The sequence below is a fragment of the Carcharodon carcharias genome, chromosome 25 (genome assembly GCF_017639515.1).
Source record: "Carcharodon carcharias isolate sCarCar2 chromosome 25, sCarCar2.pri, whole genome shotgun sequence".
Lineage (NCBI taxonomy): Eukaryota > Metazoa > Chordata > Chondrichthyes > Lamniformes > Lamnidae > Carcharodon > Carcharodon carcharias.
Window position 1 is genome coordinate 8,961,484 of NC_054491.1, and position 144,179 is coordinate 9,105,662.

Here is a 144,179-nt window from a genome sequence, read left to right on the forward strand (position 1 = left end):
ACCTTTTAAAACGTACAGCAGCTGATTTATCTTTTACAGAAATGGAGCACATCATAGCATTCATTTAGGTGACACTTACGATCAGTCTTGTGCAGAACAGTTTTGAAAGCTGTAAACCATGCTCTTTTTCAATTCGGAACACTCTAGGAGAAGTCAGGGGTTCCTTTTTAGCCAAGCAGTCCTGATATCACATTCGCTTTCCTTGTTTAGTACAGGAGCACCTAAGCCTCTCTCTGTACTAAGAGACAACAAAGTCACAGAGCCAATCTTCATCCTTCTGCATCATTGGCACATGGTTGAGTCAAGTTCCAAAGGCAAGGAGGTGATGATGATACTATTAATGATACATTTCAGTGCCTTTTGGTGTCACACTTTGTGACAGAAGTTACTTTTTCATTCCAAAATGGGATTGTTGATTAACCCAATGCTTTCCAGAGTTTTAACATTCTGCTTTAATTTTGATTTGAAAAAAGCATGGATTTGTTGGCAATTGATTTCACCTGACTTGTAATGACTCACATTCAGTGAACATAAACATAGTATGTCACATAATTAGTGATAAGTAGGAACTTTAAAAGACATGAATGTAAAAAGACAATTATGTATCATGTTTTCATCATTTTTTCCATTTTGAACTTTTTCTTGTGTTTTACCATTTCCCACTTTTCAGATATTCTGTCTAACCACTTTGGATATTTTTCACAAACATGGGGCTGAATTTTGCCGTCGGTGAGCAGGGGGGGCGGGGCTCGCTCGCCGACATGTAAAATGACGCGGGATGACATTGGGCGGAACCCCCGACGTCACTCCGCCCCACTTAAATTTTCAGGAAGGCGGGGGTGCAGCAAAATCAGCTGCGGGCCCGCTGACCTGTCAGTGGCCAATTGAGGCCATTGACAGGATCAGTTAAACAATTAAAGGACCTGCCCGTCCAAACTTAAGGCTGGCGGGCAGGCCAGGAGCCCCGGCGGGGAATAGAAAAAACACGAAAGCTCATCCACCAGCGGGATGAGGTTTCAAGTAGGGATTTAAAAAGTTTAATAAAGTTTTAGTGTAATTTATGAATATTGTCACATGGGGGGACATGTTAAGGATTTTTTTTCTTCTATTTTTAACGTTTTTAAAACTGTCAGTGATCTCCCCGAGGCTGCACTTAGCCTCAGGGAGATGTGCACTCTTTCGTGCGCATTTGCAAAAGAGCGCAGTCTCGCTTTTGGGGAATCTCCCCCACCCCTGTCCGCACAGGAAACGCATAGCGATTCCCGGCGGGTGTCACATTGGGCAGGCCTTAATTGGCCCGCCCACTTAAAATGGCGGCGGGGCCTGCTTCTCCGGGAGGGACCGGCTCCCCGCCCGCTGGAGATTGGGTCGGGACTGCCTGCCCAGCAGGCAGAAAATTCTACCCATGATCTTTCCTGCTCTTTAGTCTGGCTCGAGTCCAATTTGGGTTTGAATGTTTAAAGATTTTGGAGCATTTCTTTGTTCATTTGAGTGTTTCTCTAACCAAGATCCATCAGTATAAATTTCTCCCATTAAAAGTAAGGGTAACGCAATGTGATACTTAAAATGCACAGTGACAAGTTCTCAGGTATTAAATGTCAAACTATTCCATTTCATCATGTTTGACACTTACACAGAAACATATGCAGATAACTATATTGATAGAAACCCCACATCAGTCAAAGCAACTCAATAAAGTGAACAGAAAGATCATTCTGGCACCCACAAGGCATATAAAAGGGCATTAAATGCTGATTAACCCACATGTTATTTATATCCATTATATTCAGTTCTATTGAATACCAGTTGCCTCACAATAAACTAATGTTATCCCAGCCAGTGATTTATTTGTATGCTCATTTCTAAGACATCTCTATGGGAAGATTTCAAGGCCCTGCCTTTCTGTGTCTCCCTTTGGCAGGTGCGGTGAGCTATTTAAATCTCCATTTAGTTCGGCAGGACCGTAATATCCCACCGGGCTGGAGGAGCCTTAAAATCCTCACCCCTGAGTATTTCTGAGGTATTCTAACGAAAGGAAAATGTGAGTTTTTCCATTTGAAAGATAAAACATCAGGAGAAATAGTGAATATGTGGAACACACTCACAACAGAAGTACTTGAGACTATGTTGTTTACTTCCTTCAAAAAGCATTTGGGCAAATACTCGATCAGCAACAGGATTGGTGGTCCTGAAGATAAGTAACATTGGAATGATCAAGTATTTTATTATTTTTATGGTTATTTTCCCAGTGTTAGCCCAGAAATACCAGATTAGTTGCGTTCATTTTCATAATTTGCCAATGTGGAATTTGAACTGATGAACTCCGAGCTCCTGATCCATTAACTACTATACGATGGACAGGAACAACTGAGGATTCATACAATAATTTGTGAATGGCATTTTGCTTGATTGCTTGATTGATATTAGAGAATATGAGAATATTTATGCAGAACATTCCCTCATAGGTTGGTTAGAACTCAGAATAGAATAATTTTCCATGGCTTGTGAAACAATTGGCTTAATGGGCTCAATATCTTTATCTCGCTCCAGGGTTATATGTTTAGGCCAACATAGAAATAGGAGGAACAATGATTGAAAAAGCTATGAGATACATTTCATTGTCATAAATATATTTTAAATCAAAGGTTAAATCAATCTGTATTTGATCTGAATGGCACAAACATATAAAGTGTAAGGCTTACAAGATAAAGATCAAAGTAAACTGATAGAGGTTATTGCCAATTTGTATTCTTTAAAGCTCTGTGCAATATTTCAATGCTTCAAAATTGAATCTAAATGAAAGTGATTGGCTACAGCACCCAAGTTCTGGAAGAAGAACCCGCTTCAGCCAACACATTTTCCAGAGCTGTCGAGATTCCTGTGCTTAACTCGCATTCAAAGCCAAATATGGCTAGGATTTCACAAACCCTTGAAAATTTACAAGATATCACATTGTGTTCCCTAATTCTTCAAAATTGTTGTCATATTTTCAGGAAAACATCAGTACAGAATAAGAGCAGCACAAGCCAGCAAAGAATAATAGCAAACTAAGTCATCAAAGGAAAATTGTGGGCCAGCAAAGAATAAGATCCAAAGATTTGAAAAAAATCGATGAAGTTTTAAATATTATATGGTGCCTTTTTCTTCTCTCTCCTAATATGGTCATAATTATTTTTCAGCTTAACTCTCCGTTTTACACACGGGGGTAAAATTTTTCACTTGGCGGGCAGTGCCCGACCGACTGAGCGTAAAATGACTCACGATGACATCAGGCGAGTGTCCCAACATCATCGCGCATTCACGGGATATTTCAGTTGGTGGGTGCGCACCGAAGTTGGCAGCGCGCCCGCCAACAATTAAAAGGCCTATTAAGGCCATTAAAAAGTTAAATAAAATGCATTTTTCGCTGCTCATCCAATCTTACTGTTGGCAGGCAGAGAAAATGCCAAACAGCCTTTGCCTTTTTTTGGAAACCTTATCCACAGGCAGGATGAGGCTTTCAAAAGCAAAGAAAAATAAAAAAAAACCTTTATTTTTCATTAATAACAAGTTCCTGCTCATGTGACAGAGTCACATGAGGGGACATGTTTCATTGCATTTTTATTTTTTTAATTACTTTTTTCCATATGTCTTCATCTCCCTGAGGCAGCTCTCTGCCTCAGGAAGATTATGTAGCGTGCACTCGCACGCGTGCGCCAAGGTCACACTCGCCTGGCTCCCACTCTTCTTCCCACCCGCACAGTCAACGCTGGGCGCTGCTACTTGCATCTCACACTGGGCGGGCTTTAATTGGCTCGCCCACGTAAAATTGCCTTCTGGGCCCAATTGCGGGCGGCCTGCATGCCAAGGGCAAAGTCCTGCCCATGATTTAAATCTCTTCACATTTTTGTTTGGTGCGCTGCTACTTATGTGTGAGAAAAGAAGACGGCTGTAAAACTCCTCCAGTATTAGAATGATGTAGGTGTGCCAAAGAGCATTATGTAAGTGATCCTTTTAAAAAAGCCAATCACAAGATCTGTTATAAAAACAAGCTGTTTCTAAGGGGCCACAATTTTACTGGGACGAGGCTGTAAAATGCTGCAAGCCATTTTAAATTTCATTGACTTTGGTGGGACTGTAATACCCCGCTGTTGTAAAATTCCACCCTAAGAAACCTCGTGCAAAGTTCCAGACAAAATAAGGTTTGCCATTATAACAATTCACTATATGAGGATCGTCAAATATTTCTGGGGCGCAATGTACTTTTCACATCCAATCGTATGCTGACAGTACCACAGGCAATCATTACTGCTAAACAAATATTAATATAAACACAGCCTGCATCATGCATCACGAATTGTGCCCTCAGAGCACTGCTTCATTATTCCTAGAATAATTGCCCTTTTTTGATTGCCATTGGTATTATATGAAGACCTTGAAATGGAGCCTGACAAAAGATCAGTGGAGCAGACTACTAAGTGTGCCAGGGTGCCTAAACTTTAGGACTAATGGATCTGCCTGCATTAAAATCTTGAAAAGTGAATTTTGTGTTTGTTTTAAATGCTACTAATGAATTTGTTAACCCATCTCCCCGACTTTTGGTGATGGAGGAGGGGTCCTCCTCTGAAGGTGTGTCTCAAGGCTCAATGTAAAAGGATGGCAGATTTATAAACATTTGATGCATAACACCTTCCCGCTTATCGCTAACTTGATAAAGATACCGGACTCGGCTTTAGACCTTTCTGTGTTACTTTTTCTGCTACAAGGCATTCACTAAAGAGGGTATCAGAGCCATTTGTAGCCTGTATCTTGGAGAATGTGGCCTACTTCTGCTCCTATTTCATATGTTAGATGTATAATAAGAATGAAAAGTCAGAGGCAGTGAGATAGAATGGTGCGTCAGCATGGAAAAAGCTGGCATGAGAAAAGAATTAGGAGTACTTGGAATTTAAAACAGAATTTAAAGCAGTTCATTCTCTGCACTGCACTGAGGTGTCAATCTAGGTTGAGCTGAACTCTTGCTACACCCACAATCTTCTGACTTGGAGCTAGCAAAGATACCATTGAACTAAGCTAGCAATTCATCCAACAGGTTTCACAGTGACTAACAGATTGACTAACAAATGCAGATTGATGCATGAAATTTCCTTTTTAAGTTCCGTCATCTCAAATGTGGATATTGTTGATTTAAGAAAGCTTTTAAGAATGAATCCAGATAAACAGAATCTCCAGTATCAGGTGAAAATCGTGGGCAAAATGTCTAGCTCGGTGGGGCTGGCGCGTGCCCGACACACTCGAACGTAAAACGATGCTCATTGACATCAGACAAGCGTCACGAAGTCAACACACAGTCCAATGATATTTCGATGGCGGGTGTGCACTGGAGTGCCTGTTAAGACCATTATAAAGATAATTGTATAAAATTTTTCACTGCCCGTCCAACCTTACGTTCAGCGGGCAGGTGAAAAGGCCAAGCGGCCTTTGCCCTTTTTAGGAAACCTCATTGATGGGCAGGATGAGGTTTCCAAAAACAAATAAAAGTAAAATAAAACATTTAAAATTTAATTAATAACATGCCCCTGCTCATGGGACAGAGTCATAGGAGGGGACATGTTTTATTACATTTTTCATTTCTTTGCTCATTTTTTTTTAACGCTTTTCAGCTCCCTGAGGCAAATCGCTTCGCTCGCCCTCCACCCCCGCACACACACACAGGCGAGCGAGGCAATTTGCCTCAGGGAGATGAAAAGCGTTAAAAAAAAATGAGTAAAGAAATGAAAAATGTAATAAAACATGTCCCCTCCTGTGACTCTGTCCTGCCTTTACTTACCTGTGGCCTGGGACTCTGGTCGGTGCCATTTCAGCAGCAGCACCCAACTTCCTGGTGGCACTGCAAAAGAGCTGCCAGTCTCTAAATGGCTGGCAGCTCTTGGCAGTCAGGATATCTGCTCCTGGGATCCTTGATCCTGGAGAAGGCCTGCCACTGGCCACTTAGATGTCCGAGAGGCATTTAATATTGGTGGGGCTTCCTGGAGGAGGCCAAGTAGGTCTCTTGCTGGCCGTCCAGCTCGAGTCTCCTGATGCCTCCATAAAATCTCTCTCCCATTTCTCTCTTCAGGTTCTCTCCTATCAATCCATAATCCCTCTCTGGCCTCGTCTCATCCACAAGATCCTCCTCTGCTCCCTCTCATTCCCATTGAGCTGCTGACACTCAACTTTCTTCTCTGAGCATATATTGGCTGACAAAGTAAATGTTTCCTTCAGGTACTGTTCCCTCCTGTTCAAAATAATTGTCATCTTAGCCTGCTTGAGAAGCCCATCCTTGACCCCATGTCCTTGCAAAGCACTGTCCTACCCCTAATATATATTTCTTCTCCAAAATCTCCCTCTTTGACTCTCTCCAATTGGATTTCTGTTTCTGCCCGAGCAACATTACAAGCAAAGTCAAAAATACTATCCTCTCTAAACTACGACTATGACCTTTTTTTGCTCCTCATCCTCCTCTCCGCAGCTTTTGACCACAACATCTCCCTTCAACACTGTCCTATGTTGTCCTGATCAGTGAGACTCTCCTCTCTTATCTGTCTGGTCATTGCCATAGCACCTCTGACAATCGTTTGTATTCCACTTCCTGCAAACATTACCTCTAGAGTTCCTCAAAGATCTACTGTAATTCCAGTTACTCTTCCTCATCTTCTTCCTTCCCATTGGTGACACTGTCCACATATATGGGGCCAAGCTGACCAAACCCATATCTATCTGTGTGTCACCCACCTCTCTCGACCCACGCACTGCTTTTGTGTCAGCCGACTGCTTGTCTGGCATCCAGTCACAGTGAGGCTCAATTTCCTTAAACTATTTGTAAGACCAAAGCTACCATCTTTCGCCTCCGTCACCAACTCTGCACTCTTTCCAAACACCTCAAATTTAAAATATTCTTTCCTGTGTTTCAATCCCTTAGTGACATTGTCCTTCCCTGTGTATTTCTATCTTCATGCTGTGCATATCACCTCCCATTAAGCTCCCTGTTCCTCTGACTATGGCCATTTCGTATTATCCTCCCTTCATCCACAATTGGTTGCTGTGACTTCAGCCATCTCGATCTCATGCTGTGGAATTCCATCCCTAAATATCTCTGTCCATCCAGCTCCCTTTCTTCCTTTAAGGCTTTCCTGATAGCACATCTCTTCAATCAGACTTTTGCTCACCTCCAAATATCTCTTTCTTTGGCTCAGCAGTCAGTTTTTTTCATTTGCTTCTATGAAGTTCCTTGAGACCTTAATCTATTATCAAAGGAAATGTATTGCTGTTGGTCGATCCATCAATGTGTCCTTACAATTGGTAGGCACTGACACTATAGGAGCTGATCCCTTTGCATCTCAGTGAAACTCTGCCTTCCTCATTAACACCATTACTGAGAACATATCAGAACTGCACAGGTAATGAATGATTCCAGTTTTGGCACTTACCACAAAGGTGAAGGGTGGGAGTTTTGACTCTACAGTAACATTGGATTTTTCCATATCTATTAGCTCACTCTCTCAAGCATACAATGAATGAGAGTTTGGTGAGTTCAGTTACCCATTTGAAAGATTCTGCATCGTTAAAAATCATTAACTTGCGTTTCTATGCCTGAAAGGTTGAAATCAAAAACCTCATGTTTCAGGTGGCCTTAGGATTAGTCATAATGGCAAGAAATTTGACCTCGGATCTCCAACTTCCACTGACAATCTGACTCACTTGACCCTCTGATTCCATCTTCTGAACCTTCTGACTTCCTCCCAACCCTCTGACTCACCCCAATCCCTGACACCCACCGACCCTCTGACTTCTCCCAACCCTCTGACTCTCCCAACCCCCTGACTACCTCCAAAACTCTGACTACCTCCAATCCTCTGACTACCCCAGCCCTCTGACTCACCCCCGTCCCTCTGACACCCCAGGACCTCCTGAATCCACTCCAACCTCTGACAACCCCAACCTCTGACACCCCAACCCTCTGACTCCCCCTCGACCCTCTGATTCACTTCTGACCCTCTGACTTAACCCTAACTCACTGAACCACCCCCGACCTTCTGACTCCAGCCCCCAACCTTATGACTTCCCTGAGACCGTCCAACCCCCTCCCACAACTCTCTAACTCTCACCCGATCCTTTGCCTCATCAAGACCCTCCAACTCTCCCCAACCCTCTGACTCACCCCCATGTTCTGACTCATGACTGACCTACTGGCTCACCCCCAACCCTCCGACTCCCCCCAAGGCTGCCCCTCAACCCTCTTTTTCACCCCAACCTTCGACTTCCCCGACCATCTGCTTCCACTCCACTGACTCTCTGACTTCTTCACAACCCTGACTCCCCCCGGCTCTCTGACGACCACCCCCAATTCTCCAACCACCCCTGAGCCTCTGACTCCCCCGACCCTCCGATTCCATCTGGACCCTTCAACTTCCCCCAACTCTCCAACTCCCCACCCCCTCTTGACCTGATACGACCTCCCCACCCTACCACCCTGCCATCCTTCCTACCCTACCACTCTATCACCTACCCAGACACCTACAACCCTACCCAGCCTGCCACATACCACCCTTCCACCCACCACCCTGCCACCCTATCCATCCTGCCACCGACCACCTTGCCACCCAACCCACCCGGCACCCTACCACTCTGCCACCATACCCACACTACCCACTTACCTCACTCAGGCTCAATCACTAACACAATGAAAAGCTATTTAAATGTCCTAACCAAAATCCTTACCAAAATATGATAGCGAGTGTTGTATCAACAGGGTGTGGCTTGGCTTCCCCTAATGGTTCTGCACCATGAGGAAGGACTCTTAGAAATGGAGCATTTCTGAAGAGGCTCAGTCAGAAGTCCCACTAGAAACGTAGAGCTCCAGCGTTGTTTAAAAATTATAGGAGCAGAGTGGCAATCAGGCGGTGATTGCTGCTCCCCAGACCATTCGCCCCATTTTAAACTTAATTGATCTTAATCAAATTGTTTCGAAAGGAAGAATTCACCACTTCTGGCTCTGTAAACATTTCGGTTTCTAGCTCCTGGGAATTCTGTGCATGCACGTATTTAGGAATGTGCAGAGTTCTCTTCTAAATAGGTGACTTAAAGTTACACTGGAGCTGGTGGTGTCACAGCAGTAGCAGGTGTTTGGAGATTGGCCAAGCAGGGCTCTGTGTACGTTGTCTGGCTGGATCCTCTCGTCCAGTTACTGTTGTGAGACAGTAGCTGCAGTGTAGGTTCACCCTTGGATCTATCCAAACAAAGACCATTTCTGACTGATCGCTACAACAATTTGTATATACCAGTAGTATCTTATCAATCATGGGGCTGGATTTACTGGGCATCCTATTCCCCACACCCACCACCACTATCACCTCCCCCCAACTACAAAGTCAATCAACTGACTTGTCACAAGACTATCAAATTTTTCATAATAGTACTGTAGTATATTGTAAGGCAGGCTTATGTGGCTGTGTCTGGCAAATTTAATTTAATTAGAGTTGGATAGACTGCAAGGTTGAAATTATCAGAATTGTTAGTTGTAAAAAGAATATTTGAAGTGCTAATGAGTGAACTAGGTTAAAAGTCTCAGCAGATAGGGTGTGAATGAAATTTGCCTTTTAATTTAAGTAGAGAGGTGTTTGGTTTCCAAGAAAACAAGATAAAGTTTTACAACTGACAGGATAAATAGAGCAAAGCTATTACGTTTATTTTTCCCAAAAGGAAAAGGCCATGTTGACAACATGAAAGATTTTATATCATGGGAAAAGTAAATTCCAAAGCCATATGGGAACAATGGGATTTACAGATTAAAGAGAGAAATATATTTAAAAAAGGATGGAAGGCTGTGAAGGGTTGGTCGTGTAAGATCTAAAAGATACACTGTGTGAAACAGACTTGGAAAACAGCCTCGAGCCACTTTGCAGAAATCTGCTGTTCCTGTAACCAAAGTTGTGATAAAAGCCTTTGGAATTCCACTGTCGAGTGGGTTCATGTGGTAACCTTGCTGGATACCTCTCTAAATTTAAAATCTATTTTGGACGGTTGCCTTAAAGGAGGTATGTAGTTGGAAGTCGGGTTAATAAGGGATTTTGGGATTTATTATAATAGTAAGTGACTGTAATCTTGTGTATGTGTTTTATTCCTTTCTTTTGTTAATAAATATTTTAATTTAATTGTTAAAACCTCTAAAGGTGTTAGTAGACTCATTATTTATGAATTCAGTGCGCAAACCTTCTCGTAATACACATATCTTGCAAAAACGTTGTGATAGCATGACCAAGTTTCCCTTGTGGATTTAGTCAGCCTGGCAAATACCCCCTGCTGTATCACAACAGCCTACCCATCAAAACCTGATGGCCCCACAGCCATTTTATGCTGAGAGCAGCCTTAATTGGTTCAGAGTTGGACTTCCGACCCCACCTGGGAGGATGTTAGAGCTGCCAGGTAATCTGATTTGAGGTAGCTCTGCAGTTCCAGTAGTGACAAGATCGAGTGGCGGCCACTGCTAGGACTAGAGGGTGTCCCCAAGGATGAAGAGGTGATGGGGCCTGGACTTAAAGTTAAGTCTGGTATTTTGGCTGGCAGAGTCTAACAAGGGGCGTTGATGGGGTGCTGGGGACAAATTTGAGAGGTCAGGAGGGGAGGATTAAAAGGGGGTACAAACTTGTGGGGTTGCCTCTGATCATCCCCCCCAAAGGAGGTAACCCCTTCCTGCCCAACAGCAACCCACACAGTGAAAGCTGCCCGGCTGTCTTCCTTGCCACACCTAAAATAGTGGAGGAGGCAGAATGAGGGCCTTCAGTGGCCATTAATTGGACACATGTGGGCCTCAAGGGGTCTAAGGGGAGGCAGCTGCCTGCCTTCTCTACCCACAATAATATGGGAAACAGGTCGGGGGGGTGTGCAGGAAGGGGTTGGGAGGGCCACACACTTTATTTCATGAGTCCTCCTACCTTCAAATATGCTGATGGTGGGACGGGGGGGGGTGGGGGGGATGCTGGGGGGTGGGGGGTGCCTTAAAATCAGCCCACAATTCTCTTTTTAAGTTTACATTGCCATGGCACTGTACAAAAGTGCATCTCTGGCTGTTTGGATTCCCATTTTCAAAATGGTGGCCTTGACATGTCGGGAAGAGAACAGGCCTATAAAACCAATTAAAAAAATAACTTGCTAGATAAACATAAAAAACAAGATTCAAATAAAGCGGAGAACTGAAAATACCCGAAATTGAAACATGAAATGCTGGAAAGACTCAGCAGGTCAGGCAGCCTCTGTGGAGAGTGAACGGTCAAGTTATTTTCTTTTTTTAGGTAGGTGACCTTTCATCAGATTCTGATAAAAGGCTGCTGAGCTGAAAGGTTAACAAGGGACACGGGGAGCAGGCAAGAAACCCAAGACCAGTCATGTTTAAACTGAAAGGCAGAGGGGCTGGCCGGCTGTGAGGCCTCCGGCTCTTATTTCTTATGTTCTTTCCTTCTCTCTGTCCACAGCTACTACCAGGCTTACTGAATGGCCCCTGCGTTTTCAGTTTTTGCTACAAGTTAAGCAGAGTCTGCACAGTTAGGAGGAAAATCATGTTGCAGATCAAAATCATGAACCAGTTCTGTATAGACATAAGAAAACTGTCCATTTTAATCAATTTTGGAAAGGTGGCGTGTGGAACTTTTTTTTGACAAATATTATGAAGGCCTAAAACAATTGAAATTTGAAACATAATTTGAAGTACAATTTTAATCATCACATTACCAAATTAATTTAAGTCAATAAATGTCAGAAAGGTACAGGAACCCTCGAGTGTACATTGTCAATTCTTGTTATTGAGAGTCAAATATGTTATTTTCTCCAAGCAAAGGGGTTGAAAGGTTAAATATGTGAAGTATTGTAAAGCAACATCATTTGCTAATTGAAAGAGTCTGTTGGGCCTCCTGAGCCCCCAATACTCTCCAATCAGCTGGTTTTTGATGTATCATTTCCTAATGCTTCTTATTATTTACTTTTTTCTAAAACAAAATCATTTAAGCTCTGTTTTGAGTTCCCGAATATTTACACAAGTGATAAAATATCACTGCTATGCCCAAACGATGAGCTCAGTAATGATGCAAGTAATCGGAGAGTAGTTTGGGAAAAAGATGCACAGTTTTCCCCATATTGAAGTTCAGCGACTTTAACTCTTGAAGTACAGACACATGCACCCTTGCAACACTTCAAGAATAGAGCATGATGAGCCAGTCTGTTTTTGTTGCTGCAATTCTATAATGGGATTTGTGTTTTAGCGTGAGACTTATGGGTACCGGGATCTTCATTTTGACACCATCAAAGTGACAATGGATCATTTCTAGACCTGCTGGTCGGAATTCTAACATTTCCTCTCCACAGATGCTGCCAGACCTGCTGAGTTTTTCCAGGTATTTTTATTTTTGTTTTGAATTTCCTGCATTTGCAGTTTTTTGCTTTTATTTCAGGCACAGCTGCTCATGTTTGACTTCAGGCCAAACACATCTCATTGAAGCTGAAGTGATTCTGTCAATGCTCATCCACAATCATAACATTCATACTTTTAAGAAGTAGATATTCTCCCATTGTTTCCTCAATTCTATTTCCTGTTTCTGAGCATTGGGAGAGCATGCTGCATTTTGTGAGGGTTTCTCCAAGGGCAATGACCAAACTGCCCTCTGTTTCTACCCACAGGTAACTTCACCCTGGAGTTAGAGTATTTATACTACTTCCTTCTTCTACACTCTAAGGAAACTGGGATCTTTACATTGCATTGGTGAATGTTGAGAAGATTTGACACATTTTTTTAAAACTCATTTATGTTATGTGGGCATCGCTGGCTAGGCCAGCATTTATTGCCCATCACTAAATGCCTTTGAGAAGTTGGTGGTGAGCTGCCTTCTTGAAACACTGCACTCCATGTGGTGTAGATACACCCTCAGTGCTGTTAGGGAAGGAGTTCCAGGATTTTGACCCAGCGACAGTGAAAGAACGGCGATATATTTCCAAGTCAGGATGGTAAGTGGCTCGGAGGGGAACTTTCAGATGGTGATGTTCCCATGTGTCTGCTGCCCTTGTCCTTCCAGGTGGTAGTGGCCATGGGTTTGGAAGGTGCTGTTGAAGGAGCCTTTGTGCTCATATGTTCAAATTATGAAGCACTTAGATGAGCTAAAAAGAGAAAAGTTATTTCCACCAGTTAGTGAGTCAGTAGCTAGAGACCATATGTTTAATAATATTATTCAAGAAGTAAGGGGCAAGATTAGGAAACTGTCATAAAAGGCATGATGACCTTTTTATTCTTTTTATTCTTTAAAATTCTATGATTTTAGAATAGTACGGCACAGAAGAAGATCACTTTGCCATTAAGTCTTCACTGGCCCTTGCAAAGGGTAGTCCAGTTAGTCCCACTCACCCACTCTTTCCCCATATCTCTGCGATGTTTTCTACTTCGTCTTTATCTAATTCTCTTTTGAAAGTTGCTATTGAATCTCTTTCCAGCATTCTATCACACAATACAAACCAAATCTTAACTATGCATTGCATTAACCAGTCCTCATGTTCTTTTGCCAATCACTTTAAATCTGTGCCCTCTAGTTATCAGCTTTTCAGCTATAGGAAACAGTTTAGTTGTATTTACTGAATCTAAATCCTTCATGATTTTAAAAACCTCCAGCAAATCTCCTCTTAACCTTCCTTCTTCTAAGAAAAAGTCAACTGAATTTTCTCCAGTCTGTTGTCCTCAGAACAATTCCAGTAATCTCGTTTGTACCCTCTCAAAAACTTGCATCCTTCCTAAAGGGTGGTGTCCAGGATTGAACACAATACTCCAGCTGAGGCCAAACTAGTGTTTTATGTTGGTTTAGCAAAACTTCCTGGCTTTTGGCCTCTATGCCTCGGCAGGATCCAATATACTTTACTAGCTACTTTGTCAACCTGTCCTGCGACCTTTAAGATTTGTGCATAAACAACAACAGGTCTCCCTGTTCTTGCACTCCCTTTAAAATTGTTCCATTTAGCTTGTACTGACCTTCCTCGTTGTACCTATCAACATGTATCACATGGTTATGAAGAATGGGTGCAAAACAGTCATCACTGATAAACTGTTTTGGATTATTAAACCAATTGAATTGTTTGTTCTATGCCAGTTATTGTCAGGTGCTAAATTTCTGCTGTACTTTTATAAATATGTATTCCACTTAATATTAACGATAACTGCAACTATATACAGTTACTGGTAAATGCTCACTTTGAACTAAGATCCAGTAGCTTCTGATCTCCTAAACTCCAGTAATGCAGAAACAGCATTGTTGAATATGAATTGTGAGGAGTATGAAATGTACATTTAAGAAGCCAGCAGTTGAAAATCCATGGAATAAACCAAATGATATTCTTCAAAGGATGATCAAGCTAAAACAGACTTTAGCTAGAGTGAAGCAAATTTGAAACAGATTCAAAACATGGTTGATGGGTATCAAAGAACCCATTTGAGGAAAAGTAAATGGTAACAGCTGAATGAAAAATCACAATGGAATGTTAAAACTCATTACTCACTTCCTTTTTATTTCATTAATTTATTAAGTAAATATAGCACGGTGCTCCAGTTACTTTTTGTGCTCGCATTTTAAAACATGTTTCAATTTTATCTTCCGAAATGGTTTTATGGGATACTTTTAGAACAACTCTCATTTTCATTAATGTACCTTTTCCCAACAATTCTCCCAGAAGTACATTTAAAGGAAAACAACAGATTTTATACAAGAACAGTTAATCAAATTTCATGCAGTGTTGATTACTTATTTCATTTATTTAAAGATCAGACTGTGTCGTTTGAACAAAAGATCAAAGTGGTACGCTCCCACTGACTTAATCAATAGTGACCTTCAGCATTTAAAAGGCTTGGCATGTCTACGTAAACAAACTTAATTCAGTTAGGTAATGAGTCCAGATATGGTAGCTGTCTTTGTATTTCTGCAGACTGGTTTGTGTAGCTTTTTCTGGGTTGGAACAAATTCTAACTATTGCCTAAATAATGCAAAATATAGGCAACTGTACTTATGTATAACGCATGGTTAGGCTTGACTCACATTAATAGAATGAATAGGAATAAAATACACCTTTAAAAAAACCTAAGGGGCAGAAATTTTCACTCAGTGGGCGGGCGCACGCCTGACCCACTCGAGCATGAAGTGACGTGTGTTGACTCTGCCAAGCGTGCCAATGTCAACACGCAGTTGTGCAATAGTTCGGTCGGCAGCACGCCCGCCAACAATCAAAAGGCCTGTTAAGGCCATTAAATAATCAGTTAACCTAAAGTTAATTTTCAGTTAGCCTAAATTTTTCACTGCCCGTCCAACCTAATTGTTGGCAGACAGGCGAAAAGGTTTTTTTTGGAAACCTCATCCACGGGATGAGGTGTCCAAAAGCAAATAAAAATAAAATATAAGTTTTACAATTGAATTAATAACATATCCCTGCTCATGTGACATGTTTTATTATGTTTTTATTTTCTTAAATTTTTTTTTAAGCAGCACTTCTTCCTCCTGAGGCCTCAGCGAGATTAGGAAGCGCTCACTAGCACGCATGCGCAAAGTTAGTGCTCGGCCCGCTTGCACACCTCCCCCTGCCCGTGAACGCTACCTCTCGCTTTTCATGCCGGGCAGGCCTTAATTGGCCCACCAGTGTGAAATCGCGACCCAGTGCTGATCACGGGCGGTGGTCGACTTCCCAACTGCCCACACCTGCCCCTGCCAAGCCCACATGTCAAGGGCAAAATTCTGCCCAAGGAGTTGATGCAGGAGATGGAAATCTTCCAAATTCTCGTTGAGGGTGACAATACAATATAAAGCACTAATACAGTGAATTCTGCAAGACCAGACAGGTTTATTTTACCATCAGAAAACAAACTTTTGTTTATTGCCCCTATAGGAACTACAGAATACAAGATGTTCTTACAAAGGATAATAATTGATCATTTGTGGACATTTGTATCTATGTTAATTTACTATTTTAAAATATTTTTCAATTGTTACATAACATTACTTTAAATAAAGATATTCATCTTGAATCCAATGAGATTGTCCCAAAGCTTACTGTAACTTTAATGGAAGATCAAGGAAAACCTTGGAGAATCAGCATAAGTGGCCATTTGTAGCCATTCCACTGATCTTCTACTGCAGAAGCTCTGTGATAAATCCAGGCGATTAGGTTCTTTAGTCTGTAAACCTTTAGTCTATGTGGTTATATTCACCATTTCAAAAAGAATTTTACAGTGTAGTCAAAAAGCAGCATCGTGCAAAAGGGCAATTAAGGTAAAAGAATGCAGACAACATGGAGTTTTCAAAAAAACCACTCACAGCAATTACTTTTAGATCAAACAGAAGAAAAATCTATAATAAATGAAATAATTATTGCAACCCTTGTTAAAAATCTTTCTTTATTATAATAATAATTTTTCTCCCAGTCCCTGTAGAAACTCCAGTAACATAAAGACTGCAAAGCCTCCTTAATAACCACTATTCCATTGGCCTGTGTTTAAAAAGCATTTTTTTGTAACCTTAACCACAGAATACCTCTGAAGAACTTTGCTGCTCACATCAATTTCTTCCATTATATTACCTACACAACACAAAAATCAAAACAAGTTTTCAATTGCATATTTCTTATCTGTCCAGTGATGTACATTAATTGCAAAAACCAAAAATACCTGGAAAAACTCAGCAGGTCTGGCAACATCTGTGGAAAGGAACACAGTTAACGTTTCGAGTCCACATGACTCTTCAACAGAACCTAAGGAAAACTCTACTCCTTTCCACAGATGCTGCCAGACCTGCTGAGATTTTCCAGGTATTTTTGTTTTTGTTTTCGATTTCCAGCATCTGCAGTCTTTTGCTTTTATGTACATTAATTGCGTTGCTGGCATTAGATGGTCCAATCACACTGCAGTTTTTGTGGATGTTTCAGAAGGATGGCCATTCATACGCTTCATTTGCACCATTTTCGACTCTATTTCAGCTGTAAACACCCATGAGCAAAACTTTATTTTTCTCCAATTCCCTTATATCTACTTATCTCTACAAAAATTGTACAAAAGCTGTTATTTTCTGTCCTGTTATTTTGCATGTATCTCATTTCAGTAGTGATACCTTAATTACTTAAGTTTACACTTAATAATTGGTAAATTGGAGAAATTGGGGCTGTTCTTAGAGAAGAGAAGATTGAGAGGAGATTTGATAGAGGCTTTTAAAATCATAAGAGGCCTGAACACAGTGGATAAGGAAAAACTATATTCCCTTTGGCGGAGGGGTTGAGAACCAGAGTACACCAGGTATAAGGTGATTAGCAAAAGAACCAGAGACAACATGAAGAAAATTGTTTTTAGGCAGTGGGTGGCTAGAATCTGGAATGCACAACCTGCCAATATGATGGTGGCAGATTCAATCATGGTTTTCAAGAGGGATTTGGATAATTATCTGAAGAGAAAAAAAAAATTGCAGGACTACAGGGAAAAGGCAGGGGGTTAGTGAGACTAGCTGAGTTGCTCTTGCAGAGAGCTGACATGGACACCACGAGCAAAATTACCTCCTCTGTGCTTTAACCATTCTATGATTCTAAGTTTCTGTGATTCATTAAAAGCTACAAATCAGATCTTAGCATTAAAGAATCTCAAAACATCATTTTTTCTTTGGTCACCAATCTTTACAGCCAGCCAACTGCAAATAATAAGATTTGCATTATAATAAAGATATAAAAATCACATTTCACCATAATCTGATCAAAATTGTATTTTGTTTATTCAGCCTCTCTCGAAAGCTTAGCACTGTATTTTATATTGTTGCCAGATATGTCATTCTATAAGCTGAAGGAAGCTAACAAATATGCCTGTATATTCAGTTCTCAAGGTGCCACAACCTGAGACAGTGCAGTGTAGGATATCTCTTAATGTGTATCATTGGGCCTGAACTTCCTCGGAATGGCAATCAGTGTCAGGCTGGCACTCCATGCCCAACTATTACATCAAATCTTTTCAATGCTATCTCGCCCAATGTTCCAACTCAGGCTGGGCAAAATCCAGTCAGTACAGCACGTCCTCAAGGCCCAGCGTCAAAGTGCAGGAGAGTCGAATGGAAGGAGGTCACGTCCCCTTTATGCAGCACTAGCTGCCATAAACCAGGTAAGTTTAAAGGTGCATTGAAATTGAAGGTACTTTACAGGCCAGGGAGAAGGTAAGTGTCTAAGTGGGAAGGGTGGGGGGGTGGGGTGGGGGTGGGTGGTGGCGGCGGGGTGGGGGGGGGCGGGTGGTGCGATGGTATTGGAGGTTTGGCGATGAGTTTGGGGGGGTATGGAATGGAAGTTGCAAGGGGGCACGCAGGTTGGGGCGGTAGGTGTCAGGAGCTTCAGGGGATGGAGGGAGCCAGGGGTAAAGGCCTGGGTTGCGGGGGGGGTCCTCATGTTCATTTGGGCCTGCACTGGAGGGTGGGTGTCAGGCCTTGGGGCGAAGTAGGGGAGGACCTTGGGGTTAGAGGGGGTTAGGGTGCCTCTGGCGGAAGGGTGTTGGGCCATGGGTCGGGTCAGGTTGTGTCGGGCCTGTGCAGGGGAGGTGGGAGGGAGGTTGATAAGCCTCGTGGTTGATGTAGGAGGGTGTTGGGGCCACCAAGGGGGAGGTGTCCTATGTGGTTGAGGGGAGTACCGGTGGGGGAGGGGTGGGGTAATGGGAGACAATCCAATGGCGGAGGGGAGTGGTAGTCAGAGACTCCTGGGCGGTCGGGTGATGGGGGAGACCAGTGGGTGGGGTAGTTGGGGGAAGAGGGAGATCCCTGAGGGGTTGGGGGTGGGGGGGGTGTCCAATTGGGGGGGGCTGCTAGTCAGGGGTTGGTGGGGAGTCCCCTGGGGGGGTTGGGGCGTCCCATGGGGGTCGGTCTGGGTCTATACAATTGGTACCCAGAAGTTCAAAGTGTTAAATCTAACTTTTCCTGGGTAACTATTGGTGTAACCAAGTCAGAACCATCTGAATTTTGCAATTTAAATTGCATTTTCAGATGGTTCTCAGGGCAGGGCAATTGCCCAGGGGAAGTTTCCACTCCTGGGAAATTGCCATGTAAACCTTACCTGTGAACATCCGACGGGGATTCCCCAGTGCATCTTTGGGGATTCCCCCCCCCCCCACCGCCGCCCAATTGTCTGACACTGGGGAGTTCTTAGCGTAACAACTCAACAGTATCTCACACTGCAGGCTACGCGAGTAATTATGTATTTCTTTTTACCAAATGATTCCAAAAGAAGCTGGAGCATGGATTTCGGAACCTCTTTTCAGGTCAGATCCGGAAGAAGCTGTTTTCAACTAATTCTTGAAATCAACCAGAGGCTGAGGGAGGACGACAGAGAGAAAGAAAATTGTACAGCACCTTACTTTCATTCTTTTTGGAATATTCTTGGTGGTAACAAACCTCTCTCCAAATTCTTTCATTGGGGTCAAACAGCTCTCTTCAACTCCAGAAACCAACAATACACCCCCACCCCAAACTGACCTCTGGGAAAAGTTGAGAGAGGCTGTCTAAGTGGGAGACAATGGGCCCGATTTTAACTCATTTAAAACACACTCACTTACATAGAGTTAAAATTGGACCCAAACCAAGGAATTTTATTGGAATGAACTTCATATGGTGGAACACAGTTAAACAATCTGTGCATTACTTATTGTCCATGTAAAGAATAAAGAGCGTTATCTTAAGACAAAATGCAGTCCTGAAACCTGAGAGCATCAGGCCTTAAGTACATTAACTATAATAGCCCCATAAATATTACTTCTCGATGTTCAGCAGAAACATAACACGCTGCAGTTAAAAATTATCTTCTGAAGCTTAAAGGTTTATTTTCTAAACACTTTGATGAACTTTGAGAAAAGTGATCTTTTGAGTGTGCTGTGCTAGCATGATGCTCTGATCCATACCACAGTCTCACAGGGCAGAATTTTACATTTGGCATATGGGGGCTGAGCCCGACATGATGGGAAGTAAAATGATGCGTGATGACATCGGTCGTATGTTGCCATGTTTCGTCCGGCGGGCGCACGCCAGTGTCAGCTGTGCGCCCGCCGATAATTGAAAGGCCTATTAAGGCCATTAACAAACTAATTAATTTCACATTTACGCTGCCCATCCAGCCTCATGGTGGGGGTGGGGGGGGGGGGGTGTTGGTGGGGAGACAGGCGAAAAGGCCAAGCGGCCTTTACGTTTTTTAGGAAACCTCATCCACGAGCGGGATGAGGTTTCCTAAAGCTATGACAACTTGAATGAAAACTGTCTTTGAAAAATGAAAACATGTCCCATCTCATGTGACACAGTCAAATGAGGAGCCATGTTTCATTAAATTTTTACTGTATTTTTTAACAATTGCTTCAAATGCGCGTGCCTCAGGGAGATTGAAGCGCTCTTTTGCGCGCATGCGTGAAACAGCACTGGACCCGGCTCTCCCTCCTAACCCCGCCCGCACAGGTAGCAGCGTTTCCGCTCACATTCCCCGCTGGGAATTGGCGGTGCGGAGCCGATTGCGGGTGGTGGCCAGCTCCACGATCACCCCTGCCCGCTCCCGCTGACCTCACCCAACCCAGTGAAAATTCCTGGCCATGGTTACGTGTCATGGATGTAAACAGAGGGTGGAACTTTGCCGGTGGGATTTTCTGGTCCCGCTGAAGTCAATGGAATTTTGGATAGCTCGCGCATTTTCAGACCCCGGCACTGCCATGACAGGGTTGTAAAATTCCAGCCAGAGAATTCGTTTCAGCTCAGGTAAGATCTGTGCAAACTAATAGAGCTAAAATACCTTTTAAAAGCAATGGTCTGATGAGAAATATAATGTTCACTTTTGTATGGGTTTCAATTTTTATTCAACAAAAATGAGCAGTGAGGTAAATAGCTCAATTTTTAAAGAAATGCTACAAGTAAGAATTAATGATGACCTGTTCTCAGTTGAGACTGGCTGACAGCCTGGAGAGAAAAAAGAACCTTCAATTATTCTGCCTAGCTATTTGTTCAGCATTGGAAATGCTAAAATATCTGCAAGAAAGTACATTTATGCTACAGGATCTTAATAAGATGACACTTCCAATTATATGTGACTTGCAAATTGTCTTTCAGAATTCCTCAATCTGTTTAGGAGCCTGTGCGGTTTTTCAACTTGATATCTTACATAGTAATTTGGTTTGCGATGCTACTTAAAAGTTTGCTAGAAAGTATCTTGGATTTGGCAATGTCTTTTAGCACGTAAGTGTATCCTGTCAAAGACCACACATTAATTAAGGTTTTTTTGGGAAAAGTAATTTAGTTTTGCTGAAAGGTAAAAGCTGCAGGGATTTAAAAGTAAATGTAACTGAATCACACTATCAATCAAATTGGTTACAAGGAAAACTAACCTAAGATGGGAAACTATTGCTTTGCTTGCTCTTTGCTTCAATTGCTTCAGATGCTGTTCTCCTGCTTCTTGATCCCACTTCAGGGCATCCTCCGCTGCCATGATATTTGCCAGGGGCATCCTTTCTATATGGGCGGAATTTTATCGCCCTGTCGTGGCGTGGGAGGGGCTGGAAATTCCCGCGAGCTGTTCACAGGCCCATCCACTGCAGCGGGAGCGGAAAGTCCTGCCAGCGGGAGGGACCATAAAATTCCGTGCTGTGTTTGTAGGAAAATGACTTCATCATGGATTGTCAGCTCCTCCTGTACCCAATCATCATTTAAGTAACTGCTGCTTGTGCAGGAAAAGGTGGGCCTTGCTGGCATCATTCACCCTTAACCCTTGGCAGGAAAAAGATACCTTCTGAAGACAAATGAGCACAAAATGCTTTGATCAGAAATGAAGTAGTGGGGAGACATGGGGCAGAATTTTCTGCCTGTTGGGTGGGCCGTGTGGGAGTGGGTGCTGGGGGGAGCGGGCTGATCGAGTCCGTGCTGCCATTTTATGTGGGTGGGCCAATTAAGGCCCACCCAGTGTGAACCGCGGCTCCCGAGGACAGCGGGAGTGGGCAGGTGGTGGACGGACTGCTATGACCGCCGGGTCCAATGGAGACCCGGCGGCCTGTTTAAAGGGGCTCCTGCAGCCTTGCAAAGGCTGTGAATCACGGCCAGTGGAAGGGCTCCCCAGAGTGCTGCTGGTGGGCAGGCCGGGCAGGAGGGTAGGGCAGGGGGGCGCTGTACCCCTCGTTTCTCAGATGATCGCCTTGCTGCCCTCCTCGAGGCGGGAGGTCCTTGTTCCCAGGGACGGGAAGAGGAGGCCCCCCCCCACCCCCGGCCACATGATCAAACTTGCCTGGGAGGAGGTGGCAAAGGTAGTGAGATCCCACGATGCGGTGTGACGCACCTGGATCCAGTTCCGCAAGTGTTTTAATGACCTTATCCACTCTGGAAGCATGACTACCGTGTTGGCATTGGTCATTTACCCCGGCAGGTCGGCTTTCCTTCCTGGTCACCCACCCCCAAACTCTGAGCGTGGTGACTGCATTGAATCATTGACAGGCACGTGCCCTTCGCTGGGTGGGCCAGCAGATGTTGCCCATGCCTATGTCACCCTGAGACGGTGGTGATGAGATGGGTTGTGCACCCGCAGCATGTGGTACAGTGACACCCACATTGCTGTTTTGGGGGCAACCTGGAGGATCTGCACCTAGGCACAGTGCTGGAACCGCAAAACATGTCAAAGTCAGGGTGCTGACCTGCTGGGAGGGGAGCTTCCAGGTTGCAGGGCACCGATCCATCTGCTGCCCTTTGTGTTCCACATGCTTGCGAGGTTGTACCGTGTGGTGCCAAATGTGATGTGGGCAGCATTTGGCCGAGGTGGGTGGACAGGCCTGGCATCTTTGTGTGTGTGTGCAGCAGCTGCAGGGTGAGGAGGCACTGGAGCCCCTCAATGTTCCAGTTTGGTTTGGGTGGGACGGCAGCGAAGAGATTCCAGGTACAAGTTGCACTAATCAATGCTCTTTTCTCCTTTTCAGGAGAAGAATGCTCATAACGACGCCTAGCAGCTGAGGACTGGCGGAGGGCCGGCCCAGGTTCAAGCAGGAGGTCCTAGATCTGGAGCGGGGACATGTGCCCAGGTCCACTGGTGTCGGTGAGGCTGGGGTGCCTCGGGCAGCTGTGTTAGACCAGCACTGAGGTCACCATTAGTGTCCCAGCAGCAATGGCAATGCTGGATGTTCAGTGATTGAAGTTTGCAACATGGCTTGACCATTGCTTGTGGAAGGGTGAACGCATAATAATCTGGGGGACAGGGATTGCACATTGACATTGTCTCCATGTTAACTAATCAAATGTCCTTGTTCTTCCTTTCAGCATCAGCGGATCAGGGCTGGGAGGAGGAGGCACAGGGGCCTCTCTTACACTTGAGGGTCTGAAGTCTCTGACCCACCAGCAGCATACCATCTCTGCCAGGCAGGCACCAGCGCAGATATTAGCACCTTGGTGGGAATTAAATCATTGGCTAGTGTCCCGGGACACAGTGGTGAGGGCACTTCACAGTCGCTGGAGGAGCTGGTGGAGACAGAGAGTGCCCATGGCACCAGCAGTCAGAGGACTGCAGGGAACCAGGCATATGCTCAGTCAATGGCTGATGATGGAGACATCCATGAAGCAGCAAACACTGGAAGTCCAGCAGGGTGTGTGGGAAGATCTGGCGGAGATACATGAGGCTATGCTCAGCTTGGTCTCCGTGGTGAAGGAGTCCACACAGACCATCGCCAATGCAATGACCCTCATGTCCGAGCGCCAAGCTTTTTCCATCGAGAGAGTGGCGACTCTCGTGGAGAGGATCCTCCAGGGGACCAATCAGGGCTTCCCGGGGATGCTCTCGGACCAGCAAGCCCTCACATCGGCATTGAACTCAGCTGGTCAGTGCCAGTGTGGGAGATGGTCTGGGCACCAAATTTCCCAGCTCAGTGCCCATCCATCTACAGTGAGCAGGGAGGTCCGAAGCCACCTCACGTCAGCGCAACAGCTGCCTATCGTCTCTGTGGGCTCCTCTCAGGGCGCTCCGGATAAGGGCAGCAGCCTCTCCGCCCCTCTAGCAGTGAACATTGCATCCGATGAGGCTGCGACGACTGGGGAGATGCCAACTGTGGCACTAGCCGCTCCCTCCCAGCTGGGGCCAGCACAGGCTCCATGGGCCAGAGGACGACCGCTAAGGTCGTCGAGGCCAACAGGACAGCAGAGTCAGCAGCTGTCTCAGATGCCAGTGCCAGCGAGGGGACAGTAACTACATGTAGCATCCAAAAATGTAAATTTAAGGCACCTTAGGCAGACCATGGGTTTCTCACTGCTGCTTTTGTGTTGTCCCGCAATGAGGTCATGATTAATTGGTGTGATGTTTAGCATCTTTGTCATTTTGTTTCCTTAAGTTCACTTTGTTATATCATTAAATTTAGACATGTGATCAAGGCTGAGGGTGCCTCTTTTCCACTACAGGTGGATAGTTACCCATGATGTTATGATTGGGTTGTGTCATATTGGGCTTTATTGACAAGGCGCTTAGTTAATGTTCCTATCCAGGCAGATTTAGCACTCAGCTATCGAGAATGGAGCCTGCGGCACAGGCTTTTGTTGGAGGACCATCTGTGGTCTTCTAGCTGAAGGTTCATTGAATTAAAGCCTCCCGGGTGTCTCTGCCTCCCTGGAGTAGTCCCGGGTCAGCTTCTACCCCCTCAGCATTTCCCTGTGCGTGCTCATCCTCGGACTCACTGCTGGACTCATCGTGTGCAGCTGCAGCAACTACATCTACATCTTCTTCGTCCACAGCGTCTCCCCTTTCCAGCGCAAGATTGTGGAGAGTGCAGCAAGCAACCACTATCAGTGACACACGATCTGGGGGGTTACTGGAGTGCACCCCCTGAGCGGTCCAGGCATTGGAAGCGCATCTTGAGAAGACCAATGGCTCTCTCCACCACAGCCCTTGTGCAGCCGTGACTCCTATTGTACCGCTGCTCAGCTTCTGTTCTTGGATGGTGGAGAAGCGTCATGAGCCACCTTCTGAGGGGATAGCTCTTGTCACCCAGCAGCCATCCATCCAGCCGAGCTGGATGTAGGTGTCGTGGGAGCTGCCTGCATACCTTGCACAGACTTGCAGAATCTGCATCCTGTGATCACACACTATCTGCATGTTCATGGAGTGGAAGCCTTTCCTGTTGACAAAGGCATTTGACTCACCTGCTGGCGCCTTGATGGCCACATGTGTACAGTCTATAGCACCCTGGACATGGGAGAAGCCAGCAATGACCGCTAAGCCTCTGGCTCACTGTGTCTGGCTGGCCTGGTCCCAGCAGTAGTGGATGAATATCAATGCATGCCTGAACAGAGCATCTGTGACCTGCTTTACACAAGTTTGGACAGCTGATTGGGAGACACCGGAAAGGTCAACCACAGAGCCCTGGAAAGAGCCAGAGGCATAGAAATTGAGGGCAGCTGTGCCCTTTAGAGCCACTGGCATGGGGTGTCCACCCACACAGTTAGCTGAGATCTCAGGACCCATCATCTGACAGATAGAGTTGACTGTCTCCTTTGAGAGACAGAGCCTCCTTTGGCACTGCACCTCAGACATATTGAGGTAGCTGCTTCACTGCCTGTATACCCTGGCAACAGGATAGTGGTGTCTTCTGCTGTCCCTTCTGCCTTGGACTTCCTGTTGGCCCTGAGTCTCCTCCAAAAGGTGGCTTCCCTGGAGGCTGTATGTGGACTCTTGGGTTCTTCCCCCTTCCAGCCCTCCCTTCCTCCTCAGAATGGAGAGCACAACTCCCATTCCCAGGCTAAGGGAAGGCTTCCTGAAACCTTCAGGCCCCAAAAAGGATCTTCACTGTAGAGTGCTGACCTGAAGGTTGAGTCCTGTCCAAGCAGCTGGGATGAGTTTTGAAGTATTTCTGCTCACACAAGCAAGTCTCAGTAACTTTCCAAATTAAATACTTGACTAAGCGCATTCAGGGCCCCACTGACCCCTCTTATCCCGACCGTGGATGAGGTTATAGAAACGTGTCCTACCCGCCTGCCCATTGCGCCTGTGCGATGACCTGAAGATCACACTGGCCCCAGAAAATCTCCATCAATTGGTGCCTCAAGGGCCTTATGTAGCCCATTAATATATGGCGGGCGCGCATCTGAGACCCATTGTGCACCTGCCCACTGACATCGGGACGCTCACCTGACATCACCGCGCATCATTTTATGTGTTGGGGTGTGGGACCTGCTCCTGCACACCCAACAGGAAAATTCTGCCCATAATGTTTGATTAACTAAGTGAAAATTAGAATGAATTTAATAGACTGATGTCATTTGGATTTGGCTCTTGATTAAGAAATGCCCTTGACAGTTAGGGTGCTGGAAGAGAAGAGGCTCCAGGCTTGTCTGAACAGCTCTATACTGTATTAGACTAACAGTTGTGCTTGCTACCGGGTGATGTAAGTTTTCCATCTTTCAACCAAGGCTTGCAACTCATTTCCCATGAACAAAGACTGTTCCCAATAGAAGAGCAACTAATAACTAATGAAATTTGTCAGCATTGTGGCTTACCAATTCTATTCAAACAATACATCTGGTTAGAGAATGCTTTATCTGCAATGGCCACCAGAATTGTTTATGTGACACACATAGTGGGAGGATATTTTTTCAAGCAAATCAGCACAACCCGAGAAGTATCTGTGTGATTGAGGATACTTTTCAACTCCGATGCCTGGAAGGTAACTTGGCACTGCAGATTCCCCACCTATTGTAAAAAAGTTTGTTCCATTATGTTTACTCTGCTTTCATCCAGCGAATTTCCTATTGGATGAATAATAAATGCCAAACCAGTGTTCCTCACAAAACAATAAAAATATTTTTAAACTTTCAGGCAGGATCAAGTGGATGGGCAATGTTCTTTGCCTGATGGCTGTGAGGATTTAAATGTAATTTGGGTGGTCACAATTTGATTCTGAGTTGTCAGGAGCTGACAATACAGAACTGTCTCTAATTCAGCACATACTGGGACTAATGTGGCAATTTCACCCAGCATGGGTGGTGTGTGAATTGAAAATAAATGACACATTGGTGCAGCAGAGGCTGTTCTTCTGAGGTTTGGGCACATCATTAAGAAAGAAGAGGGGGGCGTCTTTTGTTACTGATGGTGGCACTGGTGGTCAAAACAGAAAATACCAGTTCCTGGCTGTAATAACTCTCAACTCGATGAGCCAAAGGTCACAAGGTGAGAAAAATCAATAACATTTTTATGAATGCTTGCTGTATCTCTGTTTCGTTATTTAACATAGTTAAAGAGCAAGCAGCTTCATAAACAATCCTTTTGGAAAAACTCTGACACTCTTTGAATTAAAGATCAACAAATAAATCACTTGCCTTTTCTGGTTTATTATTTTTACCATAGTCTCATGGTTACAGACAAAATTACAGCAAGGAATAAATGCCCTTCCATGGTTAGCATAACTGCCCCTAATGATTCCATAAATTTAGCCTCATTCAAAATTCTGCACATATTGTAACTCATACTAAGTCCCGTTCACTTCTCAGCTCACTAACCTGCATTAGCAATGTCTTGATGTTAAAATTGTCATCTTTGTTTTGGCCAAATCTCTCCCTATCTCTGTAATCTCTTCCAGTGCCACAACCCTCCTAAGATCTCTGCAAGCTTCCAATCTGGCCTCCTGCATGTCCCTGATTTTAATCACTCCTCCACTACTGGCTGTGCCTTCAACTACTTATGCCCTAAACTGTGGAATTCTTTCCCTAAATCTCTCTGCCTCTATACCATCCTCTCCTCCTTTAAGACTCTCCTCAAAACTTGCTTCTGTGACAAAGCTTTTGTTCATCGGCACTATTTCTTCTTATCTGACTGGGTGTCAAATGTTGTTTTATAATGCCCTTGTGAAGTGCCTAGGTACTATTACATTAAAGGTGTTATATAAAGGCAAGTTGTTGTAGCATCAAAATAGACTTATGTACTATCTTACTAAGACATTTTCTGGAATATTGGCCAGGATCTTATAGCTCCTTCCGCCTGGCAGGATATTATGGTCCTGCCAAACTGAATGGAGATTTAAGTGGCTCGCCACATCTGCTGGGGGGAGACACGCTGCAGTGGGGCCATAAAACCCTGGTCGTTAAATTGCCTCCAGTTTGGCATCTAGCGGGTTGATTCTTTATGAAGAGAGTGCATTTGTTAGATCCGACTCAACCCTGGAGTCCTTTTATTTATTTTTGTGTTTTATTTCTTATGAGAGGAACGACATAACTCTCGACAGAGTGGAGTGTCACAATATAATCTTTTCTTCACAAGAACTAATGATTACTGAGCAAACAGTTGCAATTTACTGATAATCTGTCCACCAGATGCAGGGCTCCTGCTGTTGGTTGCTAAAATAGTGTTTGCCCTCAACATGTGAATTAGATGTTGTTTCAAACTCTATACACTGTATGTTTGCATAAGTCAAGCGCTCACAGAAGTTATAATCAATAAAATTGATGAGCAAACAATGTAATTTATTGCACTGTAAAAGGATGGAGTGAGCATAACACTTCTGTAAGAGAATGTTTCAGGCTTGCATTTCTTAGAGTCATTTCTTCATTCAAAAACCTAACAATGGCTCTCAAAATAAACTGTATTTATTATATCCAGATGCTGTATCTTTTCTGTAATCTATCTTGCAAAGCAACACACCATGGGGATTAATAATAACAACATTAGAAGCAATTAGTTCATTGAGTGCAGTCTTGTGCTAACTATGAATCTCTCTTCAAATGAATATATTGCATTCAGATCTAATAGTCTATAAACAAAAGCAACTGTTATATTTTTCTATGATTACGTGAGACTTGAAGTGCAAATTTGCGGTAAATAAAGTGTTTTGCTGTGCATACAACAAAAATGCCCCCAATTAGTCAGCCACCCAATGATCGCAGAAAATTCTGTTTGAGTGGCAAGGTCAGTGGGCATGGCCTTCATGTGGTATAATTATATAAGGAGAACTTGCATTTCTAGAGTGCCTTTAACATTCTCAGAATGTCCCCAAAGAATTCACAGCCAAAAAATTAAAAAAACAAAATTGTTCTGTAACCATTTTGTCTTCTAGGCATGTAATCGGCATAAAAATAGCAATGAGACAAATTAACAGTCTGTAGGTAAAATATGTGTCCAGAAAAAGCCAAAATGTATAATAGTGAACTAGCCATTGATGACAATGGAACAGAGATTCAGCCATGGTGTAAAATAGACTGCTGATTCATTATCACCCAGTGCCTTTGCTGAAGACAAATTTCAACTCTTTGGGCAAGATCTTTAGGTTGGTGAGTGGGGGAGCGGGACCCGCTCACCAACACGTAAAGTGACGCGGGATGACATTGGGTGGAACTCCCGGCATCACCCTGCGTCATTTCCATTTTCAGGTCAGCGGGGGCGCAGTTGAGTCAGTTGTGAGCCCACCGACCTGTCAACAGCCTATTGAGGCCATTCAAAAAACCAATTTAGGTCATTGACGGGGTTGCCTGTCCAACCTTAGGGTTGGTGGGTAGACCAGGAGCCCTGGCGGGCTTAAAAAAAAGCATGAAACCTCATCCATGGGCGGGATGAGGTTTCATGAGGGTTTTTAAATATTTAAAAAAGGTTTGAGATAAAGTGATGGACACGTTCCAACTCATGTGACAGTGTCTCATGAGGGGACATGTCAGGGAAATTTTTCAAACAATTACCTTCAAAGTTCTGAGCCGAGCTCCCTGAGACAGCACTTAGTCTCAGGGAGATCAGTGTGCTCTTTCATGTGCAAAAGAGCGCATTCTCAGCTGAGGGAAACCCCCCACCCCCACCGCACAGGGAGCACATAGCGCTTCCTAGCGGACATCAAGCTGGGTGTCCTTAATTGGCCTGCCCACTTAAAATGGCGGCACCAATCGGAGGCACACCTGCCCGTGCTTGGTCCTGCACTTCCCCCACCCCCCCCCAACGGGGGTAAAATTCTTCCCCTTGTTTTAGAGGTGCTGGCTGAGGGGTAAGTATTAGCCAGGAAGCCAGAATTCTTTTGCTCTTCTTTGAATTTATTTATTTTTAACTGTTCCTTTAAGGGATGTGGAACTCGTTGGCTAGGCCAGTATTTATTGCTGATCCCTGATTGCCCTTGTTCAGAGAGCATTTTTAAGAGTCAACTGTGGATCTAGAGTCACATGTAGGCTAGACCAGGGTAAGGGCAGCAGATTTCCTTCCCTAAAGGACATTAGTAAACCAGATGGGTTTTTATAGCAATTGGCAATGGTTTCATGGTCATCATCAGACTTTTAATCGCAGATTTTTATTGGATTCAAATTTCACCATCTGCTGTCGTGGGATTCGAAGCCGCGTCCCCAGAGAATTACCCCGGGTCTCTGACTAATAGTCCAGTGATAATGCTACTAAAAGTGTCATGAGCTCCTTTATGTCCACTAAAGAGGCAAAATGGCCTTGATATTACATTTTTCTCCAAAAGACAGAGGAAACATTCAGGCACAGGCGCCTCTGGCTCCAATGTCGTTTGGCAATGCAGCACTCCCTCATTAGTGTAACGTCAACCAAGGTTATGTCTTTAAATCCCTGGACCGGGACTCATAACCTTCGGACTCAGAGATAAAGGTGCTACTATGGGCTAAGCTGACACTGTCTAAGGCTAGGAATGAAGCGAGGCTGTCTCATTTTGAATCACGCTGGATGGGAAGACCAGATTGTTCATCTCTGGTAGGACCCACCCAATTTCTTTGAAATCAGTAGAAATAAACACAGGTAGGTTCTACAATGTGTGGGCAGTCCACTCCATCAGGTTACTGTTCACACAGGGAGATTGTCCTCAAAGACCTTTGGCTGAACGTTTACCCGTCATTTTGGAAAGAGCTGCTGAGTTTTTAACCTAGAAAATGTCAAAGGCATCCAATCTGGGAAATCTCAATTCCTGTCTCTCTCAAGCCAAATCAAATATTGACTCAAGCTTTTCAATTAGAACAGGAAATAGTGTGCAGATGATATACGAACTAAATAATGATTCCAACTTAAATTCTGTTGCACACTATATACAGATCACACCACAAACACAAGGAACATGTATTTCTGGGTGCAGAAGTGCATACAGTTCATACATTTCTGAACACGCTACACACACATTATGCCATGTACAATAGATAATGAGGGCAGAATCTTAACTGGGCCCACGGAGACAGGTGTAAAGGTGGAATTGGTGAAAAATTGGAAATGGAGGCTGATCGGTCTATGAGCCAAACCTTCCTGCCTCTGGGCAATCTTGCCAGGGTTGAGGGGGGCGCAGGTCATTATTGGCAGCGGCTACCCATCTGGTGGCAGTAGTAATCGATAATTACCAATAAGAAGCTAAAGAAGATACAAGGGGGAATTCAACCTGGATCCTCCCGGTGTCAGAGCTGACTCCTCGGAATGCTGAGCCTGGCAGCTCTGTGGGAGTGGCCTCCCAGCGGCAGGTTGGCCAGAGGCTCCACAACCCAAGGATGCACCTGTGTCCAAACGTTTCCCCTGGTTTCGACCCTCAGTTTTAATATTTTAATGTACACTTCCAAGGGTGTTTCTTTTGCTTACCCAAGCAGTGCCCTACCTCTGCCTGTGGGCCTACCGGCATTCCAATACTGCCAACTCTCTGATTGGGCCTGCAGCCTCAGGAACCCACTTACCATCCTTAATTGGTCAGGACCCCTGGATTCAGCCTCTTAATTGCAGGTGGATGCTTGGCCTAAATAGCCAAGTGGTTATGGTACTGGGTTTGTAACCCCAAGATCAAGAATTCAAATCTCACAATGGGAAGCAATGTAACTTCATCTGACTAGGAACAGATGGAAATGTGTTTGTATTTGAAAGAGTTAATTGCAGGTGGGCTGAACAGACAATCAGAGATGGGATCCACCTTTGTCCCAGATGGAAGAATATTTTCAAAGAAGGTAAGGTTCTGCCTTCTGTAAGCAGATTACATTTTTTTTCTAAATCAACTCATGTGTTTGGATCACATATAAAACTCAAATAGCAAATGTATTATTTAGCTCATTATTATTTTGTCCTTTGTTCATTACCACTAGGCCCCAAAGAAACAAATCAGTACTACATGTTGAATGGTAGTTGAAGCATTAATGGAAGCAAAGGCACAGAATGCACACTGAGTGGGGGACTTCAGTGTCCTCAACAAGAAAGGCTTGGTAATACTATGACTAACTGACCTGACCAAGTCCTGAAGGACATGGTTGAAGGTATTGTTGTGGTCATGTTCCTGGACTCGTAATCCAGAGCCCTGGGCTAATAATCCAAAGAATGATTTTAGAATTTGAAATCAATTTAAAATAATCTGACAACAAGCTAGTATCAGTAAAAGTGGCAACAAATCTGTCAGATGGTCATACAAAAACCACTAGTTTATTAATTCCCTCCTAAATTTTCCTTATATGGCCTATACGTGATGCCAATGCTACACCAACATGGTTGACCACGAGTGCCCGCTGAATGGCCTGGTGGTTGTGTCAAACTGCTAAACGCCTTCTCCAGATAGACTGAAGAGGTTCAAGAAGAAGGTGATTGCCACCACTAAAGATGAGTAATAGCTTTGCCAGCAATGCCAAAATCCTGAGCATGAAAAGTAAATACTCACCAAAATCTGTGTGTCGACAAGCAGGTTAATGTTCCACAAGAAGCACTCAGCTCTAAACCTCAACACAGCCTTGATCCAGACATTGATGCAAGAGCTGAATTCAAAAGAAGAGGTGAGAGAAATGGGCCTTAACACCAAGGCAGTATTTGACTGGGTATGGCACCAAGAAGCTCCAGAAATGTCAATGGGAAAACCATCCAGTGACTGGAATCGTATCTGACACGCTGGAATGTGGTTGTGGTCATTGTTGGTCAATTCTCATTCAGCTTATTGTGTCCGTGCTGGGTCTTGGGAGCAATCCAATGCGTCCCATTCTCTTGCTCTACCTCCATAACCCTGTAAGTTTAGTTCCCTCAAGTGTGCATCCAATTTTCTTTTGAAATCATTTATCTTTGTTTCCACTACCTTCATAGGCAGGGGTTTCCAGCTCATTAGCACTCACTTCATAAAAACCTCAGCCTCACATGACCCCCTGATTATGCCCAAACTTTACACCCGTGTCCGCCAGCCCTTGTAGCACCAACTAATGGGAACAGCTTTTCTTTGTCTATCTTAGCTAGACCTGTGTAAATCTTATACACCCCTATCAAATCTCCACTCAATCTCTTTTGTTCCAAGGAGAACAATAACTCCTCTAACCTAACCTTATGGCTAAATGGTCTACTCCCTGGAACCACTCTGGTAAATCTCCTCTGCACCCTGTCAAGGACCCTTACGTCCTTCCTAAAATGTGGTGACCAGCACTGGATGCAATACCTTAGTTGTGACATGACCAGAGCTTTGTGCAGGTTCATCATAACTTCCTCACTTTATATTAATATAGGCAAAGATTATCTCCAACGTGATAAAGCCAAACGCCTTCCCCAGACCTTGAATGACAGCAGCATCGCTCAGCAGCCACAATCAAAATCCGAAACGTGGGCATATGGGGCAGAATTTCTACCTCATTGAGGGGGGCGCGGTGGGCGGGACTGGGAGGGGCCGCAAAACCGAGCCCTGACCGCGATTTCCTACTGGCTGGCCAATTAACCTCAGCGCTGCCGGTCAGTGTGGGGGGGACCTGGAGGACCGTGAGCGCTGAAGTTTGCACGTGTGTGGCAGGGGCAATCAGTGAGAGCTCCACGAAGGCACAGAGCTGCCTCAGGGAGCAGAAGATTTCTGGCACTAAAAATAAAGGGGAGAATTTTCTCCCCGTCGTGGGGTTTGGGTGGGAGCAAGTGAACAGCCAATCACCGCCCGCGATCGGCTGCTGCGCCGCCATTCTGCGCGGCCGGGCCAATTAAGGCCCGTCCAGCGTGACGCGCACCCGGAAGCGCTGTGTGCTCCCTGTGCGGGCGTGGGGGCGGTGTGTGGGGGGTGCGGGGGGTGGGGGTGTGCGGGGTGGGGGAGGGGAGGGGGTGGGTAGTAGACTGAGCCAGGGCCTGGGCATGGATACGAAAGAGCACAGAAAAGTCCCTTGGGGAAAGAGCTGCCTCAAGGAGATTGGTTTGATTTTTAAAATTTTTAATAAAGACAAAAAAAAAATTTTAAGACATGTCCCCTCATGTGACAGTGTCACATGAGCTGGGACATGTCGATGAATTTTATTTAAAAATGTTATTAAACTTTTTGACCAATTTGATTGAATTTTTCGAAGAGGTGATCAGGTGCAAGCGGGGGGTGGGGCCCACTCGCCGAACTCAATATCCTGGTCTAAGACTTTAGAAACCTTCATGAAACCTCATCGCGCCCATGGAGGAGGTTTTATGATAAATACGAAGGCCGCCTGGGCTCTTCGCCTGCCCTTCAGCCTCAAGGTTGGACGGGCAGCTCAGTTAAGCATTTTAATTGATATTTAAATGGCCTTAATAGACCTTTGATAGTTTGGCGGCCTCTGGCGCGCGCCCACCGAATTGAAACTCTGAATGATGCGCGGTGATGTCGGGACACATGCCTGATGTCACTGCGCGTCCTTTTATGCATCAGCGAACGGGGAAAGAATTCAAAAATAAGGGAAACGTATCCCCTCATGTGAGTCTGTCACATGAGCAGGGACATGTTAAAAATTAGTTTTTAAAAATCTTTATTGTTTTTTTAAAATCACTGTTTGAAACCTCATCCCACCTGTGGATGAGGTTTCGCAAAAAAGGCAAAGGCTGCTTGGCCTATTCGCCTGCCCACCAAACCTAAATGTCACTTTAATTAATTAATTCATACGTTCATTAATGGGCTTGATAGCCTTCTTAATTGTCAGCAGGTGCCTCCCGCATTCGCCTGCCAACTGAATTATCACAGGAGTGCCCATGACGCTTGCCTGATGCCATCGTGCCCTGTTTCATGCTCGTGCAAACAAGGAGCATGTTCTTTGTTGGGCCACTAAGGTGGTGATGGAGGGGGAGGGCGAGTGGTTCAACACCTGCCCCTGGCGCAGCACACATCTGCTGCAACGGTTGGCACAGATTTCCGGCCAGGAACACTCAGACCAGCACAATCAGACATACTTTAACGGCTGAATTTTCGGCTCAGTGAGCGGGAACGGGACCCGCCCGGTGAGGCGCAAGATGGTGCAGGGTGATGCCATGTCACCGCGCGTCCTTTCGGTTTTCAGTTCGGCTGAGTCTGCTGCGCACCCACCGAGCTGTCAGAGGCCTATTAAGGCCATTAATGAACTAATTAAGCCTACTGAGAAAGCAGCCCACCCAACCTTAAGGTTTTCGGGCAGGCAAAGAGCCCAGGCGGCCTTCACATTTTTCATGGAACCTCATCCACGGGCGGGATGAGGCTTCATGAGGGTTTATAAATTAAACGAATTTTTTCATTAAAGTTCATTGACATGTCCCAGCTCATGTGACAGTGTCACATGAGGGGACATGTCTTAAATTTTTCTTTTTCTTTACTAAAATTTTTAAAACTTAACACTTATCTCCCTGAGGTGTGAAAGAGATCACCCCCAACTCAGGGAACACCCCACCTCCACCACCCGCACAGGGAGCGCACAGCACTTCTGGGAGCGCATCACGCTGGGCAGGCCAATTAAAACGGCAGCATGGACGCAATCGGGTCTCTGCCTGCCCCTGCACAACCCCTCCCACATGGGGGGAGAATTCTCCCCTAAGAACCCATCAGATGGGCTTTTGATCTGGAAGGAGAGGATCAAATATGTAGTTTTCTGCTACTTCCACGGGCAGGCAAATCAAGGAGCCTTCATGTGACCAAACAGCGCCCCCCCCACCCCCCCAACCCCCCACCGCCCCCACAACCTTTGGAGTGATATAGATCGTGGTGGGCACACCCCTGCACTGTCACTAGGACGTATCCTTCCATGGGTTTCTGCCAACGTAGATCCTTACACAAAGAGGAAAGTTCGAAGAAACACATTGCAAGCGTTGTAAAGAGTGCTAATGTTGCCTTTGTCTTGAATAGACATCATTCCGAACCATGGGGGATGTTTTTCTCCAATGTGGATTTGATTACTTTATTGGTATCACGGCCAATATAAACAAAATTACCATGACAGCAGAAATTGGAGGCTTTTAGTTCACATTTATATCCAATAAAAATGAATGTATGCAGCTGTTCAACCCCAATCTACCTTGAAAAAAAACAACATTTTTGCTCAATTACATTTGATACTTTTTATTCGCAGGCATGTTTCATGTGGCTTATTGATTGGTGCAGTTCAGTATATAAAGTATTATGGTGGAAAGATTATGCTTGTACATTATGATTATACAATAGTAATAGTTCCTGCTCTTACACAGAGATCCAAATAGTAGTTTAAATTTTTAATTGAGAGGACCATTCTTGATTTGATGTTGATTTAATTAAGCTCTCCGAGTCCTTTTGAATTAGTTTTTATTCATGAAGGATACAAAGGGGGAGGGTTTTCCTCTCGTCAGGTGGGTTCATTGGGGGCAGTCGGGAAACTGTCCACCGACTTCGATCAGGGCCGATCTGTGATTTCACGCTGGCGGGACAATTAAGACCCACCCAGCATGAAACGCAAACAGCAGCACTCAGTGCTAATTGTGTTGGGGGAGGGGAGGACGAGCGCTTATTTTGCAAATGCGCGCAGATGTGTACTTGAAAATATCCATGAGGCACAGAGCCGCCTGGGGTGGGTGGGGGGGGGCGGCGGTGGGAGGGTGAACAGTTTTCAAACTAAAAAATCAAGATTTTAAAAATGTTATAAAACATGTCCCATCATGTGGCTCTGTCACATGAGCAGGGACATATTATCAGTTAAATTTTAAAATGTTGATTTTATTTTTATTTGCTGTTGGAAACCTCATCCCGCCCCTGGATGAGGTTTCCTAAAAAGTGCAAAGGTTGCTTGGCCTTTTTGCCTGCCCGCCAACCGTAAGGTTGGACGAGTGGCGAAAAATTTCTCTCAAGCAACTTCTCAATGGCTTCAAGAGGCACGCCCACCGACTGAAATAGCGTGCGAGTGCGCGATGATGTAGGGATACTCGCCCCGATGTCATTGCGCGTCATTTTATGCTCGGTTGGGTCGGGCGCGCGCCCGCCCGCCAAGCTAAACATTCTTCCCATAGAAATGTATCAAAGTTACAACATGGAAACCAGCTGTGCGGTGCAAACCGTCCTTGTCAATGTTTATCCTCCACACAAACAAATAGTTGTGATCATACTAATCCATCCCGTACCCAAATTTCATTCACTTATCTCTAGGGATAGAGAAAATAAACTTGCGTACAAGAATCATTTTGTCTGTAAGAGATTTCCTAGCCAGTGTGAAATATTCCTTTTTCAAACTGATATTTTTTTTTAAAAATCATTATTTTCCAGAATAAGGAAAAACGCAAGGATTGTTTAGATGTGGTTAAGTGTAACTAGTTGTCAAGCAATTGGCGAGGGTCCCGACATCATCCAGGGCTCACGCAATATTTCAGTCGGCGGACGAGCACAAAAGACGGAAGTGCGCCTGCCCACAATTGAGAGGCCAATATGAACAGAGGCAACTGTTGTAAAGGTGCAGTTGGCTCCAATTTTTCATGGTCCGTCCAACCTTACGATTGCCGGATGGATGAATCGGCCAGGCAGACTTTGCATTTTTCATGAAACCTCATCCAAGAACGGGATATTAAATGAAAGAAAAAGAAAAATCCATGGGCAACATTTTTATCATGTGTATGTTCAGGTGACTGACTGGACAATTTTTTCCTGATCTTAAAAACTTTATTTCATGCTTTTCAGGTCTTCAGCTCCCTGAGGCAGATCCCTGCCTTCAGGGAGCTTTCTTTCAGCGCTTGCCTGTGCCCACGCTGACATCAGCGCCCGCTCTCCTCCCGCCCATCCCCCACTCCGGCAACACTGAGTTTTTTAGCCCATGCTTCACGCTGGCTGGCAGCTAATTGACCAGCCAGCGTGAACTCACGGTCAGGGGCCAATTGCGATCACCAGTCGGTTCCCCGGCCAATCCCGGACCTGCCGATTGCGCCCTATCGCCGACCTAAAAGTTCTGCCGGTGGGAACTGCAGTCGAAATGAATGTCGTACAAACAACGCTTCAAGCTGAGGAAATAGCGTGCAATCACATCCACCTTCTTCGAGGCCCATGCTGCATGATTTCCTAGAGAAATGCATCCCAGCCTAATAAAAGAGGGGAACCGGAGCAAACGTACAGCAGAGCTAAATTTCTAACTTTGCTGAGAGCGTCTTTTGTGTGTGACTCTAATGAGAAATGCTGCATGTTTCTTGGCTCAATGACCTACAGCCTGTAATATGAGAAAAAAACAGCAAGTATTGCTCCAAAATGTCAAGTGATATGTTCAGAGAAGATGTTCAAGTAGCTCAGATGGCAGAAAATACTTTTGATAACAAATTTCAAATGCTAGAGTTCATGAAGAATGAATCTATTTGATCTTGGACCATACTAGAAACTCCACACTCTGGGCCTTCATTCTATCCCCTTTCCTACATGTCCAATCAAGCCATAGCTAGAAATGTGCAACTTTAGGGTGACATGAGCTTCAAAATTTACGTCCAGAGCATTGTGAAGACAACTTGTTGCAGCCTTTGAAATATTCTCCATCTCTGTCCCTCCACTGCTGAAACCATCATTTCCCATTTCCAGACCCAATTTCTACAAAACCTTCTTCACCAGCATTCCAAGTCATACATTATGTAAGTTCCAACTGATCCAGAATGTGTCCTGCCCTGCACCCATGACCTTTGCCTTTCTAGTTGGGGAAGTTGCAGGTTCATGTGTTGAGCTAATATATTTTTTTCTGGATTGTATTGAGCTTCTTGATCATTATTGCAGCTGCATGCTTTCAGATACATGGACAGTGCTCCATCACACTCTTAATTGTATGTTAATTAGATTGCTGAGATACACAGATAAAGGGTATCATTTAATTAAGTACTTGGAACACCCCTTTAAGGGGTTTTCAATTAGTTAATTAATTTATTCGTTTAATTGTTACTCAAAAGAGTATAAAGGGAAACTGCGGGGTGACTGTTGGTAGTTGGCAGGCATATTTAATGATGCCTTCTATAAGGTACCCATCTATGAAGTAAAGGGTTTGTGTATAGTTACACACTTCACCATTGGGATCCAATTACCACACACTCCTGAACTTTGCCATGTAGATGGTATAGAGATTTTAGGGGAATGAGGAGGTGAGACACACATCATGTGCATATTTATAACAAAAATAAAAATACCTGGAAAAACTCAGCAGGTCTAGCAGCATCTGCGGAGAGGAACACAGTTAATGTTTCGAGTCTGTATGACTCTGAATATTCATCCCTTGCCATGCCTCTTGTAGCTTCACTGCTTCTGTGCTGATCTAATTGAATTTCTAGTCAATGGCATCCCAAGCTTGTGAGGGACTCGTCAGTGATAATGCATTGAGTGTCAAAGAGAAGTGTTTAGACTCCTTGTTGGAAAGCACATTAGCCTGTGTGGGGCAAATGTTACTTTTCATTTATCAATTCAAAGCTCATATTGTTCAAGCCTTGATACATGTGGGCATGAACTCCTCATTATCTGAGGAATTGCTAACGCTACTGAACACTAATCATCAGCTAACAGCCCCATGTATTATGTTGGAAAGAAGACCATTGAAGCAACCGAAAATAGGGCCTAGCGTTCTGCCCTGAGGGACTCTTCCAGCAATGTCCTGGGGTTGAGATGACTGGCCTCCAAAAATCACACCATCTTCCTTTGTGGTAAGTATGAATGAAGTCACTGGGGAGTTTTCCCTCTGCTCCCAATGCCATTTGGCTTACTAGGGCTCCTTTGGTGCTACACGCTGTCAAATGCTGTCTTGTTTTAAGGGAATCCACGCTCACTTCTGAGGACGAATATCCAGACATGAAGCAAGCTTGTTCTGAAACTCTTGTGCAGTAGATTATATTTTCAAATAGTTTCACAAGAACGATTAACCTTGACGTGAAAGCACTTAATATGATTTCTGAACCATGAATAATCACAGCTAATGCAAATAATTATACATGGAAGCAATATTGTAACAGGAAGTTGATATTCTCAGATTTAACTCCTTGGAAGGTACAAGTCTGGATAAATGGTTTTACATTTTGGAAATGAATAGCAGCATGAAATTCTGCTATGTTAAGTATAGTGCTGCTGGCTTTAGTTAGATTAAATCTCCCCTTTTCAGTCTTGCTCTCAGTTTTAGAGGGACACCTCTACTGTACATGATATTCTTAATTTCCACAGTGGCCATACTTATGGTCTACCTAATTATGGCTGAAGACTTAATATCAACAGTTCCAGATTAGAGATCATTTTGTTCTGTCAGCCCCTTCACTAATAATTAAATGAAATTGTCAACCATATTCCATGATCCATTCCTACCAGCTTTTATCCTTGAGGACTAGGTTTGAAACCAGGTCCAAGGCATGAAAGGGTTATGGGCTAACCCAATATATCACCAAATCCCTTGACATTGTTGCTTTAAAGGATTTGATCATTTTCTCATACAAAAGCAATTGCTTCAGTGTAAACTTGGCATGCCTAAGTCTCATCAAATTAAATCCACACCATTTATTGCAGTAATCACAGACTTCCACTTTCTGCTAATGCTGTTTTGTTAGTGAATAAACTTAATAAAACATGCTCAGATAAGGATAGTGACTATATGGATGTAAAAAGCCTTTTCATTCACTGTATCTTTTACAGTACATTGTATTTAAATTGGAAATAGGAATACAAGCATTATCTCAAAGCAAAATTCCATCAGAGTATCTATGATGCATGGATGAACCCTTTAACACTTGTTAGTGCAGTCAGTCTCAATGTACAGCATACCCAATACAAGTGCAGTTCTTTTGTGAATACCAATTTGCTGAACCTTTCTATTTAACAGCAATGTCATAAAAATGTAGTTGTGGTATTATAAATGTTGTAAAAAAGCTAATCTCCTTTTTAAATGGACACAGGAAGCCTTAAAGATGGCTGCCAAAAATCACGTGACCTTTTACAGCTGCAACGTGGCCAAGCTTCTAGAAGGGTCCAAGTGGATTGCAAATAGACACATTGTTATGGACTTGAGTTTCCAGACGGGTTTCTCATTAGAAATATCTAACTTTATTTACTGGCTGCAGCAGCAGTTATGTGTTCCCATCAAGCTCCACAACCACAAGAAGAACTTCCATTCTTAGGTTCCCCATGTTTGGAACTGATTCATTCACATGTCATGTGATACTATACAACACAATAAGTCTTAAAGCTACAGTCACTACATTCCTTAAAGCGACAATTATTACATTCCTCCTCTTTTGAATTTTTTGCACAGTTTGTATTTACAGGAACAATTATCTTCATGACATTACAAATATTTATACAGGTCTTGGAATTATAATTTCAGTCTCTCAGGTGGTTTCCTGATCCGGGTGGAATGTCGTAACTCCATGACTTTCGAATCTCTTACGGGGTTCATATTATCTGGAGCCGCAGCAACAACGGGCACCTCTTTAGGCACAGATATCAGTGTTATCTACTTCTGCAGACACATCTATAATGTCTGTTTTGGCTAACCAATTTCAACAGGGACCACAGGTTCTACAATGGTTACGGGTGGAACATCATTTTGTTGGGGTATCTCCCTTCTCAAATGATCCACCTGTTTGCAGGTGATCCAGCCCTCCACTTCTATGTGGTACGACAAGTGTCCAATCACAGAAACTATTACACCAGGTAACCAACTTAATCCACCACCGAAGTTTCATATGTATACTACTTCACCAGCAGTAAATTCTCGCTTACATCTATGCAAATCATGAGTCGCTTTTTAATTCCCTTTACTTTTCTCGATTTTTCCATCCAAATTGTGAAGTGCATGGCTTAGTCTCATTCGAAGTTGTCACTTCATAAGTAACTCTGAAGGAATTCAACCTGTAGCCATGTAGGGGGTTCTTCTATAGTGAAACAGGAAAAATGAAAGCTTAGGCTCCAATGATCCTCCTGATAATTTTTTCACCCCGGCTTTAAAAGTCTGTACTACTCTCAGCTAATATGTTAGATGACGGATAATATGGTGCCGTCTTTACATGTTTGATACCATTTAGGCTCACAAATCTTTGAAATTCAGCACAAGTAAATGTAGTACCATTGTCTGAGATGATTTTTTCTGGCAATCCATGTATAGAAAAGTTTTGGCGTAACATTTCTGTAGTTGCACCTGACATTGGCGACCTCACCTCGTATACAGCTAGTCATTTGGAATGTGTATCAATTATTAGTAGGAAGATGGTGTCTAGAAAGGGACCACCTTAACTATGTACAGCCTCACCCACGGCCTACCAGGCCATTCCCACAGGTGTCGTGGGGCCACAACAGGTGACTTCTGTATTTGTTGATATTGTATTCAGTGTTTAACCATCTTCTCGATATCACCTTCCATGCCCGGCCATCAAATATAACTTCACATGATCTTCTTCATTCTTGAGATTCTTGGACGTGAGCTGTGCAACTCTGCTAAGAGTGGTTCCCTTCCTTGTGAAAGAGCAACTACTCATGCACCCCGTAAGATGATACCACCTTGACTGCTCAATTCATTCCTTCGAGTGAAGAATGGCTTCAATTCATCCGGGACTGGTTCTTGGGACCTTCCTTTCAACCCTTGGTCTCTCACTTCAGTTTCTTATCTGCCTTGCACAGACTGGTGAACAATCCAGGAAATTCATCGCTAATATGATCCCTTGGGGAATTGGGGCATGCTCATTGCTCTCCTGCAAAGGAAACTGACTTAGGGCATCAGCATTGGTTATATGCATCCCTGGTCTGTGCACAAAAGTGTATTCACATGTGGATAAAATTAGAGCCTATCTTTGAATTTGTGCAGAAGCTATGCGAGGGATAGCTTTTTCTTCACTGAACAGACCCAAGGGCTGTTTGTGGTCGTCAGAATCGTAAAGTGTTGACCATGTACGTATTGATGGAAATTTTTAACTCTGAAAATAATCGATAATCCTTCTTTCTCGATTTGCGAATACCCATTTATGGCTGTGGAAAGGGTCCTGGATACTCAGCCTATCGGCCTCTCTGAACCATCAACCATCTTGTGCAACAGTACCTTCCCATGCCATAGAGGACGCGTCAGTACCAGTTAGTACCAGTTCCTTTGTCGAGTCATAGTACTAACAAGTTAGAAGAGTGCAAGAGTTGTTTAACTTTCGTGAAGGCTTCTTCATAGGGTGAATTCCAAACCCAACGATGTTTTTTCTTAAATCTTGAGTGTAGAGGGGTTAGGACCATTGTTTATAACTTGGGTAGGAATCGACCATAATAATTAACCATATCTAAGAATGACTTGAGTTCAGAGACATTTTTAGCTGAAGGCGCCTCCTTAATAGCTTTAACTTTTTCTTCTACCGGGTGTAACCCTTGGGCATCCACCCAATGGCCCAAATAAATGACATTGCTTGCTTGAAAAGTACACTTTTTTTTAAGTGCATACCTACTTCCAAAAATTGCTTCAAGACTTCCTCCAAATTAACCAAGTGTTCAGCTTCCGTAAGCCCCATTATTAAGACATTGTCCAGGTAGACCACTACTTGAGGTAGTCCTTGTAGCAAACTTTCCATCTTCCTCTGGAAAAGTGCGCAGGCTGAAGAAACACTGAAGGGCAGACACATGTATTGATGTAACTCTTTGTGGTTCCTGGCCACAAGCTCTCCGGAGGTATCATCCAGTTCCAGCTGCTGGTAAGCGTGACTCATATCCAGCTTAGTAAAGTTGTTCCTCCTGCCAATTTAACATAGAGATCCTTAATCTTGGGGATAGAGTACATGTCCAACTTGGCAGCTTTTTTATTGCTAGCTTATAGTCCCAGTAGATCCAGATAGTCTGATGTGGTTTTAAGGCAAGGACAATAGGTACTGCCCATGCAGAGAACTGAACCGGCTGGATGACCCCTCAACCTCTCTAAGCGGTTCAATTTGGTGTCAGCCTTCTCCCTCGGAGCATATGGCCCCAGCCTTGCCTTAAAGAAATGAGGAGTTGCTTCTGAGTCAACGTAGATGTTAGCCTGTAGGCTTTTGATTCTCCCCAATTCGTCTCGAGAAGCCTTGTCATATTTCTTTAGTAGCTTTGGCAGTCCTCTTACTCATAGCTGGAAAATTTCAGACCAATTTAGTTAAATTTCTTTCAACCAATCATCACCTAGAAGGCACTGGGAGTTTTGCTGTTTGGTGCTTATAATGAACAGGTACTTCACCAGGATAACTTCGTATAAGTTTTCAATTTGGTTGAAGTCTGCTTCAAATTCAATTGTTGAGTACCCTTGTTTAAATATTTGAAGGTGTGCTCCCCCATTAAAGTGGTTGAAGCACCAGTGTTCACTTCCATCATTAAAGGTTTTCCATTTATCTGCAGAGTAACAGTGATTGGCTCTGCCTTCCCTATTTTTACATTAAATAGGAAGTAAATTATGTACTTCGATTAACTTAGTTTGTTGCCTGGGAGTCTGTCTCAATCTTGCTTTACAATGCTTCAGTATGTATGCTCTTTTATGGCAAAAATAGCACTCCACCTCTTTAAAATGACAGGTTTCAGTAGTATGAGTGCTCCACATTGGTAACAATTGATTTTCAGATTTGCTGCTGAGCTGTTTCCTGTATTTTATTTAATTTTTTGGGTACTGGGGACTGTGTCCCACTTCACTACGGAGTCCCAACTTTTTGCAACACACCTGGCTGTCCGTTCCCACCCCAACTGGAAAATGGTGCCATTTTGTGCATCTTATATAGCCTGCGTGTCCAGTTGGTGCTTTCCATCACAAGTGCTATTTTCAATGCTTTTTTAAAATTGAGGTTTACTTCAGCTAATAATTGTCGTTGAAAGGCTTCATTTTGCATATCGCAGATGAAACGATCCCTGAGCATATTGTTTAGGGTCTCCCCAAAATCACAGTGTTCAGTCAGTTGTTTCAATTTTGCCACATATATAGCAATCATCTCCCCTAGGGCTCTTATCCTTGAATTAACTCTGAACCTCTGCATGGTGACTGAGGGATTGGGTTGAAAGTGTCCCTTAACAAGGTCTATCAATTCACTGAAGGTCTTCGAATTGGGGGCGTTCAGGGCCATCAAACATGTGATTAAATTATAAGCTTTACTCCCACAATTGCTTAGGAGAATTGCTCTCCTCTTTTCCTCCCCTGTTATTTTGTTTGCCAGGACATAGAACCAGAGACATTCTACATATTGACACCAACACTCTGTGGATGGTTTGAAAGGGTCAATCCTCCCAAAATGTGGCATATCTAGTGAGTATATCTTCCTTTTCTTCTGTTTGAATGATATACTCAAAGTTTCAGGGTGAGGAACAACACTGGACCTGATTTATTCTTGTTGCCAGTTTGTTATAGACTTGATTTTCCAGAAAGGTTTCTCATTAGAAGTATCAAACTTTATTTACATGCTGCAGCCTCTGTTACATGCTGCCATCAAGCTCTACGACTAGAAGAACACCCACTCTGAGGTTCCCCACGCTTAGAGCCTATTCATGCACACTGTCATGTGATACTATACAACATAATCAGTCTTAAAGCTACAGTCACTATATTCCTTAAAGCTACAATTACTACATAATATCCAGGCGTTTGAAGACATTTGAAATTCAATGCGGATTTCTACAAGGGTAAACAGAAACTCATTGACAATGGCTTCCCTGAATAGCTCTTTCCTATCTCCCCAAACTTGGGAGAACGGGAATCATTCAAGTTAATGGCTGAGGCATTTAAAAGGATAATTAGCTCAGCTAAAAAGACAATGGATGAGATTATGCCGTCCCAGACCGTGGTTAACCCAATACCTAATATGGAAGCATAATTCAACAGTTTGGGAGAGCAGCCATTTTGTGTTTATAAAGAAGGCTGTGAGAAGCCGTTTTGTGTGGCAGTGTGAGGGATAATAGCAGCACACAGCTCTTAGCTAAAACAGCCATGAACCATATGTAGGAGCTGGGCTTCCCTGCTACTGGGAGTTACAGAGTAAGGCACTTAGAAAAATCATCCTGGGGCTGCTGAGAAGAAACTAGGTAATCCAGTGTCGGTACCTGCCGTCTCCATCAAAGGAGCCTTTACTCTCTTCCAGCAGAGATCCACCTATCTAGTCTACCTATGAAGGAAAATGCTGACTTTTCAACTACATAAGCCATCAGAGCTGCTAAGCTGAACCACACGCTTCAACTTCGAAAAGAAGTAATTCAGTTCAATGGGCCTGCAACGATATCTCACAGAGACTGATTTCAAATCTCATCTTTTTCCTTTATCTGCATTTTATTCTTTGTGTCTGTCTTTTAGTTAATGGCTTTATCGCTTTTACTTAAGTAATTAGCAGTAGTTTTGTCATAAACTAACCTTTAGCTTGTTTAAGACTAAAATTTTGCTGCTGGTTATTTTTAAACTGAATCACTTGCAAATTAACAGGGGGTTCCCTTACAAACACACCAAATTCTTACCTCACGAACCATTTGGAAGAAATACCTTTTTACGCAATTATGACAGCAATTACAAGTTGTAAATACATAGCACTATTAAAACTTCCAAAGGAAGTTCACAAGAACATATCAAATACAATTTGACATTAAGCCACATAATGGGATATTAGGTCAAAGTGTTAGGTGTTTAGGAGCACTTTAAAGAGGAAAGAGTTAGTGAGGAGGAAAGATTTAGAAGAGAACTCCAGAGCTTGGGTCTTTGACCGCTGAAGGCTCAGCCACCAATGGTGAAGGAATTAAAATGGAGATGCTGAAGAGGACAAATTAGAGTAGAGATATCTCGGAACGTTGTAGGGCTGGAGGACATTTCAGAGATAGGGAGGGGTTTGAAAAACAAGAGTGCAAATTTTAAAATTGAGGTAAACTGTTTAATCGGGTGCAAAGGTAGGTCGTCAACCATGAAGATGATGGGCAAACGGAACTTGGACATGTGCAGCAGAGTTTTGGATGACTTCAAGTTTACAGTTGGTAGAATATACGCCAGGAGAGCATTGGACTGGTAAAGTCCTGTGGTAACAAGGCACAGTTTCAGCAGCAGATGAGCTGAGGCAGGTTTAGTATAAGGGTCTGGCACATATGGGGTTAATGTGGGACTGAGTACAGTACTGCCCACACCGTGATCTAACAGAGCACATGACCTGCACCCAGAGGCAGTCAAGTGTTGAACAGAGCTGTGGTTATCAGCAAGCATGGAGGCTGCTCCTTGATTGTACCCTTTACTGTATATTTGTAAATAATCCTAAGAATCAATAAAAATTTACAGTTAACCCACATATGAAGACTTCTTCAGACCTATTGAACTGTAACCAACAGCCTACAAAAGCAGGTGCAGAGTTTGGTGACATTAACGAGGTAGAAATAAGCATATTTAGTGATACTGCGGATTTGTGTCGTAGGCTCCTCATGAAGTCAAATAGAACACTGCATTTGCAAATACATTGGTTCGGCCTCATTCTGTTGTACAGAACTCCTGATCCTGATACAACAAGAACATTAAATCTTGGACTAAGGATGAACTTCCAAGCAGTAATTATGGCTCAGTTTATTAAGTCTAGTGGACCTTCTGCACCTTTCCTCCTAAAAAAGTGTTTAATTTACCTTTTGAGGAGCAGTATTGTTATGATTCCAGCTGATGTTACTGCTGGGCAAGCCAGATCTTAGGGTGGAACCCAACTTGATAGATCCTAACTTTTATTTTTTGCTTAGAAACATAGAGAGTGGCTACTGAACAGAGTCACAGGAGTCAGATGATGAACTTTTAACAAAAGAATAAAATATTTATTAAAAGATTAAATATATTACATTACTCCTTCATCCACAACTATATGTTTACCAATATATATGGATTCACAATGATAACACAAATTACAAAAGCTACCTTATACTCTAATGTTCATAGCAAGTGTACAGGCCATATAAACTAATAGGCGACCTGTGGTCAGACTCACCACACTCTGAAACCAAGTGGCAAATGCCACTCCAAACAGATGCTATGGATCTCTCATCAATTCCCCACTCCCAGATGCTTGCCACACCATGAGTGAACTCTACCTTGCACATGGGGTTTCCAATCTCCACTTTCAAAGAACTTACTTTGGAACCCTCCCCCAAACTTATGCTTCCTATCAGATGCCTTCAAGAAAAGTTCCAAATCCAGGGTTTTGAATCTCCTTCCGATATTCCTCTTCCCTGGATCACTACCTAGGTTTGAGCTTTCTTCTATGCACTCTCACTGACCATGCCAACAGAACACTACTGCTTCACGTGCCCATAGTAAAGAGTTACAGACATTCAGCAGTCCCCTTGGATCTTCTGACTTCTTCCAAACTTATATTGCTTTAAACTTGCTTCCTGCAGCTTTCTCCCTTTAAGCTTGGAGCCTTTCTCTGCTCCTCACTCTTAACTTCACTTAATAGAACCTTTTGCAGTTTTATGTCTATGTCCTTTGATTTAACTATTCTCTTGGGATCTTTCCTGTTCCACTCCCTGGTTTTGGGGACTTTCTTCTTTGGTTTTTGGAACCTGCTTCTGCTGGCCACTGCTTCCAACTTTACTTTGGGGCTTGCTATGTGTCCCTCTCTCATGCTATTTCTGTTGACAACTCCTTTCAACCTTGGAGTACACTGACCAACTGCACTCAAACTGAACTGAAACTACTTTTCTGTCTCTGTGGGCCTCCTGTTGCTAGGCAACAGCACAATCGTTTTCTAATTGTGTTTGTTTTATGTTCCTTTCAAGAGTCGTAAAGTCTCATAAGAATGCAGGCGCACAAAGAAAGCTGCTGTCTCCACTCTAAAATGAAACTAAATCCCATTTTCACCTTTTTAACCTACAAATAGAAAAATATACATTAAACTTAAAGATATACCATATTCCTAACACACACAAATATATATATAACTTACTTAAACTATCTCTAGTTCCTAACAGTATACAGCAGTTCCTTTAAATAGACTTGTACGGCATATTGTGTCTACAAAAATTATTTCTCACCTGAATTGAATTTCTAGACAATTACCCTTGTTTCCTTGCAATAATACTTTGACAGCAAACAATACTCAAGTAGGCAGAGCAGCACACGGTGAGAAATATTCCCATGATTTTTAAAAAAAAATTCTCAGGATGTGAGCATCATGGGCAAGACCTTAATTTATTGTCTATTGATACCGGGTTTATTTCCTTGAACATTTGCAGTCCAAGTGGTGAAGGTACTCCCACAAGAATGAATATTCTGTAGTAATAATTTTTAAGGATCAAAATGTTATCAAAACACCCTCAGTCACCTTACGTTGCAAGCTCAGAACTGGCAAAGATCAAATCTCAAGTTTCTCAATGCTAACACACGGTTCTAAGTATTCTGTTATAATTTTTTGTTGAATTGCCTCATTAGTTAAACTGAATTAAAATGGCTTGGGCATTATGACAAGTCTGGCTATGTCTGGGTTACTTAATCTTCACCATAATAAAGTTTAGTGTATCATAAACTAACATGAAAGAGACTTCAAAGAAATCAGCTTTTATGTTTTATGAATTCTAATGCAATTACAAAGAGATTGCTTTTTATTATAATGTAGTATAGTGGCTGTTTTTCTTTCATATGTCTATTTTTGGGTTTCAGTGCAATACCTCCAGACTTGGTTGAAACCATTGCACAGTGACACCCTTTTATAACAAAATCTTGTTTGTTTATGACACAATTTTACTTTTGTCAGCAGCTGGCTGATGGAGTTCCACCTGATGTCAGAGACATTTATTTATTTCTTATTCATTCACAGGATGTGGGCTTCGCTGGCTGGGCCAGCATTTATTGCCCATCCCTAGTTGTCCTTGAGAAGGTGATGGTGAGCTGCCTTCTTGAACTGCTGCTGTCCACAGTGCTGTTAGGAAGGGAGTTCCAGGATTTTGACCCAGTGGCAGTGAAGATAATGGCAATATATTTCAAACTCAGGATGATGAGTGACTTGGAGGGGAACTTCCAGGTGGTGGTGTTCCCATCTATCTGTTGGCCTTGTCCTTCTATATAGTAGTGATTGAGAGTTTGTAAGATGCTGTCTAAGGAGCCTTGGTGAATTCCTACAGTGCATCTTGTAGATGGTACACACTGTTGCTACTGTGCATCGATGGTGAAGGGAGTGAATGTTTGTGGATGTGGTGCCAATCAAGCAGGCTGCTTTGTCCTGGATGGTGTCCAGCTTCTTCAGTGTTGTAGGAACTGCACTCATCCAGGCAAGTGGGGAGTATTCCATCACATTCCTGACTTGTGCATTGCAGATGGTGGACAGGCCTTGAGGAGTCAGGAGGCGAGTTACTTAGCACACGATTCCTAGCCTCTGACCTGCTCTTGTATCCACAGTATTTATATGGCTAGTCCAGTTCAGTTTCTGGTCAATGGTAACCCCCGGGATGTTGATAGTGGGGGATTCAGTGATGGTAATGCCATTGAATGTCAAGGGACGATGGTTGGCTTCTCTCTTGTTGGAGATGGTCATTCCCTGATGCTTGTGTGGCGCGAATGTTACTTACTGCTTGTCAGCCCAAGCCTGGATATTGTCCAGGTCTTGCTGTATTTGGACATGGACTGCTTCACTATCTGAGGAGTCGTGAATGGTACTGAACATTGTGCAATCATCAGTGAACATCCCCACTTCTGACCTTATGATGGAAGGAAGGTCATTGATGAAGCAGTTGAAGGTGGTTGGGCCTAGGACACTACCCTGAGGAACTCCTGCAGTGATGTCCTGGAGCTGAGATGACTGGCCTCCAACAACCACAACCATCTTCCTTTGTGTTAGGTATGACTCCAACCTGTGGAGAGTTTTCCTCCTTATTCCCATTGACTCCAGTTTTGCTAGGGCTCCTTGATGCCACACTCAGTCAAATGCTGCCTTGACGTTAAGGGCAGTCACTCTCACCTCAGCTCTTGAGTTCAGCTCTTTTGTCCATGTTTGAACCAAGGCTGTAATGAGATCAGGTGCTGAGTGGTCTGGCGGAACCCAAACTGGGCATCAGTGAGCTTATTATTGCTAAACAAGTGCCACTTGAGAGCACTGTTGATGACCCCTTCCATTACTTTACCGATGATCAAGAGTAAACTGATGGGGTGGTAATTGACCGGGTTAGATTTGTCCTGCTTTTTGTGTGTAGGGCAGACCTGGACTATTTTCCACATAGCCGGGTAGAAGCCAGTGTTGTAGCTGTACTGGAACAGCTTGGCTAGTGGCTTGGCAAGTCCTGGAGCACAAGTCTTCAGTACTATTCCCAGAATGTTGTCAAGGCCTGTGGCCTTTGCAGTATCCAGTGCCTTCAGCCGTTTCTTGATATCATGTGGAGTGAATTGAATTGGCTGAAGACTGGCACCTATGATGCTGGGGACCTCTGGAGGAGGCTGAGATGGATCATCCACTTGACACTTCTGGCTGAAGATTGTTGTGAATGCTTCAGCCTTATCTTTTGCACTGCTGTGCTGGGCTCCTCCATCATTGAGGATGGGGATATTTGTGGAGCCTCCTCCTCCAGTGAGTTGTTTAATTGTCCACCACCATTTACGACTGGATGTGGCAGGACTGCAGAGCTTAGATTTGATCCGTTGGTTATGGGATCGTTTAGCTCTGTCTATCACTTACTGCTTATGCTGTTTGGCATGCAAGTAGCCCTATTTTATAGCTTCACCAGGTTGACACCTCTTTAGGTATGCCTGGTGCTGCTCCTGGCATGCCCTCCTGCACTCTTCATTGAACCAGGGTTGATCCCCTGATTTGATGGTAATGGTAGAGTGGGGGATATCCCAGGCCCTGAAGTTATAGATTGTATTTGAGTACAATTCTGCTGCTGCTGATGGCCCACAGCGCCTCATGGATACCCAGTCTTGAGTTGCTAGATCTGTTTGAAATCTATCCATTTAGCATGATAGTAGTGTCACACAACATGGTGGATGGTATCCTGAATGTGAAGGTGGGACTTCATGTCCACAATGACGGTGCAGTGGTCACTCCTACTGATACCGTCATGGTCAATGTGGCAGGCAGGTTGGTGAGGATGAGGTCAAGTATGTTTTTCCCTCTTGTTGGTTCCCTCACCACCTGCTGCAGACCCAGTCTAGGAGCTATGTCATTTAGGGGACGGCCAGCTCAGTCAGTAATGGTGCTACCAAGCCACTCTTGGTGATGGACATTGAATTCCCCCATCTAAAGAACATTCTGTGCCCTTGACATCCTCAGTGCTTCCTCCAAGAGATGTTCAACATGGAGGAGCACTGATTCATCAGCTGAGGGAGGGCGGTATGTGGTAATCAGCAGGAGGTTTCCTTGTCCATGTTTGACCTGATGCCATGAGACTTCAAAGGGCCCAGAGTCGATGTTGAGGACTCCCAGGGCAACTCCCTCCCGACTGTATACCACTGTGCCACCACCTCTGCTGGGTCTGCCCTGCCGGTGGGACAGGACATACCCAGGGATGGTGGAGTCTGGGGCATTATCTGTAAAGTACGATTCTGTGAGGATGACTATGTAAGGCTGTTGCTTGTCTAGTTTGTGAGACAGATCTCCCAATTTTGTCACTAGCCCCCAGATGTTAGTAAGGAGGACTTTGCAAGGTCGTCAGGGCTGAGTTTGCCATTGTCGTTGTCGTTTTCGGTGCCTAGGTCGATGCCGGGTGGTCATTCCAGTTTCATTCCTTTTTTGTGACTTTTAGCAGTTTGTTACAATTGAGTGGCTTGCTAGGCCATTTCAGAGGACATTTAAGAGTCAACCACATTGTTGTGGGCCTGGAGTCACATGTAGGCCAGACCAGGTAAGGACGGCAGATTTCCTTCCATCTATTTAGTGGGAGACACAAGGCACTCAGAAAGTCAACTCAGAATCCAAAGACAACCTGTTATTCAAGGTCACTGAAGCAGGAAGGCCCACACATTTTGCTAATTAATTCTAAAGCACTTCAAAAATCATTCAACTTGTGATGCTGGAAGGTTAACTGGAATGGTACAGGTTGCACAAAGGAAAACTGACTTTTCACATTTTATGTTCCCAGATGAAAATCTAATGCATTGAAACTTGACGGTGTGATATTAATGTAAAAAAGCTTAATGTAATCATATAAAATTCTTATGCCAACTATTTTAATGAGGGCAGGGGATTAGTACCCATTTAAACATATGGACTATTGTCTGTTAAATTAGTGGACAAAGGAATTTCATACAATATGGGTGTAATAAACATTCATGCTTTAATGTTGAGATTGTATAATTTTAGTACATTGAATTTTCACTATACAAGTTTATTTGTTTAAACCTGATTTTTTTTTAGAAGAGAATTGCAGTTAATGGGCAGAATCGTCCCAGATTTGCACTAAGTGCAGTAGCAGATGGGAAAAAGAATATTTTACCTGCCAGCTGCAATGGCGGCTTTTCACGCTGCATCATCTCAATCCCGCCTCATTAATCTTGCATTCCTGGGAAACACACAGTTCTGATGGCGGGCGGGGTCTCATTTACCTGCCATACCATCACCTTGCCACTTCTTCACACATATTTAAAGTGCAGCTGTGCACACAGTCCAGCCCAGGAGTACTGCACAGAAGAACTGGCCCCGAAAGGCAAGAAGACCACAGCCCCCGATTTAGTGACAGGTTCCTGGAATGCCTTTTGGATGATGTGGAGGCCCACAGTGATGTCCTCTCCCTCCCTGCTCTAGCCGCAGGGGGTCCAGCAATCTCACCACTCCGGCTTGGTGAAAGATAGCAATATGATCAGTGCCAGTGCTGCACAGGACAGAAAGAGGATGAATGGTCTCATCCATGCTGCTAGGGTAAGGCAACCATCTCATCACTCTAGACTCACACACTCAAGCCCATCACACATTCACTGGCATCTCACTCACTGCCAGCACAAGGGACATCACCACTTACTCTCTCACATCTCCATCTGGCCTCATCTCCTCTGCAGACTGCATTTTCTGCCTCTTGAGGCCACTTGCACAGATCAAGTTGTGCCCACACACAAACCCTGGGATACACCCCTTCCCCAGTACAGCCCACATCCTGCAGCCTCTTTTTGTTTTTTCTGTCATGGGATGTGGGTGTCACAGGCAAGGCCAGCATTTGTTGTCCATCCCTAATTGCCCTTGAACTGAGTGGCTTACAAGGGCATTTCAGAGGGCAGCTAAGAGTCAACACATTGCTGTGGATCTGGTGTCATATGTAGGCCAAATTGATCAGTTAAGGATGGCAGATTTCCTTCCCTAAAGGGCATTAGTGAACCAACTGGGTTTCTAACAACAATTGATGACAGTTTCATGGCCATCATTAAGGAGACTAGCTTTAAATTCTTGATTTATGAACTGAATTCAGATTCCACCTGACTGGTACCATGGTGGGATTTGAACCCATGTCCCCAAAGCATTAGCCTGGGCCTCTGGCTTACTAGTTCAATGACATTACCACTACACCACCATCTCCCCTGAGGTCACTTCTCCCCTTCCTCAAGCAAGACCTAGCCCTGCAGCTGTTGAACAGCTACTCTGGTCTGGTAGGTAGAGACCTGCCCATGAGTCCCCCTAAAAATATTGTGGTGCTGCCTGCGCAGCCAAGCGCTGATGACCTTGAGTGCTGCCCAAAGCAAGGTAGGCAAACAAATCTCAAAGTCCTGAGTGAAGTGCAGCTTGCCAGGTGTGCGTCGCTTATGTACAGATGTGATGATCAGATGAATGGGATCATTCCAGTGTCGTGGGATGATTCCAGTGGGCTGGACTTATAATGATATGTTTATATATTACAATGAAGTCCTCAACGACTGATGACAGGAAATATGATTCTGCCTGCCATTGACGGGCAGAGCAGATGATTGCAAACTGGTTTCATGACGTCGTGAAACCGATTTTTGGCCTTCTCACCATATTGTCCAATTATGCCACCGAACATGCCAACAGGCACGGAAAATTCCGCCCAACGTATTTTTTTTTTGTGGAATCAATAATATTAATTTAACAGTTGTGTGAATAAAGACCGTAATCCAATGATTGAGTTTAACCAAAACATTAACTGAATCCTTGGCTTCAGGGTTAGATCTCACTGCTCATCTGCAACTCAGACCACAGGTTGCCCTTCCCTAACAATGTATCTTAACCCTAAGCACCGAAGAGCACATACTACTCCACCAGCATTACATCATGTTCCACTCAAGTTTCCTTTGATCTTTACGAATCAGTTTGTGTTGTGGACCTGCACTCAAAGAGAACTGGTTTGAGACTGCCTAAAAGCAATTCACATGGGCCACATAGAAAACAGAGAATAAAGGAAGAACTTTCATTCATAAAGCACTTTCACATCCTCAGGACATTCCAAAGCAGCCAATGACATTTCTGCCTACAGTCATCTGAAACAAAGAGCTGACAATGATTTGCCCTCTTTTTGTTTTACATACAGCATAATTAATAAATCGATTGGACTGGACATTGGGTGGAATTTGAAGTTCACCATCCTCCTGCCGGAGGTGGGCTGGGTGGTTAGGGGCGGGAGAACCATATAATCATTTGGGAAGATATGGGGTGGCCAATTAAGTGTTTCGCCCCAGCAACCAGCAGTGGGCATGTGCCATTCCATGTGGGCAAACCACAGTGAGACACTAGTGGGTATGCCTGAAACCTGGTGGGGAGGTGCTCCCTTCTTCTCAGACATCCTGAGCCAAGTAGGGAGACCCACTGGTGGAAATGGAGGGAGCTTGAGAATCCACTCCTCTGCCCTTCAGCAATCTTCCTTGCCGGTGCCTCCTTGACTGGCCCCGGTGATCCCGCCTCACTCAACATGATCCAGGGGCCCTAATGCAGTGGAGTGGGTACTACTCTTAGTTGCTCCGCTGTTACTGGAGAGCTGCCGACATCTGATTAGTTGGCAGCAATCGGACGGGGGAGGGGGTGGGTGTTGATATACCTGTCCTGCACCATGAAGTCTGGTGGGAAATGGGAGCTGGGGTACCGCAACTCTCCAGCTAGTGGACGGGCCCACTGCCATGACATTAAATTCCACCCATTGTTTCTTGTATATATGTAAAATAAATATACAACTTTAAACAAGATGGAAAATATAAAGTGCAGGGAACTGTATTGTTTTCTATCACAAACTCCACTGAGATCAACTTAGCAGAAGAGTGAAATCAAACATAAGCTTTATGTTAACTGAATCATTGGTTTCAGGGCTAGATCTCACTGCTCATCTGCAATTCAGAGCACAGATTACACTTACCCAGCAGCACATCTTAACCCTAAGCCTGGAGGAGCACATCCGACTGAGAAAGGATATTCCCAAGCAGACTGTTAACAGTATTAAAAATGTCCTATTTATTTGAGGTGATTTGGATTGTTTTAATTCACTTTGGGGAGCAAAAAAAACAATTTTGAACACTTTCAGCACAGAACCTTTATATTGCAGGAGATGACGAATGTGGTGATAAAGTAATGCATGGTGTTATTGACTCCTGGTAGGTTCCTTACTGGACCAAATTTCCAGCTGAAGCTGCCCCGATACTGAGAGCTCTAGACAATGGAGGAAGTGGAGAGGAAATGGGGGCTGATCACCAAATCAGCACTGGTAATATCCTGGAAGCAGCTCCACCTTCAACCAGAAAATGTGAGAGAATCAGAGGACAACATAAGTGGAGTCATTATAGGAAGCTCCCCGTCTTCCAAAAATAGCCCACTTACAGTAATCGCTCTGTTTGCAATCTTCTGAGACCACTGAAGATGTAGATCTATTTATGGTTGTGTTCATTTCCAGACTTGTATCTCTGCCTACTGACACAATATCCTGTGTGTGCATTCAGTTTTCTGTCTATAATTGAAGTCCTACGTGGTAATCGCTTTTATTTCCCATTCCTGCCAAAATATGGGAAGGGAGGTAACTGCAATTCATAGGAATGGAATGGGATGGGAAGGTCGTTTGGTATTAGCTTGTAAGAAATAATGGAAGAAACTATTCCCAATCAGACAGTGTGATGTCTTATCTGCACTAACTAAATGTAGAGAAGTGGTGGATCTTGTTCATGAGATAAATCTGACTCCAGGAGCAGTCAAAACATTAACAATTCTTTAGCAAAAGCTCACTATTATGATATCATGGTTAAAACAGCCAGATAAAATGCATAGTGGGAGCCTCTTTAAAATTGCTGTCTTAGCAAAGGGTAAGGTTTATGGTGATATCATCATTTTATAATGCTCACTCTACCAGCCTGGCAGAAGGCCTAACTAATGGAGATTTAAGGCATGGTTTCTGAAAATTTTAAAATGTTTAACATCAGACTCTATAATATTGAAATTTGTTTTCTGAAAAGTTAAATTTTTCCATGTTAGCTTCTAGTTTTTGGAAACTAGAGATAGACATTAGATTAATTATGCAAACAGCCTCAGTTCACAGTGAATTCTTCTTAAAACACTCAAGGAAGTTGGTTAGGATAAGTTGATCAATTCTATGGTCTCATTGGTGAGAACAAAGTGCGACTCAGATAACGCAACAGTCAGTAAGATCATTTTCTGGGCACCATTGATTTGAGAAACTGACCAATTTTAAATGTCAGCTCACATTGTTTTCCTCACATCATGTGATGTTTTTGCAATGCTTGTTTGGATTGCAGAGCTGTACTCAAAACGATTGGGGGAGAATCTCACTGGCTGCTGGGAATATCTATAATATGAAAGAGAAATTGGTCATCATTGTGTCCATTTCCAAATGGGAAACAAGAAATAAAAAAAAAGCAATTTCACAGAGCTTTGCATTGTATGTCAAGGAGGCCTGATAAAGTTTGAAGCCATCTAGACCTTGAATAATTCTTACACAAGGACAGCCACTTAAACCAGATATTATGCTTCTTGCAGATGTTAATAAGGGGCCTAATGCTTATTTTAGTGAGGCCCTGAAAGCAGATTTTAGGAAGTTAGGAAGGAAATTTGTAGTAATTATGGTTTTATTTAGTGTGTAATGTACTATTAAGAATAACACTTGTTAAGGAAGATTACATGATCTGTAGTAACCAATAAGACAGCAGTGCAGGCTACCTCACCAGTCAGTGTAGAGATAAGAGTTTCAGTTGAAAGCACACATGTAGTTGCTGCTGAGTGTATTGTAAATAAACTTAATGTTTCCAACCAAGTGTCCATAGATCAACTTTACTGGCGATGAGGATAAAACAGAATTGAACAGAAGAAATCAAGCCACTGAACTCAGACAAGTTGAGCTGGCATCTGAGAGAAGTCTGGCCAATAGTGAAGCGAAAAAGAAGGCCCAGATTAAAGTCTGTGCTAGAAAGAAGAAGGCATGTAGAAAGGAGATACAAAAATACTAATAGGGCTTTAATTCTGGCAGCTTACAAATAGACTTTCATACATAGGCCCGACAATCAAATCGCAAACACTGATGCCTTTAATCATTTACCTTTACAAGTAATTGATGAGCACGTCCCAGTTCCACAGGAACTTGTTTTACTGTTAAATTTCTTAGATTCCTCGCCGCTATGTGCTCGACAGATCAGAGACTGGACAATTTGGGACACAGTCCTATCTCAGGTATGAGAACAAGTGCTACATGGTTGGTCGCAGGAGCCCATGTCTGATGAAATGAAACTGTACTTCAACATGAAATAACCAGCCAGGATGGCATCTTATTGTGGGGAACACGAGTGATAGTTCCTCCAAAGTGAAGGAAGCCACTTTTAATTGAACTACACAGTGTCCATCCAGGAATTTCCTGAATGAAGACCATAGCACGCATCTCTTTATGGTGGCCTGGGATGGATGGCGAAATAGAGAGCAATGTCAGCAACTGCAAAAGTTGCCAGTGACAGTTCCATTAGATGCACATGAGTGGCCAGGTAGACCTTGAGTGTGGTTACACATTAACTGCATTGGACCTTTCATGGGAACATTGTTTCTGCTCATTGTCGATTCCCATTCAAAATGGTTGGACATATATGAGGTGGAGTCATCATTTCGGCTGCTACAATTGAGAAACTATGTCAAAGTTTTGCCATTCATGGACTACCAGATGTAGTTGTTTCTGATAACGGCATGGCATTTAACGAGTTCTGAGTTTCAATGGTTTATCAGCCTCAATGGTATCACTCATATAAAAACTGCACCGTACCATCCTTCCTCAAACAGACTGGGCAAAAGGGCGGTTCAAACGTTCAAGACAGGCATGAAAAATCTAACTGGTGATCTCTTGGCAACCAAGCTAGCATGCTTTCTTTTTCATAACAGGACTACCCCCTCACACAACAACAGCTGTCACACCTGCAGAGTTATTGTTGAAACGCCATCTCAGGATGAGATTGAGCTTAATAATTACGAACTTAGAGAGGGAGGTGGAAAGGAGTCAGGGAAGCCAGAAAACTAGACATGATTGGCATAGTTGTGAGAGAAAATTTACCATGGGAGAGCCGGTATACATGAAAAACTTCGAAGAAGGACCTATGTGGTTACCAGGTGAAATAAGTGCAGTGACTGGACCTCTATCTTACCCTGTGGAAATGGAAGGCTGAATCATTTGGAAACACGTAGACCATTTAAGGAAGTGAGAGACAAATCACCAAGATTTGGTTCCACCAGTGATCATGACCGGGTCTGCGTTTCCTGTTGAGGATACTCAACCCAGGACAGACATGTCTGATGTTCCTGTGAGAGTTGACGATACAGAACTGCAGGTGCCAACGGAAGCCTGATGTTCAGGCAACTCTGGGAAAGGAAGTTCCTGACAAAGGATCTGAAGCTATGGAGCTGCGATGTTCCACATGTATCAGGAAACCACCTGAAATACTGTACTTGTAAATTCCTTACCCATTGTAAATATTTGAAAAATATGTACTTGTAAATATAATATGGATAGCTGAGTTAAAGGGTAGGGGGGAGATGTGAATGTAGTAATTATGATTTTATTTAGTGTGTAATACATCTTTAAGATTAATACTTGTTAAGGAAGATCACATGATCTGTAGTAACCAATAGGAGAGTATTGCGGGCTACATCAGCGGTCAGTGTAGAGATAGAGTTGGAGTTGAAAGCACACATGTAGTGTGCTGCTGAGCATATTGTAAATAAACTTAATGTTTCCACCCAAGAAGTGCCTGTAGATCACTCTATCAACAATGGTAGCAACTCGGCCATCCTTACAACAGAATTAAAAAACTGGACCTCAAGACCAGTAGTCTCAGGATTACTCTCAGTGCCACATACTAGTGAGCATAGGAATAGGAGGATTGTGCTATTGAACACATGGCCAGAGAGTTGGTGTAGGAGGGAGGACATCAGATATCTGAGGCATTGGGATTGGTTCTGGGGCAGGTGGGGCCTGTAAAAGATGGACAGGTTACACCTTAACAGGACCGGGACTAATATTCTCACAGGGAGATTTGCTGGTGCTGTTGGGGACGGTTTAAATTAACTTGTCAGGGGGAATAGAACCTGAGGGGTAGCTCAAATTGAAAGGAAGTATAGCTGGTAACGGGAAGTAGAAAAGTCACAAGCGAAATTGGAAGGTGGGTGAAACAAAGGCAAGCATCAACTAAGCTTAGAATGTGGAATAATGTCAAAAAGACAAAGTTAAGGGCACTCTCCCAAAATGCACGTATCATTTGCATCAAGGTAGATGATTTAAAGGCACAAACAGAGGTAAGTGGGTATGATCTAATTGCCATTACAGAAACGTGGCCATAGGATGACCAAGACTTGAATATTCAAGGATATTCAACATTTCAGAAGGACAGGAAAAAAGGAAAAGGAGGTGATGTTGCACTAATAATATGGAATGGGATCAGTACATTAGTAAGGAAAGACCTCAGATCGTAAGAACAAAATGTGGAATCTGTTTGGGTGGAGCTAAGAAACAGCAAGAGGCAGCAAACTTTGGTCAGAGCTGTTTATAGACCACCAAACAGTGGTGGCAGTGTGGGGCATGGTATTAATCAGGAGATTAGAGAGGCATGTATCATGGGTAATACAGTGATCATGGGTGAATTCAATCTGCTTATTGACTGGGTAAACCTAATGAGTGTTCATGCTGTGGAGGATGAGTTTCTAGTGTGTGTTAGGGATAGTTTTCTAGAGCAGTATGTTGAGGAACTGACTAGAGAACAGGCTATTTTTGATCTAGTACTATGTAATGAGAAAGGGCTAATAAATAACCTTGTTATAAAAGAACTCTTTTGATGAATGACCATAGTATGATAGAATTTTACATTCTGTTTGAAAGTGAGATAGTTCAACCTGAAGCCAGGGTGTTAAATTTGAATGAAGGAAATTATGAAGGTATGAGGTGCAAAAATTGGCTGAGGTGAATTGGGGAAACTACATTAAAAGGAATGAATTATTACATGGTTTACAGCAACTATACATTCCTTCAAGGCACAAAACCCAATGAGAGAAGTCAGTCAACCATGGCAAACAAAGGGAATCAAGGATTGTATAAGATTAAAAGAAAAGGCTGATAAAGTTGCCAGAAATAGAAGTAAACCTGAGGATTGGTAGGATTTTAGATTACAGAAAGGAGGACCAAGAAATTGATAAAGAAAGGGAGAATAGAATATGAATGTAAACTAGCAAAAAATATAAAATTGAACTGTAAAAGCTTCTACATGTTTGTAAAGAGCGAAGGTTTGGCTAAGACAAATGTGGTTCCATTACAGCAAAGTCAGAAGAATTTATAAAGGGGAATAGAATAGAGTTTGTGCCTGTCTTCACTGAGGAAGATAAAATAAATCTTCCAGAATTAGAGATCCAAGGGATGAGGGAGAATGAGGAATTGAAGGAAATGAGTATTAAGAAGGTTGTATTGGAGAAATTAATCACACTGAAGGTTGATAAGTCCCCAGTACCTGATATTTTACATCACAGAGAGTTGAAAGAGGTAGCTGTGGAGATAGTGGGTGCATTGGTGATCATCTTCCAAAACTCTATCATATTCTGGAATGGTTGCTGCAGATTAGAAGCAGGCAAATGTCACCCCGCTATTTAAGAAGGGAGGGAGGGAGAAAATGGGAAACTACAGACCTGTTAGCTTTCCATCGGCAGTAGGGAAAATGTTAGAATCTATTATAAAGGATGTGATAAATTGACACGGATAATAATGATCTGACTGAACAAAATCAACATGGATTTTTGAATGGGAAATCATGTTTTGCGTACCTGTTGGAGTTTTTTGAGGATGTTACTAATAAAATTGATAAAGGTGAGTCGGTACAAGCAGTATACTTGGATTTTCAGAAGGCTTTTGATAAAGTCCCCTACAGGAGGTTGGTTAGCAAAATTAAAGCACATGGGTAGGAGGTAATATTCTGGCATGGATTAAGAATTGGCTAACATGCATAAAATAGAGAGTGAGATTAAACAGGCCATTCTTTTATTGGCAGGTTGTAACTAATGGGGCATCACAAGGATCAGTACTTGGGCCCAAGCTGTTCATAACGAATGTCAATGATTTGGATGCGGGCACCAAATATAGTATTCCCAGGTTTGCGGATGATACAAGGCTAGGTGGCAATATGTATTGTGAGAAAGATGCGCAGTGACTTCAAGAGGATTTGGACAGACTCAGTGAGTGGCAAGAACATGGCAGATGGAATATGATGTGAAAGAATGTCAGGTTATCCACTTTGGTAGGAGCAATGGATGTGTAGAGTATTTCTTAAATGTTAAGAGATTAGAAAGTGTAGGTGTACAAAGGGACCTCGTCAATAAGTCACTGAAAGCTAACACGCAGGTGCAACAAGGAATTAGGAAGGCTAAGGGTATGTTAGCCTTCATTGCAAGAGGATTTGAGTACAAGAGTGGTGAAGTCTTGCTTCAATTGCATAGAATCTTGGTTAGACAGTACTGGAGTATTACCTTAGGAAGGATATTATTGCCATAGAGGGAGCGCAAAGACTTGTTCCCAGAATGGTGGGGCTGTCCTATAAAGAGAGATTTGGGAAACTGGGCCTGTATTCTCTAGAGATTCAAAGAATGAGAGGTGACCTCATTGAAACCTACAAAATACTTAAAGCGATAGACAAGGTAGATGCAGGTAAGAAGTTTCCCCTGATCGGGGAGTCTAGAACCAGAGGACACAATTTCAAAATAAGGGATAAGCCACTTAGGACTGAGATGAGGAGAATTTGTTTTACTCAGAGAGTTGTTAACCTTTGGAGTTCTCTACCCCAGAGAGCTGTGGAAACTCAGTCATTGAGGTATGTTTAAAGCAGAAATTGACAGATTTCTAAATACCAATGACATAAAGGGGTATGGGAATAGTGTGGGGAAAAAAGCCTTGAAGTGGATGATCAGCCATAATCATATTGAATGGTGGAACAGACTCGACGGGCTGAATGACCCACTCCTGCTCTTATGTTCCTATGTCCTATATTCTGAGGCCTGGTCCACTGAGCAGGGATGAATCCCAGGAAGTCGTCACCATCGAAAGGCAAGATTTAGCTTAAAGAGAAATAATTCACATGGATGCAGGAGAATTACTTCTTGACATGTTTAAAACAAACTGCATTTGATCTGAAATTTAATAATAGCAGGAAAAACCTGGGATGATGGAAAATATAATGGTGAATGGCCTGTTGAGCACCAGTGATCAAAAAGCCATTAAACATAGGCCAGCTGTAACTGAGGTTTTTCACAGCTCATTAAGTGCAGGAGAATGAGAAGGTTGGAAAATAATTGATGTTACAATATTTTAGAAAGGTCAGAAGCATGATCCTGGGAAATATGGCCCAATCAGTTCATCATCTTTGGCAGGAAAAGCATTGGAGTTCATCATTAAAGAAAAGGCAGTTCAAGTACACTTAATGAGAGTGCAGTTCATTATACTAAACCGAAATTTATGAAAATCAGTGTAACCCTAACTCATTCAGAAGAATCCTTTGAGAGCACAAAGAAATGGGGGTGGGGGAGGGGAGCGAGGGCAATGTAGCTGATGTCATGTAGCTTGGGCCCAAAATTTGGATCGTAACAACACTAGAACCGGTGCTATTGCACGCAGAGGCCCTCCGAGGGGGGTGAACAACAACTCTGGCCACTCCTGGTGCAGCCCACATAGCAGCCCATGCGAGGATGGGCATTCGTCCAGGCGTATCGTTCTTACGCCAGAAGCTTCCCACTGGCCAGACTGACCGCACAACATCATCAGTTGATCTGACACACAACTAACTTGGACTGCACAGTTCCATTCAACACATTTGCTCATCACCCACCAAAGAACATACTTAAGCCATCACCAGCTCTATTTAAAGGACCACATGCCCAACTTGCAGGTAAAGTGATCTTTAAAAAGTTCTTAACAAAAACAGAATTACTTGGAAAAACTCAGCAGGTCTGGCAGCATCGGCGGAGAAGAAAAGAGTTGACGTTTCGAGTCCTCATGACCCTTCGACCGAACGGTCGATGGGTCATGAGGACTCGAAACGTCAACTCTTTTCTTCTCCGCCGATGCTGCCAGACCTGCTGAGTTTTTCCAGGTAATTCTGTTTTTGGTCTGGATTTCCAGCATCCACAGTTTTTTTGTTTTTAAAAAATTCTTTCTTGGAATGTGGACATGGCTGACAAGGTCAGCATTTATTTCCCATCCCTAATTGCCTTTGAGAAGGTGGTGGTGAGCCACCTTCTTGAACTGCTGCAGTCCATGTGGTGTAGGTACATCCACAGTGCTGTTAGGGAGGGAGTTCCATGTTTTTGACCAAGTGACAGTGAAGAAACGGCGATATATTTCCAAATCAGGATGCTGTGTGGCTTGGAGGGGAATTTGCAGGTGGTTGTGTTCCCATGCGTCTGGTGCCCTTGTCCTTCTAGGTGGGAGGGGTAGCAGGTTTGGAAGGTGCTGTCAAAGGAGGCTCAGCAAGTTGCTGCAGTGCATCTTGTAGATGGTGCACACTGCTGTCACTGTATTGCAAATTCTCTGGAAGTACTGTGGAGCGTTTTTGGAGGTGTTGTGGTGAGTTGCTAGATTTGGCAGGAAGTGTCGCTGCATCCTCACAGGAGGGGCATAAGATTTGGAGAGCCATCCACACAAAGGCAGCAACTTGTATAGGGGCTCCAGCTGTAGTGCATTTGGTCTGAAACATGACAGAGATGGAGCAGAGCCTGTAGAGAGGGCCAGCTTCATGTGATGCTCCCTGCCAAGTTGGGACCAAACTCCCCCATGTTCCTTGACAATGATGGAAGGCTGTCTGCCTGGCCGACCAATGCACTCAGCATTTAGTTATACACGCTCATCAGTGTTCTGCTATATACTGCCCACTCAGTTCTCCAATTCTGCACTGCTCCCATCTATTGGGTGCAACCTTATCCTCCAAAAGAGAGAGGACAGAATGCCAGTGATTGTGTTTCACTGGGCTTGGATGATGTGCCTGCCACAGCTTAACCACTGGAGGTAAATGAAGACAGCAGGAGCTGGGTGTGAAGCTGGCATCATTGCAATGTGTGTGAGGATGAGGTGGAGAATCTGGATGTTGGGTGTTATGGTGCATTGAGCAGCATGAGAGTCTAGTGGAGCAGTGGGTAAATGTCATGTGAAGATGCATTTACTGATCTTGACCACCAACGTGAGGATATTAAGCATCTTGTGGCACTGCTGTTAGGTCCTTGGGGCCAGACTCATTGCATTGGCCTCTTTGGCCACCTGCTCCCATTCCCTTTAAACAAGGCTCCTTGAGGATCCCTTGCTCCCTGTGAAAACAATGCACCTCTCCTGCCCACCATCACTACTAAGGCCTCCAGCATGTATCTGTGAACCCTGGAGCTCTGTCACTTCCCTGGTGTTCTATTTGTGTAGCTCTGACATGCAGCCCCTATCAGTATTGGCAGCCAGCAACAGCTTCTTGTGACTGAGTGCAGGATCTCTTTATGAAGGGCAGGCTGCCTTTAAGAGGAATGGGCTATCTGCACCACATGCTATCGGCACATGCTGTTTGTCCCTATGCTGAGTGCTCAGACACCTGGTATCACAGCCACCGTTCAGACCAGTGCTAAATGAGGAGACAGCACCATGTTCGTGTGCTGCCTGCCTCAATATCAATGGCTCTCGGCGCTTGTAAACTGCGACCCCCTGCACCTGAAAATGGGCCTAACCAATTTTTAGCCACTTGTCTTTAAGAAGGAACTTGATGAAATATAACTTACAATTGATTTGAAACTGTATTGAAAGCTCCAGGGAGAAAAGGGGAAGTTGTAAATTGAATTGTAAATTGATCGTGCAATGCAGAACAACGGGTAGTGATCAATGGTGGCAGCTCTGGCTGGATAGCTGCGACCAGCAAAATACACTGCCAGCTGATTCTGGGATCTCTACTATATTGATAAATGATCTATTAAAAGAAGGATGTCTAAGATTGTAGACTGTAGGAAGTTGTGTGGGAGTGCATGGTGGGGGGGCGTCGGGGAACAATAAAATGAATTGAAGTCTGCCGGAGTAACAAGTAGATCCATAAATCACAAATGTTTATTAAATTCTAATGTATGTCTTGGTACTAAAATAATTCTATGGTTCTATATTATCTAAGATTAGTCAGGAAAACCTCAGTTGTAATATCTAACATAATATTTATATCTAGAAATTAGTTTGCCATATTAATTTGCAAGCAGTAGTCCACTATTTCAATAGAAATGCAAACCTGATTATTTAAATAGATTAATGTCTGTATTCATAAAGTGGGCAGAAAGATCATCCTATTGTAATATCTCAAACAGCAACTTCTAAGCTGAAAAGTGGCATCACAATAGAGGACAATGGGAAAACCACCACCTGGAATTTCCCCTCCAAGCCACTCACCATCCTGACTTGGAACGATATCGCGGTTCCTTCATTGTCTCTGCGTCATAATCCTGGAACTCCCTCCCTAACAGCACTGTGGGTGTACCTACACCACATGGACTGCAGCAGTTCAAGAAGGCAGCTCACCTCCACCTTCTCAAGGGTAATTAGGGATGGGCAATAAATGCTGGTCCAGCCAGTGAATCCTACATCCCATGAATGAATTTTTAAAAATGGCTGTAAAATCAAATAAAATGTTGGGCTATATATCAATAGAGTATGACAACGGAATGACACATGGCATTTTATAAAGCCTAGAAGGAAAACTTTCAAAGAGTTCCTTGTCTAGTAATGGGCACGGTACATATATAGCAATAGAGTGATAGTGGGCAGGATTTACGATGGGGCAGAATTTTATAGCCCCCCCCACCCCCCACCCCACCCACCCACCCCCAAGCTCTCACCCATAATACAGTGGCCAAGTAAGGTATCTGCCAGCTCACTGACTCCTAGGCCTATTGAGGCCCTTAGCTGGCCAATTATGGGCTAATTGAGGGTCTGGTTCCACATTGGCAGCCATAATGCAGTGAGCAGTCAAAGGCAGAGCGGGCAGGCCACTTTTTCACCAACTCTGTTGAAAAGGTGAGAAGGAAGAATGGTATCTCATTTGGGGATGCCTTGTGCACATTGGGTGTAACCTCCAAGTTGTACCCCCATTCCCCCTCCACCCCTAGAGTGCCCAAATTTCCCCCATCCTTCACCCAAAATACTCAGACTTACCTGAGTCCAGTATTAATGTTGCTTTCTTCCCAGGGGCTGAGTCTAGTCCCAACACCGCCCACTACTGAGTTCTGGAACTGCTCGGATTACTCAGCTGCCAGCCAATCAGATTAGTTGGCAGCCCTCGAAGGCTGGACTTCCTTGCCCTGAGGCGTGGAAGTCCCACTCTCACCTCGTTAAGGCTGCCCCCAGTGTATTATCATTGTGGGGCATCCATTTTTAACATTGGTGGCTTGTGACTGACTTTTCTACTGGGGGTCTGTGGGGTGAGCAATATCCGCTTCAACTGCGCCCGCCCCTCCCCCCCCCCCCCCCCCCACCCACCCACCCCACAACAACTGCCATGGGGAAATGCTGCAGCGGGGCCAGAAAATCCCGGCCAATGTTTTGCAGCCAATAAAGTGTGTCTGACATGTGTTGCAATGTAGGAAATAAGGCAGCCAATTTGTGCCTAGCAATGTCCCATAATGCAATGAGGTAATGACCAGGCACTTTTTTTTAGCAGATTTGGCTGAGTGATAAATATTGGCCAGAGCAATGAGGAGATTTCCTTTGATCTTCTTCAGAATACCACACTGGGACTATTTTTCTGTCTACCTGACTCATCCTTGGCTTAATGCTTCATCCAAAAGCATCTTGATTCAGTAATAAGGAGATCACTAGGTTTGCATGAAGAAGGTACTTCAGTACATTTGATATCGGTTTTGCCAAGGGAAAATGAGATGACCAGATAGAGTTCCAGCACAGAACCTAGATGATGGGAGTGAGCTAGATACAATGAATTGGCTTTTCTTTATTCCTACGATTTGTGCTCTTATATCTGTACCAGCGTATCAGAAATACAAGTAAGGGTAATTCCCTTAAGAAATGCTCTGGTCCAGGAACAACTCTGGCAGGGAGAGCTGATTTGGATATTACATATAAAATCTGACTTTCCATCTAATCAGGTCACTGCTCACCAGGAGTGTCCAAATCGAGAATTGGCTGTAGAGTTTTTAAAAATAGCTAAAGGTGGATTAGATATGTACTTCACCCAACAATCAGGAAGCATTATTTTGTAGGCAATTCATCAAATTAACCTAAAACGGCCCAATGCTTTTAGCTCTCTGAAGATTTAAGCTTCAGGTTCAATGGTTATTTCTACTGGCCCTGGCTTTCAGTTGAAGAATGATCGCAAGGAAATATGAGGACAGGGGAAGGGAACAAAACAAGATAAATTACATCAGCACAATGGAAATATAAGAATGGAGTCTGTATCCAATAATTACATAACTTCTCAGTCTCTGTCCGAAAACTATCACTACAACATGGAGATAGATTAGTTCATATAATATTTTCACTGTATCAAGGAGCTTGTATGAATCTTTCCTGTACCAATTATTATTTCAAAGCATGGCTTTTATGAGCATTTATGAATATGAGAGAATTGAAATTGGCTTCCTGAATTAATCTTGATTTATGGAATAAGCGTTGTTTTATGCAAAAAAAAGTGCCAAAAAACTTGCTCAATCCATTAAGAGTTTGCAGTGTTTGGGCAATATGGTCAGGTTTGTGTGTTGGCACCATTATTTCACCCAGCAGCTTCTGACCAGGTACATTGGCAGCTTGCTACAGTGTGAGATGCATGTTTTGTATTGTCAAACATTGTACTTTTCAACCTCTGTTTATCTTAGGAGACTGAAGCCATGGATGGTTTTACAAGTTTATTGACAAGAAAGATTGTAAAGGTACCTCCTTCAGTTAAACCGAAGACTTACAGTTTTCAAAGAAAAGCAATTTACAAATCTCATAACTGATACTAAATGCTTTCCACCTGTGAAAGTGTTTCACCAGAGAGAATTCACTGGGTCAGTGTTCAAACCCAAACTAGAAGGTTCAGTTGTGGGGTCAATCTCATAAACCTGTTTTACATTTACTATTCTTCAAAATCATGCTTTCTTCCTCTCTCTAACTGCCATTTCCTGTGAAATGTTGTGTGGTTTAAATTACTGCCATCCCTTAGAAAAAAATTGCTATGGTCCCCAAGGGACAGTAAAATCTTTACTGTCTGATTCTTACTAATGTTCCCTTCTTCACCAGTAACATAGGCTGTACGTTTCTTGAAGGGGGTTATTCTGTATTGGTTTGATTGCCATGGTGACTCAGTCCACCCTATTCTCAATCCAGAGTGTTGCTAGATATCTAACACATGGCCATGGATGCAGGATAATGATTCTGATGTTACTCTATCCTACGCTCTACTGTACAGCCTCCCATCTTCCACCCTGCATAAATGTGACCCACAAAACTCTACTGCCCATATCCTAACTGGCACCAACAACAACTTGCATTTACATAGTGCCTTAACATAATAAAATATCCGAAGGACTTTCACAAGAATGTTATTGTAATGGCCTGACATACTGGACAGTTTTCAACTTGAAACAGGTAACTTTTTAACAGAGAGCTTTTCAGAAGTTACATGCTTGAAACAGGTCCTCAACAAGAAAGCCCCGCCCCCGGATTACCCGCACTTAGGGCTCATTGGTCGAAGCCTTCAAGAACAATCAGGTGACCCCTGATTAGCAGTAGGAAAAGTTATAACTTCAAATACTACATTTCCTCCCCCTTTAGTTTTTCTTTACAGTTTCTATTTACAGAGAACAATTGAATATCCCACAACATGTACATATATACAACTCAGGTGATTAAAGGTTAAGTCTCTGATGGTTTCCTTATTCGGTTAGAGCAGTGTAGCTCTACCACTTGAGGTTCTTCCACTGGATCGACATCATCAGGAACTGCAGCACCAGATACATCATTAGAAAGTGCCACTTCAGGGTTTGGCAAACATTGCCCAACATTGAATTCTTGCTGATGGCTATTGACGGAATGGCTTTATCCTCACTGGATAAACCCATTAATGGTTTATGGTCGACACAATGGTGAAATGTCATCCATGCAGATACTGGTGGAATTCCTTGACTCTGAATATCACTGATAAACCTTCCTTTTCTAGTTGGGAGTAACCCCTCGTGGCTGTGGGGAGGGTTCTGGAGACATAGCCAATTGGCCTTTCTGATCCATCTTCCATCCTATGTGATGGCTCCCACACCATAAGGAGTTGCATCAGATGTTAATACCAATTCTTTCGATGGGTCGTAGTGTACCATAAAAATAATGAATGTAATAGCCTCTTAATTTTCACAAGGGCTTCTTTCTGTTTTGAATTCCACAGCCAATGATGATTCTTTTTTAACAAGCGTAATGGTGCTAACACTGTTGAAAAGTTTAGAAAGAAGTGACTATCATAATTGATCATGACCAGAAAAGACTTAATTCAATTACACTGGATAGAGATGGCGCCTCTTTGATTGCCCTAACTTTCTCTTCTACTGAACGCAAACACATGGCATCCACCCTGTGACCTAGGTAAGTAACTTCTGGCACTTGGAATGTACATTTCTCTTTATTTAATCGTACACTGGCTTCCAAGAATCTTGTTAGCATCTTTCCAGGTTGACCAAATATCTGGTTTCAGATGAAGCTGTGACTAGAACATCATTTAGCTATACTACTGCCTGGGGAAGTCCTTGAAAAAGACTCCATTGTCCTTTGGAACATTTCACATGCAGACAATACTCCAAAGGGTAGGAAAGTATATTGATACAGACCCTAGTGTATGTTGATGGTTAAATACCCTTTAGATGTGCTATCCAGCTCTAACTCTTGGTATGCATGGCTCATGCCCAGTTTTGTATAGGATTTACCTCCAGCTAGCTTTGCATATAAGTTGTCTGTCCTTAGGATAGGATATTGATCTAATTTAGCTGCCTTGTTCATGGTCAATTTATAGTCCCCACAAATGAGTATAGTTTGGTTAGGTTTCACCATTGGGACTATGGGCACTTCCCATTCCGAAAACTGGACTGGTTGGTTGATGCCTAGCTTTTCTAACTGGCACAGTTCAGCATCCACCTTCTTCTTTAGGGTATAAGGCACAGGTCCGCCCTTAAAGAAACGGGGTGTCGTCTGAGAATCCACATATATTTTGCTTGCAAGCCTTTAACTTCCCTAATTCGTCCTGGCATACACTGTTGTTTTTTTCTTAGCAGCTCAGGAACTCCTCCTGTTCTCAAGTGAAGTATTTCAGATCAGTTGAGCTTGATTTTTTATAACCAGTTTTGGCCCAGAAGACTAGGTCCCTCACCTGCCACTATGATCACTGGAAGCTAGGCTGTCTGTTGCCTATAGGCATAGCTATTGTGACAATGTCCTTTACCTGTATGCATTCTCCAGTGTATGTCTCCAATTAAGTTGTTCACTCCAGATTCAGTGCTGAGTACCTTGATTTAGGTATTTAAATATGTGCTTTCCCACCACTGTGGTTGAAGCTCCCGTATCTACCTCCATTCACTTGGATTGTGACAGTAATAGGTTTGATTTTTACCGCTGTGACGTTGTAGGGGGAATAGATTTTGGTATTGGCAGCTTCAGAATCTGCTGTGTTATTCAGTTCAATCATATTAGTTTGCTGCTTTATGGGCTGTTTTGATCTTGCCCTGCATTGCTTTATTACATGACCTTTCTTATGGCAGTAATGGAGTTCTGCCTCCTTGAATCTGCAGGTGTCTGGTATGTGGTCACCCCCACATCTATAACAGATTAACCTTGGAATCGCTGCTGAAATGTTTCTATTAGGCCTTCTCACTTTTCTAACAGCGGACATCGTCTCTCGCTTCAATGCTGTGTCTCTGGCTTTCATGTCATGCCCCACATGGAGAACAGCACCATGTTTTACATCCTGTAAAGTCTGTGAGTCTCTCACAGCACTTTCTATGACTAGTGCTATTTCCAAGGCGCTTCAAATCGATGCTGACTTCTGCGAGTAAACGGCGCTGAATGGTGTTGTCATGAACTCCACAAACTAATTGGCCCCGTAGCATATCATTGAATGTGTCTCCAAAGTCACAGTGTTCAACTGCTTCAACTTCACTATGTATGTTGTCATGGACTCTCCAGGGTCCCTTACTCTGGAATTAAACTTAAACCGCAGCATTATTACGGATGGCTTCAGCTGATAATATGTTTTCACGAGGGATACTAATTTATTAAAGGGCTTAGAATCGGGCGCGTTCGGGGACGTGAGACTGCGGATGAGGTTGCATGTCTTGCTACCACATACACTCAAAAGGATTTCTTTCCGCCTTTCCTCCACGGTAATTTTGTTTGCTACGACATAAAAACCAAGGCGACCTTCATACTGGCTCATCATCCATAGTAAGGATTGATCCTGCCGAACAGTGGCATGACTGGTGAGTATTCTTTTCTTTTTTCTTAAGATTTGATGTATTCACGTTAACAAGGCAAGGTGCAGCGTCAGAGATTCTTTATCCTTGTCGCCAAATGTAATGACTTGAGATACTGGACAGGTTTCAACTTGAAACAGTTGATCTTATTGCAGAGAACTTTTCAGATGCTACATGCTCGAACCAGGCCTGTGACATGGATTACCCGCGCTTAGGGCCCATTGGTCGGAGCCTCCGAGAACAATCATGTGACCATGATTGGCAGTGGGAAAGGCTACACCTTCAATTGCTACAGTTTCATTGCTGAATATGATACCAGGCCATATAAGGAGATATTAGGCCAGATGATCAAAAGCTTGGTCGAAAAGAGAGGTTTTAAGGAGCAAAAGGAGGGCTGGAATTTTATAGCCCCCTTACGGCAGGAACAGGACTGTAAAATGTGGTGAGCCATTCTAAAACCCATTGACTTCGGCAGGAACATTAAATCCCACTGCCGTAAAATTCTCCCCAAGAAAAGAGTGGTTGGGAGATGGAAAGATTTCGGCAGAGAACTTCAGAATTTAGGGTTTTGATAGTGGAAGGCATTGCTGCCAATGGTGAAGCGCCTAAAGTGGAAATTTAAATTTAAATCTAGCACTTCTGTGCTCAGTGCCTTACATTAGCAGCTGGTCCAGCAATGCACCACTTTTAAAATTCTCATCCTTGTTTCCAATCCCTCCTTAGCCTGACATCTCCCTATCACTGTAATCTCCTCCTGCCAACCTGCCAAGATATCTGCACTCCTCCACTTCTGGCCTTTTAAGTATCGCTGATTTTAAATCACTCCACAATTGGCTGCCTAGTCCCTAAGAAATTCCCTCACTAGACCTCTCTACTTGTCCTTCCAACCCACCTCTTTGACCAAATGTTTGATCCTTATATGCCCTTATGTAGCTCAATGTAAACAATTGTTTGATAGCACTTTTGCAAGGTATCTTGGGGCATTCTATAAAGGTGTCACATAAGTGCAAGTTGCTGTTATTATACATGAACTCATAACCATTTTAGTAGACAAGAAAACCCATTTATTTCAAATGAGTTAATACCTCATCTAAAGTAAGAGAGGTAATTCAAATGTGTTAAGCATTTAATATGGATATTTCTTTAGGGCCTTTTTTATCTTAGCCATGTTACAGCAATAAATATTTCTTATTTGTAAAAAAATTCCTAGCTGTATTGTAAAACTTTAAGTTAAAACTTCCTGACAGCAAAACCTTGGGCACGTCTGACATACAATCTAGATCTTAACAAACAGATGTCTGCCCCAAAGCCTCATTTGTTTCCTATTAAATTCATTTGCAATGCATCCAAATACCAGGTAAGTCTTAAGTGATTTAGATTTAACCCCCGAATCTAAGCAATGACCTGATGCATGATATCATCAGCATAATTTCTGCCATTTTCAGCCCCTTCCCAATGTGTTTTCTGATTAATGATTCCTCAGTTAATTCCCAGGCTGATGCCTGTAGTATGTTTATTAGAAATTTTCAGTTTCATTTGACTCCTTCTAACCTTTTCTCTCCCCTTTGCTATAATTCTATGATCTCAAATCTACTGTACACATTCGTAGTTCTGATGACCTGCGCACAAGAAGACTTTTAAATATTCTACTTACAAGAATAATTTCAGGAGTGGACATCTTTAGCTATTTCTCCCAGTCAGTGCTTGGTTTCAGCCTAATGCATTCTTGGCCATTCCTGATACCCACAAACATCTCATTTCCAGGGTGGATCCCTGGGTAGCAATCAGGGGCAGGAACCCTGGGTGATTTTGGCCCTTTTGTATAAATTATATTTAAGTCAATTATGAAACTCTACACTTTCTGTACAATGGCTGAGCTGTTTAAAACATATTTTTCTGCATTATTCTTTGCCTAACACTTTCATCTACTAAACAGTATGGAATAAGTGGAAGGTAATTGAGTGACAAGAGTTTGTTGATCTTTCTGTTTCAGAAGTTTATTTCTGAAGGAAATTGAAAGAAGCTATTTTTAAAGTCACAGTAGAAAATTTAATTATAACTGAACACATTTTGTTCCCAAAAACACATTTTCATTTCTAAGGATAGCAACCTCCTTGTAATAAAAATTAAACTGAGAGTGTTTAATCCTGAATCCCTGAGAACAGCCACTATGTCAGTCCTCAGAAATGTAACTCTTTACCAAAACTACCTGCAGCATTCACAATTCCCATTGTCGGACTGAGCTTCATTACCTTTGGCAGTTATAGCAATTTAAGAGCCTGTGTAATGCTTAACATGAGGTCACAAACATAAACGGATTGCATATTAACCTTCTTTTACATCCCACCATTAATGAAATTGAGTTAATGCTGTCCCTTTTAATTAATTTCCATGCCTAAAATCATGTTTCCTAAAGGACTTTTCAGCCTTACATAGACACCACAAAAATAAAAATGAGATTATCTCAATTATATCAATCCTGTCTCTTCGAACATGCCTAAACTTTCTATGTTCCTTCTTCCCAGTTATCCAAAGGTCTCTCCAGATATGTTACTGTCTCCTTTCTCTGCTCTGCAGTGGAGATAACTTTTGGGATAAGAACAGGCTTAATAAGGGTAGAATCGGCAATGTCAGGCCTTGGCTGCATTACTATCAAGCAGTCAGTTATGTGTTGGAGGAAAACTTTATTCAGTAAGGTTTACAAGACTAGATACTGTGGTGAAAAAGTCAGTAGGGAAAGGATATTTTCTAGTAATACAACCTTCTTGAGCTTTGCTATAGTTTGAAGGCCTCAGTATACATCTGGTGAATTTTGCAGTGAATTTTGTGCAACTCAACATCAAAAGAGAGGTGATAGCACAAATCACAAATGTTTAGCTCTGCTTTCCTGGTTTCTTCTTTTTAATTATTCATTCATGGGATGTGGGCTTTGCTGGCTGGGCCAGCATTTATTGCCTATCTCTAGTTGCCCTTGATAAGGTGGAGGTGTGCTGTTATATATTCTTCGGTTGCATAATTCAGGTGCTAAATTGGATGCTGAGAAAGTATTAGAGAGGTTAAATAGAAAAACACAACATTATAAGCTATGTACATATACAATAGGATAATAGTAAACTGTAATTACACATGTATTGACTGTCACATTAATTGTTCAAGTGACTCAGCCTGATCTGGAAACAGTGAAACTTTGCTGAGATTTGGAATTGTCAACTCTCTTCTCTTCCTTCCAGGCTACATTTCAATCTCACCTCTCTAATACTTTCTCAGCATCCAATTTAGCAATTGATTCCAAGTGCTAACGCATTTGTGTTACCAATTGAACACCACTAAAAACTGAATTAAAACTGGCACTAGGCAATAGTGATCAGTGAGAAAAGCCTTTATTATGAAAAGGTTTAAGCTTCCAGTAAAATAATAGATAAGGGAATTTCACATGTACAATCACCAATGTGGCGCAGCATAATTTCACTTGGTGAAATGAATTACTGAAAGTAAAAGATTGATATTGTCATGAAGACGTGCTTTATGCCAAAAATAGTTTTTAATCCACCAGCTGGAAACATGAATTGGACTTTGAAAAACAGACTTTTTAAAAACAGAGAGACTAAAGTGACTTGAATTCATAACCCATGATGGCTAACCCAATTTGCATTACTATATGTTCTACGTTTCAATTCATTAGAGTGGAGTCAGTCTGTCTGCAAAACCCAACAAATACAATGACTTCCAAGGAGTGTGAAGGACTCATACTCATTAGCAAGGCATCTATGGTAATCATCAGAAGTGTTCAACTGTTGGAGATGGGCCATTAAAATTAATCACTTGGACAACTAAGTTAGCTTTCAGATATCAGCCAATCAAGTCACCTTTGGAATACATGGACAATGCCTTTTTTTGAAACATCTGGCCAATGGAGAAGAAAGGTCACATGCTAAGCCAACCAAGTATGTTTTAAGCACATGTTTTCTCAGCAGAACTAAGGACAAGCAGCTTAGGGAGAAAACCTAAGTAGGGTCCCTCTTGCCTCCTTTTCTCTCCAACCCATCTGGTAATCTTTGAGCCCTTTTTGCTGACTATGATCATTGGGGGACACTCGGCTGCACACAGAGATTCCTTAAAAGAATCTAAACCAGCACCCAAAAAAACAAACAAGTGAGTCGTGTAATCTTTAAATCAGAAGCATCTAGACCATCGAATTCAGCCTGAAGTCACCCTAGTAACCAAACTACAGAGACACCAACTACTACTTTCATGGACTCCAATTTAGCCAACTTATACTTCCTGGCACTGTAATCTGTACTTGTGTGTGCGTAAACCTCGAGTGTGTGCACATGCTTGCGAAAGTCAGTGTGTATTTTATTATTTTACCTAGATCAGTTGAAAAATATTTCTGTAAACTTTTTTCTTTGTTAAAATTAAAACCCTGCCCCATTTGTTCTTTTATGATCACAACGCATAAACAGTTAGGCACTCACTGAATTCGCAAGTATATCCTTTTCCAATAAAAAGGCCTGCTGTGGTCAAATGAGGAGAGAAAAAAGAGGAGAGTCATTTGACCCCCTCCTCACTTGGTTGTAACAGTACCCAGTATGCACATCTATGGCACAAGTAATGCACAACTGCTGTACAAATGGCATATACCTCTCATATGACAAATTCTTCTGTGACACTGTAGTATTACAAATATAATATGCAAAGTTGCCCATACCATGTAAACATGGCATATTTGTGGCAATGACAGTATTCAAAATATTTATCCCAGAATAATAAAGTAGTCTTTCAAACTATTGCCACAAACCCAAGGTTCAGATTTTATAGCATCAAAATGCTTAAAAACAGTAAGATAAAAGCAAAATACTGTGGATGCTGGAATTTTCTTATTTATTCATTCATGGGTTGTGGGTGTCGCTGGCCATCCCTAATTGGCCTTGTTCAGAGGGCACTTTAAGAGTCAACCACATTGCTGTGGGTCTGGAGTCAGATGTAGGCCAGACCAGTTAAGGAAAGCAAATTTCCTCCCTTAAAGGACATTAGTGAATCAGATGGATTTTTACAACAATCAGCAGTGGTTTCATGGTCATCATTAGACATTTTTTAAAAATTCCAGATGTTTATTGAATTCAAATTTCACCATCTGCTATGGTGGGATTTGAACCCAGGTTCCTGGGCATTATCACAGAATCACAAAATATCACAGTGCAGAAGAGGCCCTTCGGCCCATCGAGACTGCACCAACATGTGAGAAACACCTGACCTACCTACCTAACCCCATTTACCAGCACTTGGCCCATAGCCTTGAATATTATGATGTACCAAGTGCTCATCCAGGTATTTTTTAAAGGATGTGAGGCAACCCACCTCCACCACCCTCCCAGGCAGCATATTCCAGACTGTCACCACACCCTGCGTAAAAATATTTTTCCTCACATCCCCCCCCTAAACTTCTTGTCCCTCACCTTCAACTTGTGTCCCCTTGTGACTGACCCTTCAACTAAAGGGGACAACTGCTCCCTATCCATCCTGTCTATGCCCCTCATAATCTTGTAAACCTCGATCAGGTTGCCCCTCAGTCTTCTCTGAAAACAACCCAAATTTATCCAACCTCTCTTCATAACTTAAATGTTTCATCCCAGGCAACATCCTGGTGAATCTCCTCTGCAACCCCTCCAGTGCAATCACATTCTTCCTATAATGTGGCAACTAGAACTACACACAGTACTCCAGCTGTGGCCTCACCAAGGTTCTATACAACTCCAACATGACCTCCCTACTTTTGTAATCTATGCCTTGATTGATAAAGGCAAGTGTCCTAAATGTCTTTTTCACCACCTCATTAACATGCCCCTCCACCTTCAGAGATCTATGGATACACACACCAAGGTCCCTTTGTTCCTCAGAACTTCCTAGTGTCGTGCTGTTCATTGAATACTCCCTTGTCAAATTACTCCTTCCAAAGTGTATCGCCTCACACTTATCAGGGTTAAATTCCATCTGCCAATTATCTGCCCATTTGACCATCCCATCTATATCTTCCTGTAGCCCAGGACACTCAACCTCACTGTTAACCATCCAGCCAATCTTTGTGTCATTACCCGAGGTCTCTGGATTACCAGTCCAGTGGTAATACCACAATGCCATCACCTTCCCCTAACTGAAACAAAAACAGAAAATGCTGGGAAAACTCAGCAGGTCTAGCAGCATCTGTGGAGAAAGAGAGCATTAACATTTCGATTCCGTATGACCCTTTTTCAGAAGGCTCTGAAGAAGGGTCATGCTTAAGACAAGTCTGGTTTGGTGCAAATCTAAATGTGTTTATAATGTCACTGTCTAAACTTTAAGTATACAAGCATAATAGTTCTACGATCTTTTTAAAAAATAATCTTCTCCATTTATCTGCGGGAATGGTGATCTCTGTTGGGCACAGCTCCACTTAAACCAATTGTTCTCTGGTGGTCACTTTTCAGCTAGGAGCTTAGACCATAAATATCAGCAGATTGCTCAACAGCATATCAATAACCTTGTCCACAACCAATCTTCCCAGCAGGACCTACTAGTTAGCAATGAACTGTAGGAGCTGTTTCCTATTTTCCTCTTCATCAGTCTGGTCTGTGTTACCTATTGCAGTCTCATGCTGTCACTCTGGCTCAGATTATCTCATTTAGCACCAACTGGAAATTGAATCTGTTTAAGACGTATGGCTTCAGTATCACAGTGGGCATTTTAGTTACCCACTAGGAAATTATGGGTTGCTATCATCTGGTCTGTTTATAATGAACGGAATCAATTAAGTTTCTTAAAATTTCATTGAGAATTAAAACAAAATAAAATGCTTGCTGCCATGGATTGGCTATTTTGATGTTTCTTTTTTAAATTGAAGTGTTGGGCTAGGACATTGCTAAAACTTATGAGGAGGCTAGAAACAGCAGTTTTCGTGCCTGGAATGATTATCCTTCACAGCTGTACTGTCTAAAATGTTACATAAACCAACTCAAGTGAAAGAGCTCTTCATTCTCATGTCACTTATATCTTCAGAAGAATGCCCAGACCAATACTTTTTGGTACCATTTCCTAGGTGAAAGTATCTCTGAAAATCTCAATCATTCTCATTACCTTTTCTGTTGATGTAAAACTTTTCCAACTGCTACTGGGGATTACTGTTGCTGTCTAATTCTAAAATAAATATATTTGCACTTGCACACTGTAGAATTGAATTCATTCACAACATCACTATTAAATGAGAAGATTTCATTTTCACAGGCCCTTGTAATCCCTCGGATTCCATTCCAATTTTTTACAGTATCGCTTTCCTGAAAGCAGCTGCAGAATGAGCCATTGTGTAGACGTCTTTCCGATCTTTCTTGTTCTGAAATGTAACGGTTCATATCCTGAAAACAGAATTAATGAACTAAGTGGACTGTATCTGAAGTGATTAGCTTGTCTTTGAATTCATGCCTGACAGTACATTCCAACCATGAGGACAGCAATGTCTCTGGCTGGACAAACTAAATAAAAACAGGAAATCCAAATTGTACCATAACCAAACATGCATGGACCAACTTCTGGCCCTATGTACTAACATTATAAAACTGATTGATCTAAACAGCCTTCAAGTCTAAAACTCTAAAATTCTTATGTCTTGCATTGGAAAAACGATCTATGGCTGGGCTCCATTTAATAATTCTTTGGCATAAATAAACATCACAATTAAACCAGAATGATGAAACTAATTTTTGTGGTAGTCAAATATCTTTAGTATGTAATAAACAATCCATTATTTGTCTCTGGAATGCCAAAAGAACCCTTTCTCCAGATAACATCAACAACTTGCATTTATAAAGTGCCTTTAACATAGCAAAGTATCTGAAGGCTGAACAGGCAGGAAGTCTTTTTCTCTACAAAAAAGACTTTAAAATTGGAAAAGCATCTTTACCTATATTTGGACTTGCTGCCATACAGAAAAGTTGGGATGAATAGCATAGTTGCATTTAAGGGTTAGATAAGTACATGGAGGATAAAGGAGTAGAAGGATAAAAACAAAAAACTGCGGATGCTGGAAATCCAAAACAAAAACAGAATTACTTGGAAAAACTCAGCATCGGCGGAGAAGAAAAGAGTTGATGTTTCAAGTCCTCATGACCTGCTGAGTTTTTCCAGGTAATTCTGTTTTTGTTAAGGAGTAGAAGGATATGCTTACAGAGTTAGGAAAAATAGGGTGGGAAGAGACTCATATGGAGCAGAAACATCAGCATAGGCCAGTTAGGTTGAATGGTCTGTTTCTCTACCATACATTCTTTGTAAGGTGTTTCACAGGAGTGTATTCAGACAAGCATTGAAAGTACCCAGATATGTGAATATGGTGGTCACCTACTCCACTGTATGTAAGATATCAGAGCTAGTTCAGCAATAAGGTCCAATGAGAAGAGTGACTGCATCAAATGAGAAAGAAAACGTGTTTCTGATGAATGACATGAATGTGATGCCATCCAAGATGCTTGTTATAGCTAGGAATTGCCAGTAGGCAAGGAGCAGATTGCTTTCTCTCTTAGCTGGAGAAAGTAGGGGGGGGGGGGCACAAAGATAGTAAAGAAAATTCATTTTAATATGTTTATGAAGAAGCATAAGTATGATATATGCTACAGAGTTGAATCCTCCTTGTCGATCCTGACACTGTTGTACTTGTGATCTGGAATTCATAAAGTTGTATTCAGGTGAGCCGGTGAGCAATATTTAATAATTCATATGAAATAGAAGTTCCCTTTCCATAATTGCACATTTCTGCTGTTGCTTGTTGCTACATGAGGAAAATTTAAAATAGGACCTCTTTTGGCATTTAGTATTTCCCTTCTCTCCAAGCGGTCTGTCAAAATTCTGAAAACCTTAGCCATTATCTTTATGATACAATTAGCCCATTGCCAACAACCAGACAGATGGTGGGTGGAAATAGAAAGGCTATTTGATCGCTAAAGAGGAGGACAAATTACCCGAAGCAATCCATGTTCTTGTGGAAGCAAAAGTTCAAATCTTGCTTCAAGGGACAGAAATGAAAGGTCACTTCCCTTAGATGAATTTTGAAAGACCAGAAGTCACACTAGTTTAGGACAATTGCCGTACTGCATAGCAAGTGTAATTATTAGCATGAAAACTGTCCTGATTCATTAGTCGGACAGGAAAATGACCTCAGGAGTTCCATATAGCATATAGCAGGAAACAAGAAGGGGCTTTTCCAGTCACTGCTCACAGGATGTCATTGAGACTAAGGCTGGAACTTGCTTTTGGCTTTAAACATTCAAATTGATGGGATGTAAATGGCAATTGTTAAGAGTGGGAGTTTTGTCCAGCCATTCATGATCACTCCCCACAGTTCAGATGGTCGCCTATGTAAACAAATAGATTTTATTTATTTATTTGCAACTAGAAAATTTGACCAAAAATAGTATATATGGTATATGTTAACAATAGACACACTGGGAATTTGTTGTCAACTGAACTGGAAACTGGGCTGACAGCCACCTTGGATAGACATTAAACTAACAGAGTCTTGTTTGGTCATAAAGAGAAGAATGATCTACTCAGCCTGTGAGGCAAGACAACTTCTTCTTAGCAATTATTTAAATTGGCCTTAAGAGCCAAGAATATTTGAGAGCTGAAATTAAAACACAACATGCCAGAAAGACACTGCAATACTCAACAAAATATACAAAAGGAAAAGAAGCTCTTATTTTGGTTGAAGCACCTTCATCAGAACACCTGAAGCGCAAATGTTTCCTTTATCCTGTCAGATATTGATGAACTTGCCATATATTTCCGCTATATCCTGTGTTTATTTAAACCATCCCTGTGAAGAATTTTGTAGAATTCTGCATCATTTTTAGGTAGAATAGAAGGTAGCTTTTGACTTCTTTGACATCTAAAGCTTGTGGACCTTGTGTTCATTAACACAACTTCTTTGAAGGGACATCTCCTTTCTTAATCCCTTTCCAGCCTTCCTTGCTAAAAATTCTTCTCTAAGTGTCAAAGCCAAGGATGGCAATAGGTTGTCTATTATGTTGTGTTGTAGCTCATCAGGAAGCTCATGCCAGTAACACTGACAATTCATCCTCTCACTTTCCATTCCCACTTGGCACCTCCTAGTGACAAAATGGCCTGAATTTCCATGAAGACTGAAAGGGTGTCCATTATAGTGAAAATGGCTGTTGGGACCCGGATCTGGCTGTACCGTCCCCCAACCCAGCCCGACCATTTTCACAGGGGTGGGGGACAGGGATGGTTCTAAATAGCACATGGGTGATTCATGGTGACAACTGCACACGTTAAATGCAGCTGCCTTCACACTGATCTGAGTTTGGATAGTGGGATGTCCAAAACATGACTTCTGCATTTTAGACCTGGTAGGAGAACGAAAGTATAAAGTTAGCAGAGTGATTTGGAGAGGTAGGGTACAATTTTGCATATGGTCCCAAGATACCTTTGGGAGAGGTAAGGTATCCTCTGGGAGAGGAAGGTTGCCCTTTGGGATTGTTAACGGGAGACATGAATGTGCGTAAAAAGGGAATAAACTCATTGGAACTATCAAGCTCATTGGAACAGTCAAATGGAACTGCCAAAGTGAACTGTTAAGCTGTCAAGGAATTTAAATTTCTTGCCTTTTAAATATTAAAAATAAAAGCTTCCTGCAGTTTAAAGAAAAATCATTGCTTGCTGTTTCACTCGATCTGTTGACATAAGGCTGAGGGCTAGCATTCTAGAATTATTGCTGCATGACTGATTTCACAGCCTATCAATATCACAGCAGGGTACCTGTTAGTTCACTGTTTGATTCACAGCTCCACGTGCTTACAAAGTCTTTAAAATGAGGCCATGAATACATATGCTTGTTGTTATAAGGAATTAAGTATTTGAAGAAAGTTAAATTTATTGAGTGAGTTTTTATCAATGAGGGTGTTTTTTATTAAATAGCACATTCATCATTATACCCTTAAGAACTTTATTTAATTTCAGCATGGGCCCTGAGGTCTACTCATGGTGGATACTGAGTGAGTTGTAATTGAGGCTGTAAGGGCAAAGGGTGGTTTGTGGAGGCATTGGTTGTCATGAGTTGGAACTAAGTTGGCATAGGAGCTATGAAGGGCCATGGGAGGTGGGTGGAGGGGCATAGATTTGAATGGAGGGTATGAGGGGCCATGGGGATGGCTGAGGTGCATATTTTGGCAAAGGTTGGCCTTGATGGGTCATGGGGAGTGTGTGGGGCAGTGAGGTGATGTGAGGGCAGAAGGATTTTTTTTTTGATTCATTTTTCATATCTTCTACAAAGTGCTGGAGCACCAAAGCTGGCCTTTCGCCTAGCTCCCCTCCGTACCCGGCAACCTCCAAATGGGAGTTGCCTGCCACAACTCCCATTTTCACCCACAATGTATTTCCACTTCACAGAATGGAATACTTCATCACCACACAGCTTTCTTCTTCAATCATCTTTGTCCTCCTGGAATTCTTCACACTACTTTGTCAAATGAGTGAAAATACAGTCATTTGTAGTAAAGTCACAGGTTTACCAACATTTTTCATTTATCTCTTTCACTCCAGTAATGCAAGAGAAAAGCCAGACAAATCCCAACCAAACAGTAAAGTGAAACGACATCCAAAGGAATTATCCCACAGTTTCAAAATGCTGCTCCACAATTAGAAAATAGAAGATTCAGATCCCATCTTCATTCAAAAGCAGCTGTTTTCCATTTTTGCAGTCACAGTCTTTCCAAAATGTATGACTGAGCCACATAACTCACTGTAGGAGATAAAAGAATAACACAGTTAAGGCTTCAAAGCCTGGAACTATTTCCCTTGTACAATTTGTATTCAGTCCCACTGACTGTTTACTTGCCTATGATTGAGCACTAAGCCAAGTGTCTGCTGTGACATATTTACTCGTATTTCAATTCCTTATAAATCCTGCCTTTGCTCCTGTTGGGCTTCCACATTGTGGGATGTAATTTCTTTCGTGGTTGCTATCATCAATGCTGATCAAAATAGGCCAAAAGGCTGTGCAATTTGATTTGTTTTGCATAATGCTGAGATATTAAGGCTAATTTTCTGAGGCTCTAATTGCTATGCGGTGCTGCAACTCAGCTTCTAGGCCTCATTCTTCGCTGTTGAGGTTTCGTGTTGGGATGGAAACCTTGCACAGTGCCCTTCAATAACTCACGCTGGAAGTGGTTCTTCAGATGCTGAGCATTGAAAGTAAATGTTAACTGGCGGTTGGACTGCAACCCAGTTGTGCCCTTACCCAAAAACCAAGCTCTGGATGAACTTTCAAATCCTTTTGCAGAGATGTTGAGGCCAACTGTAAAATGAAGCATGATGATGTTGGGCAAGCATTCCGACATTATTGCGCATTCACGCGATATTTTGGATGGTGGGAGCGTGTCAGAGTCACTGACGATTAAAAGGCCTAATAAGGCCATTAAAAGTTACTTAAAAGAAATTTTTCATTGCCAAGTGGCCTTTGCATTTTTTAGGAAACCTCATCCACAGGCGTGATGGGGTTTCTAACAGCAAATAAAAATAAGATAAAAATTTTAAAATCGAATTAATAACATGTCCCTGCTCATGTGACAGAGAAAGCTTTATTTTTTATTTTGAAAAATGCTCATCCCCCTGAGCAGCTCTGTGCCTAAGGGAGCTTTTCCAGTGTGCATGCACAAAGTTCACGCCCACCCTCCTCCCTTCCCCCACACAGTCAGCGCTGAGCGCTGCCGCTCCCGTTTTATGCTGGATAGTCCTTAATTGGTTCTCCAGAGTGAATTCATGATCTGGCCCCAATCACGGGCAGCGGTTAGCCCCGCTGAGCCTGCCCGACAAGGGAAACCTCCCCCCCCCAAGTGAGTTTATCCACTTCTTACCCACATTCATGCCTAATTTTGTAAATCCCAGAGGCACCTGACCTCCCCCAAAGGTGTCCCAGGATCATATCCAAAGGGGTACCCCACCTCTCCAAAAAGACTTCGCCAAGCTTACACCAACTCCTTCTTGGTCCACTCTGGACACATCATGTTCCTCACTCCTGGATAATGAAAATCAGAACATGAGTGGAGGTAACTGCTGTTTAAATGGGCAGCTGACTTCAGGTAACACACAAGAGCAAATCCTGACCCAGGCCAATTCCTGCCCCTGTGAAAATGGTCGGTGCTGTGTTTGGGGATTTTCGGATTTGGGCCACGTCCGCCATTTTTGCCATGCTGGCGAGACTCTGTGAAAATCCAGGCCTCAGTTTTTATTTTGTCCTAGTTGCCGACCCTCAGCCAACTTAGCGTAGCCAATGCACCTCCTGAGGTGCTTTCATCTGCTTTTTGTGAAAAGAGGTTAATAGCGTCTCCCAGTTTCACTTGTCCAGATCAAAAGATTGTGCACGGACACATTTAGATCTGGTGGCATTTCAGCTGACTTCATAGCCTAGACAGCTTTCCTTATGAGTGACCCCAGACCTGCACTCTGATCAGATGCACAACACGCTGCTTCCAGGCTGTACTGTAAAACACGTGTTGTAAAAGTTTCATGGTTCCATCTGTATGAATTTATTATTCAATCAATTCTATTTCAGCTTATTTTTAAAAAAGATACATAGGGCAGAATATCACGCTGGGCCTGCGGATGCGTGACCGACATGCCTGAGCATGAAATAACGTGCAAAGATGCTGGGTGTGCATCCCGATGTCATCACGCTGTCTCGCAATGTTTTGTTCGGTGGGCACCCGCCAATAATTAAAAGGCCTATTGAGGCCATTAACAACCTCATTAACTTGAAATTTGCGCTGCCCGCACAACCTAAAGGTTGGCGGGAAGGTGAAAAGGCCAAGTGGCCTTTACATTCTTTAGGAAACCTCATCCGTGAGCGGGATGAGGTTTCCTAAAGCTAATAGACATTAAATAAAAACTTTATTTTGGAATTAAAAACATGTCCCATCTCATGTGGCAGAGTCACATGAGGGCACACGTTTTATTAAATTTTTGCTGTCGTAATTAATTCTTTTAAAAAGTGCTTCAGTCTCCCTGAGGCAGCTCTGCGCTCGTGATCTATGCGGGGCAGGCTTTAATTGGTCCATCTGGGTGAAATCACGGTGCAGAGCCGATCACAGGCAGCAGTCGGCTTCCTGACCACCCCTGCCCGCTCCCACCAAGCCCGCTCGACGAGGTAAAAATTCTGGCCATAGTAATTTGATTAAAGCAACTGTATCTCAAGCCTCTTATTAAGATAATACACTCAGTTTCTGTGGAACTGACCATCTTATTGAACACAGAACTCAATTCTCAATAGATTTAATTACTGACAAAAACCTACATTGGCAGTCAACATGAATACATAACAATTTTGGCTGCATTAGCAACAAATAAAATGTCATTAATACAAACAGCACAAAGCCATTTTTCTTACTGCACTACTTCTCATACAGTCATGACAATTCTATCCATTTTACATTCAACTATTCAGTCAAAGTCAACACGCATTTTTAATAATTTCTGGCTGTATTAGCAACAAATAAAATGTCAGTGGTGTTAGGAGCCAGCCATGGTCCAGTGGGTTGAACTTTTGCTTCAGAGTCTGAAGGTTGTGGGCTTGAGTCCCACCTCAGCAACATGAACATGTTGATTATGGAATTTTGGGTACAAGTTACTCACATAGCTGTCTCCACAGCCCTTTACATGACTTCTTCCAGCCCTCAAGCTAATCAAATTTCTGCCCACAATACTGGCTATGTCCAAACTTTCAAATGCAAGTCCCCGCTGATTGCACTTGTTCTTGGCAGTGGGAGAGAAGGAGTGTTTTATTCTAAGATAAATCTAAGACAGCTTGTAGCTTGCATCTTAAGCCACTGAAGATAAAACATTGACCAGTTCATATACTTTTTTTAAATTATATATTTGCAGCTATGTCCATTTTGCTTTGAGTTATCCTTAATCCTACTGGGATCAAGCTTGAGAGTGGATGGTGATTACTGCCATCATGCCTGTTATTTATATAAGCCCTCTGGTTTCCAGGTAGGAGCTGGCTGATGGGTGGTGATTGATTATCACTAGCTGTTGAAAGAATTTTAGGCTCACTAATTTCTGCCCAAATTAATATTTTTATAATAATTAAAAGCACCAATCACTCATTAGTGATTGGGTAAACACATTGTGGGTTCATTTATTCAAACTAGGCACATGAGAACTTATATACATGGATAGAAAGTTTGAACTCATCAGCAGCAGAGCTGTGTGCACTATGTTCTCGCAGGCAAAAGCAAAACTGAGACTGGATCACATGACATACTTCCTTTCTAGCGATGGCATGCTGCTATCCCTTAAATGCATATTACAACAGGGCTCCAATAATGATTTTAGGAAATCATAGTATTGCCAATAAGGTAAAGGTGTAGCATATGGAAAATCAATATCCATTCACTTTAAATGGAGGAGAAATGATGGAGACAATGTTCAAAAGCCGACACAGTTCCAAAGGAATAATATTTCAGTAAGATTTTAATTTCCATCTAAATATTTCCATCATTTTCAACTTCATTTTTTAGTATTCTGACTATTTTTCACACTATTAAAATGAATAAATGGCTGGTGTTAATATTACACAGTGCTTGCTCCTTAAGAAATGCTGGGTTATTATGGTGAAAGGGTGAAAACAACCATTTTGTGGTGCTGTGCTAATAAGACACAACTGTCTGAAAGTCTGATATTAGCACAAAGTTTTGTTCTTAATTGATGACTGCCATTATTTGAACTTGCCTGGAGTTCCTATAAGAGATACCTACAGGTTTAGCACTCAAGTGCTGGTTAGGTGCAGTATATGTGGGTGCAACTCTCACTTCCACTGAAAGTGTGGAGTGGATTGGCTGACCCACAGTGGAATGTTCCAGAATGGTTCAGGAACCAAGTGAGAGGGTGCACAGGTTCTTGGTGCGACACTGAAGGTCCTAGTGGAGGAGGTCCAGAGGAGGAAGGATGCCCTGAACTCTTGGTGGGGAATGGGCTCCACCTCACCCTCCTAGCCCTGCTGCAGTAGCTGGTGCTGCTCCGCCTGCTTTCATGTCCTCCTCCTTACAGACCAAGTGAGACCCTAGTGAGATGCCAATGACTAAGCACTCCCTTTCACTGCTGATAGAGCGTTGGTGAAGTCTTGACAATGTTTCCCAATAAGTTTCCTGATCTACATTCTTGCAAATTCCTCTTAAAACCTCCAGCAACAAGTGAGCAGTAAAAGGTGATATAACTTGCTTGAAATCCTCCACAATAACTTGTTTATTCCCAATCGGTTGATAACTGTTAGCAGAGGGCAATAGGTCATGTGCTAGCCACTAAAATGCCATGCAACCTCCTTAAATAAAGAAAAGATAGACTGGCATTTATTTATTTGGGGCTTTTTATAGCCACCAGGAGTCTCAAAGGGCTTTGAAGCCAATTTGCTACTGTAGAAATGTAGTCAAAGTTGGAGTGGAGGAAGCATAGCTAGCAATTTGCTGATAGGAAGCAAACAGCAATGTGACACTGACCAGACAAGCTGTTTTTGTGATGTTGACTGAGGGGTAAATATTTGCCAGTGCAATGGGAATAACATCCTGCCCTTCTTCAAGATGGTGTCATGGGATCTTTTACATCCATCCAAGCAGGCAGATGGGGCCTCAGTTGAACACCTCATCTGAAAAAGGGCACCATCAACCACACAGTGATATCTCAGTTCTGCACTGGGGGTATCAGTTTTGATTTTTTTTGTGCTCAAGCATTGGAGTTGGACCTTGTGATTCAAAGCTGAGAGGTGCTACCAACTGAGCAACGGCTGACAATAATGAGCAATTTATGTGACAATCAGGTGGCTAATGATCCTCTGGGCAGCCAGTGCTAAAACTGGCTTCAACTCCTTTACCAAGATGGTGCCTTGTGCTAAATGCAGCTGAACCAGCGTTTCACTTTAAGATCCCACCTTAGCCGCCTCAGAGGGTCATTAACACCTAAATTAACCAGGGAAAATCACCCCTGCAGTTACTGGCAGACTGATTTGTTGATAGTGTTATTGTGACCTTTATTTTGAATGAAGGAGAATAGGTTATCTAACCTTGATAAACTGCATGGAGAAATCCAGTCAACCATTTAAAACAATTTTCACTGGACCAATATATTGGAGGGGCCGACCATATCCCAAACATTCCTTTTAGTTAGTCTCATGGATTATTCTCTGGATTAATGCTCCTGAGTCATTGAGATATTATATCTGTGTTCAAGGTCTTGTTCTGTTTTAAAATTCAAAAGTTATGTCACACAAGTAACTGAGAAAAAATCTTGCCACACAAGTTAATGAGCAATACTTAATCTACTTGAAACCTGTGTGTAGTCTGCAGGGCATTGCTGGCTATCGATATTATGAACTTTAATAACTAATCAATGACTAATCGAATATCTCCGAACTGTTGGCTAAACTGCGCTATGATTAATATAGCACAGCATCAATCTGATTAAAGGCAGAATCATATATAGCTGCAGTTTAATGCAGAAGAAATGCCAAGGATTTCTTAATGTGAACATCTTTATCTGCACCTTTAAAAGATTAAAATGTGCTTACATTCTGAACTTTTGTTCATTCGCATATTTTTGGCTTAAATTTGCATTGTGAAATGTCTTGGTAATATTTAAATGATAGACTATGAGCTAGACCATAGTCCCACTTTAATGCTGCTAATGCCAGATGAGAGCACTACAAAGAAGTGTCTCTTTTATAAAGCAGATAGTTGTTACATTTATAACATGTCCTCAATTCACTCAGAAGCAGAAAAATAATTCTGCATACAAATAAAAGTTTAATGCTTGCTCTTTAATGTTTTACTTCATTACTCTCATGCTTTCTTTAAATAATGGCACTACAAATTAAAGAGCAGTTCTCCAAATGAGTTCTTTCAAATATAAACAAAAATGCAATGGATTTTATCTTGGGATAAATGCTTGGAAATTCACTAAAACCTAATGATAAGAAGGTACCAAGATATTATTGAAAGCGTTGACTACATCTTTTGTCATATAAGCAGGTTGTTCATCCAACAATGTGTTCTTAACATTCCCAATTCAAGACACAAAAAAATTAGATTGCATTCCGTTACCTGTTGTTTCTAAAGAGCCATAGCTATGGAAAGAATAATCATTTGTGTTTTATTTGATTAACTCTGTGACAAAACTTTCAATTAATCCATGTCCTACTCTACTGGGGAGTTACTTTCTGGATTTTTTAATGAACTAGATCAAACTGTACTCGAAAGGTATTTAGCTTTTAGATTCCCAGATAGGCATCAACATGTGCAAAATGCCCTTTGATTCAATCTGGTGTTCAATAAACATCTATAGATATACTGTCTACAAAGTTCTTGAGTTGACTTTGTGAGTGGTGGTCCATATTCCCAAACTTCATATTCACAAGGGTAGGAATTGGCAAAAGGTTTGGAATATATTGGTTCCTTCATTGATCATTTGAAATTAGTGATAATTTTGTACATCATTTCATTTCTAGATAATATTAGATCCCCTTGAATTGACAATTCTTACTTTTTGGGAGGGGAAACCTATATTAAGAATTAAGGCCTATTGTCAAATTGGGCAGAATTTTACTTTCGGCATGTGGGCATGCGCCCAACAAGCCGGAATGTAAAATGACACGAGATGATGGCAGGCATGCGTCCCGACATCATCACAAACTCGCGCGATATCTCGTTCAGCAGGCAGGTGCCGGAGTCAACTGCACGCCTGCCAATAATTGAAAGGCCTATTAGGCCATTAACAAGGTAATTGAGCTGAATTTTACTCTGCCCGTCTAACCTTATGGTTGGCGGGCAGGTGAAAAGTCCAAGCGGCCTTTACGTTTTTTTAGGAAACCTCATCCATGAGCGGGATGAGGTTTCCTAAAGCTAATACTAATTAAACAAAAGCTTCCTTTTGAAAATAAAAATGTGTCCCATCTCATGTGACACGGTCACATGAGTGGCCATGTTTCATTAAATTTTTATTGCCTTTGGTTATTTTTTAAAATAGCGTTTCATAATAGCTCTGTGCCTCAGGGAGATTGAAGCGCTCTTTCCTGGGCACATCGCTCCCTTCTCCCCCCACCCACACGGGTAGCATGCTACCGCTGGCGATCCACGCCGGACGGGCGTGAAATCGTGGTGTGGAGCTGAGCCCACGCGACGACTGGAAGATCCTGGCCATTGAAAAGTATAGAGAGAATATTCAAAAATTAAGCAATTGCAGGGAGATGACAAAGTTTGGGTTTGAAAACCAGTAGGAAGAGAAATTGAGGCTGAAAAAGAGTTCCATTGTCTTGGAGTTCTCGGAAATGACGAATTCAAGGCACAATGATAATGCCTATTCCTCTTCAGTGTCCTCCTAAGGTTATGGTAAGTTTCATTTTTAGTTTATTATGATCTTTCGTATCTGAAGGTTCATAAGCAATAATGAGTCTCTCTCTGATGCAGTCTTTGTCTTTTGGTATATTTCTTAAAAACACAACTCAAACCATTCAGGGGCACTTCATGGTAAAACTTATTGTGACAAACATCAAGAATGGAAGCTTCAAAATGTCAGGACTAATAATTAATATTTAGAAATTTTCCACCAGGTTTCATGGCTTATTGTTTAGCATTAGGAATGCAGGAACATAAAGTTTATATACATATATTTTTAAACTTGGGATGAAACAAGACAGCTGTAAACTGGCCAGCTTAGTCAACATGGACTGGAAGCTCAAAAGCTTCGTTCTTGAACAAATTTGAATAAAAATAGTTTCCCACTGAAAATAAAAAGGAATTCTATCAGTGCCGAGGCAATTCTGTCTGAGGTGGAATGCTGAAACTGTTTGAGGAACAATTTTAAGACCCATTATTAAAATAACTGTTTTGACAAATGGTGGTGCATTTGTCAAGTTAATTCCAAAGTAAGGCAATTCTGTAAGTTAATTTTCCAGTTGGCCTGCATGTGACTTGATAGTGGATTATCATGGTGGTTAAGAATTGGACTATCATGCACAGGCAGGCTCCAAGAGTGACTACCAGTCTAGACTTGAGAAGTTTCCAATTGAGAATAACAGCAGACTGGAAGGGTTTAACAGTTTATCACAGTTGTGGTTAATTATTATTGAAATTTAGAAATAACAACACAGTCCATTGAACATTGACAATAATATGAAGAATGCATACCACGTGGTTTTTAACGGTTTTTGCAGTTGGCCACTTCAGTAACCACAGAGCGTGTTGACCAACTCCAGCACCTATTAGCAGTGCCTGGTATTACCAGTCTGCAAGACGCATGACCACTAGTTTCTGTGTACGCCAGAAAATGCACAGATAAGAAAATTGATCCTTACACAGAATGCTTTTCTTCATTTCGATAAGGCAGTTGCTGACTACAGGGCTCTGTTTAACTCTGACCCCACACATACCATCGCTTATCCTCCAACACTGTGTTTATGGTCAGAAGCAGACTTCAGCAGTGAAGGATGTGCCCTCCGATCTATTAAATGTTTCCTCATTCAACAGTACCACAAATGACTCAGTCTGTGTCAGCCATTTCATCTGTTCATTTAGCTTAACAAGATTGTCTGCTGCCTTACGCATATTAAAGGAACATTTAAGGTCCAATAAATTTATATCATTGCATAAAATAATCTTCAAATATCTATAAGTTTTCATAGTCCTTTTGCTCCTTGCATTACTTAGTTTTGGCTATGTTATCTAAACAGTAAAATATGTTTTAATGTTAACATTCTGTGACTATCTAATACTGCCAACTGTTCTGGAATGATTGTCTGGAAACAAAAATTGTCACCAAATGTGGCATTTGGTGATCGGCTGGCTGCAATAAACAGGAAAACACATGTTTTTAATGAGATTTGTATATGAATTTTACATTTCTTTTTGCCTCTCAAAAGAGTGCAGGATTATAAGGAAACTTCTGTTTAATCAACAACATTGTCTTAAAAAAAAACTCTCCAGATGAACAGGAATCTCAGGTTAAACCTCTGAGTTTTCTGTGTATTTTTAACCAGTAGTATCAAATTAATAATGTACGTGCACCATAACTTGACAAGAATAGATTGCTATCTCTCAAAACAGTTAAGAAGTGTTACTTTCAGAAAACCAGCGTAGCATTGAGCAATACAGATTGGAGGCTTTAGGACTGATATCTAGGACGGATATGGGAGTGTGAATGGTACCATTTTCTCCTTAATTACCAGTATTGTTAGTTTTTGTAATTTCCTCCAACACTACAACTCTTTGAGATAGACTCATCCTCTAATTCTGGTTTCTTGACCATCCCTGATTTTAATCACTCCTCCACTGGTGGCCATGCCTTCAACTGCCTGGGCCTAGGTAATATGGAATTACCTCCCTAAACCTTTCTACTTCTCTACCTCTCTTTGAGCAGGCTTTTGTTCATCTGACCTAATACTGCTTTATGTGCCTTGTTATCGCATTTTGTTTCATAATATCCCTGTGAACGACCTTAGGCCACTTTATTACATTAAAGGCACCATATAAATACAAGTTATTGTTATTGTGCTCAGATAGGCACATCAATGTTTTTTATTCCTTTCAACTTCTAAAATTTGGCATAAAGCAAATTGTTACCATCCAGCCAATGTGAAAATGGGACAAATCCTCTCTAGCACATATCGCATGTCACCTCAAAGTTATGCATGAACTGTATCCTCCAGAAATTGTTTACATTGGCATGGTGAATAATTAGCAAAACACAGAGGACTAAAAATAACATTCAAATCCAATGAATAATAAATGTTGGGGGTCTACAGTACGATTCTGAAGGAGCAAACAATTTCAACTGTAGATTTAAGACAGAGAGAAGCAGAATCAAAAACAAGAATGTTCTCACTTAGGAAATATTTAAGCAGTAATGTATCCAGTATTGGACTCGCACTCAGAGCTGCAATTGTACAAACTAGTTAGGTAGTGATAACACCATATTGCTAAACATAGCAAAGAGAAAATTGTACTATTACAGAAACCAAATACAAATCACAAAGAATTGTCATTTGATGAATGCAAAACCTTCCTCTCAGCTCATCTAATGGCCCAGTGGCTAAAGGAAATATCTGGCCATACATGTTGGAAGTTCCCAAATTTGATTCACATGTACTGTGTTAATTATCTCAGCTACCACTTTGTGGCAGGGGTGCTTTATTGCTCCTTAGCATTTCTAGACTAAGGTGGGATAGAGGGACAGAATTAGTCCAAGATCCAACTCCAGATCACCATCCAGTCATGCCCTCCTCCAAAGAATTTGTCAGCTTCAGTTAGAAGAACTGTCAAGTCTCTGTCCCCCAGAGAAGGGAATCAAAAAGGATAGGAGCGGTTAAGGAATTAATTACAGCTGTGAGGAGGGATGATACGCTAAATAAAGCATCAACTGACGCCATATGAGTTCAGCTCAGAAATAAAAAAGGGGCAGCCACACTGCTTGGAGTGTACTATAGACCCCCAAATTATCAGAGGCCGATAGAAGAGCAAATATGGAGGCAAGTTTCTGAGGGCAAAAATAATAGGGCAATAAGAATTGAGGATTTCAACTGTCCTAATATCAATTAGGATATGAACAGTGTGAAAGGCATAGTGGTCACAAAATTCTTAAACTGCATTTAAGAGAACTTTTTTTAGCCAACACGTAACAAGCTCAATGAGAGAGGGCACAATTCTATGGGAAGAATCGTCCCCCTGTTGGGGGGGTTGTGAGGGGGCAGGCATGGGCGGGCACAGACCCGATCGACGCCCCCGACTGGGACTGCGTCGTCATTTTACCTGGGCTGGCCCATGCACAGGAGTGCTCCCTGTGCGGGCGGGATTTGGGGCGGGGGGGGGGGTGGAGGCGGGGGGTGTTCCCTGAGTCGGAGCCTGGGCTCTTTCACGCATGCGTGTGAAAGAACGCAGGAATCTCCCTGAGGCACAGAGCTTAATTAAATTTAAGGAGATTAATTTAAGTTCCCAAAATGTTAATAAAGGAAGGGAAAACTTCTAAGACATGTCCCCTCATGTGACAGTGGGAAAAAATTTCCCCTCTTCGGGATGGAAGTGCGGGACCGGGAGTGGGCGCAGGCAGGCACGCCTCTGTCCAGCGCCCCTGATTGGGGGCGTGCCGCCATTTTGTGTGGGCGGGCCAGTTAAGGCCCACCCAGCGTGATGTCCACCAGGAAGCGCTATGGGCTCCCTGGGTGGGCGGGGGAGGGGATTCCCTCTGCCGAGAGTGCGCTCTTTTGTACAGGCGCTAAGTGCTGCCTCAGGGAGATCTGCTCCAAATTAAAAATTGTTCAACAAATGATAGCAAAATTTCCCTGGCATGTCCCCTCATGTGACACTGTCACATGAGCTGGGACATGTCCATAACTTTTATTGAAACCTTTATTAAATATTTGAAAACCCTCATGAAACACCATCCCCGCCCATGGATGAGGTTTCATGCTTTTTCTGAAGCCCGCCAGGGCTCTCAGCCTGCCCGCCAACCTTAAGGTTGGATGGGCAGGTCCATTAATGATCTTAATTACTTTTTCAATGGCTTCAATTGGCCGTCGACAGGTCGGTGTGTGCGCAGCTGGTTCGGCTGCGCTCTCGCCCACCTGAAAATGGAAATGACGTGGGGTGGCTTCAGGAGTTCCACCCGACTTAGCTCTGCGTCATTTTACAAGTCAGTGAGCAGGCCCTGCCCCACTTGCCAACCGGAAGATCCTGCCTAGGGTCACATGAGCTGGGACATGTCAATGAATTTTTATAAAAACTTTTATTCAATCAATAAACACTTCATGAAACCTCATCTAACTCTTGGGTGAGGTTCCCTGAAAAATGAAAGGTTGGACGGGCAGCTCAGTTTATTAGTTTAATTGACGTTTAAATGGCCTTAATAGGCCTTGGAGGCTGCGCGCCTGGCAAACTGAAAATCTAAATGATGCGCGGTGACATTGGGATGCCTGCCCGACATCACTGGGTGTCATGTTATGCCTCGGCGAGCCGAGGATTCAAGCCTATATTTAGTCTCAGGAAATGAAGCAGGGCAAGTTGATGAAGTCGCATTGGGTGACCATTTTGGAGATAGTGACCAAAATACATTAGATTTAGTATCATTATGGATAAGGGCAAAGATAAAACAAGAATAAAAGTTCTACAGGTCTGACAGCATCTGTGAAGAGAAAGACAGAGTTAACGTTTCGAGTCCATATAACTCTTCATACGGACTCAAAACAGGGTTCAGCTCAGAAATAAAAAAGAGGCAGTAGAGTAGACAGGAAAGACCTGTTTCCCTTGGTGCAGAGGTCAACCACACTGCTAGGAGTGTACTATAGACCCCCAAATAGTCAGAAGGAGATAGAAGAGCAAATATGTAGGCAAATTTCTGAGTGCAAAAACAATAGGACAATAATAGTTGGGGACTTCAACTGTCCTAATATCAATTGGGATACGAGCAGTGCGAAAGGCACAGTGAAGAGTCATACAAACTCAAAACGTTAACTCTGTCTTTCTCTCCACAGATGCCGTCAGACCTGTTGAGTTTATCCTACATTTTTTGGTTTTGTTTCAGATTTCCAGCATCCGTGGTATTTTGCCTCTGTTATAATAAAAGTTCTAAATTGGGGGAAGACAAATTTTATGAAGCTGAAAAGTGATCTGGCAAAAGTGGACGGGCTACAGCTACTTGAAGGAAAATCAATGACAAACCAGCGGGAGGCATTCAAAATAATATTCTATGGGCACAGTGTAGACATGTCCCCTCAAAAAAAGAGGGCAATACTGTCTAACCTAGAGCCCCCTGGTTATCCAGAAGCTTACAGGGTAGGATAAAGCAGAAAAAGAAAGCTTATGATAGTCACAAAAAAAACTTGACATTTAGAAGCCTAGAGGAGTATAGAAAGCACAGGGGTGAAGTAGAAATTAGGAAAACAAAAAGAGGGTATGAAAAAATATTGGCAGGTAAAATCAAAGAAAACCCAAAGCTGTTTTATCAGCATATTAAGAGCAAGGGGATAACCAAGGAAAGGGTAGACCCTATCAGAGATGCACAAGGTAACCTATGCATGGATGCAGAAGATGTGGGCAGGGTTCTTAATGAGCACTTTGTCTCTGTCTTCAAAAAGGAAAGGGATGATGCAACTATCCTAGTTAAAGAAGAGGATTGTGAAATATTAGACACAATAAACGTAGTGAGAGAGCAAGTAGTAGAGATCTGTCATCCTTGAAGGTGGATAAATCACCAGGGCCAGATGGATTGTATCCCAGGCTGTTAAAAGAAGCCAGGGAGGAAATAATAGATGCTCTGACAGTAATCTTCCAATCCTCACTCGATACAGGCAAGGTATCAGAGGACTGGAGGTTTGCAAGCATTATATCATTGTTTAAAAAGGGTGTGAGGGATAGGCCAAATAATTATAGGCCAGTCAGTCTGACCTCAGTGGTGAGTAAATTATTAGAATAAGTTCTGAGAGACAGGATAAACTGTCACTTAGAAAGGAATGGCTTAATCAGGGATAGTCAGCATGGTTCTGTTAGGGGAAGTTCATGTCCTATTAATTTAATCAAAATATTTTGAGGAAGTAACCAGGAGGATTGATGAGGGTAGTGCAGTGGATGTTGTCTACATGGATTTTAGTAAGGCATTTGACAAGGTCCCACATAGCAGACTGATCAAAAACATAAAAGCCTATAGGATACAAGGGAATGTGATGGGTTGGATCCAAAATTGGATCAGCGGCAGGAAAGAAAGGGTAATGGTCGATGGGTGCTTTTGCGAATGGAAAGTAGTTTCCAGTGGCATTTCATAGAGCTTAGTGTTGGGTCCCTTGCTGTTTGTTGTATATATTAATGATTTGGACTTAAAAGTGGGAGGCATGATTGGGGAATTTGCAGGTGACACAAAATTGGCTGTGTATTTGAATATGAAGAGGATAGCTGTTGACTCCAGAATTACTGTCAATGGTTTCGTTGAGTGGTCAGAAAAGTGCCAAATGGAATTCGATCCAAAGAAGTGTGAGGTAATGCGTTTGGGGAGGGAAAACAAAGCTAGGAAATACAAAATATATGGGAGGATATTGAGAGGCATAGAGGAAGTGAGAGAACTTGGAGTGAATATCCAGAGTTCCCCGAAGGCATCAAGACAAGTGGATGAGGTAGTAAAGAAGGCAAATGGAATGTTTTCCTTTATTGGATGAGGTATAGAGTACAAAAACAAGATGTAATGCTGGAACTGTATAAAATGCTGGTTAGGACACAACTGGAAATTTGTGTACCATTCTGGTCACCACATTACAGGAAGGACATAATTGCTGTGGAGAGAGTACAGGGGAGATTTACAAGGATGTTGCCGGGCTTGAAAATTGCAGCTATGAGGAAAGATTGGATAGGCTAGGATTGTTTTCCTTAGAGCAGAGGAGGCTGCGGGGTGACTTAATTGGGGTTGATGAAGTTATGAGGCACCTAGATAAAGTAGATTGGAAAGACTTTTTTCCCTTCGTGGAGAAGTCAATTACCAGGGGACACAGATTTAAGTTGATTGGTGAAAGAATTAGAGGGGACATGAGGAAAAACTTCTTCACCCAGAGAGTGGTGGGTGCCTGGAATTCATTGCCTGGTTTGATGGTGGAGGCAGAAACCCTCACATCATTTAAAAAGTACCTGGACCTGCAACCGAAGTGCTATAATCTACAAGGCTGCGAGCCAAGTGCTGAAAGTTGGGATTTGAAAGGGCAGCTAGCTTTTCATTTTTTCTTTTCCAGCCGGTGCAGACACAATGGCTGAATAGCTTTTATATGGTTCTATGTGGACTTCAGATGTGAGTAGGATTATGGCGTGGCTGAGTTGTAATGAATCTCTATTTAGAACTACACAAGAATGAGGTATTGTAGGAGTAACACTTGACTATATCCTGAGACAGTGTTTTCCAAGGGGCAAGGAGAAAAGCCAAGGAAGGGAGAATCCCAGTGCAGGGTTAATCCCTTCCTCTTTCAATGAAGTTCTGAACATTCCCTTAATGAGTTCACTGAGATTTTTGATAATAAATTATTTCTAAGAGGGGGTAAAAGCTTGCTTTTTTATAGCAGTTTACACACTCCAAAGTCATCCCAAAGCTATTTACAATGAATTAAGTACTTTTGAAGTGCAGTCAATATTGTTATGTTTGCAAATGTCTCCAGAAATTTGAAGTCTCAAACTAGCCGCTCTCTATATTTCACATTAAGTGAAAAAAATTATCACCTGAGGAAGTTACTCATTTCAAACTCCCTGACAACATTAGCTTATGTTTCAAATTTCTCCAATGCTCACATTCTGATTTTGAAGGTACTTTTATTTATAGCTCAAAACTGGCTTTCTGCTTTCTTGGCCATAGTTGGCCTTTCATCAGTGCAGAAGTGAGAAGGATCGTCGTTACAGTTTAAGCTGAGGTAGGTGATGTCGTGTTATTATAATGACATAATATCTCGGTCTTCTTTAATGTGCAAGACACAGGGCACCAATCGCTCATAAGCAATTGTGTAAACACATTGTGGGTTCATTTATTAAGGCTAGACACATGAGAACAGTTTTACACTGGTGTAAAGCTTGAAGAAATCACAGATGTGTGTATCTGCTCTGCTCAAAGCAAAAGTGAAACTAAGACTGGATCACATGACATATTTCCCTTCTAGTGATGCCATGATGTTTTCATTTAAAGGTATATTGCAACATCCCCTTTTCTTTTTAAAGATGCTTTCCCCCCCCTTCTAAATAAGTATAACTATTTACAATGCATGTTCATGTTTAGTTACCATCACATAAGTGCATAGAACTGATGAATCTATGGTCGGAATTTTCCAGCTCCCCCCACCCCCCCCCGCCCCACCGAGGCAGACTCCCCTGCGGTGCAATCTCCATTCACATCGGCAGGGACGGAAGATCCCGCTGGTGTGAAGGGCTGGAAAGTTCCAGCCTATAAGTCTCTAAAGCAAAAAGGTAATCTGCTGATACACCCAGATCTTGAGATGGTAACATTTTCTGGAGGTTTCTTTAATTGCTTACAGAGATCAATGGGATTATCATTCTTGAATGTTGTTCCTGGTTGTTTTTGGGACCGAGTCCTTGATGCAATTGGACTGTACGGTGGCTGAGGAACTGAAATGGATCTGATTTGTCCTCAATTATGCCTCACCATTATGCCTTTGTATGTATTGACTTCAAAGGACCTTGGTTCTGAACAAATCCTTGTAACCTTGGCTGGTTGCCACTTCTATGGGACCCTGGATGCAAACATCTTGTCCCAACTACAAACTTGGTAGTTCTGTAGCTGCATTTTTATTGTGCACATTGCTCATCTTCTCTTGTTTTAAAAGTTGCTTTCCAGTTTCTGAGAGAGTAGGTAAGTTTCTGTAAGAGTAGGTAAATTGGTACACACTGGTCTGCCAAACACAAACTCTATTGCTGATGGGATAACTGTATTTAAAAAAGTTGCTCTCAAATTTGACATTGTAATGTGCAGGTCTTGCTTAGTTTTGTCTACATTTGAGAATTAGGGATTTCACCATGTGAATAATTCATTCAGCAAGGCCATTAAATCTAGGGTAATGAGGAGAAGTATTGTGATTGATATTCCACTGCTGACACATATCCTAAAATGGCTTACCAATAAATTGCGAAGCTTTATCTGGAATGATCTCTCTAGGTATACTAAATAAAAATAGCACTTAGAGTGTGTGCGACAGTTGTGCTTGACTTATTGTGTAATTGTCAAATAATGGGGAACTTGGTAAAGTAGTTGACAATGACGATGAAGTCAGTGGCATGGACATGAAAAAGGTTGGATGCAGTTTTGGACCAAGGATGGTTCGAAACTTTATGTGGAATCAGTGTTTCTTTGTGCTGACTTGGCATATGCTCTTAACATGCCTCGCACTTCTTGATGACAGCTTCAATGTCATTGTTCATACCCAGCCAATAGATTGTCTCTCTTGCACGTCTTTTGGTCTGATCTATTCCCATGTGTGAGTGATGAGGTTGTTGAAGAATATCAGGTTGCAAAGTTTCCAGTATTATGGCCTACCTGCCTTTAAAAATGACTCCTTGGGAGATGACTAGCTCATCCCGTTAAGGCCAAAATGGTCACATGTATTCATGGACATGCTGAATTGAATCAGGCCATCTTTTGTTGATTGTTTTCCACAGTTTCTGTAGTGTAGAATCTTTCACCATTTCTTCTTGTAACTGCATATACATTACGCAAAATGCACCAGATCAATTTGGAGAACACCTTCAAGTCTGATGTCAATGAAGTCAAATTGTAGATCTAAGGATATATCTTATGGTTTCACTGGGTTAGGCCTTCAGCTAAGTATATCCAATGTGACCATCATGTTACCTGGTTTATACCTAATCTCATAGTAGTAACCTTGAACCTTTATCAAGAGATGTTGCATTCTTGATGCACTGGTCAATGGTTTTCACCAGATCATCTCCAATGGCTTGCAGTCAGTCTCTACCACAAACCTTTTTCCAAATAGAATAGTGTGAAAACGCATGGGGCAGAATTTTCCCTTCAGCATTCTGGGACACCTCGCACGCTGACATGTAAAATGATACACGGTGACATCGGGCGTATGTCCCAACATCACCGTGTGTCATTCTGATTTTCCATTCGGCGGGTGCGTGCCGGAGTTGGCTGTGCGCCCGCTCAGCTGTCAAAGGCCTGTTAAGGCCATTAACGAACCAATTTAGGCGATTGACAGGGCTGCCCATCCAACCATAAGGTTGTTGGACAGACAAAGAGACCAGGAGGCCTTCGCGTTTTGCATGAAACCTCATCCACGGGAGGGATGAAATTTCTTGAAGGTTTTATTAAATAAGTAAAACATTTTTGACAATTCGAAAACATGTCCCAACTCATGTGACACTGTCACATGAGGAGACACGTTTGAATAATTTTATTCTTTCTTTTTTTCAAACTTTAAAACTGAACTTAATCTCCCTGAGGCAACTCTGTGCTTCAGGGAGATTTCTGCACATGTGTGCGAAAGAGCGCAGGCCTCGACTCTCCCTCCACCCCCTGCCCGCACAGGTGGCGCTGAGCACTACTGGGTGCACGTCACGCTGGGCGGGCCTTAATTGGCCCGCCCACATAAAATGGCAGCACGCAGCCAATCGCGGGTTGCGCTCGGCTCCACGCCCACCTGTGCCCGCTCCCGACCAGCCATCTTGACAGGCAGAAGACTCTGCCCATGATTCCAACACTAGAGGTAATGTTTCTCGCTCGATATTGGATAGTTGGATTGCATTATGGACAGAGAGGTTATGGAACAAATGCCTTTTTGTGAGTTATCTATCTCCAGGGCAGTTGGCTCCCTAGGAGCGTAAAATTGCAAAGTCGTTGCTTCTGATAATGAACCATGTTTCAGTGCTACAAAGAGGTATTGATCTTTGTGCGACAGGAAATCACCTCTTTTCTGAACAATTCCCTTAGTGATGACAAAAACCAAAAATGCTGGTAAAACGTCTGACAGTATCTGTGGAGAGAAAGACAAAGTTAATGTTTCGAGTCCGCATGACTCTTCTTCAGAGCTAAGGGGAGTAGAAATGTGGTGAAATATATACTGTTTGAGGGGGGGGGGGGGTGCAGAACAGGTGAAACTGGATAGAAGGCCAGCGATAGGTGGAGGCAAAGGAGAGATGGCGAAAGATGTCATAAACAAAAGTTGAAAGGGTTGCGGTGACACTGGCTAAAGGAGGTGCTAATGGTGACATTAAGACTGGAAAGCAGGATGTGATAATGGCAGGACCAGGGTAAGCACTCTGGAAAGTGACAAATGGCCCTAGAGGGGCTGGGGTGGGGGGAGGGGACAGTGGTGAGAAAAAAGACAGAAACAGCTAAAAGCTGCAGATAGAACAATGAGTAAAAATGGAAATACATTAAAAAAAATAATAATATTGAAAATAAGTGGGAAAAGAAATAAATACAATAAAAATGAAAATGAATAAGAAGAAAGGGGGGTCAAAAAGGGGTGAGGATGGAGGACAGAGTTCATGGTCTGAAGTTGTTGAACTCAATGTTAAGTCCGGAAGGCTGTAAAGTGCCTAGTCGGAAGATGAGGTTCTGTTCCTCCAGTTTGCATTGAGTTTCACTGGAACAATGCAGCAGGCCAAGGACAGACATGTGGGCATGAGAGCAGGGCGGAGTGTTGAAATGGCAAGCGACAGGGAGGTCTGGGTCATGCTTGCGGACAGACCGAAGGTGTTCCGCAAAGTGGTCACCCAGTCTGCGTTTCAGATTTCCAGGATCCGCAGTATTTTGCCCTTAGCAATGAAGATTTTTGAGCAAAATTGGGCATGTGTGGAGACAAGAAATTAAAGCGATCTAGACATCTTCAAAGAACGTCCTTATTTTGAGGAGTTGGCATGATTTTAATATCCCCCATTTAATTTAGATCGGGACCTATGCCAGCACTGGAATAAATAAAACCACAGAAATTGAATTGCTGCATGTTGATGTCACATTTCAGACTGTTGAACACAAACCCTTCATTATGTGCCACTTGCATAAGTAAGTACAAGTTATGGTCATGTTCTTGCTTTGTTTGTCCCACAACAGTTATCTTATCTGCGATACAGATGCGGCCTGGTAAAGTGCATGTAATGTGGTCCACGTGAGCCTGAAAGAGATCCTGGCTACCAGCTCAAAAGGAAGCAGTTGAAAACAAAATTTAGTAAGCTCCGGGACTTCTCCCGTGAGACAAACAGACCAGTAACCATGCTTGGCATCAAGCTTTGAGAAGAATTTTGCACCTACAAATCAAGGATTTAACTCTCCTGATGTGGGTATTTTGTAAGGGCGATGTTTCAAAGCTGCATTTACAAGATGTGGATCGAGGCATACTTGCAATGATCCATCCTTCCTTGTGACATGTGATTGAGCTGCACCAATCAGTGTGCTATTGTACTTATCTAATGATGCCACCTTTCTCCATTTTGTCTAGTTTGACCTTCAATTTGTTTTGTATGTGGATGCTGCATTTATGTAGTGGATCAATTGATGGACTCGCATTCTCCTGCAAATGTAATGTTGCATCTCCATTGAAACTGCCAATTTTGTTGAAATATTCTGGATATTTTGATGCTAGGTCATAAACTGAGGTGATGGAAGTAGTTTCTGAGGTTCTGAGCTGCCTTGTGATGCCTAACTGGTTCCATGAGTTGTTGGTAATGTGAGCCCACGACATGCTCTCGCTGGGCCTTTAGTTTCCACAATGTACACCCAGGAGGATTGATTGTACTTGCACACCAGGACTCTGGATTCTGCATATTGAATTAGTGAACCATTGTACACTGAAAGTTTCACAGCAGTAGGTTTTGCCATGGCCATCCACGTCTGTGAAAACATGTCTTTTAGGATTTGGAGGGGCAGCACATTGGCACTTGCAATTGTGTCAATTTTGGCCAATAGTGAATAGTTACAAACCTCCTTAGGATGGATAATTTAAATCTTGGGAAACACTTCAGATGATGTGATGGCATCTATGTTTTCCATGAAACTGGCGGCGTGAAACATGTGCTCACCGGTCACTCAACTTTCCCACCTGAGCTAACCCAGTGCTGATCCTCTTGATATGCTATCCCATACATGGAACTGACAGGCTAATCACTGCAAGTTCACCACAAGGGATACTTCTGCTTACCAGCTCTGTACTTGAGCAGTAGCTTGGTACTGTGTCTCTAAAGTTTTTCTTCGCAGTCAGCATGCTGTGTTTTTAACATTCTCCAACTCTGTGACTTTGTTGTTGTCTGATCAAAATGTTGAAAGTCTTCTCATGCCATGTAGCACAATCTAAGACTCTTTGTCTTGTTATGCACATCATCATCATTTTCTGGTTTTGCAGCCACCTCATTTATCTGTTTCTGAGAGATATCGGATGGTTATTCTTATTTTTTGTATGTACCCATTGTGTACTGTCTGTTTGGATTATTGCATGGCTCTTTGTAGCTGCACCAGCCTTTGCTCTAGTGCACTGCTGCTGTCAATGGCCCTTTCTGCCACATGCTTTGTAGAATTAGTGAAAAGCTGGACATTTCTTTGGCGCCACACCCTCCACATGTCTTGCTCAGTTTGTGTGTTCCGGTGAGTGCGTCAACAGTTGGGGTTGTAGTTGGGACCTGTGAGTTTTGTTGATCTACGAGGATTGCTTTTTACTTACCTCCATCCTTGAGTAGCTCTTCGATGTTATACATTTTTGGCTTGTCTAGCAGATAATGCTTTCATGGGAGTGGAGGTGATCACCAACTCAATAATTCTGTCTGCCAGCTCTGTGTTTGAAAAATCATAGTACGTACCCTTTTCTCTGCATCAGCTGTCAAAGTGGTCTGTGGATTTTGTATGCTGTTGTTGAAATGACACAAACTCTAGTCAATGAATACAGAAGTTTAACTTCATTCTGAACTGGGATTCCAATGTAGTCCATACTTTTGGGGGTTCCTTCAGATTTTCTTTTGTTAGACCTGATGTGTTCAGCCTGTGTAGACCTTTATTCCCAATTGCTAGATGTATTTTTATGGCTTGCTTGTCTGGTTCAGAGACACCTGAATCAAGAAACCATAGCTCTGTATGCGGCTTTAAACATTTTGAATTTGGATAGTAGGTCAGCTGCATCCCTTCCTTCTCCCATAGACCCTGTGATGAATGTTGTTGTAGCCACTTCTACACACTTTCTGCAGGTATGTTCACAAAGCCGAGTTGCAGCAGGAACGCACCAAGGAGTAACGGTGTCTTTGCTTTTTATTCAACTTATTGTTCAGCAACTCCCAAAGATGCCTGTTATAATCGCAACCTTTTTCAGCCAGAGTTTTATGACTTTTTTTTTGTTAAACGGTCCCTTGCATGCCATCGATCCAGTCACCCACCTTTCCTGACTGAACTAAACCACTGCTGGTCCTCTTGACACCCTGTCCCACTCTTGGAACTGACAGGCTATGTACTGCAATATCACTGTGAGGGATCTGTCTGCTTACCAGCTCTATCCTTGAACGCTAGCTTGCTGCTGTGTCTCTGAAGCTTTTCTTCACAGTCAGCATGCTGTGTTTTCAACACTCTCCAATGCTGTGAATTTGTTGTTGTCTGACCAAAATATCAAGGGTCTTCTCATGCCATGTAGCACAAACTAAGGCCGTTTGCTATGTCATACCTGTACTTAATCTTGCTGCCATCTGTTTTACCACCATTGATCACCATGTCATGTTATTATAATGATATAATACCATGGGCTTATTTACTGTACAAGACTTAAGGCACCAAACATTAATAAGGGTTTGGGCAAACACATTCAGTGTTCATTTATAAAGACTAGTACATGAGAACAGTTGAGCATAGGTATAAATCTTGAAGACATCTGTTGTAAGGGTGGCCGAGTTGCTACTATTGTTGATAGAGTTCATCTGCATTCACTTTTTGGGTGAAAAAATTACATTTATTTACAATATATGCAGCAGCACCGCCAAGTCTATCTCTACACAGGTCCTGCCATCTTCCCTAACAAGTATTATTCTTAGAGGTATGGCACACACTAGATGAAACCATAATTATTACATTCATAAGACCATAAGACGTAGGAGCAGAAGTAGGCCATTCGGCCCATTGAGTCTGCTCCGTCATTCAACGAGATCATGGCTGATCTAATAATCCTCAATTCCACTCTCCTGCCTTTTCCCCATAACCCTTGATTCCCTTACTGTTTAAAAACCTGTCTACCTCAGCCTTGAATATACCTAACAACCCAACCTCTACAGCCCTCTATGGTAAAGAATTCCATAGATTGACTACCCTCTGAGGGCAGAAATTCCTCCTCATCTCTGTTTCAAATGGGTGCCTTACTCTGAGATTATCCCCTCAAGGGGAATCAATTTCTCTACCCCATCAAGCCCCCTAAGAACCTTATATGTTTCAAAAAGGCCACCTCTCATTCTTCTAAACTCCAATGTGTAGAGGCCCAACAGACTCAACCTCTCCTCATATGAAAATCCCTCCATCTCTGAGATTAACCTAATGAACCTTAATTCCTCCCCTTTAACTTGGCCATTCATATTATATTTACAAGTACATACTTTTCAAGACAACATAATATTTACACTGGGTAAGGAATTTACAAATTCAGTCTTTCAGGTGGTTTCCTGATACGTGTGGAATGTTGCAGCTCCCCAACTTCAGATCCTTTGTCAGGAACCTCCATTTCCGGAGTTGCCTGAACATCAGGTGCTTCGGTGGGCACTCACAGTTCTGTACCCTCAACTCTTACAGGAACAGCAGACATGTCAGTCCTGGGTTGAGTAGCCTCAACAGGAAACGCAGACTCGGTCATGATCATTAATGGAACCAAATCTTGGTGATTTGTCTCTCACTTCCTTAAATAGTCCACATATTTACGGACGATCCATCCTTCCAACTCCACATGGTAAGACAGAGGTCCAGTCACTGCACTTATTTCGCCCAGTAACCACCTTGATTCTTCGCTGATGTTCTTCACATATGCTGACTCTCCCACGGTAACTTTCCTCTCACAATATGCAGGCCATGTCTAGTTTTCTGGCTTCCCTGACTCCTTTCCACCTTCCCCTCTAAATTTGGCATTATTCTCAATCTTGGCTTGGTCCTCTGGCATTATTAAACTCAATCAAGGCTTGGTCCTCTGCCTCTCAATACCAACTTGGGGCGATTGGCTTCCACAATGGACAGTTACTCTACTTATGCCTTTTACTTGAGGTCTTCACCCGTATGTGTTTTGAGTTTGGAAGCTGTTTCTCCTAAACATAATTGATGTTCACCATTATTCAGATATCTGAAGGTATGTTCCCCAATTACTGTAGTGGAAGCTCCCGTGCACCCTTATCAGCTGGCATTTCCCTCCCAATGTGGAGGATGGCGCCATTTTGCACACCCTAGTTTGTTGTAAAGGTGGCCGAATTGCTACTATTGTTGATAGGGTTGATCTGCAGACATTACTTGGGTGGAAACATTAAGTTTATCTACGATATACTCAGCAGCAACCAGACGTGTGCTTTCAACTCCAACTCTGTCTCTACACTGATTGCTGAGGTAGCCCCTATTGGTTACTACAGATCATGTGATCTTCCCTAACCAGTATTATTCTTAAAGGTACATTACACACTAAACAAAACCATAATCGCTACAATATCAGAGCTGTGTGTGTGTGTGCGCTCTGCTCAAAAGCAAAAGTGATACAAAGAACGGATCATATGACACATTTCCCTTCTAGTGATTTCATGCTGATATCACTTAAAGGCATATTACAACAGATGATGTCAGGACATTGCATCACTATGACTTCAGCCATTTATTAACTTTCTGATTTTGCCAGTTGGGAATTGGACCCCGAGTACTGAAAGCTGAAAATATAATCTGAGCATTTTGAATAATAGAATAGAATCATAAAATGGTTACAACACAAAAGGGGACTGTTTGTCCTGTTATGGTTGTGCTGGCTCTCTGGAGAAGCAATTCCTGACTGGATATGCTGGGCGGCCATCAGAAGGCACGGGAGACCCTCACTCATTTGGGAGAATCAGTAAGCCACTAAATCCCAGTGTGCTCAGGGATAATGACCTTTGCAATGTTATTTGTATTTGTTATGGGTTTATTGATATTTATGAAACTGACCTGAAAATGCTTAGGTAATATTGGAAAATAACTAGTACAGTTTGAAAGTGAATTAATTTTGCTTTGAGATTTACCTGAATGAATGACTCACTTTAAGTGGCTCAATAATGAGCCTATTTAGCCAGCGTGTGGGTTTCCTGCATTGGAAATTTCCCTCACTGAGTAAATAAGGTTCAGTTTTTCGGCCGGCACGAATGGACTATGTAGCTTCCCACATGATTATGCAGCCCCACCCACCACCTAGCCCACTCCTGAGGGCTCCATTAAATCTGCAGCTTTCACATACATTATGGAGTCATAAAATATGACATACGTCCCTATATTCTTCATTCTGCAAAAGTGCTGCCAACTATAACTCTGTTTCAACATCCAGGAGCTCAAAGAATAGTGATTCTGAATTCCTCCAATGGTGTTTAACTGGAGGGGAGCCTTCTATAAGTGCAACATCCAACAAATTGTTTGCAGATCCAAAGACCCAACAACAGGGATTTTATCAGAAGAACAAAGACAATAAAACTTCTGTCTCATCCTTTCCAATAGAGAAAAGCAAAACACAGACAAGAACAGTGACCTGGGAATAACTTTACATGTATCTTCTCAACTGTTTCATTCCTATCTCTGTTATTCACTGATAATAGGGAAGCTTTGGAGACCCAATTATTACAATAAAATCACATATCACAAAGTGTTACAACTGGGGTTACCAATCTGTGCTGTGCAACACCAACCACATCATGGACTCTGCCAATGTGTCTTGAAAATATGCAGTTTTGCTAATAGAAAACATCCCTTGAAACAGTAAATTAGCATAACTTTCTTCAGTTCATAAGATCCACACCTTGTAGTTAACAAAAGAAAAAAGATACAAGCCTCCAAATACGTATTCCCTGTGGTCATTTTGCAATAATATTCATTATGGCTTTCAACTACTTTCAACTGACTTTGTATAGTTACTGTTCAAGATCAGTGAACAATCAACTTACCAGAAATGGAAAATTATTATATTAAAGACCAAACACTTTAAAGAACAAATTTTTCAATGAGCCCCAAACCAAAATTGCTGTTGTTAACCAGTAATATGTTATTAATAAGAGGAAAATGGCTGCAGGAGGATTTCTGGATCTCGCTCACAGTTTTAGTTTCATGCTTCTGGGAGCAGTCTTAAAGAAGAGTTCAGTACCAGCTAACAACAAAGCTTAACTCAAAGGCCACTTATCATTACAATCAGTTTTGTTAGCTGGGCAAATGTATTAAGACAGGCTGGCCACAGGGTCAAAAACCTGATCAAGTTACCTGTAGTTTTGAAAACTGAAGTGGAATCTGAGTAAATTAAACCATTTGACATGATATTGAAATTGCTGCTTACTCTGCAATGTTATTTGTATTTGTTATGGGTTTATTGATATTTATGAAACTGACCTGAAAATGCTTAGGTAATATTGGAAAATAACTAGTACAGTTTGAAAGTGAATTAATTTTGCTTTGAGATTTACCTGAATGAATGACTCACTGCAAATCAAGGTTGCTTGACACATGTTCAGAATGTTATACCACTGGATTATGTAACACGTCCTACGTGAGTGGAGGGCGCAAAATTGGTCTGTGCGGTGTCCATTGTCTGAGCTCTATGGTGCCATTCAGGGAGCAAAATGGCACCCAATGCATGTATGCATTCTTCAGTGTGTGCCACACCATTCCCTGTAGATGTTTACAACTTTGAGTGAACTGTGGAAAGCCCTGAACACTTGTAAATGTATTAACCGTCAGAAAGAATCAATCAAATGCAAGTAGTGATGATACCTTTCAATAGCGCCAGGGTTGGTGCTGTAAATCATGCCATAGTGGTGAAGGCATTAAAATGTCCAGCAAACATCCACCGTAGAGCAGGTAGGCCATAACGTTAATCCACATGCGACTCTAAGTTGATGCCAGTGCTGCCATTTTGAAGCTCCATGCTCTAGCCAGTGTCCTCTTTTAATAGCACATAGCCGAACACACAGTAAGAGGCAAAATACCACCCCCAATGTTGTTCATGGCTTTCTGCTCCCACTGCTTTTTGACCATGTGCCTGAAGGGCCTCAAGGCCCCCTGCAGATTCAGGACATCTCTCCTCCTTTCTACCTCATTCATCACGTTCAGTGCAAGGGGTCAGAAAACCTTGGAGCGTGCTGTCTTCCAAGTTGGGGCATTATTCAAAGTTTCCCCACCAGATTTACTCTGTACATGACTCTCAGCGCCTTGCTCCTGCCACAATGTGCCTCCCCTTTAAGAGGTGCTAGGCTAGCTTTAATAGACACTAGGAACTAATGATTTTGGGATCCCCCTGCTGATGCATGCAGTCAATGACCATCAGTGGTTAGCACTGGCTACATGCAGCAACCATGCAAGTGAGGCAACACGCTGTTTGCCAGTTCAAACAAAAAGCATGGGTTAATCAAGCATTGTGATCCCGCACCCATTTTCAAGGGCTATCCAGTTCAACTCCCAGTCTTTCCTGCAAAGGAAATCTGTAGCAATCAGGCAACATGCCTGCTCTTAGTAATTCTTCATATTCAGATACCTGTTTTTAAGTTTGACTTTAAGGATAATTTGTCCATTATATGACATATCAGTTGTCCTTTTTTATTCTTCCATGACATGTGGGTGTCGCGAGCAAGGCCAGCATTTGTTTCTCATCCCTAATTGCCCTTGAACTGAGTGGCTTGCTAGGCTACTTCAAAGGGCAGTTAAGAGTCAACAACATTGCTGTGGGTCTGGAGTCACATACAGGCCAGACCAGATAAGGCCGGCAGATTCCCTTCCCTAAAGGACATTAGCAAACCAGATGGGTTTTCACAACAATCGAAAATGGTTTTAGACTAGCTTTTGATTCCAGATTTACTAACTGAATTCAAATTCCACTTGATGCTATGGTGGGATTTGAACCGATGTCCCAGAGTATTAACCTGGGCCTCTTGGTTACTAGTCCAGTGACACTGCCACCTTGTTATATAATATGATCTTTCAAATTAATTGATGAATATGTTTTCATTTTAATTCTTAGGGCAGCTTTTTCCGGTTGGCGAGATGGGGTGGGGCCCACTCACCGATGTGTAAAATGACGCGGGGTGACTTCGGGTGTGGTTCCCGACATCACCGTGCATCATTTAGATTTTCAGTTTGGCGGGCGCGCAGCCAAGTCGCCCGCCGACCTGTCAACAGCCTATTAAGGCCATTAAAAAAGTAATTGAAATCATTAATGGACCTGCCCGTCCAATATTAAGGTTGGCAGGGCAGGCCAGGAGACCAGACGACCTTCAGAAAAAGGATGAAGCCTCATCCACTGGAGGGATGGGGTTTCACAAGGGATCTAAAAATTTCAGAATATTGTTAAATAAAAATAATGGACATGTCCCAACTCAAGCAACAGTGTCTGTCCCAGCTCAGGGAATCCACCCCTCACCGCCCGCACAGAGAGCACACAGCGCTTCCGATCGGACGTCACGCTGGGCAGGCCTTAACTGGCCCACCCACGTAAAATGGCGGCATGCCCCCAACTGGGGGCACTGATCGGGAACCCGCCTGCACACACCCACTCCCACACAACCCCATCCCGACGGGGGAGGGGGGTAGAAAATGCTTCCCTTTGTATTTTTTTCAAATCCTTTTATGGCTGAAATCCAGGTTCACATTTTCACTGCATTTGAATTTTAATAGAATTTTCCAATTATTTTTGGAGTCTTATGTCATTTTGTGATAGTGGGATTCTGCCATCAGTGGAATTGATCTCCAGCTATGACTTTGCAAAGCACCTCTGAATAAATAATAAAAAGTGCCTGGCTCTCACACTGGTGTAATCACCTGCACCTATTCACAAAATAGAGTGGCTTGGATGCTCTGCTAAATTGTACTGGCTTTTTTGCTGCAATTCAGTGACTGGACATAGGGAAGATTACTTGGATGGAGTGCGATTTCATTTTTAATTCTTAAGAAGCATATGATGATGGAAAAGCTCTTTTTTTTTTGGCCAGCATCTGTACAGACAAGTTAACATGTGAGCCCTTCATCATAGCCCAATGTTCTGCAGAAGAGTCATATGGACTCGAAACGTTAACTCTGTCTTTCTCTCCACAGATGCTGTCAGACCTGCTGAGTTTTTCCAGCACCTTTTGTTTTTGTTTCAGATTTCCAGCATCCGCAGTATTTTGCCTTTATCCCAATGCTCTGATGATGACCCCACATCTGGACTATCAATTTGGCTGTTGCTTTCTCCACAGATACCCATTAAGTCCTTCCAGTATCTCTTTTGTTTTAGGTTTCCAGCATCTGTATTTTTCTGTGCATATTTCTTATTTATGTTATTTTTTTCTCCAAATTATTATTCATTACTGATTTAGCAATAGCCCAAAAACATGCCTTGCAAATTCCTGCCAGCTTCTGGAAGGTGCTGTTATTTACTCCCAGATCTTTTAATGTGTTGTCCATGGTTCGCCAATGGTAGATTATTCACACTACATGCTTTCCACATTATGTCAAGCTTAAAATCCTGATGTGACTAAAGAGTAAAACATGCATTCTTTTTAAAGAATGCCAAGTATATCAATTAAGTAATCTTAGATGTGAGAAGTGCAATAGATTGTAAGTGAGAGCTGGTAAAAATCACAGGTTTTGAGTTTCAATCAAGTGTAGCTTGACTGCTTTGTAAGTTCCCCATTACAACTTGAAGCTGTTTATTGGACAGGATAGATATATTTTTCTTTCTTTCCCTTTCGTGTCGCTGAGATGATATCGGAGAGAGCTAAGAAATATCACTGAATCTTGAGGGTCGGTTGCTGGAATTGGAGCTAGCGCTGTCATCTTGAAGGCATTCTTATGTTGCAGTTGGATGTATTGACAGGGTCAAAGACTGCTTTGTAGAGTCGAGGACAATTCTGTGGGGTCAGAGACAGATTGATTGGTGCAGTGAAGGTTTACTGGAATCATATATAGCTCAGTGGGGTCAGTAGCAGGAGTACGAAATGAATACTCTCATAATGTTGCTGTTAACTCTGCTGAGATATTTCAACAGTATACAGAAATAAAATCAGGGTAGAAATTCCAATCGCTGGCATTCATAAAATAAATGAGTTAACACCAACATACCAATAGTGCACAAAGAAATATAATAGAAGCTCATTAAGCAGTCATACAAAACTTTCCCAGGCAGAATACCTACTCACAGATGTCATTGTTAGTTGCAGCACTAATTATAATACAGATTATTTAATATCTATGGTATTTAGTTAATGCAGGAGAGAAAGACATTGCATTTATATAATGCCTTTCATAACCTCACGATGTCCAAATGCACTTTACAGGCACCAAGATTTTTTTGAAATGTAGTCACTGATGTAAGCAGCCAATGTGAACACAGCAAGATCCCACAATTAGCAATGAGATAATGACCAGATTATCTGCTTTTTCATTGATGTTGGTTAAGGGATCAACATGAGCCAGTATGCCAGGGAGAACTCTTCTGCTGTTCTTTGTATAGTATCATGAGATCTTTTACATCCAACTGAGAGGGCAGATGGGGTTTCAGTTCAATTTTTCATATAAAAGACAGCGATTCCAATAGTGTAGCACTCAGTGTGTAACTACACTGGAAGTGTCAGCCTGGATTTTGTACTCAAGTTCCTGGGGCGTACTTGAACCCACAAACTTCTGACTCAGAGGCAAAAGTGCAATAGCTGGGCCAATTCTGACAACTGATATTTCTCAATTAGTGTATGTTGCCAAATGCCGATTGTCTAATTGTCAGCAATTGGCCAATTTGATGTTATGGCTTTAGTGGCAAAAGGTTGCTTTAAATCACATTCAGCTCACTCTTGCGAGAGCAAGAAAGACGTCAGAGGAAAGAATGAAACCCAGGGTGTCTGATTCAACCAGCCAGATTCGTAGAGCAAAGCAGATGTGCCTTTCTCTTTCTGTGATGTTGCTTACACATTAATAATGCTCAGTGATCGAAAGCACAACCATTATTGCAAAATAAGGTCCATTTTTTTAGCACATGATTTGCTGAGCCATTTTTAAAAAATAGGGTAAACTAAGTTATCCTGTGTTCCTGATAGAGGAACTTGTTTGAAGAGAGATTAGTTTGGGCATTAGAAAAACAACCCAGCACCAGTTTTCCATCTTGTGTTTCCATCAAGAACGAGTCCCACTGGGGTTGCAGGGTAGATGAATTTGACCCATAATTGTGATTTTCATACATTGATCCATGCAATAAAGTATGAAGAATTTTACAAAATTTATTTGCTTCTTTTGTGTGTAATAATGATTCACATTAGAATTGTAAAACAGGACAATTTTAATGCAGGACAGCATGACAAAGTAACAGCTACAGATCCCCAACTTGTCCTTTTTGAATCGTACAGCTCTTTTTTCAAAAAAAAAATTAGTAAAATAACCAATAAGCCTTTATGACAATAATATAACCTAATCTGCCCACAGCATATAAAGAATAAGGAACAGGAAGAAATCTTTACAGATTTTAAGTCTTGAACTCCCATGAGATATTTCACTTTTGTGGTTAAGTCTTCAACGGTGTCAGTAAACCATTAATTAGAAGAATTAATCACCAATCATTGTGCTATCCTTTTTCACTTCATCAGATGTTACTAGCTTAGCTGTGGTTCAATTGGTAGCACTCTCAAAGTGGAGTTAGAAGGTTGTGGGTTCAAGTCTCACTCCAGGATTAAAGCGCAAAAATCAAGCATAACACTCCACTGCAGTACTGAGGGAGTGCTGCACTGTTGGAAGTGCCATCTTTCAGGTGAGATATTAAACCGAGGCCCTCTCAGGTTGATGTGAATGATCCCATGGCACTATTCTTTGAAGAAGAGGAGGGAATTATCCCAGGTGCCTGGCCTTAATCAACATCACAAAGACAGATTACCTGGTCATTACCACATTGATGTTTGTGGGAGCTTGGTATAAGTAGATTAACTGATATGTTTCCTATATTATAACAGTGATTACACTGCCAAAGTATTTCATTGGTAGTAATTGGGACGTCTGGTGGTTGTGAAAAGGGCTATACAAATGCAGTCCCTCCTTCAGATTTTGAGACTGAGGCAGTAATATGTAAGAGATTCACGCTCAGTCCTGATTTTCAGTTAGATTCAAAATTTTATGCTTTGAATTCTCCCGAACTGACTGGGCTGAAGTTGAATATAATTGAAATAATCCCAGGCAGCAGATGTACATCTAGGTTTTGTGTGTACTTACGTTATAATGCTTATCTGGGGAAAGAGGATGGAAAACTCTGCAGGTTCAGTTGCGTCAAGTATGAAAGGTATTCGTGACTGAAGGCATCTTGTTCCATTAAGAACATTAGATGCTGATAAGGATGCACATAAACCTTAAAATAACATTAGGCCTTATTTGTTATGGAACGAAAACCTTCTTAATAATTACTGACTTCCTGAGCCACCATAATGCTTGTCAATACTTTGCCAGAAAAGCATTGTATTACAAGTCCTGCAGAAGTTTGGCTGTCTCTCAGCCTGCACATTTGTTTTGGTGGGAAATGGCCAATGCCTTGATTCTGCGAGCAGGACCTTACAATCAGCCAGACATTTTCTTCCTCTGAAGGTAGGTCAGAAAACCTATGCTCTTATTAGCAAATCCCAAATGCATCAGCCAACCACCTGAGTATTTGTGTTAGATAATGAGGGGCTATGTCATTATCGTGTCTCTCATATCTCGAGCATCTCAATATTTTTGGAATCACTCAGATCTGATAATTTCTTGTGGTGTTGTATTTCTATAAAGCTTATCGCACATGACAAGGAATTAGAGAAAATTATATTTGCCTCTTTCCAATGTGAAAGGTTCAAAGCCCTCTAGATGCTCAAGACATCGTTTCTGATGGAATCTTATGTTAATGCGTGTTTAAATATAAAAGTTGATTCAACCATCCCATTCTCCCAGGGACCACACTGTGGCCAGACATCCTATTGTTTTTTGATTGTTAGTCTTAAAATATGGAAAATCGTGTCTATGCTCCATCAATTCCCATGATCCTCATATAGAAGTTGAGGGGTCACAACATCAGCCCTGCAGTGATTATTTCAGTATTTTAAAATTTTACTTCATGTCTATCTAGTTTGCATGGCAGCAATCTCACTGGACTATTTGGGTTGGAACAGCTACATCTATAATCAATGTGTATTTATGTTGGTTTAGTTTTCAGATTCACAGCTTCTCAATTCCAATTTCTTGTTGATTTATGAACCCAACAGGTCATGTGCAACACTTCATGCATGCTAAGTTCTGCTTATTCTCAAAAGCTTAATTAAATAGAATCTACACAAATGGCTGGGTTTCAGAAACACAGTGAAAATTGATCAAATTTGCAAATTGTCCCTAACTACAGATTTTCTGAATTAAGTCTGATGTAGCAGCTATAGAAGTACATTAAGGCCTAGACAACATTTGCAAGTGGGAAGAGTTAAGGCATATGATATTCAACATAGTTAGGGGAAAGGTGTCACACACTGAAAGACAAAATAGGGGATATACCAGCTGAAAGAATGTTGCAATACTGGCTAGGAAAGAGGTTGAAAGAGATACAAGAGTAACTATACACTCAAAACTATGTCAAATTATTGTAGAGATGCAGTCAATAAAATGATTGGAATGCTCAGCTGTATTAGTATAAATCTGAGGCTGCCATATTTAAACTGTGAATTTCTCTGGTCAGTACGTGCCTATTTGTACCAAGGTTGTTTCATTTGAAACTCAAGCAAAATATCAAACCCTTGAAGTGGTGCACAACAGGGGCGCAAGATTCATTGTTAGCAACAGATTCCTGTCTTCTTGGCCCCGAACAATCTTCACCACCTGAAACGACAAAAGAGAAAATGATTTAAAATCAATTGTCCAATTGCACAAGACAAGAGTAAATCTTCAGACCAAGTATCAAATAAACTTCAACATAGTAAAAATCGATGGAGGAGGTAATCTCACCTTGCTTAATTTCAGAGAGTTACAATGATGAGGTTTATAAGGTTATGTTATGTTTTGGGATTATGTCTTTAATTTAGGATAAAATGAATGGGGTCATATAACATGTTCTGAAGTCTGCCTGACAGCAGGCCTAAGGGAAGGGATGTTAAAGAGTAAAGGAAGGCCCAGATTGTTTTGCTGGGAAGAAGGTGTAAGGTGTTCACACTTGCAGATAATAGCAGCAGCGTCTGTGTTTACAGTGGTTAGACTGATAATCTCCAATGTCCTAGGAAGTAATGAGAATGTCAGGTTATTAACAATTATGCTTTAACTGGTCCATTTAATTCCAAGATAGAATAGAATTATGATCTAACATGTCAATATCTTATCAATTACATTGTTCAGGTTTGTTAATGTCAATTACATTATTAAGGTTGAGAGAAAAGGTGATGGGTATTGATTTTCTTTTGAACACATATAAACAGGGGGTAGCTGGGACACTGGGTGTGTGGGAGGAGAGCTGCAAGACTGAACAAGTTAATAAACTCTCTCAATAAAGTAGTTTTGGCTTCACCAACTGGCTTGGATCCTGTTAATGTAGAGAATAGCTAATCAACAATTCTATCTAAAAACAAGGCCATATGATTCATGTTGCCATGGAATGAGCCATAAGAGGTGAAGACAAGTTTATCTGCCAGGATCTGAGATAAAGGGAGCAGGTAGGGGCCAAAAGTCTCTGTGGTTCAATGTGCAGGAGTTTTAAGAATAAGTTGCCTACTACAATAGTGTTTAGTCAAAAATACTTTTGCTCTGTTACAGTAAAAGTCTGAATGCATGAAATCTTGTGTCATCCTTTCAACTATCAACTGGAAGTTCAAATTTCCTTTTTTTTGAAGTTACTGGTCGCTACGGATATCATAGCAAGAGTTAGTCTGAGCCTTTTATCTTCCACAAGTTGTATGTTAGTGTGAAGCTGGAACTGTTAAATGTTTTGTGTCAATGCATCAAGAGGATTCCTTAATTTATACTTATCTTTGTGATCCATATAAATGAACAAAGCTTCAGCTTTGAACAGCAGCCTCATTCAGATAAACTATATGGTACAGTTTATCTAAAATACTGCTGCTTCAGATCGATGGGACATAGTCAGTTGGTATTATATATCTGGTTTTCAGAAAACTTTTGAAAAGATTTCATGTTGGCACTTGATGTCTAGAGGAAGGAGCTCAGAAACATGAACTAAAGTGTGGACACAATAAGAATTGCTTTAAAAACAGCATACAGAGGGTAGCCATGAATTTTCAGACTTTAGCATCAATCTTGAGATGGTTGCTATTTTCACCGTAAATTATTGTAAAATTGAATAAGCTCACCAATATGTATGTATCATAAGATAGTGACTACAAAAATATCATCCAACAAATCTCCTTTCTTTAATGTGATAGCAATACTGGGAGTTAGGAATGTTGTTAAAAGCATTGACAAGTATGCGGATAGGAGCTACAAAATCTAAGCGCTGTCTTGTCTTGTACAATCAGGGAATTGACTTAAAATAAATTAATGTTGTTTCTTAAATCCGCCCAGCTGGAGATTCCCTTGCCAGAAGGAAGCTCCCAAAAGTGAGTGTGAATAACATTGTTAATCTGCCAGGAATATTTCAATTAACCTGACTATGAGAAATTTACTAGGGTCAGAGCAAGCTCGCCCACCTCAATAAATTTCCAGTAAAAACTTTACCAGAAAAGAGGGCAAATTAGGCCGATATGTGTTTATGAAGAATGGGACCCTTCTGTGCAGTCATGGTCATATTAAAATCAAAAGGATATTACTGCTGATTAGAGGTGCAGAGGTAAAAATAAACGTTGGGCTGAATTTTCGGGTTGGTGAGTGGGAGTGGGGCCCACTTGTCGATGCAGAGTGAAGTTGGGCGTGCGTCCCGTAGTCACTGCGCATCGTTTAGATTTCCAGTTCGGTAACTCGGCTGCACGCCCGCTTAACTGTCAAAGGCCTATTAAGGCCTGTTAAAAACTAATTAAAATAGTTAAATGAGCTGCCTGTCCATCCTTACGGTTGTCGGGCAGTCGAAGAGCCCAGGCGGCCTTCGCATTTTTCATGGAACCTCATCCACGGGCGGGATGAGGATTCATGAAGTTTTTATAAATTAAACAAAGTTTTTCATTAATGTTCCTTGACATGTCCCAGCTCATGTGATGTTGTCACATGAGGGGACATGTCTTCTAAAATTTTCTTTCCTTTATTTAGCTTTTAAAAATTTTAATTTCCCTGAGGAACCATTGTGCCTCAGGAAGGTTTCTGCGCTTTTTTGGGTGCTTGCCCCTACTCAGGGAACCCACTGCCCACCCCCTCCCCCTCCCCGGCCACCCACACAGGGAGCGGGCGTGCGTCACGTTGGGCGGGCTAAGTAAAATGGTGGCGTGGAACCGATTGGGGGCGCCAATCGGGTTTGCACCCACTCCCATCCGCCCCAGCAAAACCGCCCTAACGGGGGGGGAAAACTCTGCCCGTTATTTCAGCTATCGGGAATTCAAGTTGTGATGAAAGATTACAGCCGGTTTTCTGGCCCCGTCATGGCAGCACCTGCTGCGGGAGATGTGACAGCCCAGCCAAAAGCCCATTAACTTTTGGCAGGACCAGACAATCCCGGCAGCGATCGGGGCCAGAAAATCCCACCCTAAGGAAGTTTGACTTGCTAACTTTGCAAAAAGGGAGACTTTGAGAAGTGTCACCTTAGCTCAAGTTTCCTCATGTAGAAAATGTTGTGAAATTGATCTATACCCCCCTGAAGCCAAAGTGCTGTACTATGGGAGGCCTGAATTGTTGGATGTGTTATCCTTCAACATTAGACTAAGACTCTGTCTCTCTGTTATGATAATTGATGTTTAACATTCTGGGACGCTATTAGAAAGAAGAGCACAAAATTTTGGTGGTGTTTTTGCCAATATTCACTCCCCAAACAATGCCATCAGACAAGACAAAGCAGCCTGCTTGATTGGTACCCCATCCACCACCTTAAACATTCACAGCTTCATCACTAATGCAGAGGCAGCAGCATGTACCAAGTACAAGATGATATGTTGCAACTCACCAAGGCACCTTTAAAAACACCTTCCAAATGCACAACCTCTACCATGGAGAAGGATCAGGGCAGCTAATACGTGGAAACACCACTACCTTCAAGTTCCCCTCCAAGTCACTCACCATCCTGACTTGGTACTATATCACTGTTCCTTCACTGTCGCTGGGTCAAAAATCATGAAACTTTCTTCCTAACAGCACTGTGGGTGTAACTACACCACATGAAGTGATTCAAGAAGGCAGCTCACCACCTCCTTCTCAAGGGCAATTAGGGATGGGCAATAAATGCTGGCCCAGCCAGCGACACCCACATCCCATGAACAAATAAAAAATAAACATCATTTGGGTCAAAGCAAAATACTGCGGATGCTGGAAAACTGAAACAAAAACAAAAGCTGCTGGAAAACCTCAGCAGGTCTGACAGCATCTGTGGAGAGAGAAACAGAGTTAGCGTTTCGAGTCCAGATGACTCTTCTTCAGAGCAGTATTTTGCTTTCATATAAATACAGGTGTTTTCTTTTTCTTATTGATGGGTTTCAGCCTCATCTTTGAATCATAAAATGGCACAGCATGGAAGGAGGTTACTTGGCCCATTGTGTCTGCGCGGGCTCTTTGGAAGATCTATCAAGTTAATTCCACTCCTTTCTTTCCCTAAGGCCCTGTCAGTGGTTTCCATTCAAGTACTTATCAAATTCTTTTTAGCAAGTTATTACTGAACCTGTTACAGGCAGAGTATTCCAATCACAGCAATTAACTATGTTAAAAAAAATTTCCTCATGTTGCCTCTGATTACTTTGTCAATTACCTTAAATCTGTGTCCTCTTCTTATCAATCCTTTTACCACTGGAAACTCACCCTGTCAAAACTAGTCATGATTTTCAATACCTCTATCAAATTTTAACCTGCTCTCTTCTATAAAGAACAACCCCAGCTTCTCCAGTCTCTCCACATAACTGAAGTACCTCATCTCCAATACTATTCAAGTAAACCACTTTTGAACCCTTTCTAAGATATTGCATCCTTTCTAAAACGTATGGTACCTAGAATTGAACACAATAGTCCTGCTGAGACTTGATCAGTGTTTTAAGAAAGTTTAACATAACTCCCTTGCCTTTGAATTTTATTCCTTTATTAATAAAATGGAGGATCCATATGCTTTTTGACAGCATTCACCACCTTACCTGCCCCCTTCAAAGATTGCAGTGCATCCATTCTCAAATCTTTCTGTTCCTGCATCCCCTTTAAAATCGCTCAAATTGCCTCTCCCCAGCATTGTTCCTACCAAAACATATCACTTCACACTTACCTTATGAAGATTGTGGGCTGGATTTTACAGTCCCCACCGGGCATGTTTTTGGTGGGGGGTGGGGGGGTAAGTAAAATATGTTGGGTTGGTAGCCCACCACCTACCCCCACTGCTGCCCGACCCAGTCCCCATAATATATGGGTGTGGGTAAGGTCTAATCCACCTGCCTTTAGACCTATTGAGGCTAGTAATGGCCAATTATTGCCCACTTAAGGTCTTCAATTCATCGGCAATGCCATAATACACTGGACAGTAGAAGGCAGGCGAGGATGAAAAGGCAGTTTTTTCACCCAAGTTGGTGAAAAGGCAGTAAGGAAGAGGAGTACGTCTTTCGCAGGGGTGTCCTGTGTGCACTGGGGCCGGTCACCCCTCCCCCAATTTGTTCTTCCCTGCCTGGCATCCAAAACCCTCCCTTTCACTTCTGCCTCGCACCCCCCCACCTACCTCCCTTAGGTGCCTGATCCCTTCCTACCCAAAAAGCCAGGGACATACCCGTTTTTGGCATCCATAACACTCCTTCATGGACCTGCTTGCAGTTCAGCAACGCCCACTATTGAGTTCTGGCATTGTTAGGACTGCAAGAACTGCCGGCCAATCAGATTGGCCGGCAGCTCTTGAGGGCGGGACTTCATGCACTGAGGGATGGATGTCCAACCCTCAGCTTGTTAAGTCCACCCATTGTGTGTTATCACTGCGAGGCGGCCTTTTTTAAAGTTGGCAGTACGCCCCCTATCCACACTCCCCACACACAATCCCCCCCATAAAATCCATCCCATGAAGAGAAAATTGAGAAATTTGATCCAATGAAATTGGGCATTTTGCTAAAATTTTAAATATCAGTGACACAAGTAAAATTGTAAGACGAAATAAGAGGGAAAGCCATCAGGATGTTTTCATTTAAAGTATAGCAAAAGTCTGGATTAAATTACCAGAGGGCACTGAAGAAGGCATTATAAATCAGTTTGAGCAACAACTAGATGCATTTCTGGAGGGGAAAGGGTTAAGGTGAGATCAATCAAAAGTGCACCGGCTTGTTGGGCCAAATGATCTTTCCTTCTAAAATATGTCTTTATATGCCCTCACCCCCTCCAGCACCCCTTACCACCACAAAATGATGAACTTAGATTTGAGGTTTGATCTGATGTTTATCCACAGTTACCGTTTATCACAACTCCAAAGCCATGAAACCACCCTTACCTCTTCCTTCACCTCAAATTCCCATTGCTAAAGCCCAATGTCCAAGCTTGATTGAGCTTCATTTAAGTTTAGAGGGGAGAGAGAGTTTCAATGATGGGACTTTAATGAGGAATGCCAATCAGGTAGGAAGAAAAGTAAGATTGTATGTTTTGGCTTTCTTTGTGGGAGATGTAGATTTTCAATAATCAACAGCATCTGTGCAGATTTTTTTGTGTTTTTGGATAACTACCTCCTAATCCCTTGACCTTCAACTTAATGCAGCACCAATTATGCCTTAGCTTTGATCTTAAATCAGAACCTTATACCTGCGGTATTTCTGGAGGGGTTTAGCAATAGTCTGGTGAACAAAATACTATCTTCAAGCACAGAAAAGCTTGTAACCTCAAAGGGATAAATAACGTCTTACAGATAGGATTAAAATGACAGAATATTTCAGTAGATATTATTTATCTGGTCATGTTAAGAATGCTGCTTTTCTTGCTTTCAGTGGCATACCTGAAATAAGGAATTAACATTTACCTTTGAAATTTTTGCCTTAACTAATTTTGTTGGTGCCAAGTCGCTGCTATTACACATCTTATACTGTTAGTGTTGCTGTGGCAATTACGATTTTATCTCACGTGCAATATACCTTTAAGAAGAATGCTAGTAAGGAAGATCCCATGATCTTAGTATCCAATAGGAGAGTAGCGTGGGCTACCTCAGTTGTTAGCAGTGAGTCATGTTGAGATAGGTTTGAAGTGAAAGCACACGTTTAGTTGCTGTTGAGTACCTAAGAGTTTCCACCTAAGAAGTGTCAGCTGATCAACCATATCAATAGTACCAACTCAGCCACCATTCACAACAGTTGCCTTTTAGTTGTCTTGCTGTCAGGGCTCTCCCATTTTAAATATAGACAGCTGAGAAGAACAGAGTTTCATGCTACTATTCCTCCCAATGAGGCAGTATTAAGGATAGATCCACTATCAGCTACCATTCTAGCTGATCTGGAGAAAGCAGAATAACTTGTGCTTGAGCATGCAAGGGCAAATATTAAATATAGTACTGAACAAAAATTTACTTTGGAAATGTGCCCTCCTAAATCATGAAGGTACCTTTGCTTCACATTTAAAAATAAGGGGCAGGATTTTTAGATCGGTGTGTGGGCACGATTGGTGGGCCTGGGAGTGGCCAGGGAACAAATCACTGCCCACGATTGGCCCCTGGCTGTGATTTCACGCTGGCTGGCCAATTAATGTTCAGCCAGTGTGAAGTACACGTTGATATGATCAGCATTGCCTGGGTTGGGGGTGGGAGAAAGGCGAGTGCTGAAGTTAGCGTGGGCACAGGAGAGCACTCACAGAAAGCTCCCTGAAAGAAGTGAGCTGCCTCAGGGAGCTGAAGACTTCAAAAAATCAGCTTAAGAGTTTTAAATCTGGAAAAAAAAATGTCCACACAACACAAACAGTTATCTGAGCATAGACATTATAAAATTCTGTGCAAAGATTTTTAATTTTTTAAATATAATAATGGAAACCTCATCCCGCCCTTAGATGAAAAATGCAAAGGCCGCCTGGCCGATTCACCCGCCCGCCAACCATAATGATGGATGGGCAGCGAAAAATCCCAGTTAATTGCAATGTTAATGGGCTTAATAGCCCTCTTAATTTTCAGCGGGCGCGCTTCCAAGTTTGGCCTGCCAACTGAACTATCGCGCGAGTGTTGGGATGCTTGCCCGATGTCATCGCTCGTTATTTTATGCTCGAGCAGGTTGGAAGGCCAATATTACACATTTTATTTATTAAACGTACTTTATTTAAATAGTAATTTAAATAAAACCTATTCACAACCTGCTGGATTAGGAATTTTACCTTTTGTGTTTCTGATTTTCAGGTGGTTTGCCAATAAAATCAAAATTGGATTCCAGTGAAGGCATTGCTACTTTGATTATCTGCAACTTTACAATGCTTATGTAATCCAACAACAATTTTCTGATGCTAGAAGGTAGATCTCGTGAACTATTTATTTTCCATTTTAGTCATAAAAAAAGAACAATCAAACCATCTGGTTTAGTTTGTCAAAATCTCTCAGGTAAATCCGCAGAGAACAAAGAAACATACATCATTACTAATAGGTATTTTGACAGTTGACAGTTTAAAAAAAACTCATGTCAATAAATAAATCAGTTTGCAGCAGATGTCATCTGAGCATTTTTTAATAGTCATTAATCTATTTTATTATGGCCCTCTATAATGTTGCTTGCATATCCTGACTCGGTAAGGTCCTGACTCGGTAAGGTCTTGACTCGGTAAGGTCCTTTGTTGGCAATTTTGTTCTGTTATTTACATGCTGATGATGACTTGGCATTGAGACAAGAGGAAGATATGTCCTCGCTGGGGCCTGAAAATCAGTTTGAAGAATGGGGTAAGCCAGATATGCCAATTCATACTTTTGCACGCTCTGAGGCTCAAGGGATACTCTAGACAATAAGGACGTTCTATCCTTGGGAGAGAGATGGTTAAAAGCTGATGTCAATCAATTTCCCTTCCTTTATTCGTATTTCCTGTTGGCTGAAAGTAGACACTGTAATCACAGAGACACCTGTGACTCAGACAGTCTTGCCTGCAGCTGGGGGAGAATGTGAAATGCTCATTAACATACGATGGGAGACTTTAACACTGAAAGATTTTCCCACAGATTTGGTGAGCTCACTAATTGGATTGCAGGCTTCTTCAATCGGAAATATGTGGGATCATTTCATGAATTTTTGTTTTTGAGATGTAACAAGAACAAATTTCATGAAGTTACCCCTTAAAGGGACCATGCAGTTAACCACAGAAGATAAAATCAAATACACTACAGGCAGAATTTTCCATTCGGTGTTGAAGTCCAGTGGCTGAGGTGGGAGAAAGGAGAGTTTCCAGCCGCAGAGGCCGCTGGGAATTTGCGCCGTATTGCGCGACTCTGACTTAATTAATTATGCAGTCGGAGGTTTCCTGAAATTTTGCATGGTGGGACGGACTGGATGGCTTGCGCCCCGACATCATATCTGGCCGCCATATTTAAAGGGCGCTCAGACACCGTCTGACCCACTGTTGAGCTCAGAAGATCCAACTCCTGGCAGCTCCTGGAGGTAGAAGATGGACCTGCTGGGGGATTCTGAAGATCGAAGATCCACTTCCTGGAAAGTCCTGAGGTCAGAAGATCAACGCCGTAGATGCTGCACTCACCCACTGCTGCATCTGGTGCCCCAGGGCCCTGTCGCTGGCGGCCTCCATTTTCCCTCCTGATCTCCGCGAGTTTCCCCAGGCCTTCTTGTAGGTAAGTCTGACATTTGCGCACCAAGTTGGTCCAAACTTGTTCTGGACTGGTGTGAAAACCCTCTGGTGGCGCAGAAAATCGGATGTTGGGGGAACGATTCTGGTCGGGCCTTCATCTGCATCCTATTTACGGGATGTAATATGGTTTCACAGCAGCCTCCGAGCGGGAATGGAAATCTGGCATGGCGGGCGGGAGCACGCGTTCCTGACCTCATTTTACTCCAGTGAGAAACTTACTTTTTGCCTCCCGTCACCTTGTGCTCAGCCACCCACCATTGAATCCGTTGTGGGGCTTTGGGGGGGGTCGGGCATGGTCTAAAAAATTCCGCCCTTAATCCCAATAATCAGGACTGTCTTTGTTGTGTGAAAAATGGATCGCGTCCTGCCTCCCCCAACTTTAGAAGAGATCCCTCTCCTGCACTAAAGTGACACTGTTTTAACCACTCACGCTAATTATCACTACCCAAATGCCACTTTGATGTCAGTCAGTGGAGATGGCAGATTATTTTGTGCCTTGGGGTGGGATTTTCTGGCCCCACTCGCTCCCGGGATGGGGGGGCTGCCGAATCTCCTGTGGTGGGTCCCGCCATGAAGGGGCCAGAAAATCCCAGCCTTGGGCTGCAAAATGGTTTAAGGTTGTCCAAAACCGTTTCATTTCGGACTCTTTCAAGTGGATGAGGGAAAGGAAATTATAGTCCAATCAGTCAGGGCTGGTTTGATATGAGCAATTGAAAAGGCAGTGTTATAACACTCTGTGCTGTGTCCCTCCAAAAAAAACTGTAGACCTATTCATTTCAATAGATTTTAATTCTTGTTTTTCTCAGTCTCACTGGATCGCAATGCTCTGACCTTAGCTGCACTTTAGCACACAGAGAGTGCTGGGAAAATAGGAAAACCCAGAAAATGAGGGAAAAATAATTGGGATAAAAAGTTACAGAAATCCGGGCAAGGCAATGATGCTATGCTGAAAAGCCTGGAAAAGCAATGATATTGGAAGTGATAAATGATGTCAGCCCAACTTGCAATCAGAGGCTCTAAGTTGACATTAACGATGTAGCTACACATGTCACAAATGAAGTTATGGAAAGTAACAATGAGAAAACGCATGTGATCATTCTTTTCCACCCCTCCTTACAGTGGTCACTCATGACAATTCCAGACCTCCAGAGCTGAACTTAAGTGTCCTCATTGGGAGTCTAAGCCATGAATATTGGGAATTCGTAGTTGACTTCAAACCTGAAATCCTAATCTCATACTCGTGATTGTGAACATTCCAGCAAGGTCCTCTGAAGAGCAATCAGGAGTAGAAACTTCTGTCCTTTTCTTTCTCGTCCTCTGGCCTGGGAACATTGAAGCCAACTGTAGCACTCCATCAACTTCCAGTTCAGGCTGACCCATTCACTACAGCCCATAGATTGAACCTGGGCCTTCTCTGGTCCCTGTGGCTCAGTGCCATAACTCACCCACTCACAAAAATCTAATAAGTTCCTTCAATGCCTCTTTGATAGAAACAAGTTTTTGCTGGAGGAAGTGGTGAAAACTTCATTTCAATCCAAATCCGTTGTTTCCTTTAGCCCATTTGAAAATGAGAATTGACTAATTTATAATGAATTCTAATTCCATGGGGAAGGCTTTCAACTGCTGGCTGCCGATTTCTTGTCTGAAAAACAGGCAGTTGAAATTTTTGTTTTATGCCCGTTTGCCTGTCTGAATCAACTTGCAGTCAAGCATTTAAAGTGGAAGCAAAAGCAAAATACTGCAAATGCTGGACATCTGAAATAAAAACAGAAAAATGCTGGAAAGATCGAGCAGCCTAGGCAACATCTGTGAAGAGAAAGAAAGTTAACAATTCAGGTCAGTTCTGATGAAAAGTCCCGTTATGTGTTCTGGTTCCCAAATAGAGATAATCACAGTTTAGATTCAAAATGCTGGAGTTTCATTGAGTGCATGTCTTTCTGCTCTTCTTGTGGCTGGTGGACCTATAATGATAGACTGGCACAGACTGGCACATTGCTGCTCGATGACCCCAGTGCAGCAGCAAAATGTGGCACCCCAAATCCATATTCTTATCCAAAGAAACAAAGTTGACATGGACATTCTTCATCTTTTTATGGACAATAGAACAGTCATTGACTTGAAATGTCAACTTTGTTTCTCGCCACTGACGTTGCCTGAGCTGCTGAGTATTTCCAGAATTTTCTGCTTTTACTTAAAGTGGTAGCCCAGTGCTCCTACCCAAAACAGGCTAATCTGGGCCTAATGCCAATGATTATTCTAGGACCTCCATCTGTGACCTGGAAATGAGGAACAGGTGCAGCATGTACCCCACCTGTTCCATTCTTCAGGCATTGAGGGGGCTAGCTGGTAACCCTGAATCTCTGGTGGCCTTGGAAACAGGGTTACTTATGTGGTTGGGTGGGGGGTGGGGGGCTTCAGTTTCATGTGGGGCCAGGAGGAGAAGGAGTAGATTTTAATTACCCCTGTAACTCGTAACCCTATTTAACACTGATCATAAAATTCAGCCCTGTGTGCTTTGGATGTCAGATGAGGACAGCATTAGACTCCAGGGCTCAATGATCCACTGGCACTCACTGTCTAGACTCAAACATGAAGTATGGCTGCTTGGGGAGGCACCAGAGGTCTGTTGATGCCTGTGGAACTAAACCCCAGCAGAAATATTTTCAAAAGGGGATGAAAATAGAAACCAAAAGAAAACTCCCCAGCTTCGAATCACTCGGACCAATGAGAGCAGATGAGCAACAGTTAAACCTCTGCTGTAAATTCCTATCACTGTCAAGAGAAGAAGTGCCTTTGAAATGCAATGACGTGATGATTCTCTCCGGGTGTCTGAAACAACAGTGATTTCAGAGAGACGGGCGGACAGAGATTAAGAAACTTGTTCACATTCTTTGGCACTCACCTCAACCACCTCCCATGTGGCATAAGTTTTATTAAAGTTTGGTATTGTTAGTCTGAACTGATGATCAGAAAATGAGCCCCTTTGTTCGTCCCCTGTAGACCATTCAAACGTCACACCTGCAGCCTGAGAATGGTCTAAAAACTTATATAGTCTTTGTTCTGCTTTCTCAGCTGGATGCAACTTCAGCATGTGCTGTACATCATGGTCCGAATAACCAAAGCCAACAATGTGAATAATTATTTGTGTTCATTCTAATAGGAATTTGAAGGTTGAATTTCACTATAGTCTGTGGGATTGAAAGGTCAAGTGACAGGGTTTTCCATTTTCCTGATAAATGTGTTTCTTATATAAATTCCCATCTGCACCTCACACTGTTGCCATAACATTTACATATCAGAATGCTGCTGCCAGCCAGCCAATCAGCCATCAGCATTTACTGTTAGAAAGAGCCTTACATATTACCAGCCATCACTCACTTGGAAGGAGAATCACTCAAATCAAATCAAAATCAACCTTCTGTCATTCAATGGTATCACTTTATTCACTCTACAGCTGTGCCACTACAGACTGAATGTGAACCCTGACCTTGTTTTATTATCATGCAGTTATATAAGAATCCATACAGTTGCTGAGAGACTTATTTGAATAAGACACTCCAGATCAGCTAAGCACAGCAGAATGGATGGTCAAAAACAAGTTTTATTCCGATGACTGACTCGTACTCAAATAGATTTCAAAATAACACGCAGTGATTTTAGGTGTTCCTTTGTTGGAAGATAAGTTTTCCTTTCATTAAGTACTGGTATTTATATCCTGATTTAACCTTTAGTCAATCTCAAAGGAAGGGATAATAACTTGGCTCAGTTGGTCCCCTCTTGCTTGAGTCAGAGAGTGTGGCTTTAAGCCACATTTTAGAACCGAAACACATTAAAGAAAGAAACATTTGCATTTATATAATGCTTTTCATGACCACTGGACATCTCAAAGTGCTTTAAAGCTAATTAAATCCTTTTTGAAGTGTAATCACTAGTGTAATGTAAGAAATGAAGCAGCCAGATTCTACAAAGCTTTCACAAACAGTAACATGATAATGACCAGATAATCTTTTCTTGTAACATTGATTGAGAAATAAATATTGGTCAGGCCACTGGAGATAACGCCCTTGCTCTTCTTCGAAGTAGTGTCACGGGATCTTTTGCATCCACTAAAGCAGGCAGATGGGACCTTGATTTAATGTTGTATCTAAAAGACAGCATGACACCTTCTTTAGTACTGTACAGGAGTGTTGTCAGCCTTAATTTTTTTATGCTGAAGCCCTGGAATAGGAGTTGAACTTGGAACCTTGTGATTCTGATGCAAGAATGGTATGAACTGAGCCACAGCTGACATATCCTAGACTGAAACTTCAGCGCTTTACTAGTAGAACACTGCATTGCCAGAGTTACCACTTCTGAATGAGTTAATCCAGAGCCTTGTCTGCCTGTTTAGTTGTTGTGGCACTCTTTGAAGAAGGGCAGAGAGCTCTCTAAAATTCTTTACTCAACCAACATGACCAAAACAATAATATGGTCATTCATCTCATTGATGTTGTAGGACCTTGGCATGTGCAAATTGACTGCCTTGTTTCCTGACATGGCACCCCCAGGATTGTTCTTCAGAAAGGAATTAGTTGGTTCTGAAGTACTGAGGATGTCTCATAGTGTTCCATAAAGGAAAGTTTGTTTTATCTATACAACAGGCGGAATCAGGGCATCCAAACCTTGTGGTGTTCAGTCTTCAGGCAATACAACAATGTGGGCTAACAAATCACAAACATGCATTTTTATCAATGTACTTCAGACAACAATTTGTAGGAACCCACATTCCCTAGTCTGTGGTGGTCTGTGAATTGCTGGTGAATCAGAGAGCGTCAGCCATGACTCTTGAGTCAAAAAAGTTTAAGCCACATTTCAGAAACCTGAGCACAAAATCTTAGCAGTGCTGCAATGTCGGGTGTGTCATCTTTTGCATAAGATATTCAACGAGGTCTTGTCTGGTCCTCTCGGGTGGGTGTAAAAGATATCAGTATTCAAAGGAGAGCAAGGGAATTCTCACCAGCAAGCTGGCCAATTTTTATCCCACAAATTACTTGACTAAACATTTAGCCATTTATCTCACTGCAGTTTATGTGTAAATTTCACTGCATTAGAATAGGGAAACGCACTTGGAAAGTACTTCCATGGTTGTGAAAAACACCCTGAGGTGCGGAAACAAATAAACTAAGGCACTAGAAACTAGTTGGTATAATTTTAAAAGAAGCGCAGGAACAGAGGCCCCTGGCGGTGCATGTTCATGAGTCTTTGAGGGTGTGGAAGCACAAGTTGGGAAGTCTAATAAACAGCTGCACATTACCACAAAGAGAAAAACTAGCCTCAAAATGGAGCCGCCAACTTTGAATTTTGAATCGCCTGAGGAGTCAGATTATGTGGGCCAGGGAGAACTTAATGACAACTCAAATGCTCAAATATTGTTTTATTGTTTCCTCTTTTAATTCACTCAGTAACATACGGGCTTTCTTTCCAGGGCGCTTACCCTTATCCTGCTGTTATCACATTTTGCTTTCTGACCTTAATGCTACTATCAGCACCTCCTGTAGCCAGTACCATTATCATTAACACCCCTTTGCCCTTTTGTCCATGACGTCTCTGGCAATCTCTCCTTTGCCTCCACCTATTACTGGCCTTCTATCTAACTTCATCTGCTCCACCCACCACCCCTCCCCCCCCCACCTTAAACAGTATAAATTTCATCATATTTTCACTTCTCTTTAGCTCTGAAGAAGAACCATTTGGACTCGAAACATTGACTGTGTTTTTCTTTCCACAGATGCTGTTAGAGCTACTGTATTTTTCCAGCATTTTCCGTTTTTGTTTCAGATTTCCAGCATCTGCAGTGTTTTGCTTTTAACATACAGGCTTACTGTGCAGCCTCAGTGTGTCATTGGGACTATGTATTGACATACATACCATTTTAACACAGGTCCTTTCCTCTTTGCATCGGGGCCTCCTGAGAGCATGCTCCTAGCCACCAGAAACCAGTGGGGCATGGCAAAGTGGTTACTAGGTTCATCAAGCCAGCATCTGATAATGAAGATCTTTGCACTGGACTATTGGACTTGCAGGGGCACAATTGTTGAATTAAGTAAAAGTGCTACCAAATTAGCGATCCATTCATCAGTCTTCCTAGTTGTGCACAACTTCAAACATTTCTTCTTTCTCTTTGACTCCTTCATTTTCCTCCAGCCAGGCTTTAGGCTTGACCATCATTTTGTTTCATGGTTTCCCCTCTCTGGATTGCACAACTATTCACGTACCGCAGATGCAGGTTAGTCTAGACCCTTGTCAGGACTGCAAAGCAGTGTCCATCTGATCTGCCCAAACTTCAGAATCTCCGAAATAAAACCAGAAACTGCTGGAAATACTCAGCAGGTCAGACAGCACTGTGGAGAAGGAAACAGAGTGAACATTTTGGGTCAATGACTTTCCATCAGAATTTCTGTTTGAGAATGAAAATTGTATTTTCTACCAGGAATTGGTTTAATATAGTTGTCTGCATCTGAACTCTGCATCTGTTCAGGATTCTCAGTGGAATCATTGGCCAGGTAACGTTGATCTCGAGCAGCTAGTTTTTTTTGGACCACAATAATATGAAGGCATCATGGATGCTGCTGGGGCCATTGTGGTTTCACTTGCATTATATTGTTCCTCAAGTCTGACTTCATTGACTGAAAGCCTTTGTTATTCACATAATCTGCTGGGGCAAGGGTTCTCATTGCATGGATGCTATGAATGAAGCCTTGCTCCTTTGAAGAACCTGCTAAATGATGAAGTGTCCTGGTCTTCGTGCTGTTGCCTTCAAGTGAAAGTGTTGAAAGCTTTTCTGTTGACACAGTTTCTTCCAGTTGTTCAGTGCATCAATGGACTGAAGACTGATTAATATGGCAACATTATTGGTGACTTGGAGAATCAGTCACATAAAAAATTAATATTATGATAATTAACCTGGTCACAGGCAGGATCATTCCTGTGGTAGACCTTGTCTGTAGGTAGTATTTGAACAGATGGTGTAATTCTTTGAAAATTTTGGGTCGGTGATAAAGGTAGATCTCCTCACACATCTTGGGGCAAACTCAAGTGGTAGCCAGACAACTGAGGCACAGTCTCGATTTCCTTTGTCTTCTCTGCCTGAAATTCTCTTCCTTCTCCAAATCCATCTTTCTTGTTGGAGGGTTGACTGGATTCCTTGTGCTGAATGTTGGATGCTGCCAATGAAACAGCCTCAATCAGCAATGGTGTTGTGAGGAAAGGAACATCTTAGCAATACAAAAATGCAGAGACAATAAGCTGAATGCAGTGCAACAACTTGAGAAAAATAAATAAATGAATGAAGACTTGACAGAAAAAGGGATCTTTTAAAGCAACGATAAGCTATCACTCACCTTCAGCAATAAAAACTCCTAATGGCCACAGAAGGAAATTCCAGCAACATCTGTTTCAAAGCAATGCTGAAACAGTGAACAGATGAAAAAGATCACTGATTTTAGGGTGGGTGTTGAATCTAATGCCCTTTGGTTTGTGGGGGGGCTAAAGGATCCAGATTGCACGCTTTATTCGGGGTGACTGAATCGGTACAGAGACAGAGAACATCAGGAGATCGTAGTTAGAATAAACACACCAATAATGTTGGTCATTTACAAACTAAACTCAGCAGCTACATTGGTATGCTCACAACTCAAAATTCTGTCTTCACTCTTCAGTGTCTAACTCAAGACTCTCCCACAGTGGTAGCCCACGCTACTCTGCTACTGAGTATTAAGCCCATGTGATCTCACATCACAACACTTGCTTTAAAGGTGTATTACACATCAGATTACTACAGTGGAGCCATTTTACATATGATTGACGACAATTAGAGGCCTGTTTAGGATCATCCATGGTCCTTGTGAGGTCTTCAAAAGTTCCCTCAATTTTAGGTTGTCCAATTCAGGAGGTGCTGAATTTGAGAATCAGACATGACCTCAAAATGCACAAGCAGGAACCACTGTCATGATATTAAGCCTAAAGAGGAAATTTTGTTTCAATTAGCATGAGGTTCAGCATTTTCAAATACAATAGGTGGAATTTTACCGCCCCTCTGGCCGGCGTGATTTTCCAATACCGTCCAAGTCAATGGACTTTTGAACAGCTTGCTGTATTTTCCGGCCCTGCTCCCCACATGGCGAGGCCACAAAATTCCACCCAATCATTCTCAAGACTAAAATTGGCAGACAATTTAGACTGAAATACTGTACAAGGTGGCTGAGAGGAAATGAAACAATCAGTGTTGAGCAACTCATTCAGGAACTAGATGGATAATTAGCAGAGAACTCAGTTATCTTTTTTCAAACTTTGGGAGCAATCTTATTAACCACAGTGGTCTCTGCCAGTTTTACACAATCATATGTTCCTCTCATCTCCACGTAACTGTCATGATCATACATGTTATTGGTTTCCCTATGGCTGGTGTCAATGGTTTTTTTTTAAAAATAAACAAAAATTCATTAGGTGTCCGTTTCTTCTCGTGTTTAAGTTGCTGGACTGGGAGTCAATGTAGGACAGTAAGCAAAGGGCTGATGGGTGAATGGGAGTTTGTGTGAGTTGGAATTGGCGCAGCAGAGTTTTTAGTTTTTTAAAATTGCTTATGGGATATGTGTGTTACTGGCTAGGGCAGCATTTATTACCCATCCCGAATTGCCCTTGAGAAGATGGCGGTGAGCTGCCTTTTTGAACTGCAGCAGTCCCTGTGCTGCAGCTACACCCAAGTACTGTTAGGAAAGGAATTCCGTGATTTTGACCCAGTGAAGGAATGGTGATATAGTTCCAAATCAGGATGGTGTGTGACTTGGAAGGGGAACTTGAAGGTAGTGTTGTCCCCATGCATTTGTTGCCCTTGACCTTCTAGATGGTAGAGGTCATGGTTTTCGAAGGTGCTTTTGAAGCAGCCTTGGTGAGTTGCTGCAGTGCATCTTGTAGATGGTATACACTGCTGCCTCTGTTCATCAGTGGTGGAGGGAGTAGAGGGATGCTGAGGGTGATGGACAGGGTGCCAGTCAAGCAGGCTGCTTTGCCCAGGATGATGTTGAGCTTCTTGAATTTTACTTACAGGCAAGTGGAGAGTTTTCCATCACACTCCTGACATGAAATCTGGACAGGCTTTGAAAGTCAAGAAGCTTTGGAGAGTCAGGAAGTGAGTTACATGCCACGGAATTCCCAGCTTCTGATTTGCTTTTGTAGCCACAATATTTATACGGCTAGCCCAGTTCAGTTTCTGGTCAATGGTAACCCCCCGGATGTTGATACTGGGGAAATTCAATGATGGTAATGCCATTGAATGTCAAGAGGAGATGGTTAGATTATCTCTTGTTGGACATGATCATTGCTTGGCACTTTGTGATGCGAACATTACTTGCCACTTCTTAGCCCAAGCCTGAATATTGTCCAGGTCTTGCTGCATACGGACACGGACTGCTTCTGTAACTGAGGAGTCGTTAATGGTGCTGAACATCGTGCAATCATCGGTGAACATCCCCACTTCTGACCTTATGATGGAAGGAAGTTTATTGATGAAGTAGTTGAAGATGGCTGGGCCTAGGACACTACCCTGAGAAACTCTTGCAGCAATGCCCTGGGACTCAGATGATTGACTCCATCAACCACAACCATCTTCCTTTGTGCTAAGTATGACTCCAACCAGTGGAGAGTTTCCCCCAATTCCCATTGACTTCAGTTTTGCTAGGGCTCCTTGATGTCACACTCAGTCAAATACTGCCTTGATGTCAAGGGTGGTCACTCTCATCTCGCCTCCTGAGTTCAGATCTTTTGTCCATATTTGAACCAAGGCTGCAATGAGGTGGGGAGCTGAGTGGCCCTGGCGGAACCCAAACTAAGCATCAGTGAGCAGGATATTACTGAGTAAATGCCACTTGATAGCACTGCCGATGACACTTTCCATTACTTTACTGATGATTAAGAGTAGGCTGATGGGGTGGTAATGGGCTGAGTTGGATTTGTCCTGCTAGGACAAATTTTCCATGTTGCCGGGTACATGCTAGTGTTGTAGCTATACTGGAATAGCTTGGCTAGGGGCACAGCTAGTTCTGGAGCTCAAGTCTTCAGCATAATTGCTGAAATGTTGCTAAGGCCATAGCCTTGCAGTATCCAGTACCTCCAGCCATTTCTTGGTATCACATGGAGTGAATCAATTTGGCTGAAGACTGGCACTTGTGATACTGAGGACCTTTGGAGGAGGCTGAAATGGATCATCCACTTGTCACTCCTGGCTGTAGATGGCTGCAAATGCTACAGCCTTGTCTTTTGCATTGCTGTGCTGAGCCTCCTCCATCACTGAGGATGGGGATATTTGTGGTGTCCTCCTCCATCTAGTTGTTTAATTTTCCACCACCATTCATGACTGGATGTGACAGGACTGCAGAGCTAACCCATTGGTTTTGGAATCGCTTAGCTCTGTCTATCACTTGCTGCTTATGCTGTTTGGCACACAAGTAGTCCTATACCATAGCTTCATCAGGTTGACACCGCATTTTAGGTATGCCTGGTGCTGCTCCTGTCATGCCCCCCTGCACTCTTCATTGAACCAGGGTTGATCCCCTGGCTTGATGGTAATGGTAGAGTGGGGGATATGCCAGGCCATGAAGTTACAGAGTGTGTTTGAGTACAATTCTGCTGCTGCTGATGGCCCACAGTGCCTCATGGATGCCCAGTTTTGAGTTGCTAGATCTGTTTGAAATCTACCCCATTTAGCACAGCAGTTGTGCCACACAAGATGATTGAGGGTATGCTCAATGTGAAGACAGGACGTCGTCTCTACAAGGACTGTATGGTGGCCACTCCAACCAATACTGTCGGACTGATACACCTGTGACAGGTAGATTGGTGAGGATGAGGTCAAGTAGCTTTTCCCCTCCTTTTGGCTCCCTCACCACCCAGTCTAGCAGTTATGTCCTTTAGGACTTGGCTAGCTCGGTCAGTAGTGGTGCTACAGAGCCAATCTTGGACATTGAAGTCTCCCAGCCTGAGTACATTTTGTGCCCTTGCCATGCTCAGTGCTTCTTCCACGTGGTATTCAACATGGACGAATATTGATTCATCAGCTGAGGGGGATGGTAGGTGGTAACCAGCAGGAAGTTTCCCTTCTCATGTTTGACCCGATTCCATGAAACTTCATGGTGCCCTCAGGACTCCCAGGGCAACTCCCTCATGACCGTATACCACTGTGCTGCCACCTCTGGTGGGTCTGTCCTGTAAATGGGACAGGTTCAGTGATTGTGTTGTCTGGGACATTGTAAAGTATGGGCCTGAATTTTTCAGATGGCGGGATCATGCTTCCCGCCATCCGAAGAGTTCCCGCCGATTCCGAGTGCCCCACAGCCATTTCACACTCGAATGAGCATCAGTTGGCTGCAGGCGGGACTTCTGCCCCCTCACTCGGGAGGAAGTCCCACCTTAGAGAGCTGACAGCCAATCTGATTGGCCGGCAGCTCCACAGTCTCTGCCGTGACAGTGCTTTAGTAGACAGAAGAGGGACATCAGCAGGAAGTCGGAGCATAAGCCTGGGGAGGGGAGGCCCAGGTCATTTGAATGGCCCCAGGGCAGGAAGGGCAGGGAGAGCCTAGGGAGTGCGATGGGGGCAATCGGGGTCTGGGGGAGAGGCTGGGGTGGGATGGGCAGGCAGGTCCTGAGGTTTAAGTCCCCACCAATTAAGTGAGTTGGGGGCCAGGGCCCAACCTCAGTAGGGGGCCTCTGAAGGAGGCACCACACCCCTTTCCCACTAAGCTCTAACTCTTTTGACTTTGGACCTGACCCCACATAGCTCAAAAATTGACGAAAATGACTTTTAAGTGGCCAATAATTTAGATAATTGGGCAGACTCCCATCCGAGGGCATTTAAGAATTGCTGTGGGTCTGGAGTCTCATGTTTCACAGTTACCTTTTAGTTCCACTAGCTGCCCTGGTGGGATTTAAACCCATATCCACAGAGCATTAACCTTGGCCTCCGGATTACTAGGCTAGTGGCATTACCACTTCACCTCCACCTGCCCTGCAGATGAGTTCAAGTTTACACAAGGCTTTCCTTCCATCAGTTCGGACTGGATTTGAGCCCAGGATCCAGGTGTGAAAGACAAGTATCTAACCCCAGCCTGTGACCCATTTTCCTCGATGTAACTGTTTGGCTGTGCTAGGTTTCTAAACTGCTACCATGGATAATGGTTCCAGATTCTTCCAATTGAAAGAGTCTGCTCAGGACTTTGTGCTTCTTTCAGGAGGAAATCAATCACGGAAATATAGTTGCCACAGCCAGACTTGTTAATGTCTCAATGTTTTAATTAAGTATATTGGTAGGAAAATGCAGGCAATATTTACTTAGAACATTATGTTTTGGAGACATTGAGCAATAATCCAATATGTGTAAAATTGAAAACATACGATGGTATTTGAATCAGGTCTAATTTATTGTGATGCACAACACCAAGGCAATTACTATAAAATTTTACCATATGTATCAAACTATGCAACCTTGACTTCTAATTCAGCATTTTTTTATCCACAGTTTGACATCAGGGACCCTGGACACCATTGGTATGAAAACCAAGTCACAGTCCAATATGTTTCTGATTGAAATCATGACAGCAGTAAGCGACGATTCAGAATTAATCTGTCCAAAATGCTCAGATATTTTGATTATTTTAATGATTGTTCATATGGTATTAATCTCTTTCAGACAGGATTTCTAATTTTACAATTTTACTTATAATTATATAATGATAGATCGTTCTCTTCTGATGTGTAACACCAGATGGAGCATTTTTGCAAGCTTAGAGTTGATAGCGGTCATAGCTCCATATGGCTTTATTCTCCAGAGCACTTTGTTTGTACTACCTTCATCTGTGGGATGATTGCTTTCACTAGAACACTACTGCTATAAATCGCTCCCATTTCTTGAGAAATTGCTGATAATTTGCAGGTTGATCTACCTGCCCTGGTTTTCACTTCCAATGTGATGGAAGGGCTGATCCAAATAGAATCAAGCACTCTTTCTGGTCAAGCAAAAAGTACTTGGAAGTTACAATGAATTACAATGCAAAATCAAACTGGTTTCATTCTGGGTCAGCTACTGTAATAGGTTGGGCTGGAGTTGGAGAAGGCTACACTCATCACCAATAGTTCAGGAAGGGAATAGCACAATTAACAATGAAAATAATGCTGGAAATAAATCGTATTATTTCTACATACTTTTTGAAGGTTTCAAACCTCTAGAAAAATGTTTCAGGAGGATAGTAGGATTGAAGGATGGAAGTCATGTTAGGAATCTTCCTGTACTGATTATTGTTTGGAATATTAGGTTCCTGTGAGTCAGCGAAAAATCAATCAATTTTTGCTTTAGATTCACTGAAGCTACATTGGATGCTTTGCCTCACTAGAATAATTGTAACAGGGCATTTCTAGTATCTATGAAGGTCCTTGATATGAAAGGCTAATGTTATGATAGGCAAATATCATGTATAAGACCTTAACACACTTCTAATACGTATGTGTGTTGCATATTTTCAGGCTTTTAGCCATTTAAACCTTGTACATTAAATTTACTGATCAAAACATCTGCACTGAATAGACAACTGAAACATGGTGGAAGTTGAAAGTGTTTTTGAAATTGAGCTTCCTGCTGACAAAATCTGTTAATGCAGACATCTTGTCAGAAATCATTTGCTTATTCCTGACTGAAACTCCAATATAGCCTAAATATCGAGATAACAATATTATGACCAGTGGCTGCTTCCAACAAAATTGTTGAGTCTAGTGCAGCTTAGATAAAACTAGTTACACCTTTAGGATGACATGTACATGCACACATGAACTAGAATTGTTGTGCATTCAATAATGATGAGCAAACGTTTTAATTTTGCATTCCACTTAAAGGATGATGTGATAGGTATTTTGGTCCCTTTTTATGTGGCTGTTTTTGTCCACAAATCCAAATACTCAAACAACCTTTTGATTTTGTGAAAACAAAGTAAGGGCTTTTATATTCCTGCTGATTGCTAGTCCTTTACAAAATTATGCCTCAGGTTAATTCACTGCAGACACGTACTGAATTAAATTGAGGATCAGGATCACATTTTCTTGCAGTTTGTGGTAAGTTGGAGAGTGGAGGGGGACAGAAAAGGGCCAAAATTGTGCTAACGGCCCTGGCAGAAACTATTATGGCAGAGTTTTATGTGCTTGTCAGAATGAGCTTTGACCATATTTCCACTCTGAAGTATGCTGAATCCATTTGAAAATGGACAAAGAAGACTTAAATTAAACCTATATTTTTCTTATCTAAACCTAGAAAGAAATATTATCATAGCCCACTAGAGATCTATTGAGTCTCTGATGGTACTAAAGTATTTTTTTGGCTGCTCCTTTAGTCTTTGACCTGTGGACATTGATGTCAAGTGTACTATGGTTTGGGCCTATGTTGGTTTTGGCTTCATATAACAGCTCTCCATGAGGTAAGTATACTGTAGTTGCAACACCAAACCCCCTATGTGAGTTTGAAACTCACACCAGGAGTTAATTTTAAGGAACCCACAGGAAGAAAGCAATTTTCCACCATGTTTACAGATGTGCTGTATAACACATGAGAATATTTCTTGAATTATGTAACGCTGATATTTTCAGTGAAAATTAATTTACCTCTGTAGAACATTCAGTGCTTTTTAATACGTTTGCATTGTACTGTATTCAGTTTCTCAAGATTACATAATATACTGCACTTTTCTGTTAATCAAGCAGCATCATTGATAGATAAAAGGCTACAGATTTCATTAACATCACCAATAGTCAAAGGTTTTTATTTGTAATTTATCTTTTGCTTTCAGGATTGTTTTTTCCTTTTTATTCCTATTTTCAACCTCTTGTTACATTTCTGTAGCCAAGTGGGCAGGCACCTTCATTAGGAACAGAGGTAGGCCATTCAGCTACTTGAGCCTGTTCTGCCATTCAATTAGACCATGGGTGCCCTGTACCTCAACTCCAGGTGTCCACTTTAGCTCCTTAGCTCTTGGTATCCTTACTCAACAAAAATCCATTGATCCCAGCCTTGAAAGTACCAATCATCATGGTATTCACAGCTTTTGGGAGAATTCCAGATTTATGTTACCCCTTGTGTGAAAAAGTACTTCCTGATTTCAATCCTAAATGGCCTAGTTCTGATTTTAAGGTTATGTTCTCTCATTCTTGATTCCCCATCAGAGGAAGTTGTTTCTCCTTCTCTACTTAAATTCCTTCAATCAAATCACCTCTCAATCTTTTATACTCAAGGGGATACAAGCCATATTTATGCAATCTCTCTTTAAAATTTAACCCTTTACTTTTGTCACTGGTTCCATTGAAAAATACATGATGATAATTTAATAGTAATCAGAATAAACTGATTCGTCAGCCCCGCTCCTTATTAGTTCAAGATGATATACATAGAATAGCTTGGCTATTGACCTTTGCATAGTGTTATGATCCTACCTGAAGTTACCACTGGACAAGCCTGATCCTAGGGTGGAACCCAGCTTGATAGATCTGAACTTTTATTTGTTTGTTTAAATATGTGGACAGTGGCTACTGAACAGGTTCACCTGAGTCAGCTGATGAACTTTTAACAGAAAAATAAAACATTTATTTCACAAGAAATGATGAACCATATTACAATACTCCTTCAGCCACAACTGTGGAAGAATTTTCGGGTTGGCGAGCAGGGGCGGAGCTCACTCGCCGATGCATAAAATGGCGCGTGGTGATGTCGGGCGGGTGTCCCAATGTCATCTGGCGCCATTTAGATTTTCAGTTCGGCGGGCGCGCAGCCAAGTTGGCTGCACACCCGCCAAACTGTCAAAGGCCTATTCAGGCCATTAGAAAGTAATTAAAATAGTTAAGAATGGTGCCCGTCCAACCTTAAGGTTGGCGGGCAGGTGAAGAGCTCAGGTGGCCTTCACATTTTTCATGAAACCTCATCTGTGGGAGGGATGAGATTTCATGAAGGGTTTATTAATTAAAAAAAAACTTAAAACATTTGATAAACATGCCATAGCTCATGTGACACTGTCACATGAGGGGACATGTCTAAATAATTTTTCTCTGTCTTTAATAAAAACTTTCATTCCGAACTTAATCTCCTTGAGGCATCTCCGTGCCTCAGGGAGATTTCTGCGCGCTTTCATGCGCATGCGTGAAAGAGTGCAGGCCCCGACTCAGGGAATTCCCCCCACCCACCCAGGGAGTGCTCAGCTCTTCCAGGCATGTGTAACACTGGGAGGGCCTTATTTGGCCTGTCCATGTAAAATGGCGGCGTGAACCCGATCGGGGGTGCCGATTGGGTTCACAACTGCCCCCTGTCCACCCCAACACAACCCCTCCGATGGGGGTAAATTTCTGCCCTATACCTTTACAGATATATAAAGATTTGTAAGGATTACACAGATTACACTGTAATGTTCACAGTAAGTACACACCACACTCTGAAACCAAATGATACATGCCACCTCAACCAGATGCTATGGATCTTTCATCAACTCCCCACAGACACTTGTCACACTGTGAGTCAACCAGTCTCAATGAACTCCGTCTTTCACACAAGGGTTTCCAATCTCCACTCTCCAAGAATTAGCTTTGGAATCTTCTCCCAAACCGATGCTTTTGCAAGGGTTCACCTCCAG